Raw genomic sequence first — 144179 nt, 5'->3', positions numbered from 1 at the left:
AAAAAACTAAAACCAAAAACCCCACCCTGCCTACCTAAACAATGAGATATGAAAATAAAATTCCAGCCTTATGTTACTACGTGCAACAAAAGAAGAATATAAATGCATGGCGAGTTCTCTTTTGTAAAGTGGGGATACTCAGCTGTGCCATTCTGAGGTGAGATTTTTGAAAGATTTCAGAACTTATCACATAACTGCTAGAGCATTCACAATGAAGAGCTAGAGCACATTTTCTTACATGCCAAGAACTCTCCAAAGAGGAATTCTCAAGAGGCTAGTACTGCCAGCAGTTTGGCTCTACCTATGTTCCTCTCCTGCTGTGTGTCTGACTGCTCATTTGGTTACCTGTGTGAATGTTTACATGCATAAATGCCCACTCTTGCGCTCCACCCACTCCTGGCTCCGCCCACTGGGCTGTGCCTTCCTTTCCACCAACCACAATAAACATCGTCCTTCACTGAGCCAAGACAACACTAATCTGTCCTACAGAATTCTGAGTATGCATTCCTGCTCACAAATATGTGCAAGGATATGACTCTTTGGGTATTTTGGACTTCAGTTCCCAGAAATCCTAGTTAGCATCAAGGCACATTAGGAGTTGTAGTTAAAAATATGGGTGGCTGAATCATCAAAACCACATTAAGTGGTCAACTCAAAATTGGTCATTAGTCTGTATGTGAACCACACTCTACTTTTTGTTCACAGCTGCTGTAATGTAAGCAATGAACATTCTCTTTAACAAAATAATGAAGAAAGAAAGAAGCTGCAATTTATTGTTAAAATCATTTTTTAAAACAGAAATTTTATAAGAATGAATAGATAGATGCCAGTAATATAAGTACTGTACCACCATCATTTTCAGGAAAGCTATATTTCAAATACAAAAATAAAGTTAATTTAATGTGAGTTGAGGTTAATGGATACATATTTCCTATTTATTCTCAACTTGTTGTTTTCCACCAGCTTACAAATCAATTGCTTTATGAGCTGGTTTAATGACTTCCCTGAGGTAGAAGTTGCAGCAACAGCAACCTATAATTCCCTAGAACATATATTTCTACCTTTCAGATATACTTTAAATTCACCCACAGAATATTAGTATAAATTTTGAACTAATAAGCTTGGAACTCAATGCTCCCTTGATCTGGGAAATGATGACAGTGTTTTCGACATAGTTTTTTTTCCTAATATGACATTTTTCAGTTACTTTCCTAGCAAATCTACCCTGAACCCCAAATAATATGTAGAATGAGAAGTCATGGGGTCACTGAATATTACCTTCTGTCGTAATGAATATGCAAATCTTAGAAATAAGTAGATAGAAATAAGTAGCTGCTTGTGATTCATCCATTTCCTAATAACATGAGTTACATCACAATTATAATTTAATGGGGAATAGCATTTTTGCATTCATCTTGCAAATTATCTTTGAAGTTACTTTTACAATTATAGGCTTGTGACTTCACTAAAGAGTTGAGGAGGAATATCACATGGTTCAATTACTGGCTGATTTGTGCTGCCAGCTGCCTTGTGGTACAAGGTAAACAAGTGAAGAATGCATTTTGTACCATAGGCCAATAGCTTGCTAATCTGATATTTGAAACATACATTAGAAGTAAACATGTTTGTTACATTTGAGAATGGAAGAATCTTTTTAATTAATTAATGTAATTATTTTTAATTATTTAAAAAGATATACTTCTGAAACAACCAATCACATTGGTGCCTTGCAACTGCAACTGTACCTAATACTGTAATTACTTTTTTAAAAATCCCAAGCTACATGAATCTGACTCATTGGTCACCTATTGAATCGTCTATGCTGTGATGTTAGGCTGCCATCACTGTTTAGTGACCAAACATTTATTTGTGCCCATTACCTGCTATTGCTAGTGATGAGCAAGGCAGTGTGGCAAGTGGTAAATAGAAATTATCTAGGTCGTGTTGCTGTCTAATGTAGTGCAGCAGAATCACAGTTATGGGGGAAGGGGTTTATTACGCAGGTGGCACATTGGGTTGGTACTTGCCTTTGTGTGCATGTGAAAAGACAAACAAGGCAAAGGAAATTAAGCTGGGATGCCTTCTAGCAACAGCAAAATATTCAATCAGTGTCTCTGGAGGGAATAATACCTTGTTGCCCCCCCTCCCCAGTATTTCTACAGTCTCCTGTCCTCGCCAAATTATATGACATTGTATCACTTGCCTGGAAATCCTGTGCCATCATCATGGATCTGAAATAAGTAATAGCCATTTTGTGACAATATCATTATATATCAAAATGATATTTTGATACCACTAAGGCCTTCTGGTGATATTGCCATGATGTCTCTGTTACTTACTTATTACATCTCTCTCTCTCTCTCTCTCTCTCTCTCTCTCTCTCTCTCTCTCTCTCTCTCTCTCTCTCTATCTATCTATCTATCTATCTATCCACATGCATATACACGTTATGTACATAGCTCCTCTCTCCCCATTTTATTCTGACAGTGACCCTGCAAATATATTGGTAGAAAATTAATGTAAGAATTGCTGTGCTTAATTTGCATACTATAGAAAATTTGTATTATTTAACATTTTATGAAAAATTGTACAATATGCAAATTAGGTGGGCTGGCTGCCTAATATGGAAATTAAGCTGCCCAGCTTTGGAGAACTGGAATATGGCAAACCAAACAGTACTGAAAGCCACCCGGACTATTTTGGCACATGACAAAGAAAATCCTACAAATAGCTCTCCACATCTTTGCAAGTGTGCAAATGTGGTAATGCTAACATAAAGAACAAAAAATGTGTTGGGCTTCCACGACAGCCAAAGACTGCTGCCTGAAATTGTCACTTTGCTCTTCTTATTGATAGGCCCAGCCGTCATAATGAATCAATGTGACTTGTACTGGAGACCCATGGGGAAAATGAAAAAGATAAAGCACTGTGGTTATCCCATTAGGGCTTCAAATTAGAAAGAGAGACAACTTCTTTTAAAACTAATCATCCCATCCGCCTGGACAAGCTAGCTGCTTCTGCACAGGGAGTTTATGGTGCTGTTAGAAACCAGACTGATCTTTCCTCCTTGCTCCCTGCTATGTAGTGCTTAACAGTGGTTCTATCATGCACCTCCCTACCTTCTCATTAAAGCTCCACTTGAATAATAGTATGTAATTATTATCTCACTCATCAGAGAACAACAATGTAGGTCAGACTTATTTCCATCACTCAGTCAGGGAGTGAGTTCCTCAACGCTACCCAGTAAAACTGGTTTCCATGGTCCAACTCATTGCTGATTGGCTCATGCTGGGTCATATATGTGGTTTGCTTTTTCTCCCAGGCCTTTGAGTTTCTGCATTTCAACCTACCTTCCTTTTCATCACATTCCACTAAAAATCCAGAAAAAAATGTTTACACTTTTCCAGGCTCTTGTGCATTCTGCTTTAGCCAAACCTCTGGCCTCACTGATACTGTAATGGGGTAACAACATGTTCAAGTTCAGGTCCATGGTGTTCTCCAACAGTTGGGTGTGTAGCACTCTGTCACCTGCTGTTTTTGATTTAACTGCTGTGGCAGTTTTATGGATTGTCATTTATCGTTGGGGCTTTATCTGTTTTTGTTGTGTTATTTCATCTTTATCTTCATTGTAACATTTCCCTGGAAGAGATTTAGAGCAAGAAAGGATATAAATTTCTAAAAGGAACAAATCAAACGACTAAGGACCCACATCTTTTGCCAGTATTTCTGTATACGTATATTTGGCGCAAGGAATTTTGCAACATCCAGAAGACTAACTGCTAATTAAATATCTTGGGCTTTTTATTACAAAAAAAGAATTAATTTAAGATAGCCAAGATCTACTGATAATAATGAAGAATTCCTAAACATTTTAGATAGTTCCCAAACTGATTTATATATATATATAAAACATGTATACGTATACGTATACGTATACGTATACGTATACGTATACGTATACGTATACGTATACGTATACATACATACATACATACATACATACATACATACATACATACATACATACATACATACATACATACATACATACATACATACATAGGACTGCACCAGGGCTTAAAAGGACTTCTATATACATATATACATACTGTAGTCCTTTTATTGAAGCCTGCACTGTCCTCAGACAGCAAATGGTGGATCTCACGAAAGAGCTGCAAAATGTTATTTAATTTATTACAAAATTTATTACAATTATCTTTTTACTGTGACAGCCAGGGCTCCGAGCGCCAAAATTACTTTTTGCCCAAATGTACCATGCAAATGGACTTTGAAAGAAAGCATAGTTGTGACCATGAGAGAAAAAGAAGCTGTGACATGAATTTTCCCACTCATTTTCCATCTTATCTTCCTTCCCTTCCCTGCTCTTTTAAAATTCTGATTCTAATGTCGATATAAGAGATAGTCCCAGACAGGAACCACATGTTTCAGATAAGCCCGCAGTAAGCCTTTTATTGGTTTTTATCTTGATAGCTAGTTTTCCAGACAAAAACCATATATATCAGTGGTCCAATATGGCCTGCTCCTGCATTTGTATTGCTTTTTAATCTGGTAACATGAAACCACCTTCCACACACATTCAGTTTTAATGTGATTGTCAGAAATGTGTCTCCTTAGAGAAGCCATTTCACTAGGGAAAGGAGCCAAACTGTACTTCCCAACATCTACCACCTTTTTCTCCTTCATGGATTGCTGCCTTGTCGTGGCGAAGGGGCTTGAGTAACTCAGAGAAGCTATGGGCTATGCCGTGCAGGGACACCCAAGACGGACAGGACATAGTGGAGAGTTCCGACTAAACGCAATCCACCTGGAGTAGGAAATGGCAAGCCACTCCAGTATCTTTGCCAAGAACGCCCCATGATCAGAAACAAAAGGCTAAAAGATATGACGCTGGAAGATGGGCCCCTCAGGTCGGAAGGCGTCCAACATGCTACTGAGGAAGAGTGGAGGACAAGTACAAGTAGCTCCAGAGCTAATGAAGTGGTTGGGCCAAAGCCGAAAGGACGCTCAGCTGTGGACGTGCCTGGAAGTGAAAGGAAAGTCCAATGCTGTAAAGAAAAATACTGCATAGGAACCTGGAATGTAAGATCTATGAACCTTGGGAAGCTGGAGGTGGTCAAACAGGAGATGGCAAGAATAAACATTGACATCCTGGGCATCAGTGAACTAAAATGGACAGGAATGGGCGAATTCAGCTCAGATGATTATCATATCTACTACTGTGGGCAAGAATCCCGTAGAAGGAATGGAGTAGCCCTCATAGTCAACAAAAGAGTGGGAAAAGCTGTAATGGGATACAATCTCAAAAATGATAGAATGATGTCAATACGAATCCAAGGCAGACCATTCAACATCACAATAATCCAAGTTTATGCACCAACCAGCATTGCTGAGGAGACTGAAACTGAACAATTCTATGAAGATTTACAACACCTTCTAGAACTGACACCAAAGAAAGATGTTCTTCTCATTCTAGGGGACTGGAATGCTAAAGTAGGGAGCCAAGAGATAAAAGGAACAACAGGGAAGTTTGGCCTTGGAGCTCAGAACGAAGCAGGACAAAGGCTAATAGAGTTTTGTCAAGAGAATAAGCTGGTCATCACAAACACTCTTTTCCAACAACACAAGAGGCGACTCTATACATGGAAATCACCAGATGGGCAATATCGAAATCAGATTGATTATATTCTCTGCAGCCAAAGATGGAGAAGCTCTATACAGTCAGCAAAAACAAGACCTGGAGCTGACTGCGGTTCTGATCATCAGCTTCTCATAGCAAAATTCAAGCTTAGACTGAAGAGAGTAGGAAAAACCACTGGGCCACTCAGGTATAATCTAAACCAAATCCCTTATGAATACACAGTGGAAGTAAAGAACAGATTTAAGGAACTAGATTTGGTGGACAGAGTGCCTGAAGAACTTTGGATAGAGGCTCGTAACATTGTCCAGGAGGCAGCAACGAAAACCATCCCAAAGAAAAGGAAATGCAAGAAAGCAAAGTGGCTGTCCAACGAGGCCTTACAAATAGCAGAGAGGAGAAGGGAAGCAAAATGCAAGGGAGATAGGGAAAGCTACAGAAAATTGAATGCAGACTTCCAAAGAATAGCAAGGAGAGACAAGAGGGCCTTCTTAAATGAACAATGCAAAGAAATAGAGGAAGATAACAGAAAAGGAAAGACCAGAGATCTGTTCAGGAAAATTGGAGATATTAGAGGAACATTTTGCTCAAAGATGAACATGATAAAAGACAAAAATGGGAGGGACCTAACAGAAGCAGAAGACGTCAAGAAGAGGTGGCAAGAATACACAGAGGAATTATATCAGAAAGATTTGGATATCCCGGACAACGCAGACAATGTAGTTGCTGACCTTGAGCCAGACATCCTGGAGAGCGAAGTCAAGTGGGCCTTAGAAAGCCTGGCTAACAACAAGGCCAGTGGAGGTGATGGCATTCCAGTTGAACTATTTAAAATCTTGAAAGATGATGCTGTTAAGGTGCTACATTCAATATGCCAGCAAGTTTGGAAAACTCAAGAGTGGCCAGAGGATTGGAAAAGATCAGTCTACATCCCAATCCCAAAGAAAGGCAGTGCCAAAGAATGCTCCAACTACCGTACAATTGCACTCATTTCACACGCTAGCAAGGTTATGCTCAAAATCCTACAAGGTAGGCTTCAGCAGTATGTGGACCGAGAACTCCCAGAAGTACAAGCTGGATTCCGAAGAGGCAGAGGAACTCGAGACCAAATTGCTAACTTGCGCTGGATTATGGAGAAAGCCAGAGAGTTCCAGAAAAATATCTACTTCTGCTTCATTGACTATGCGAAAGCCTTTGACTGTGTGGACCACAGCAAACTATGGCAAGTTCTTAAAGAAATGGGAGTGCCTGACCACTTTATCTGTCTCCTGAGAAACCTATATGCGGGACAGGAAGCAACAGTTAGAACTGGTCATGGAACAACTGAGTGGTTCAAAATTGGGAAAGGAGTACGGCAAGGCTGTATATTGTCCCCCAGCTTATTTAACTTATATGCAGAATACATCATGCGGAAGGCTGGACTGGAAGAAACCCAAGCCGGAATTAAGATTGCCGGAAGAAATATCAACAACCTCCGATATGCAGATGATACCACTCTGATGGCAGAAAGTGAGGAGGAATTAAAGAACCTTGTAATGAGAGTGAAAGAGGAGAGTGCAAAAAACGGTCTGAAACTCAACATCAAAAAAACTAAGATCATGGCCACTGGTCCCATCACCTCCTGGGAAATAGAAGGGGAAGATATGGAGGCAGTGTCAAATTTTACCTTCCTGGGCTCCATGATCACTGCAGATGGAGACAGCAGCCCTGAAATTAAAAGGCGCCTTCTTCTTGGGAGGAAAGCGATGACAAACCTCGACAGCATCTTGAAAAGCAGAGACATCACCTTGCCAACAAAAGTCCGAATAGTCAAAGCTATGGTTTTTCCTGTCGTGATGTATGGAAGTGAGAGCTGGACCATAAAGAAGGCAGACCGCCGAAGAATTGATGCCTTTGAATTGTGGTGCTGGAGGAGGCTCTTGAGGGTCCCCTGGACTGCAAGGAGAACAAACCTATCAATACTGAAGGAAATCAACCCTGAGTGCTCACTGGAAGGACAGATCCTGAAGCTGAGGCTCCAGTACTTTGGCCATCTCATGAGAAGAAAAGAGTCCTTGGAAAAGACCTTGATGTTAGGAGGGTGTGATGGCAAGAGGAGAAGAGGACGACCGAGGATGAGATGGCTGGACAGTGTCTGCGAAGCAACCAACATGAACCTGACACAACTCCGGGAGGCAGTGGAGGACAGGAGGGCCTGGCGTGCTCTGGTCCATGGGGTCACGAAGAGTCGGACACGACTAAACGACTAAACACACACACACCACCTTTTTCCCCCAGATTGGGTGAGACCTAGAAGGTGTGTGACTGGGGAACTGTGGGCAAGCTTCTGTCCCTAGATTTACAATTACTCACATATTTAAGCTTAAAACTCTTTAGCTGTGTACTTTGAACCTTGCACACCAGCCTGACCAAGTAGGACACCCAAATAACAAAACAACAAAAAAAGCAAATGCAGCCCTTGTGACTAAAGGCACTGCCTTTAGGCACTCTCACCCTTGCCCCCAAGGATCACACTTGAGTAAAATATGAAATATCTATTAAAAAACAGTAAAAAGTTATAAAACAAAAGAAATACAAAAAGATACAATTCTATTGGTTGAATGCCAAGCATCTAAGTATTAAATAAGCTTCTGTAAGACTTTCCCATGACACAATAAAATAATAAAGTAGTTAATAGTTTTACTACTTAATGACTAGGCCATTGTAAGTCACCATGGCTAAAATCTCCCAATCAATCAATAAAGGTTTTAAACCTATCCTCCATCTTCTCTCCTCCAGCTTACACACACACACACACACACACACACACACACACACACACACACACACACACAACCTACTTAACACCCCCCCCCCGTTTCTATAATTTAAATCCAAGTCTCTGCTTCGTGATGGTATCCAATCAGCATACAGTCCTTTGTTCGCAAATCCACACCCAACTTCTAACATTCCACAGCTCCCCACCATTAGCAAGGAATGTTATGTTTATCAGTCTTGAGATGCGGCCTTGGCTTTTCTTCCACAACACCTAGGTCTCTGGCCAAGATGGAACACCTGCAAGTCGTGGGAAACTGCTACAAAACCCATATCCTCACAGTGATTATTTACATTAAAACAGGACATGAAGCAGCCACTGGTCCACAGGCTTCCCAGTCCCAGAAGGCTCTCCACTGCTACTGAATGCACCAGCACTGAAGCAGCAGCTTCACGGCTTGACATGCAATTAAAAAAAAATAGAAACAGTGGATCTGTCTCCCCTCCCCCAGCGCTGGCCATCAGCAATGCTGTTCATCCCAGGGAAGGGCAGCTCCAGTGGATTCTTTTTTGCTGCAAGTCCAGCCGCCTCAGCCTGGAGCAGCTGGATATTGTAGTAGCTGGTAGCCTCTCAGCACTGGCAGGCTAGTAGTGGAAGCCTTAGTGTGGTTTTAAAAAGTGTGAATCACACCTTTTTAAAACTGTACCAGGGCTTATGTCATTTGCAATGACCAAAGTTGCTGTGAAACCACTTTTGTCTTACCATCGTGTGCAGTTATGACCCCCACTCCCCCCCTAATCTTTATTGATTACTTAAATAAGTAAAGGCAAATAATGGAGATATAATCGAAAACTATGGTAGTACAAAAGCAGAGGAGAAAACAGACAAAGATGGGAAGGAGAGAAAAATAGCAACTACACATGGATATATTTTTTGATATTTGGAAAGTTATGTGTAGACACACCTGTGTTTTGTTATGATCTCAGACTTGAAAAATTCAGAAATCAGCTTCCTGGAATGGGTTAGGAACCTCCTATATAGTCTCTGGTACAGAACACCTCAGATACAATGCAGCCGTTTGAATGTTCAATCCAACTCCCAGCTAAAGCATTCATAGAATTGGGGGGAAAGGGGGCATATTTTAATGGTGTTCTTGAGAGACATGAACTTCATGGCAAGGTTGACTCTTGCAAATGAAAACATTTGAGATTTCAGCTTTAAGGACACCGTGTGCCTCAGCATTTCCAGGTCTGTAAATCAGTCATCCTCATCTGTTCCAGTATCAATTAGTACACACACACGCACAGAGAGAGAGAGAGAGAGAGAGAGAGAGAGAGACAGACAGGCAGACAGACAGACAGGCAGACAGACAGACAGACACTTTGGGGTTTGATTAAAATGCTGATTGAAGAAAAATGTTAGCATTTTGAAGCACCTGCGCTGCTATCAAGAATGGGAGAACTATTACATTACAAAGTGTAATGTACTGAAGAGTGCTTCAACACTGGTGTCTCATATTCCTCGGAAGGTTACATCTACCCTAAAATTTCAAAAAAGGTTGTTTTTTTATTCAAATGACATCCTGTATCTGCATGCAGATGAGAGCAACTACTTCTTATATGTTGCTGTTCTTTGATTTTCCACAGAAAGTATTTCCATTCCCCACTAGGAGATCTGATCTGATACCATCTAGATCCCACTTGGCTATTTGTTATCCATAAAGCCAAATGCAACTTATCAGCCATACATGTGGAGGATTGCTGGGGTCTTGATGATTGCCCCCCGTTATTGAAAGTCTAGGAAAGCAGCAGAAATGGAAGGTTCAGAGACTGCTATATTGGTTTGCAATATATATTTTTGGTCAGCCACAATTTGTGTAGGTCTGGTGCTGGTGAATAATGGTCACACAGCAGCAGTTGTTGGTGATTCCAACTTATGGGGTGGAGACAGAGTAACTCTGCTCTGGATTTTTATCTGAACTTTACAGGAACTATCCAACTTTACAGGTGCTGAACCTATTCCCCCAATAGACTTAGCCTCTTGGATAGCTCCATAAAGTTCCAATTTAAATGGAGAACATATGCATCACCCCTGTGAAACCAGACTCACCAGCTGTCCCCATTGCACAATCAATAGAACAGGTGCCTGTAGGAAGAAAGGCACTCCCTTCCCAGTAGAATCCTAAATTTGGTATTTGTTTAATGGTACACAGATAAAAGCTACATTCAGGTCAACAGTCCATAGGTGTCATTAATAGACTTTGTCCCCCACTCCAAATTACAGTATTTCTGAAGATGGCATTGATCAATAGTTGTTACTCTAAATTATGCCATGCTAATGTGTTTGCAGTAAAACCAGCACCAGCAGCCAGAGCACCTGGAAGGGTGGGCAGAGGGGATTCTCAAGCACTTTTCTTTTACCATGAACCTCCTTTGAAGGAGTAAGGAGGAGAACAAACATCCACAGGCTGGCCTGATTGAAACATCTTCCCATTCAAGATTTCACTTAAGCCAGACTGCTGCAGTTCTTTGGATCTGGGTACAACAGGAATACAACTAGTGATTAACTTAATTAATTGCATGTGTTCAGGTCAATTCTGACTTACGGCACCCCTTTTTCAGGGCTTTCCAGTATTCCCTTCTTCTGAGGCATTTCTGGGACTGTGAAGCTTACCCAAGGCCACATAGGCGGGCTGTTCTGGGATACACAGTGGAGCAATGAACTCTCCAATTCTGCTTCCACAGCCAGATGCCTAACTCACTGAGCTATCCAGTCAGATGTAGTGAGGATTGCTTACTTATAATTACTAGCTTATACATTTAGGAGCTAGCTAATTTTGATTTTGCTCTGTTACTTTTTGTATATCAAGTCGTTATTTCACTAGAGTACTGAAATTACTTCACATTTACGGAATTCTTATTGTTTTATAGTTGAATGAATTGATATGTTCTGTAATAATAATTATACATAATTACACACATACACACACACATATAATGTTGAATGAATACTGCCAGTTGTATATTGTGCGGTGACTGGACAAAGAGCTGCTCCTTGTAGCTGCTTTGAGATGAGAAATATAAATGGGAGAAGCGATGATTTGCTTCCATTGATTCTCTTCTCAAGAAGCTGGATTCAAGAGTGCAACCTGAAATTGCACTCAAGATCTTCTCAGAACAGAACTCAAGAGTACCAGCGAAGGTCTGAGGGAATTGCTCTGCTCCTTCAGGTTTCTAGGAAGCAAGATAGATGTCAAAGTGAGTGGCACTGGAAAGTCTGGTTTTATTCTGTGAGATGGTTTCAAACTCTGGTTCAAGTTCTGGGCAGCCATTACTGGTCCCAGATGGATCCAGGTCTCACTGGCTTAGCATGAAGGTTTTTGAAAGTGTATATTAGTTTAGAATACAGTACAAGACATTCTCTCAGCCCCTCCCTCCCTCTCACTGAATCACATGCACACTCCCTTTTCCTTACACATTATTTTGAAATGGTTATACAAAGACCATCCACTGTGATATTGTAAAAGGACTCAGATTTTGACCCTGAAAACTCAGAAAATGAGAAACTGCTTATTTGGCAACTTTATCACTGTTTATTATATAGCAGGGTGGGGGCAGTCACTGAGGGTTCAGGGGCTAGTTTCATCCTTTCTTAGGAATCTGTAGGTCGCAGCCACTCATTTAAAGGTTATATTGGGCATAAAATAGGTTCAAGGGTGAAAAAGCCTTTAAGGCAATGGGTCCCAACCTTTTTGAAACCAGAGACCGGTTTAGTTGAAGACCATTCTCCCAAGGACCGGGGGGGGGGGGTGGCTGGCGTCCAGGCATGCGGGTGTGCAGGGTCTGTGTGTGTGTGTCTGTGTGTGCGTGCATGAGGGGTATGTGTGCAGGTGTGTGTGTGAGCATGCATGTGAGTGTGTGCACTCATGCATATGTGCATACGTATGCACATACGCATTCCTTCAGCCCTCAAAAATCTGTCTCGGTGGCTGGGTCATTCCAAGGCCCCGGACCAGTATCAGTCTGCGGCCCGGGGGTTGGGGACCCCTGCTTTAAGGGACCAATTGTTTATGAACTGCTGGATAGCTCAGTGGTTTAAGTACTTGACTGTAAAGCCAGAGGGTGTGGGTTCAGTCCCCCACTGTGTCTCCTTAACAGGGACTGGACTTTAGATGATCCACAGTGTCCCTTTCACCTCTGAAATTCTAAGGTTATTATTATTATTATTTCTTGAAGGCTTCATGGGTGCAATTGGCAACTTGTACACCCAAATTTGTTTGACAGGTGTGTGTCGGGAAATCCAGGAGTCCAGGATGCCGGGGGTGGGGCTGCCCACTGCACTTTGCCTTCCCTTCTAGAGCATAGACCAGATGTCTCCAAGGGGAGAATTGTAAAAGGAAAACAACAACAAAAATCTGTTTGATAGACTTGCTAGTTTGTGCTGAAAGTGGAGGGAAAGCCCCAGTTGAAATCTGGCATTTCATGCTGGATAAAACCTAAGGTGTGAGAGCAAGGAGGATGAATGTCATTGGTAGACAATGGTTTACAAAAGCATGTGGCATTAATTCACAGGCATTAATTCACAATACCCCTATGATATTTTAAGTACTGAGGTAATGTCACAACCATCAGACAGGCAAGTATGACATTGGAAACTAGTGGAACAGTTATACAATACTGTTTTACCTGAATTCTGTGTTAAAGAACATAGCTGGAAAAACATAATGACATAATGACACCACATTAAGGCCCTTTGTTTCCAAGCAACACTTCCCCATTCCAACAAGTATAACAATACTGGTGTAAATTGTTTGCTTTTAGTAACCAACTTTAAACAGCAACGTAAGAAATGGAAGGGATGATGATACTAAAAGATCAAGAGACCAAAGGCTACACAACATTCCCCTTTAAAAACTGTACTTTGAAAGTATTCAAAAGAACAAAATGTGCCAGTGAATTTTAGCTTTCCTCCTACGTATGTCCAAAACCAGTTCCCAAATGATCAACTACCAAATCAAGAGACAAAAGAATTTAAGATAAATCTACAAATTGAGAAGTGCATATGTTTTTACAACATACTGCTGTGTGTTAAATAACTTGCCATACTGAGACGATCCTGTATGCTAACAGCAAACCAGTTCTCCAGTTGCCAGTTTTTCTATAGCCTCCAAAGTAGCTCCCCGGCTGGATAGCTCTGTGGTTTAGGTATCTGCCTGCAGAGCCAGAGGTTAGGAGTTTGATTCTTCACTGTCCTTCCTGTGAGTAGAGTTGGCCTGCGTGTCCTTGGGCAAACTGCACAGTTCCGGGGCACTCCCAGAAAAAGGGAATGGTCAACCACTTCTAAATGCTGTATTCTCTACCTGGAAACCCTGAAAAGGGTCACTGTTAGTTAGAATTGACTTGATAACACTATATTATATATGAGATGGAGGATATAGCAGGTTTGTGGTGCAGAATAATCTATGAGCAAGGCTCCAGAAAAAGCTGAAAGAAGCTTGTTCAGTTCTCACAGATTAATGTCTGTTGAGGTTTTTAAAAGGGAGGACCAGGGTTGGAGATAAGAGAACTGGAATGGAGTTCCCTGGAAAAGTGAATGATTGTCTGAGTGAGTGGGAACCTGAGAAGACAGACTCTGTGGTATAATTCCTCTCCTTTCTTTTACCTTTGCAGATGCCATTTGTCTGATTGAATCCTGTAAACCCCATGGACTTAAGTGGATTATGAAACTACCGAAGACAGGTAGAGCTGCCCACTATCTCATTATTGGTAACCATGAAAATTTCTGGAGTCATGGCATTAAATCTTCTTAAACTAAATTTTGCACCATCAGTTCTCACTTATGACAACCCTTCCTAGGATCTTCTAGGCATAAAGTACTCAGTAGTTGCTTTCTAGCTTCTTTTAGCAACGCTGAGACAGTAAATCTTGCTAAAGATCACATTGGTGGCATGGTGCTTATTCCCTTAAGCCACATGGTGCTTACTCCCTTAAGCCACATGTTTCAGCTTTTTCTGGAGCCTTGCTCTTAGATTATTCTGCACCACAAACCTGCTATATCCTCCATCTCATATATAATATAGTGTTATCAAGTCAATTCTAACTAACAGTGACCCTTTTCAGGGTTTCCAGGTAGAGAATACAGCATTTAGAAGTGGTTGACCGTTCCCTTTTTCTGGGAGTGCCCCGGAACTGGGTGATCTTGCTGGCCAGTTTTTGGGAGGTGCAGTGGGGATCCAAACTCCAGTCCGCTGAGCTACACCAGCACCTACCGTAAGCATCCTTCAGTCTCGAGGGACAATGATAACATGCTCTGAATAGAGAACTTGGAACAGCGTCTAGTGTGGCTGAGAAGGCCAATTCAAGAGTGACAATCCCTTCCACACTGAAGACAAATCCAATCTGTCCCCTGTCCAGCTCTCTGGTTTTCCTAGTTTTGGGACTGCCTCTTTGTCTTGGCCTGCTGGACAAGGGTCTCTTTTTCCTTGCTTTTTTTCAGTCAGAATTCAGTTAGAGTCTGTCAGTTAAAGAGTCAGCTGGCAAGAGGCTGAAGATAGAGTGAAGTGTTCTGCCAAGCTATGTAATGGTCAGTTAATCAATCATAAAGTTAGTTGACCAATTAAGCTCAATGATACAACCAGTTAATAATTTTCCATACAGTATGACATTTGTTTTTTGTATAAGAACTGTGGGTAAACTGAAATACAGTACTGTATTTTATTCTTTCTCATTATCAGAGTCTCTGAGTGAATTATTGAGACAGTAAGTGCCAATTGAGATAAACTAATCAATAAGAGATGGTCTACTGAAAGAGACTTGTAGCTCAATCAGCTCTGTAGGTCACTGCTTGAATCTTTTATCCACTGCATAACTAGAGGAAAGTTTTTTTTTAATTTGAATATTAAGCCACACTCAACTTCCTCATGTGTAGGGTGCCTAAGGCAAAGAAAGGAATGTGCAGACCTTTACTCTTCCAAGTTAAGGAAACCTTGTCTAAAACCTCTCCTACAGTGCCATTCTGGAACTAAAATTAGTTGACTAGAGTTTTATACACAGACCATGGAGGCTGATCCAGATAAATGTAGAATTATTTCTCTATCAGGAACTAGGTACACTCAGACATCTAACCATTCATTAGCACTCAAATTGTTAGGAAAAAGGATAACCACTTTAAATTCAGCAGGTGTTCTGTATCTTTAGCTGCAGAAGCTTTTCCTGGCATGTAGATACAAACCACTGGGAATATTGCAGCTGTATGTTCTGCCTTCTGTTCTTAAAGAGAGAGGGAGAGAGAAATTAACTTGCCTGCCCATTTCTTTGAAGAAAATAGCAACCATGTAACCAATAAATATGTCCAATTTTGCAAAATATGAAAATACTCTTCAAGAAGAACCTATCTGTGCTGGCCTCTGAATATTGAAAGTCTAGACAAATGCAAATTAACAAATAAGTCAAGTAAATGTAATTTAAGTACTTTCCACCTGAGGCTTGTGTCTTGTTCATTCAGATAGGGGTGACAATCTAGTTTGCACTAGACACACAGGTTTAGAAAGAAATTTAATTTGAAAGTTGATTGAAAATGTGATTTCTTCTGAATATTTATTATAATGAAGATAGTTTCCAGAACCTCAGTTCAATTATAAGTTAACTCAACTGACCCCTTGCAAAATGTATATCCTTCAGCATACAATAAGAGGGTGATTAGCAGTACTAAACATTTCAGGACAACCATATTGTATTGTTCTACCTCATGGAAACCATTTCCATCTCATTTTAAAGGCACAATTCAAAGGCTTCACTCTCCTTTGGGTACAGATCACATAACAATAGCAACCTATTCAATTTTCTTTCACCTCTGCATTCATTATGTCTCTTAGTGTCTCAAAGTAAGTCCTTAAAATTCTCTCACTTTGGAAATAATTGACTTAATGGCACTCACCCTGCTAATGAGGTGCAGCCAGTTTTTTTAAATAAAAAACATACTGCACAGAACAAACAACATGTTTGGAATGCATAGTAGCTGGCACCTGAAGGATCTGGATTCTGGAGACCTTCTGCAAAGGATCTGATGAATGATTTACTGAACATGCTGCTCTTCTTTATGTGAGCACTAAAATTTTCTAAGACTTTAACCACATTTTCCAGGTAGGCCATGAATTTAAGATGGAAGAGGGAGACCTCTGACAGTGGAGGTTCTCCAGTGCCCTGCAGCTTCTTTAGCTGTTAATCAGTGGTCAAAGATAACAAGCAATTCAAAGTATTTCAAAATATTTAAAGATACAAAACTTTTAAATCATCCTGAAGAGATCTAAGCTGTACAATTTGCATAGACTTGTTGTGTAGAATTGAGCAGACTTGCTCTTGCATGCTGTACAAGAAATATGTACACATGTCATGCTGTTGCATGTAATGCACTTTGCAAGCTGTGTAGTGTTTAACTTTGTAAAAAAAACCACCCCCAAATGGCAAGAATTGCACTTGAGCCCCACCTACTTCACTTTGGTCTAGTTCGTCCTTGATCTAACTTCCTTGGCTTAATTTCTTGCTGGACTCTGGCTCCCAGAATCTTTTCAAGTTGAAGAGTCCCTGGAACCTTTTTCCACCCTCAAGGCATGTCCTAACAACGTTCTCAAACCCTGTTTAAAGGAAAAACTCTGTAGTGAACACAGAAATGCCTTTAGCCATTGGGAAGTATTTGGGAATGTTGGCTTTTTATGAGGGATGCCTAGATTCCCAACCTCACGTATGATCTGTCCCACTGTAAATAATAGTCCCTCATGAAAGCAGGTGACTTTGATTTATTTGCTGTATTTTGAGACTACCTCTCCAGCTGCTGAGTAATAATATTTAGTACACATAAATAAATAACAGCAAAGTATAAAGTATAATAATGGAGAAAAATAAAACAAAACAAATGTAACCTTGAAAGACAAACTCTGTGGAAGACTAAACACAAAAAATGTATACTACTCCCCAAATATATCATGACTCAAAAAGGTTTCCATGGCGAAACTAGCAATGATGATGGCCCTTTATGTGTCATTTGTGTTTGTTGGTGCCCTGGGAGCCCACGGGATGTGCGGAATCTCTAACTTGCTTGATAAGTTCTGATCACTTCATAGTGACACAAAATGCCCCAAGGACAGAACTGACAATGATACTGAAATGTCTTAACATCATGGCCCAATGGACCCCTGAGCTGAATGGTCACAATCCTTCCCATAAACTTAAAGACAGGAAGTTACAGAAGACAGGAAGAATAATACAGCTTTTCTGAAAACATACATGTTGGAGAGTTGTTAGTTGTTAGTTGTTGTTGTTGTTATGTTCTTTGAAGTCACCTCTGACTCATGATGACTCAATGAATGAGCGATCTCCAAAGTGCCCTGTCCTCACCTGCCCTGCTCAGCTCTTATAAACTCAAACCTATAGCTTCCTTTAAATATTAGTCTATCTCATATTTGGTCTTCCTCTTTTCCTGCTGCCTTCCACCATTCTCAGCATCATTATCTTTTCCAGAGAATCCTGCCTTATCATTATGTGTCCAAAGTTGGACAGTCTCAGATTCAATATTTTCACCTCCAGAGATAGTTCAGGCTTGATTTGATCCAGGAACCACTTATTTGTCCTTTTGGCACAGTATCTGTGAAGCTCTCCTCCAGCACCACATTTTAAATGAATCAATTTTTTTTTCCTGTCAGCTTTCTTAACTATCCGCTTTCACACCCGTACATGGTGATCAGAAATGCATGAGTGTGAATGGCCTTCATCTCTGGTGACACATCCTTACACTTGATGATCTTTTTTAATTTCTTCATTCTTGTCTTTCTGAGTCTCAGTCTTCTTCTGATTTCTTGTCTGCAGTCTCCATTTAGATTGAGGACTGGACCAAGGTATACAAAATCTCTATTTCAATTTCTTGCAAATACTATGCAGTTGCAGAGTAGTATAATAATGAAGAAAACTGTTCTCCATGTTCATTGTGTAGTCCTCAGAATTGATCCTGAAGATTATAATGGAATACGACAGAGAGTGTCCACAGTAGGATCAAAGGAACCTGGGGAAATTTGGATGGATGTACTTCTCAACACAAATTCCAAAACATTACTCTTGATCTGTTTTCATGTCTAGCAGTGAGTGAAGAAGGAAGAAATATTGAACCCAAGAGCTTATCAAAGGTCATTAAGGAACAAAGCTCTTTTTCAGTCAGATGATCCCATGTCTTGTGCTAGAAGAGGGAGACAAACCCAGGTGAACTGGCATTTCTTCTAGCTTGTGGTGTCTAGAGTAGAAAGGCTGGGGAATGTTGTAGGAAGCAACTTTGGCACAGGTAGGTTAACTGCTTTGTCCACTTCATGGTACTCCAGTCTTACATTTGGCAGTAGTATGGCTTGCCCTGAACTTTCCTCATCTGCTCTGTGCCAATTCTTGTAACAGGAATTTGTTTCAATAGGAAGGGAATGTAATTCCTGCAGATACCATCTGAGCAGATGAAGTAATTTTAATTTGTCAGCTGCATATTAGCTTTTGTTTGCATTTGATCAGTTAGGAATACTGTATTTTGTTCAGCATCAGCTTTTAGAAAAACCAACTTCTCAAGTAGAAGACATCAATAGATGGAACTGTTTCCTTTGGTGGACTCAGGAGGAAGTGACCTTCACCATTTTATAGCCCATGCACTTTATGAATCTGTTCCTCACAGTTGAGAAATGATCCAAAGCCAGATTTTGGAGAGGGAAAGGGGGGAGTTCTTCTATACAGTACCCATGTTATGAGCACCACCATGGAGACAGACGATGTTTCAGCTATACTAGTCTTCATGCAAACATAACCAAAAGAAGTGAACTATCTGCTTTTTCCCTCTTCCATTTCTTTTTCTGATTTGCTTCTTAACTGTTTTCTTGCATTACATTTTATGAATGTCTTGTTGTTACAGTTCTGACAACTGTAACATTATCTCCCCCATAGAAATCAATGGTGGAGATTATGGTTGTTTTTCTTTCTCTTTTTTTGCAGCCTTTTTATTATGCCCATTATTTGTGGATGCTGTGATTCTATCTCTCAGTCCTGCCATTTTCAGAAAGTTTGAAGTCTTTACTTAGGTTTTCCAACCAATTAGACATTTCAGAGTGGCAACTGGGGTGTGAAAAGTGTGGTTTTCTGCCAGTCTCCCTGGAAAAGACTGGTTTTTGGTGGAGCATGTCTGATCCTGGAATATGTTTCCTAAGAGAAAACTCTGAGCAGCACTAACAGCCTTGTTGGAACACATTTATGCATAGCAGCTTGTAGTCTCCAAGACTTGTCTGCTTAAGAGACAGGCATAAATGGAAACCCATTTTCCTTTGTGATTGGGCTTCCTCAGAAATCCAGCTAGAATTGGTTGGGAGAAGTTGGTTTGCTTTGTGGGATGTTCCTTATACAGAGATATAGTGCCTAGCGTTATGTCTCCCTCTAAAAAAAACATAGAGAACTATTTCCACAGGTTTTTGCTCCACCATGTTATTCACCAATGAAGAACAACCATCTTGTGGTTAACAACTGAGGAAGAAGGTAAAGAAACCAATCAGAGAGCAGGAAATTTTAGGAGTGTCAATGGAACAAAAAGTCACTGCACTCTGAGAAAAAAGGCTTTCTCCCCTCAACCTTTTCCCTAAATGTTTGGTTCCAGATCCCTTTCCCTTTCCAAGGGAGGAAGCCTTTCCTTCTCCCTAACCCATCTTTCTTCCTACTGAGCTTCGCCAGGGTCCACCATCTGGATCTAGGAGGAGGCTCTGCTGGGCCTACCCATGTGAGCCTATGGGACCAAGTGCTTCTCACCTCTACATTGGATTAAGTAGATACACCATTTTAGTTTCTGTTTTAATTCTGTTTTAATTTCCTAGCCATAGAGTTGGGAACCTTTCAGCCTGCTTCTAAAAGTCAGGACTGGAGGGAGTTTCGGTAGTGCTAAATAATACTTAAAGCAGTTGCTCATTTCATAGGCCTTGATTTTATATGCCACAAATTTCATTTAAAGAGTTAATTGAGTTTGTTTGAGATTGTATTTATTCCAACAGCTTTAGTGAAAAGTAAATTGTCTGCTTTGTGTAGGAAAATTGCTGTATGTAACAACTGATTTGATTTCTGCGGATGTTATTCTCTCTGTTCTGATTTCCACTTGAAAATGTTTCCTTTTTTAACTAAAAAAAGTCTTTGGTAAATCCTCTGTTCTTTGTTTTAATCTCACATACATCTTCCCATTAATTGTACCTGTAAGCAGCCTAGTGTCATTTCTGATTATGCTCTCCTACCCACTGGGTTAGAAGGAACTTCCTTTTCAATCTGGGAAATCATGGGAGAAAAGGACCCATAGCACCATCTTCAGTGTGGACAGAAGGATTGCTCTGGTGAGATTGCACTTAAAATATGAACCTTTTAAGCACGGATCAGACCTCACCAAATTTCCCAGGCCCTCACTATGCTAAGCAATGTGGTTTCAGACAGTATCTCTCTTTGTCATTAATAACACAGGAATTGAAAAACATGAAAGATTTTCAACGGAAGATTTCTAGAAAGTAGATAAAAGGCATACTTTAGCAACACATTTGACAGTGATGAAACACCTGTACATCCAGACAAGTAACTTGAGGTTCTGCTTTCCCAATAAAACTTTTTAAGCTTGTTCATTTCCATCCATGTTGTCTGAGAGACAATGTGTACCTCCCTCACCCAAAAATTCCTCACCATTTAAGAGCTTGCCATTTCAGATAACTTGTCATTAGACCTGAAATTGCTTTAGTGTTCCCGAGATGTGATTCAGGCATATTTTTTATATCTGAGAAAACAGTTTTTCAAACAAAGTGTGCTTATGTCATGGAAACCAATCATAAAACAAACCAAATTAACTTGCAAACTGTGGAAAGTACGAAAAGCTCCTGCTGTGACAGTCACACACAGCCTAATGCCGAGGGAGGTCCAGAGGGAAAGGGTGAGGAATAGGACCTTCTCGGCAGTGGCCCTCTTGCCTTTGGAACAACTTGCCAGAGGAGATCCGCCTGATTCCCTCTCTGGGAGTTTTCAAGAATAGACTTACAACCTGGCTATTTGAGCAGGCTTTCCCTCCTGCCATATCTTAATTTCTTATATTTCACCATCTTGGACCTATAATATATGTTTTTGGTTTTATTGCTTTTAAATTTGTAAACTGCCCATAGTAGACCTTCAGTCTAGATGGGCGGGATAGAAATCCAATCAATCAATCAATCAATCAACTTTGTGTGTTGTTAAGAGGGAGAGAAAGGAAGCAAACACAGCCACTTTTGTATCTGAGTTTCTGGCATCTTCACGCCAAGGCTGAGCTTGTGCTGATTCTTCATAGAAGATGGAACATTTTGTCTTGAGCAAGAGGAGAAGATGCAGAGTCAACAGGATCATCAGGCAGAGTTAAAGATTGCTTTAGGTGGCAAATACAGCAAGATGACCAAGCCTAACCATTTTTTCTGGAGCTTCCCAGTTGTTTTGCAGCTGATGGAAGACATACCTATGGTGGAGGACATAGCGTATCTGTGTCATTCACCCAGTCTTGTATTCTCTAAATTAGCATGCTGCTCTCAAATTCTCTGTTTGGTATTATCTATGTGCTGAAGTAATATTCCACCGCCAGCTTCTATATAGAAAATTCAAGGTGTTAGTCACCTTAACTTTCATCTGAGGAATCATAATGTCTTGGTGTATATCTCTTTTTAGTATCCTAATATACCAATGTTTTAGCTTCAGCTGAAGCCTTTATTGCTCTAACAAACCCAAGAATCCTATTGGGTTTTTTTTAACTTGCCACAACAAATCAAGGAGATTCTGATGTGCATCCTACCACTTCGCGCATATGCCTGAGAGTGAGAGAGAGCGAGAGCGTGGGGGTGTGTGCCCTGCCTTCCTCAGAGGCGCAAGGCCGTGGGGCACCCAGTTGCACAATGTGGCATTTGGACAGTTAGCTACCATAAGCCACAAGAAGGTAGGCAAACCTTACATGAAAACAAATAGGATTCTGACTAAAATGCAACATCATGATGCGTCCGTTTGCCTACCCATATCACCAACAGCTAAAAATATAAGATGGCAAAATATAATTATGTCTCTGTTTTCACCAAATGCTACCAGGAAGAAAACGAAGGTGACCTGATTAAGCAGCAGTGTTGTGCCTGTTGCACCAAAGTAAGTTTCGTATCTGTACTACAGACCTGGGCAAAGTGCGGCCCAAGGGCCACATATGGCCCGTGAGCCGCTCCTGTCCGGCCTGCCAGTCGTCACTCCAGTCAGGTGTTCAAGCACTTGTTCAAGCCCAAGACAGACTGGATTTCTCTCACTGAACAAGCTGAACATCAAAACCATTTATAGCTTTTTGTCTAAAGTTGATCAGTTGCTTATCTTTTATTTTTAAGCAAAGTTGGTTCGGCCCCAAACACAGTTCAGATTTTTCATGTGGCCCCCCTATAGAAATTAATTGCCCACCCCTGCTGTACTACTATCTTGTTCTGGTCCTCATCTTGTACATTTGCTTATTAAAAGAAATTAGTTACAATTACATTTCCAAGATCCCACCCCCTCACAAATAGAAACAGTCAGTAACTGTTAGACTTACAATATTAAAAACAAACAACAACACTTCGCCTCTCCCGCTACAGATGTTTTTTATTTAAAATAATTGCTTTTTAGTGACTCTTTTTGAAAAGATGGCCACATCAGGTTCTCCTCCCATCTACCTTGTTGCTGCCACAATGCTCATGACAGAACATGAGACAGAAAAAGAAACATGCAATGCCTCTCCTCTGCCATTTAGTGACCCCACACCCCAATAACTGGGAAAGTAAGTAATACGTTTGAGTTATACTGCATGAGAAATGAAGTTATTGCTGGTTTAATTGCAGTCTCAATGTAATGTTGCTCTATCTTCATTATATAAAAAGGAATGTGCTTTAAATAAGAAATTATTTATAAGAGGTACTACTCTGCTTGTGCTCACTTATTACTGCACCATATTGTTCCTTCTCTTCTCTTATGTTCTTTGTTGCCTCCCCCCGCCTCTTCTGAGCACCTGTTACTTCCACATTTTGGGCCATGCTCGTGGATTCTTTCCCAAACCCTGCAGCTTGATTCTCAAATGGTAGCTGAGGCCAATTCTGACCTATCATAGGATCTGGCACAATACATACTGATGGCATGCAGCCTATGTCAGTCACCAGCGTGCGGGGGCGGGCGGGAGGTCTGTCTCCAGCACCGGGCCGTGGACCGGGGGTTGACAACCTCTACTCTAAGGAGTAGGCAGTTTAACCATGTTGGGGGCTCCAGTGTTCTTGTCTAGCCATGCCCATATTTTTAAAAGAAAATAAATGTCTGGAGTTCATAGGCTACAGACATAGGTACAGCCCACCCCCCAGGATCCCACCCTCAGATATTTGGGGGTAACCCACCCTACGGAAATGGAAGAGAAGAACAGGTAATTTTCACAGTTTCTTGAGTTACACCTGCCATGATGGTTGGCAGACTGTCCCAACCCTCTGAAGCAGGGAGGGACACATTTGTGGGGGGCTTGGGTGGGAGAATGAATGCAGACCACATACCCACTCCTTTCCCAAGGAGAAACATTCATGGATTAAAGCCCTTCTACAAATGAAAAACTGCAAGCGAGTTCATCATTCCTCTGTGGCCTTCAGTGCAAAACAAGTTGCCACATCCCTTGACCCCACTATACCAGAATGGTGTTGTTGCTTTTTAAATATCACTTTAGAGAGCATCTTTAAAGATTCAAACCTAGCCCTATGGGACTTGTGAGTAAACCAATGAGAGTCTAAACAGGTTTTCTCAGACAATAGCTGACAAATACACCAAGTCATTGCTACTGCATTATGAGTGTGCAGTGAGATGCAAACATCTTTGAGTTAAAACTTTATAGAATTCTTCCACCAAAACCGCTGTAAGATATATTCCAGGTAATGAAAATCTAGAATGTTGAGGGGCAGCATAAAAATCTCCATAAAAACAAAGCCACTTGTATCAATAAACTATCCAAAGAAAGCCAACAGCTAACTAGAAAACCTGGCCTTCCCCCCCCCCCCGTCCTCTGTGACTAAGCAATTTATTAAATACAAAGCAATCCATAGAGTTCCTTTTCAGCATTTTGAAATGTTAGCAATTGGCAACAGAAGCCTTCCAGACAAGTAAAAGATGTAGTGTTAAGGAGCTTTGTATCCAGGAGATTTCTTGTTTATTAGCTCTCACTTAATAAGGATTTAATTTCTGTGGTCTTCTGGTATTGAAACAAGATGGAAAAGATTTGATATATAGGCCAGAATTCTTTTGCCTTAAACACAGTAAGGCAATAATGCAAGCAAATCTATCACATTGGCAGACTATCAATCCTGCTTGCCTTCATCCACTGATAGAGCAAACCATGGGACCCCTGGTCATGTGTCCAGTCATGTGACAGTGAGTAAAAGGGGTAAACCATTCATTCTGTTGCACTTGTATGCATAGTCTTCCTCTACAGGATTTGGGCCACAACACTATTTTCACACACAGTACATTTTTGTGTTGCAGAACAATCTGATTACTCATTGAGGTGTATTCCTGTCTGGAAACATAAATACATAAGAATCATATGTTGCAGAGTTTTGAGTTTTCTGGTTAAATTTCTCTAGTTGTGCAGCAAAACTGCAGGGATTCACAGAGTAGAATAGTTTTATGTTCCTTTTTCTCATTAATTGGCACCTACAGCCTCAATATCTCACTCTGAAACACTTGTAGGAGAAAGAATCAAAGGCTTCAAAACTTACAATTGAACTAAATCAACAACAAACTGACAAATACAGTGGTGCCTTGCTTAACAACGTTAATTCATTCCAGCGAAATCGCTGTACAACAAAAATGTCGTAAAGCGAAAATAAAAAACCCATTGAAACGCATTAAAACCCAGTTAAAGCATTCCAATGGGCTAAAACCTCACCGTCCAGTGAAGATCCTCCATATGGCGGCCATTTTTGGTGCCTGTATAGCGAGGAATCCGTCCCTAAGCACAGCGAGGAGCCATTTTGAGCACCCAGTGGCCATTTTGAAAACCCACCAATCAGCTGTTTTGATCGTCGTAATGCGAAGAATCGGTTCCCAAAACAGGGAACCGATCATTGCGCAGTGAAATCCCCCCATTTAAAACATTGTTTTGAGATCGCAATTGCGATCGCAAAAACATTGTCATGAAGCGGATTCATCGTAATGTGGGGTAATCGTTAAGTGAGGCACGACTGTATGACTGCTTTCAACAACAGGCCTCAGCAGACTCTAGAGAGGAGGAAAGAACTGAGCAGACAGGCACAGCTCTCTTTGAATTTAGAAGCAGAGAAGAGCCAGTTGGTTAGTGCTTAATAAATTGACAGTCACCTCAGCCCAGAAGGATTCCTCCCTGTCACTAAAACCACAGGCACCGTGCAAGGTTATAAAAAAAAAAACCCTCCACCAATATATAGCTATAATCCCCTCTTAATTTTCTAAGGAGTAAGACCCATTCAACTTATTAAGACATGCATAGAGTTTCACTATATGCCTTCTATCATTTGTTTTAAGTATTCTTGCATTTCACTGCTCTTAAGAATGATAGTACTTCTGTGGCTTTCCAATAACTATTTTTCTGTCTTTTTTTTTCCTGACTGTTTTCAACCTCCTGACTTCTACAAAAGGTTATAGCATCCGGGATAATGAAACAGTTGACTTCCATGATGAAGAGGTTCCTGTTTTCTTTCTAAAAGCACAGATTTCAGACTATTTCTAGAAAAGATAAATGATTGTGTGCTACTTTATTTCACAACAATTGTGTCTTGCTCAATAACTAATGTTTTCTCAGCAGCTCACAATGGCATGATTACAGCATTGTTGAATTAATTTGTTGAGCTATTGAGATGAAAGAAGTATGAACTCTGTTGCCTCTTGGAATTCATATCAATGTCTTTTGTCTTCCAGAAACTGTGCATAATGTGAGACCATTTCCTGTCTTTACTCAGCCAAATAAATTAACAGAACATTTTAGTAAATGTGGATTGCTCAAGTCTCTGCTTTTAGCATTTTTATTAACAGCCACTATTGATTAAAATAAATCAGTTACATTGTCACTGGGAACACACTTCATTTTCTTCAGACAAAATAAATCTTGATCTCATTCTCAGCCGAGTGGGGCATACTGACCTTTTTACTCTTCTTACATGTGTTTTGAAACCTTTAAATTGTTTTGGGACAGTGATCATTTAGTATTATCGTATGTTTAACGGTATTTTAAAATTTAGCCAACAGTGCAATCCTAATTAGCCAAGAGGGCTAAGGGCCAGCTGGGCTTGACAGTAGGCCAGCTGAATCTGTGATGAATCCAAACCTTTTGTAATGAAGGACTGTTGGAAATTGCTTAGGGTTACCATCACTTGCCTAATTTTGTGCCAGTGCAGTGAATGTGTCTTTAATCTGAAGGAGCACTTTCATTTCCCATGTTTTATCTCTTCTGTTGGCTAATCTCAGCCAGCAGAATAGTTTCCCTGGCAGATCTCTCTGCAGGCAGATCTCTTTGACATCTGCCTGCAGAACGGAGATCCGCAGAGATGAGGGCACCTCTGTTGGCCGAAGGGCAGAAGAGGCTTTGGGCAGAAAAGACTTCTCCCTATTCCAAACCACAAAAGAAAGGAGTTCTTTAAACTGGATTGCCTCTGCCTCTGTGTATTCAGTTGTATTGTTTTTTAAAATTTTGTTTGGAGTTTTGGAATTGCAGAGGGAGAATTGTATTTGTAACTGCATAGGGAGGAAAAGTAAGTTATACCATTTAAAAAAATGACATTGAATCATTTTCTGTCATGATAGTGTTAGCATTTCTGTTTTTGAAAAACAGTACATTGAGGATTCTGGACTGATACTTGGCTATCTGGAAACACGATAGTCTCTTTATCATATTCAAACAGTGGGTTTGGGGAAGTAGAAAATAAACAGGCAGATAAAGATAATCAAAGAAACTTCCTGTTTTGAATTCATTACAGGGGCAGTTGGAGAGATCAAGGGAAGATGTTGATGCACCTCTATTTGAGGTAATGCCAGAGGATGATCATCCTTTTGAGTGTGCCCTCCATTTGAAGAAGTGTCCAACACAAATCTGATTTAAAGAGAAAGATGGAGATATGGAACCTTGAAACTCAACCTTAAAACCCAAATATGTTTTAAAGAGAATGAGGAAAATATGGAACCTTTAAACTGTTCATAAACGGTGAGCAACTGCACAGCATATTCCACAGACACACATCGGTTCACTATGTCTTTCCCTGCCACACCCCAATGAGATGCCTGCAATTTCACTGGAATTTTAAAGATCATTTCTAATGTTATTAGCATATGACTTATGCAAACCTGCATCATCTTTCATCTGCCTTTTGGATGATGCATCTTCCACTTTTCAGTGATGTGCAAACCGAATAAATTTCCACAAAATACTCAACTATCCAAGAAAGTGCAACAGAGCACAGAGTTCTGACTCCTGTCCTCTGAAGATGCTGGCCAAAGAGACTGGAGAAACGTTAGGAAGAAAAATCTTAGGAACACAGCCAAACAGCCTGGAAAACCCACAACAACCATTCCTCCTTGTGTTGCTGCTGCTGCTGCTGCTATGTGCTGTCTAGTTGCCTCATATGAATAAGTAATCTCCAAAATCATTAACAGCTTGCACAAACTCAAGACTGTGGTGTCCTTTATTGAGTCAGTTTCTCCTAGTGGACATACACTGAGAAAGTCATTTTGAAGAAATGTGTCCTTTGCAGAAGGGAGGATAATGAATGGAGTTTAATTCCATTTTACATTGAGTGGCTGCTGCTTTCTAAAACAGAGTTCACGATCCATGAGCATTCACTGAATATGCGGACCAGAGGTTGGAAATGTTGTTTGGACTACTGCATCGCCAGGAATCTTCCAGGCAAATCTTCCTTCCTCTGGCTACCTTTGATGAATGTAAGGTGCATTTCCATTCACAGAATAGTCAGTCTTGTTCCAGTGCTCTCTCTAAAACAGAGGGGCACACAAGCTGAGGCCTGGAGGCTATGTGCGTTTATTTTTCAAATGCTCACATATAGCTTCCAGGGTACCCTAAGCACTCTGCCATTGCTGCCACATCCACCACCACCACCCCCTGCCAATTTCCCAATAATCCCTTGAGAGTTAGTCTTTCTGTCCTACCGCTTATAAATGAGGGATTGCTGCAATGTATTCAAGAGACTCTGTCCCAGCATTGCATATGGCTCTGAGGACTGAAAGTACTGAAAGTTATTCATAAAAATAATTCATTCTTGTTTTTAAAACTATTGCAATGGTTTTTCAGAGTGGCTGACCATATTACTTGATGAATTGCTCATTACTTTAAAAAAAACCTTTTAAAAGTCCTTAGGAATAATAGCATAATGGCATAAAACTGGAAAGTGCCTCTATCATTCAACTGTCTCTGAAAATGCCATATTGTCCCTTAAAAGTGGCTTGTAATAAAAGTAGGGGGGGAATGCTCATTATGCCACTCAAGCAACTTTGTTCATGCTCATTGTGTTCTTTTTGAAACATAAATTCATCACATCCTCATTACCAAAAAAGATATGATCTTTCAGGTAACCATGTATCATAGCACACATAAAAACAAATGTGAATTCCATGCAGTACCCACTGGGAGAACTGGTTATGCAAAGACCATGGTTACATGTAGAAAAAAAAACTTTCAGTATTTCAATCAGGTTAAGCAGGTTTGGTATAAATTTAAAAATATCCGTTTAGACGATGTACATCTCAGTGTGCAGTTTTTTTGCTGGGAAGCATGTTTTTTTAAAAAATTTGGATATGAAGTAAAATAAATAGCTTTCAGGGACTTGTTTAATTCAAATATGAATTCAATTCCTTTTGAATCGTTTCAGCATATGTGAATGCCTCTGTTGATGTAAATTGTGTCTGTTGGGTTTGCCAGGTATTTGATGCCAGGACTGTTGTACCTGATGTTTAGAGGAGCTGCCTGTCTTCCATTTTGATTTGCTATCCTCCATTTTGTGTAGTTAAAGTTACTTCAGTGTTCCCACAATTCAGAGATGGGCAAAGGACATGCAAGCTGCATTATGTTTTGGGAACATAAGGGGAACTGGAGCCAGGTGCTGCTTATCTTGTGCCTCTAACAAGATTATTTACTGTACTTCAGCTATACATACCTAAGGTTATCATGGGAGGACACTGATACAGGAGTAGTTCGCATGCCAGATTAAAAATTTTCCCAAGAAGATGCACACACCAATCCAAATACTATGTGACTACCACATGACTATAACCCAATTTCAAAAATCCCAGTACAGCTGTCAATTACAGTAATTTTCATAGTGTAACCATGCCCAGAATTGCAAGTAAAGGCCCATTTGCCTTCCAGTAAATAACAAAGAAAAGCCAGCATGAACGTATGATATGGAGCTGCATTAAAAAAAGGCACATGCTTTGACAATCGCTCACCATTTAAAGAAGCAGTGGTTCTAATGACTCACCAAATTTATTGTCTAGTGCAACCTTTCAGGGGTTCCTCCCCCCCCTCCCCGGCTTAAATCTGATCACTAGTCCTGACTAGGGTAGATCCAGATCTTGGATTTGATGTGCTAAATTTCAAACTGTTATTTTTTTTTCATTAAACAGGAAGAATGCATCTAAACTTGAAGAAACAATGTTTCTGAATGTAGTGCTATTGTTCTATAATAAAATTAACATGCTATTTCCATTCTCTAGATAAATCCATTGAGTCAATTGTTGAATGGTAAATTATCACTTATATAATTCACATCCACTATCAATAATACTTTTAATTACTGTAATATGCTACTTTTCCACTCAGTGTGCTCAAAGTGGCTGACAACACACATGCGGAAATCCTATCAATACATTTAGTCAGTTTTGGTCTAGCAGCTGGATTGGATCCACTGCTTCCAAGCTCTGTCTTGATATAAAAACACAGCCTTGTCATAATTTCAGCCCTTCTCATTTTCTTTTGCTATAAATATTCTTATTATAGCCTCTATTGATTTATTACACTCAAAAAATTTTACTATTCTGGCGCATTCACATCATGCCACTGTCATGAAGACAGATCCTATTACTATTTTTATTGTTTCCCCTTAAATTTATTAATTAGCTCCTTTCTTTAAAGCCATAAAATAAAATAAAAATATATGCAAGTCCTTCACTGTGTATAAATAGAGATTAACATCTACTATTCAATGTCCTGCCATCATGGTGGAAGACTTGTATATTAATACTGAGATGGATATGTTGTTGAATCAAAGTATTTTGTCTGTTGGTAACAGCAATATTCTGAGCTTCAGCATAAACCAGTGAAAGAGTATTTTTGCAGCAAAGCGTGCTGCTTATATACCACCCCAAGACACCCTTTCCAGGCAATCAATTAAAATAGAAAGGGAAACATTTGGGTGGGACCTTACTGTGGCCACTTTTCTGCAGTAGTACCCAGGGTGCCATGTTACGAATTGCACTTGTTGGTGTCCAAGTAAAATGCATGATGTAGGTCATACCTAATGTTTCTCTGTATTGTAGGGTAAGATTCATATACAGGTACAACAGATGTTATAGTGCAGCAGTTGGAATGTATATGTGGGCTTGTGTGATCTCTGTTCCAGTTCTCACAAAGATATGAAATTAGGTCTTGCACATTCTAATCTACCTCGCTGGATTGCTGCTGTGGAGATTTAAAATGGAGAAGAGCCATGTACACTTCCTTAAGCTTGCTAGAAGAAATGCAAGGTATAAATTGAATCAATACAGACATATGCAGAAAGTGAATTATATCCAGGGAAAGGATTTAAGTCTCATGTTCAATCTTCCTTTTCGTATTGCCTTCAACTTTTCCAATACCCACTCTAACAAATATAATTAATCTTTTTTAGATCCAGATGTTTGAATTATAAAAATGCTGGCTGCTCAGACTGTCTGCCCTGAAGCAGACTCAGACTGGTATGAAGAAGATAAAGCGATGCTATGTTTCCATGTAACAGTTGAAAAGAGATAGTCAATGGCTGGTCTGCTCTATGCAGATCTCTGTGCTGAGCTGGAAAGTCTGTTGTGTAATGCTTGACAAGAGCTACATATATAAATGCCAGTTAATTGTGATAAATCATTTTTGCTTGTCTATTTTCAAAAAGTTTCCTGTAAGTCAAAGTTGGCCATTTCTAAGAACAGCATCTGACTAATACAGGGATTAAGAGACCGGACTATACAGAGAAGATTAAAAACTACAGTGTTCTTTCTGGGTCACTGGAGAAGGCTGCCATACCAACTGATAAAACTTGAGAAATTCAAGTTAACCAAATAGAAAATGAGGAGTCTTGTCCATTTTTGTTTTATAAATAGATGATGGCAGTGAAGCAAGTTTGTAAATGGATTTTCTGCTATGTTCCCTGGTGGCATTTTTGCCATTAGAACTGCACAAAACATGTAATAGTTCAAGTTAATATGTATATGGGTTTGGGTACAGAGGGCTAGAGTTTCATTTTTATTATTTTATCCTTCCCTTTTAAAGCTACAACCAGTTTATACAGAATGCCGGGTCACTTGAAGTCCTACCACCTTCATGGCTTTAAAACCTGAAACTAAACATATGTTTCTGTTTACAGAGATGTTGTAAAATTTGTGAAATCAGTGAAAAACTACAACTAGGCAATACTCTATCTCTATTAAGACCACCCCAAATGCCACAAAAGCTTGTAAGCTTTTGATTTCTCCAGAAGTCTTATCCCCAGATAAGGTGATGCAAAAATGAGATTGGGTGAAGACACAGCAAAGTTCAAAAATTAATCCAGATGTGGTGGGCATGAGGTCAGTTGTTTAGAGCCAGTCTCAAACAGCAGATTTTTATGCTATTGTAGGTAGCAGATTATAAAATGCACAAGGAAGCCTTGATCTCTATTTAGGCTCTTAAAGATGCACTGGAAGTCATTTATATAGCCAACCTCTGATGTCCTCCTTTTGAGTCTCCCTTTGTAATTCCTTATTTTTCCAATATAACGCAACAGGAAAGAAAAAAGGAGTTACAAAGGGAGAGACATGTTAGGAGGCTCATCCTGACTAATGAGAACCAGTGATTTTTGGAGAGTATCACTCAGTTAGAAAGTTCATTCTCCAATCCTAGATGTGTAATAAACACACTACAGCCATGGTCCCCAACCTTGGGTCCCCATATGTTTTTAGACTAAAACTACCCAAAATCTTCACCACTAACTGTGCTGGCCAGGATTTCTGAGAGTTGTAGTCCAAGAACATTTGGAGATCCAGGGTTGGGGACCACCTGCATCACAGGAAGGTATTTATTACAGATAATTAAACTACTCCAACATGATCTGACTCATTCTGGTTGAACTTGAGAAAATTACTTTTGTGGATCACAACTCTCAAAATCCCTTTCCAGTATCTCTGTGATGGCCATGGGATTCTGGAAGCTGCAGGGAGTATTTTGAAAATCGTTATTCCAAGCTCTCTATCATCATGCCAAAGGGGAGGGAAAATGTTCACCACACATAAGCTGTATATATATATTGCAAAATGTCTGTCTCCCCAGACAACAAATTGACCAAATAGTCTTATCTTTGCTTAAGTTGCTGTTTGATTAATGGACATTTGTACCCATGCATGATCAGGATAGTTAACAATTAATCGCCTCAGTTAGAATTGTGGAGTAGCAATAGCACCATGCTGCTATTTTGTTTCTTTTTCCACCTTCACGGATTTTCTACCTTGAAGAAAAAGGTGGAAGAAGCATTGGAAAAACAAGGAGAAGTTATGGGTGGATGAGGATGTCAGGCAATGGTGATAAAGTCTAATCTAAAACTTCTCTGTAAGTGAGACGGTGTGGAGTGAGTGATGATGAATAAAGGAATATAATCTTGTGAATGAAACAGTTCTAAGCAGAGGAAATACTACTAAAAGTCATGGTACCTGCTTTCAAGTAACGTATTTGGTAGCAGAAAAAAAAATCTATTCACTTATTCTCTTCCTTCAAAGGTGAAAAACACACAGAGGGTGAAAATTAGTTTTCTTAAATATTACGCATAAATGAATTTCACAAACCCCTGAGGTTACAATGAAGCTGTACAGGTTGTACAGATGGAAGCTTACTACAATACAGCCCACTAAGTTTTATAGAACTGCATGATGGCTTTCTAAAATATGAAATGCACCATGCCCTAGAAGCGCTCATGTCAAATCTGGCCATCCAGTAGCCAAGGGCATCACATTTATTTTTCCTTTGCAGTAGCAAAACAGAATCTTGCCTTGGCCTTGAAGCATGATTCAAAAGCCATAATAATAATAAAAAATCCTATCATCCAGTGTTATGTTCCAGAAAGGCCAAATCAAACACTTCAACAGAGTTTGTGCGGGCATCACATAATCAGAAACCTAAATTCTGTCACAAGCCCAGTCCTACCATAAACAAAATGAAACCTTTACCTCAGACAGCAAATGCTGGAGGAATAGCAGTGGCAAATTTCCAGCTGTCCCCCATGTTGGAGAACAGATACTGTACGTCTAAGGCATGCAACCTGTCCTCCAGACTCTTAACTAGCCTGATGTCTCAGATGTGATGGTGCCACAATTCCCCAGCAAGCACTGTAATGCATTTCAGTTGCCAATCCAGTTCATTTCTATACATGGGATGTGGTGCCATCTTGTTCTTCACTTCAGGCACCAAAAGGTAGGCCAACCCTACTCCTTCAGCAGCAAGCTCAAAGGCAAAAAAAGTGGTTTTTTTTTTTGAAGCCCAAACTAGAAACACTCTTCTACAGAATTAATAGAAGCTAAAGCCCAGTTCAGTAAACATATAAGCAAAGAGACTGCAGCACCCCTGTCTCCACTTGTCTGATTCCAATAGAGGATGGCCTTTGCAAATTGAAGTTCTCCACACAGTATGGAACCCTGAAGGATCAGGGTCCTAAATCATCTGAAGAACCTCCACAGATAGCACAGGCTGTGGTGTTCAGGCGGTCACAATCCACATTTGGAGAGCAATGGAACAGGAGTTAGAGAGTGAAGCTTTGTACAACCTCCATGTCTTTATTTAGTCCACATTTATGAATACCTGAATGGGATTTCAGTTAAAAACATCAGGCATACTTAGACTCACTGGCAATGCCCCCTCATCTGCTCTCTGTATAGACTTCTGAGGGGAGGACATGAGATCCATTCATCCCATAAACAGCCTATGAATGTATGCAAGAAACTTACTACGAATGGAATTTGTTAGTCAACACTTATGGATTTCAATTAATACTATATGAATACAACACCTATGAATTTCAATGAATACTGTATCTGGGGACAAAAAGTTGGCTTTAGTGCAGGAATGAAAGGTATGTGACAATCCTGAGTGATTGGACTGCAGTTCCTAGCATTCCTTACCAATGGTTATGGTGAGTGTGTTTAATGGAAACTGTAATTTAACATTTGGAGGATCGTATATTTTGCTCATTGGATCATCAGAAGGTTTAAGACCTGTTATTCATACTTGTGTCTGGAAACAACCATGGTAAAGCAACTGTATTTCATGGGAAGCAAGAAACAGATTGTAAGAGGAAAGCCACAGCAAATAATACTGTAATGTAACTTAGCAGAAGAAACAGCTGTGAAGGAAAACATGAGATATAGGTTGAAATTCCAGTCAGAAGAGTTGCTAGGGCAATCTTCATGGGTCATTAGGTTTACTGCTAGCGGCATTAAATCAACAAAACATTGGGTGTATGGCTACATTTGCATTCTTTGTTTTTAATAGAAACACAGATATTTCTTATCAGGTAATAACTATTAATAGAATCAGTGCAAACAGCCTATGGGCCTGTCCACATTGGTTATTTTGGGTACAGGGTGGATTGGACTACAAAGGTTTTGTTGAAGTTGGTGGGGGGAGGGAGGAGTGATATGCCATTTGTTGTGTTCCTCCTATCCAAACAGCGAATAACCTCTTGTAGCCACATAAGCTATCAGTTCAGTGCTTCCCCCGATCATCAGTGGAGGGTCAGGGGAAGTGAAATAATTTATTTTACATTGTTCCCCTCTCCCTCTATGGGTGCTGTTCTGTTTTCTCCCTTTCCCCCTCCCTTCTTCCCTTCCCTCATTCTCGCCCCACTTTCTCTTTCACTCCCTCAGAATCTGCAGCCACAATGGGAATTGGAATTGGAGGCTGCTGGAAGCTGCTACCTCCTGGCTAAACAGGTTGAATGGAATGCATGCCCTACCACTGGGCCAGAAAGCTGTGTGGCAGATCTTAAAGGGGAAGGATGGATCATTCAAAGTTGAAACATTTGTAGACAATGTCCTCTTTTTTCCCCTTATCTAAACCATGCTATCAGTGATCCATATAGCATATATATATCCCAGTGTGGGCAGGTCTTATGCTCTTTCAAGTATAAAGGCCCTAATTGCTAGTCTCTGAAATTAAAAACAAAGAAGGGACTGGTTCAATGCCCCAGAGCCTGGGTTTTAGTTATTAAATTTGTATGCCTTCCAGGTTTCAAGACTGCTTGATACTGACATGGAAACTATGATCTGACAAGGGGGAAAATGTCCTTTTTGCAAGCCTATTCAGAAACAAAAGCATTATGAACTCAGGATGCTTATCTAGGCTACCTTTACCAGTTAACAAGCTAAGAGGATGCTGTGTTACTCAGATGTAAAATACAGTAACAGCACAACATTAATTGAGCAATAACAGAGATTATGGATTAGACACGGAGAAATAAGCCTCATTACCTCTGTGTGCTTCAGCGATCAACTAACATGTGATTATACCTCCATTGCACAAAATCGGACAGTGTGGCAAGTTACAACTACTTTGTAGCAGTAACTCCTCACTAATCTCTCTTCTGGTCAGATACGGTAGTTGTGAATATTTTCACATTTTCAAAGTGTACATATATGGTGTTGTTCTGCACCCATCTTAGTATATCTTAGCATTTAGACCTTTGAGGTCTGTGGTCATAACTGCAATGAAATGTACATTTAAAGCATATCAGTAGCTATAGGGAGCAGCAGCTGGGTTGGGAGCTTGAGAGGTGGGAAGAGATAGCTTAACTTTTGATCCAAATTGAAGCAGCCCCCAGAAACCCTATTTATCATTGATGGCATATTTTTAACCACCTACCATATGTTGCATGAATTTCTGAGACTACAGGAAAGTAAGGAAACCCAATTTCTGTTGCTAATCCAAGGAGACTTGTTCCAATTACACACTAAGCATGCCATCTGGTTTGACCCCCCAATCTGTCCATAAATAGATAATTCCAAAGAAGAAAGTGCTCCTTGCAATAATATTTAGTTGGTTTATCTGACCCACACAAGTTTATGATCCACCAGCCAATCGTCCTGTGCCCCATCCCAAGGCTTATGCACCTCCATTGTTAGTTACTTGTAAAAGCAAACAAAACCTTCTGCATCTAATTATTTGCCACCTTGTACATTTGTAGTTCTTTTTAATTTGTGAGTTCTTCCATATCTAGTTTAAGGATGATAATTTTGCATTGATATTATTGTGCTTGTATCCATTATTTATTTATTTATTTATTTTATTTAGACTGCCCTGTGATAGCATGAATTCCTGAAAGGTATTTTATTGATCTGCTAAAAAGAATTAAAATCAAAATAAACCAACATTTATAAAGCAAAGCATACTGCCTATATACCACCCCATAGTGCTTAAAGCACTCTGGGAGGTTTACAATTTAATTAGACAGGCTACACATTGACCCTCCACACCTCCCAGCAAGCTGGGTTCTCAATTTACTGGCCTCGGATGGAAGGCTTGAGTGAACTTCAAGCCAGCTACCTGGGACTGAATCCATCATGAGGAGTTTTGGCTGCAGTACCACAGTTTAACCACTGCGCCATGAGGCTCCCAGTTTGACAAAGCAAATTCCTAAACCTAGTTTAGGAATGTGTATCTGGGCTTCATGCTTTAAAGAGTGCAATAAAGTGCTGCAATGCCAACGTAAATATCCTGGGTATGTAAAGTAGGACATAATTATTTTAATAAACATATCTTGATGTCATTCCATTCCCAATTTTGCTCATGGTCTTGTTAGCGAATATAAGAGATCCTGGTGCCAAAGCAGGCATGACAACTTGTCTTCCCTTTGGTATTGTATTTAGTAGAGTGTTTGATCGATAAAACCTCTTCTCATTTCTGTGCAAACCTTTTCAGTTGGCAAGGATTTAGCTCTCTTCTTTTCAGCTGTTGGATGACTGCTATTTGGATGTGGGCTTTATCACTCTTTACTAAAAGTGTGTTTTCTGCTTCCACTTCACTACAAAAATTAATCACCTGTAAAATATATAATCAGTTTCTTGTGATAAGTAGACACCAGTTAGTGCATGGGATGCAGATTTAATGTTTCATTTTGCTAAGAACATGAGAAGAACAATGTACCTGATCAAAGTCCTCTCTTGTCTAGGATTCTGTTCCCATAGCAGCCAAACAGCTGCATACAGGACACCTGCAAAGCAGGACAGGACACAACTGGATATTCTTGTTCAAGCTGTCCTGTAACTCAGGGGTCCCCAACCCCCGGTCTACAGCCCGGTGCCAGTCCATGGCCTTGACAGGACCAGGCCGCAGAGACAGATCTTCCACCACCCCCACACCCCCATGCATGCACGGCCCACCCACCCATATGTCCCACCCCGCGTGCACCCCGGCCCCCCTGCAAGTGCACCCTGTGCCATCCACACATGCGCGCAAGTGCACTCTGCCCCCCCACGAGCACGGAGGGTGCCCTGTCCCCCGCACACAGACTCCGTACCCCCAACTGGTTCACGGGTCGGAGAAGGTTGGGGACCACTGCTGTAACTAACACATAGAAGTCACCTGATAGTGACATTGGAAGGAATACATTTAGATATCCATGCATATGTTTATGTGCATATCTAACAGCCACTGATAGTCCCATCCTTGAGTAAACTGTTCAGCTGATTTCAGTGAGTCTACTGGAATCAGGTTCTACACTTAAATCCAGTTTTAGTCTAGTGTGGAACAGACTCCCGACACAATAAAGCTTATATAAGTGTTGTCATATCAGGTCTGCACTGATTCAATGGGTCTGTTCAGGTTGGGAGTGTCCATTGGAGCTAGTCCTTTTTCTGGATACAGCTTACTATGATTAAACTGAGTTGCACGGGTATCTGAAATTTTCAACCATTATTAGTTTAAAAAAAACAACCCAACTCCACAGCTAATCTGGAAGGGTAAAGTGTTTAGAAGTACTGTAGAATGTTTTGTGGGAAACGTGCTTAATGCACTTTGACTGACTCTTAACTCTTCCAAAGGAGCAATAACCCTTTCTGGATGCAGTCTTACTCAACAATACATGTCCTCAACCAAACTATAAAACACATTCCCATCTCCAAAGCGGAATATTCAGCTCTGGGCAGCTGGGGCAAGGATTTCTAATGGATATGTAAATTCTTCAGACATCTGAAGTACAGAGTCAGGTTTCTTTTCCTTATAATCGAATTGTCTGTTTTTCAGTGCTATTCTTTTAAAGGGGCGATGTATATTAGCTTAGTATGTGTCAGTGCCATTTTGGAGTTACGAAAGAGTATACACTCTCTTCTTTAGCAGTGTAGGCAACTCTAAAATTAACGGTTTGGTTTACAATGCAGCAGCATGACAGCCTTGAGCTTACCAAGTCCTCCATAACAGACACAATCAAATTTTAACTTGTGGGAAGTACAGCATGTAAATTTGATGTATCTGGACTTTCAGCTTGTTGAATCTGGATCTGAATGTTGCGCTCATGCCAGTGACTGTGTCAGCACTTAGTGATTTGTAGGGAATCTCCCCAGTAATAAACAAATGAAACTGTTGTGCTACGTTGCAGAAGTATAATATACAGTGGCTTTATGATTGCCCCGGACAAAACTACTTAATGACAATCTTTTTGCGATCGCAAAACAATGGTCTGAATGGGGGAATTTCGCTTTGCGATGATCGGTTCCCTGCTTCAGGAACCGATTCTTCGCAAAATGACGTTTTTCGAACAGCTGATTGGCGGTTTCAAAATGGCCACCGGGTGATTAAAATGGCTCCCTGCTGTGTTTAGGGACGGATTCCTCGCTATATGGGCTGTTCGTGGCTGTGAGATAGGCTTTTGTCTTTTTCTGTAAATGTGTGATTAGTGTGTCCTGTTGTGGGTGTATTGTTGTGATGAGGAGATTATCTGTCACTGTGACTGATGGGTATCATTAGCTGGTCTTTTGTGTGTAGTGATCCCCGGTCCTTGTGGCTGGGTAGAGTTCGTTGACCTTTTGCACTCTGTATTTTTGAGAGCTGGGAGCCAAGTTTTGTTGAGTTTCAAACTTGGCTTTTTTGTTGAAGTTCTGCTGGTGCTTGTGGATTTCAATGGCTTCCCTGTGCAGTCTGACGTAATGATTGCTGGTGTTGTCCAGTATTTCAGTATTTTGAAATAGAATTTCATGTCCAGTTTGTTTTAGGGCATGTTCAGCTACTGCAGATTTTTCTGGTTGTTTTAGTCTGCAGTGTCTCTCATATTCTTTGATTCTGGTGTGGATGCTTCATTTTGTGGTTCCAATATATACCTGGCCACAACTGCAAGGTACCCGGTATACTCCTGCAGTGATGAGGGGGTCCCTTCTGTCCTTTGCTGACCGTAACATTTGTTGTATTTTTGTGGCGGGCCTGAATACTGTTTGTAGGTTGTGTTTTTTCAAAAGTTTCCCCATGCGGTCCATGACCCCTTTAATGTATGGCAGAAATACTTTATTTGTGGGTGGCTGTTTTTCTTCTTCAGTTCGGTGTTGTTTTCTTGGTTTGATGCCTCTTGCGATTTTTTGGAGTAGCCATTTGCCTGTAGGGCCCAATTCAGATGGTTGAGTTCAGTGGTGAGAAACTGAGCTTCACAGTTCCGATTTGCACAGTTTACCAGTGTTTTGATTATGCCTCTTTTTTGCTGTGGGTGGTGGTTGGAGTTTTTGTGTAAATACCGGTCCGTGTGGGTGGGTTTTCTGTAGACCTTGTGTCCCAGTCAGAGGTCAGTTTTGCGTAGGACCATGATATCTAAGAACGGGGGTTGGCCCTCTATTTCTTTTTCCATGGTGAATTGTATATTTGGGTGGATGCTGTTGAGAGGGTTGAGAAATTCTTCCAATTTTTCTTCACCGTGGCTCCAAATTGCAAAGGTGTCATCCACATTTCGGAACCAGACTGTGGGTGTGAAGGGTGCCAATGCCAGGGCAAGTTTTTTGAAATGCTCCATGTAGAAGTTTGCTATAACCGGGCTGAGGGGCCACTCCATCTGTCTGTTCATAGAATTCATTATCCCACTGGAAATAGCTGGTCGTTAGGCAGTGTTGGAATGAGGGTCAATAAACTCTTGTCAGAATATTCAAAGTAGGAACAGAGAGAACAAAACAACAGGAAGACTGTATCAAAAATGGAATACTCAGAGCTGAGCTACATGGGATTAAATGTACGGTGTCATCTTGTACAATGTCCTTCCATGAACTTCCTAAAGATAATTTATTTTTGGATCCAAGCCAATGTCTAAGAGATTGCTGGGTGTTGTTAATAACCCTCTAAAGTTATCTTGTGTAAACATGCTGAATGTGGACATTCACAATTTTTCCCAGGAAAAGGAAGGATTATGTAGTCCTCTCTTAGACTATACAAATCCAATGGGACAATTTCAAAACATCAGGCAAGACACAGCAAAGTATACTTTACAATGGGCCCCACACCACTGAGTTCACAATGTACTCTCAACAAAGAGAAAGAAAAATCAGACCGTAGAGTTTTAGATATTTTCACACTAGGTATGGGGAATGTGTGGCTCACCAGATGCAGATGGATTGCATCTCCTGCCACCATCATTATTGGTTAGGGTTGATCGCTGCAATTCCAGAACACCTGAAGAATTGCACATTTTTACCCCTGATGCTACTTGCTGCCATCTTCATGGCCAATCTCTCCCCACAGCAAACTGAAGCTAATGGTAGAGTATATCTAATCTGACAAGACCAATCATTCAGGATAGCCGCATATCTGTCAATTTGATTTTGAGCTTTCACCTGAGTGTTGCTTATTTGTTGTTTCATAATAACTCACTATAGAAATGAGAAATTAAAATCAACCAAATTTATATAATTTATGAGAAATGCAAATTAGCAGAAAGAAATGTTGCTCACATATTAAAATCAGATACTCTAACAAGAGAGTTTCTCTTCAAAACTAGAATCCCATTACGTAGACATGTAATGAATTTTAAAAAGATACAGTCTATATTGTTTGATAATTCAAAACAGAAAAAATGCAAATTATTTAAGATCCATTTTTTAAAATGCAATACACATAGTGCCATGCAAATGACTTTGTTCCATTTCCCAATATTGCACAGAAGAAAGAAACAACAGCTGTTTAAGGAATTCAACTCAAAAACACTTTTTCCCCATGGGAAGTAGTAATTTTCTGAGTCAAGTACAAACAATGAGAGGGGAGGTACGGCAGCAGTATTTTTTTAAACACAACTAGCATTTTTTAGTACCTTACGTCTTCAAAGTAATTGACATGCACTACATAGCAGCAGTTGCCCACATTGCAGATGGCGGGACTGAGGCTGAGAGAACAACTTACCTAAATCCACCTTGTGAACTGAGACCTGGAGATTTCCTGCTCCTTGGTGTTATATTATATTATAATATATTATATTACACCATCATGCAATTAACTTCATTTAAACATTGTTGGGAGACAACTTGTTGTAGTATTCCTGAGGATGAATTATGGCCATTCAACAGCTAATGGTGGATAGAAAGGTGGGCTTGGGAGGTAAAATAAGCAGTACTGACAATGATGGAGTTAGTCCTATAGCACTTGTAACACTAGTTTTTATTTTTCATAAGTTTTCATGTGTCTAAGAACACCTCTGAACACTAAGTACACTTCGTGCTGAGATCCACAAAAGCTTGGGAAGAATTAAAACTAGTTTGTCTTACAGGTGCTACATGACTATTTCTTGCATTAATTGTAACAACAGACTAACACAGCTAGCTGCTGCATGACTATGATGGGGTTACACATGTAAAGGCACTTGTTGAATTAGTGGTCTATGGAGAGTAACAGGCACCCTTGGGTTGCTTTCAAAATATTGAAACATAATTTTTTGTGTTCAAGAAATAAAATCCAAAGAACATTCACAAGATGCTGAACTTCCAGATTGTTTATAGTTGCACAGGAATCAATTGCAGGTTGTCTCTTAGTTACGGATTTTGTAATCGGGGATCTGCAGCAAGAGAAAAGGAAGAGTAACATTATTTTCCTCTGAATTACTGTAATGTTCATAGTGAAGCCACCTATAACACAAAATGGGTTTACATAAGTTTTCAGGATTTCAGACCCACTGCTCTTCCCCCCCCCCCAGCTACATTAAAAAACCTATAATGAAGCAATTCTATCGAAAATAAGAGATGTGCACAGACAAAGGCATAATTGCTTCAAAGCAATTTTGCATGCTTTGCAAGGAAATATGCTTTTCCCCCCTCCCTGCAGTGCAAGAAAGTGAATGTATGTTCACAAATATATGCATTTGGGCATTTTGGTTGAATGAGTATGTTGTTGGATTACATTTAACTTGCTCATTACATTTGTTTATTTAGTCATGAATATACACTGTGGAATTTGTGTAGAATCAAATGAGTGTGCATGGATGTGACCACTAAAGGCTGCACTGAAAAGCTACTGCTTAATACCTCACAAAACCCAAAAAGTAGCTTACCTGATAATCATAGAGATAAAAGTATACAGTAAGAAATTGTGAAAGCTTATTACAAAAATTACTACTCTCTTTACCAGAACTGTGTTTTGCAGTTAGAATTTGCATATAGATCAAAATAACTCAACAGCCGTTTAAAGCTGACCTTGGGTTAATTTATTGGTTGTTGAGAGTGGGAAAGGAGGAGGAAAGGTTTTAGCTTATTGGTTAACGTGCTATGTGAACAAAAGATCCCAGCGTTCCTACCTGAATCTCAAAGGAGGGCTGGAAAAAATTGGCGTGCAATCCCTAAACAGTGGAGAGCCACTGCCAGTAAGAAGAGAAAATGCTGAGCTAAGTAGTCTGACTGGGGTTCAAAATGGAACAGGTTCCTGTATTGTGTACACGATGTTCTTGAGCATTTCTGTCTGTTTTTATATGTAAACACCATAGGGAACCATATCTAGAAGCTAAATGTGAAGGCTCTATTAGGTATGGATATGGGGGGAGAGAAAATGTTCCATACAGTTACGTTACTTTAGCATTCATCAGAAGCTAATTTCTGAAGCAACAGGGGAATTAAAGTGGGAAAAGCCACGCATTCCACATCCTCTCCTACAGGCAACTACTGAACTGCTAAGTGACTTACCGCTGCCTTCAAAGCTTGGGACAAATCTTCTAGTAAATCTTCAGAGTCTTCTAACCCAACAGACATGCGAATAAGTGTATCAGTGATCCCAAGGGCCTCTCTATCTGCCTTGGGAACTGAGGCATGAGTCATGATAGCCCTGAAAAAGAACAGATAGGGTGGGATTTCAGATGTATAAATAGAAAGCATGAGATGAGCCCAGTACTAGTGATGTAACACAGCAAGAAATGAGGCAAAGTCACATCTTGTGCTGTAGTACATTTATTTTTATTTTTGGACGTTCATTTCAAGCCATTTATTTCCATTAAAAATTGTATCCTGCCATTTGGCTTGATCACCTAATTATGCATAAATTTTAGAAGTACAGAAAAAGGAGAACTTCTCTTGCTACAGAAATGTTAACACTGTAAGAGCATAAGGATATTTTAAGGGAAATCTACTTTTAAAATAAAGAAAATATGAATGACTTCTTAAAAAGCCAAGTTCACCTTATTTTGGAAAAACATTAGTAGCACTTTTGTTACTATTATAATTATTATTATAACTAGGATTGTAGCTCCTGGTAGCCATGATGACTGTGGATCAAGCTATAAACCAAAAGATAGTAATTATTCCAAAGTCTGGACAGAACAAAATGCATTTGTGCTTACTTTTTAACAAGAGAACACTCAATCTATAAGACACATCTTTGTAAAAGATTCTCATTATCCTTGGCATTTTTCAAAGCTGGAACTTCTTTTCTAAGGCAGACAATAATTTGAAACTCTTCTGATTTGAAAGGATGGATCTTCAAATCAGAGTAGTTTAGAACTAACGAAGTATTTATATAGATCTTCACTGTGGTTTTTTAAAAAATACATTAACTATCAAGGTTTTTCACTGTATTCTGGGTGCAGATGACTGTACCAAATATGCCCCCATCTGTACAAAGTTTAAACAGCAGACTAGTGTCTTACAGCCAAGACTGAGATGCATGTCTGTGTTTCATGTTTTCTTGCCTACACTACATGAACAGTGGTTTCAGATAAACTTCACTTACGGATGCTCAGCCAGGCTTTCATATCCTCCCAGACTTTCAGCCAGGGCAAAAAGCTAGAGAAAAGAAGTACAAAGTATTATATTCAAACAAAGATTTGTTTATTTTTCCATCTGAAAACCTGCAACTGAGTCTATGCAGAAATAAGTGTGATTAAACCCAAAGAAATCAATGGGAAGACACCCCTACCTGAACACGGGATCAGAAAAAAAGAGGAATTATTTTGGCATAGTGTTGTTGTTTTTAAAAGAAATTATTTCAGTGAGAAACTATTTGACAGAGTAACAGCAGTTTACAATTCCAGCTTTCTTAGGGAGCACCAAGCTAGAATTCTTAGCCTCAATTTCACAATAAATAAGCAATAGGTTGAGGATCTGTGGTTTGTTTACCTCCCACAGGCTGGAGCCCTTTGCTTGTTTAGCACTGGCAGGAGGAGGTAAGTGGAGGTGAATGAGCAATATGTACTAGCATATTTGCTTGCCAACAATAAGCAGCTCTCTTCAGACCTTTGGCTTACTGTGATCTGCAAACTGGACCAAAATCAGCAAGATGTGCTAGGTAGCTTATCTGTCTTGAAAGAATACACTGCAAAACTCTGAAACCTACTAAACAATGAAGTGTAGCCTTATTTAAGATGACACATACTTGTGTTTTAAGTGTCAGAGAAGATTTTTTTTCTTCATGAGAAGGGAATAGTGGGGAGAGGGGGGAAACCTGATGTCTACCACTAAGCAAAGAAAACTGGGCTGAGCAGAGCTAGTTGTGGCTACAGAACGGAAAAATATAAAAGGTGTACATTCATCCCTTTATACTTGTTGGCCTCTCTGGATCTCACAAATAGGAAGGGATAAATATCCGACAAATCAGCAATAATCAACAAATATCACAATTGGTTTTCATTATTGTCCCCCTGACTAGTGGCTACAGAATTAGACTGAACTGGTACAGCATTGGTTCCCAACCTTGAGTAACCCAAGTGTATTTCGACTGCAACTCCCAGAAACCTCAGCCAGCACAGATAGTGGTGGAGGCTTCTGGGAGTTTCAGCTCAAGAACACCTGGAAAAGCCAAGGTTGGGAACCTCTGTGGTACAGCATTATCGCTGACAGCCCTAGTCTACAAAATCCTATCGACCATGGACTCTGCATGTATAAGAACATAATGTTTCAGATTTGCCAGCTCTATGCTGTGATTGAGAAGGCAAGGGGAACTACAGAGAGATATTCAGGTGTTACCCTCTGCTGTGAAATTTTTCCCCCCTAAATTCTCTCTGTTCAGCCGTTCCCACAAGTACCACCCCAAGAGTGGATGGCACACCCTGGTTTTATTGTGCCTCATCCCCAGCCCAGAAACATTCCAAAGTCAGAATCTGAGATACTCTTACTAAGTGGGTTTCTAATGCATAACTCCAGGGAACAGAATTAGGGCAAGATGTGGATTTAGTCATAAAACCTCAATTATTTACCCCAAGCCCTTGGCATGGGGCGGTTTATAACACGGGACAAATATCTATGCTTCTCTGTGTGTCAGATGGCTTTATCCACAGTGATGGCTTGGGAGCAGGAATACGCCTTTGTTCATTACCATGCAAGCATGTCAAGCAAAATCCAAAGAAACAAAACATTTAATTTATCGGAAAATGACTACACAGATGTAGTGAAGGGAAAAGACTTTTCTTGTGATCTGTGCTGATCAGGCAAAGTTTTCAGACTCAAAGCATATCTCATGTCAGGCATCTGAAACACAGGATGCCAACATTACTTCAGCAAAAGCTCCCATTCGTAATTACAGGAGATGATGAGTGTAGGTGCAACCAAGTGACGCTCAATGGCTTTTGGGCAAGCATGAGTTGTCCAAAATATGCATTTCAATTAATTCTGATGCACCCTTTTTCTTCTCTGTCCTTAGCGCTGCTTCCCACAACCACATGTGCTTATTTACATTGCATGCAGGGACTTCCTAGAAAAGATACCCACACACACCCCGGGGCTCTGCAGGGAAAGAAAGAAGCAACTTCCTGCTTCTTTTGGCAGCAAACCCTGACCAGGTCGCCAGGTGGTGCTGTTTGTCTTCAACAGGCCCTGCATGCATTTACATTCAGATGTTTTTACCTTCAAGCTTTTGAGAAATGTGGAGGCAGTTTCAACATTCCCTTTAATGTAAAAGGAAACCATTCCCGGGCAGCCTGTGCACTGACGCTTCACCAGCTCAAATTGCGGGTGTGATGGCAAACCTGAAATGAGCCACACGTTTTACAGAAGGCTTGACTTCTAGTTTTACTTGAACACACACATACACATGTACACATGAATATGCGCACACAGTCACACATACAAACAGGCTAACTAAAGATGCAAATAAAACAGGCATTCATTGGCCAGCAGAAATACCTTAAGTGAATCCGTTCCACAAGCCAATTTGGCAGAATGAAAAGTAAGCAAGGGTTCTGATTACAAGCTTAATATCCTTGGGTTTGGGGTTGGTAATAGGTGGCCTTTTTCACACAGTCTACATATATCAAGCTTTCCTACACACTCACAGGGGAGTGAGGCCATCTTTCTGGCCTGACTCCTGACACTGTGCTCCCTTCTTGACGCTACCCCTCAACATCCCATACATTCACCAATTAGCAGCCATCCCCTTTTTTATAGATATACCCAGTGAAGGCACAGGGGGCAGAAGTGTCTCCGTGGGGGGGGGGGGGTTTCAGAGAGGCAGCCCAATCTCATTTTCTAAATACAAACGCCTTAGACTAAGATCAGGTATAAAAAGCATTACCTTGGAGTCATGTGTGTTACCAAGGCAAGAAAAAATGCTGGAATAATTATGGGTTAGAAAGGCCCGTGGCACAGAAAAGGGCATGGAAGACACCATTCACAAGCCTTCATCTGCACCCAAAGCTGGCTGCAGATGAGGGCTTGGCCACAGACATATGTAGCTCAAGGCTTGAACCTAATTGCCCTGGCCAGCTCAATCAATTGCTGAATGGAAAGTTAGCCTATCATGTAAATGCAGTTAATTCAATGGGTCTAACCTCGTTAGCACTAGTAACTGGATTTATATACACACACCTAAGCTGAGCTTAGAAATGACTGCTTCTCATTGTTTTTTTAAAAAATGAAGACAGGATGGACCCAAGTCAGCCTCCCTCCACCCCTTCTTTTTTGGTTCCGGATTACTTTAGCAACTGTTAACTCACATACCAGGGAAGATAACTTTTTCCACTCTAGGATCTGATTCAAGGAACTGGGCAACAGCTAGGGCATTCTGGAAATGTTGTTTCATGCGGATTGCCAATGTCTTTAGACCACGATTGCAAAGATAACAGTCGAACGGTGATGGAACTGCTCCAATGGCTGCAAAGCAAAGCACAGAAATCACCCTCTTCACTAAATGGCCAAGTCAAGTATAAACAGGATCTGAGCATGACAGTTCTGCATCACTGTCAAGATATATCCAGATCTCCAGAAGAAGAACAAAATAGCAAACCTAAGCAAAGGCTTAATTCAGAAAAGTAAGTTATAGCATTGTGGTGGTGGTATTCTGAGACCAACCCACCTGGATCTAATCTAGGAAAACAGCACAGCAACTACCCGTCACTCCATATGCAAGAATATTCTTCAGTCATAATTGTGGTGCACAAGCCTCCCTAAGGACCGCTTTGCGCTCAGTCAGAGAGTTCCACAGGCCACTTACCTACCACCTTTGCACTGAGGCAAGTCCTAAGACCTCAGCAGTGCATAGCGTAAGTACCTTGAACAAGTCTGACCTTAAACAAGTACTTTACTTCGTGCAGCACTCTGCAAATACTGAAACATGGGGTTTGTAATTCTTTAGAATTCACAACAGCTCAGTTAGGTAGGACTCTTAATGACAGCTAGTTTGTGGCCCTCTCCACTCTCCTGGATTTAGCCAGACCCTGCTGTTCAGGAGACCAGTCCTTTGTAAGAATTTTTATAATTATTTTTATTAGAAAAATAGTTTCATAGAATCAGTTTATATTGCTCAAGCTTTAGCATAAAGTACATGTTTAAAGATTACAGTTAAATAAAATAACTAATCCTCATTAAAATAAGAAACTCTACTAAACTGGGCTAAGGTCGGCAAACCGCACCTACTTCTGGGCAATTATATACTCATCCAAATACATAACATATTCCAGAAAGAATCATCATCTCTCAGATCTTTCAGAAATCAGTTATCTTGTAGCTAAGCTCTAAAACCCACTTCTCCTTCCACCTTTTTCTACATTCTCAAACTCCTCCCTTCTTCTTGACGCTTCATGGCTGTTAACCAGTTAGCCTCAAGGGGACGGAACACCTTCCTCCACCCTCAATTCCCATGAAGATCCAGGTGTATTATCTCTTCTCCAATTAGCTCAGAATGTTGAGTCTTTTCGGGGGCCTCTTTGTTTGACCTTCAGCTTATCACGAATCATGCTGTACCAGTCTTCAGAAAAACACTCTCACACCACTTAGAAATGGAGTCAGACAGGTTCTTCACACAGAACCTGTCTGACTCCATTTTACATTTCTCTGACTACATATCCCACACTGCTTCAGCTCCATCACAATAATCATCACAGGTTACATTTTAATCTCCCTTTCCCCTGAAAGAACCTTAAGCTAGCTATGTGGTTCTCTTTCTTCCACCTCCAACTTCCACCGTAGCCACTAAGGTGTTTTTTTAAAATCCTCATAGAAACACAGGTTTGCCCATGACATAAGTCCAAAAGCAAATCCAAAGATCTGAAAAGTTCTTTTTTGACTCTGAGAACCCTCTAGCCAATAAGGACATTAGTCATGACGGCTGGAGGATTCTGAGATTTATGGGTCAAACAAGTACACTTGCTATACTCCAATCATACCAATAAAAAAGGATTAATTAAGCAACAGCTCTATAACTGGGATGTTGAAAAAGACAGCTTAAAAATTTCAGAATTTAAACAGTTTATATGTTTAACTCACCGTATTGTAAGAATCTAAGTTTCTCATGGAGAGCATCATCATTTATTGAAACTAGTCCCATTACAACATCACTGTGACCTGAAAACACAAAGAGGCCAATGAGGAAGAAAATGGCTGTTTGCTTACATAGGTGGAAAACAAGGAAACTCTTTTTGTATTTGTTCTGTTCTTATGCCTCTACATTCCTTATGCCATAATGTTAAATCTGCTTTTAAACATCTAGTTACTGTAAATTTAAAATAAATCTGAAATAAAATTGTTAGTTTTTTAAACTGCTGCAATGTTTTTTTTCTTTTTCCCTCCCTGACTCCTTTTCTTTGGTCAACATGCTGAAAGAAATGAACACAGCTGCTTCTTTAGAAATAAGTTTTAAAATTTGGCATCATATGTGAGCTGGTTAGCTCAGTGGATTAGAGCACCTGGTTATTGAACCAAGAGCTGGGAGTTTGAATCCCCAGGGTGTCTCCCAAGAGAGGAGCCACATATCAATTGGTGCATGAGTAGCTGCTGGGGTTACATACCTTTTCACCTGTGAGGTTTCTGACAAAGCGTTTTCCCAGACCATCCACAAAAGAAAGAACCAACCAACCAACAAACAAACTGTTTTCTGAGTGTTTTACACCTGCAAAACCCTTGAAAGCTCACCATAATTCAGAAAAAAATTGACATTATTATGTATGTGCTTTATGTTAGCCCTTCCCCACCTTGTGCCCTTCAGAGGCTAACTGGGGTTTTTCCAAAGTCTGGACATCTGGAAGGAAAAGCCTGTGTATGCTGGCCTCTATGTCCTGAGACTTTCCAGAAGTTTTGAAACTGCACAATCTGGGTCCACTCCCCATCCCATATTGTACATTTCTATGTATACAGTGGTGCCCCGCATAGCGAGGTTAATCCGTTCCGGATTAACCTTCGCTATGGGGAAACTTCGCTAAATGGAACAGAGAAACCCAAATGGGTCCAAAACTCACCGTTCTGCGATGTTCCCCCATGTTCCGGTGGCCATTTTGGGTGTTCCGGTGGCCATTTTGGGTGTTCCGGCGGCCATTTTGGGTATTCCGGCGGCCATTTTGGGTGTTCCGGCAGCCATTTTGGAACCGCCAAACAGCTGTTCCCCCATCGCAATGCGATAAAACATCGGTATGTGATCACATTAGCGATAGCAAAATCCGCATCGCTATGCGGATTCATCGTTAAACAGTGCGCTCGTTATGCGAGGCACCACTGTATGTCTATATATTCTGGCTAAGAATTAAACCTTATTTTGTCTAGAGGGATTTACTCCCTAACAAGTACATTTAGGGCTATCAACTCACTGTACAAAAGAAGATCAAGGATGAATGACTGTATATTCCTAATAACAAATATTGTAAACACCTTTTAAGATTTCGTTCTATCTGCTAAGTAATTACATAAACCTTTTTCTTGAAAATGTCAATTAACGCATAGACACTAGGGTGGGACCGAGGACATGCATGACTTTAGGGCAAGGTCAATAATCTTTTTGTACATATTCTGGACACTAATCTTCCTGTGTACATGTCTTATGGTGGGAGAAAGGGAAGGGAATTATATGTTTATGAATGTCACTGGAAAAACAATTTTTCTTTTTTCAAATTGGCATGAAGAAAATAAACATTAAAAGTAAAAGGAATAATATACTGCAAGATGTAAAGGAACTTTGACTGCTGGTTACAATATCAGCATAAGTGCACATATTTTATATATTAGACACTTACCATTCATATATTTAGTTGCTGAATACATACAGATGTCTGCTCCTAAAGCCAAAGGTCTCTATAAGAGAAAAAAATAACACATGTCAAGCTGGAAAGGACTCATTTTGTTTTCCATTGAGAGAAACAACAGGAATTATAGAATGGCTGAAATCTTGTTGTGTAATGTAAACAAGTTTATAATTTTCAATCTGTTCCTCACCAGTAAATAAAGAGCCCCTACTATGATTCTCAGGGTTGTGTGTACACACTTGTTTGATGTGTGTGCAAGAGCACCCCTGAGAATCCTACTGGGAGCTTTTTATTTATCAATGAGGAATGGAATGCAACTTATGGCTTTGCTTATGTCATACAACAGGATTTTGGCTCATGGGTCCTAAGGAATTTTATGCATCCCTGGAAATCCCAGTATGACAGCAATTTCTGCTGTGAAGAGGTTACATGAGTGGGGTATATAGGAAAGCCTCCATAAGTCTCACTAACACTTTCCTAGCTGTAGCTAATGCACATAAGCAATAAAAAATCTTGCCTTAAGGTGGAGCAGAGAAATAGAGTATGGGATGCAGAGGGGGAAAGGAGGAACCACATTCTTGGAACAAAACAAGGGGGAACCAAATTCTTATGATGGAATCCAGTGATCTAATCCAGCAGGTGGAATAGTTTACATCAATAGCAGCAAGATGAGAGGGAGGATTTGTCACCTCCTCTGAAACTTTTCAAGTGCCCTAACAATCAGCTCTATATGGTTGGAGGACCAACCCAGAGCACAGTTGGGGTGGATCTGGGGAGATGCAGAGCAGAGTATCATAATATGAGCACAAGACTGCTTGTGTGATGCGATATTAAATTTCACCTTATGGACAAGGGCTTTGCAAGATGAGAGCTCAGCCTTTCAGTTTCATATTTTATTGAGGGATATAATCCAAGGCTCTTCATTTAAGCTTACGCAGTCCTCTGCTAAAGGAAAAACATGGGCTCCAGCAAACAAACTTGGGGGGGACAGAAGGCAGAGGGCAGCGGGGGCGGCTTTGAATTTCCCGCCCTTTCCGTCTTTTGTAGGTCGAAGCTCCGGCCACAAATCGAACTAAAATTTTGCGGCCGGAGCTTTTCATACCTTGAAATTTTCATAACTAGGTACCCTTTGTAAGTCGAGGGTCCATTGTATCTTACTTATTTTGAAAGACCTATTAGGGTTTCTATGTCGATTCTGACTTGACAGCACAGAACACACACACAAATCTTATCACAGGGGAAATCTTCCCCAAAACGTATTGCTTTTCTATACTTAATGTTCTGAGCTTTAATATTGCCTTTCAATGATGTAAACTGCCTCTTTGTCCTCATTGTTCTTGGGTTTAAATATTGCCTTTTACTGATGTAGACTCATGTTTATTGATGTAGACTCATGCCATTATATACTCATTGTTTTCAACTTGCAATGTTGTCTTGCAAGGTTGTAAGTCACTTTCGGTCCTTTTCATGGAGAAAGACGGGGCAAAAATATTTTAAATAAATAAATAAACATTGCACCACAGGAAACCCAAAGGGTTTAGGGAGGAAATCACCTCATGATAGTGTTATCTGGACCTGTTGCCAGGGCCTGATATGGATTATTAATAAAATGGACATGCTCTGGTATATCTTTTGGAGACAACTGATGAATACATTAATAAGCGCTGGGGTGGGAAAGAAACAGATGTTACAAAATACAGACTGTTGCTGTCACTCGTGTTTCCTTTTCCCCTGAATTTTAATAGAGAATGAACGCAAAATAAACTGTTATTGAGTCATTATGGGCTGTTCTGTTGCATTTTAATTAACACATTCTTTCGCTAGAAATACTTTAACCATCAAAGCATATTTTCTCCTCTTTGCTTCTGGCAAACAGCAATTTGGATCACTGGACATTGTTTACCTCTATTATATAGGCTAATTGGCTAGGAATGTTTGTTCACTGGGGATTACTTTGGGAGAACGGGCTAGATTATAGGCCTACACTATTGTCAGAATTCTAATACCATGGAATTAAGGCCCTTCCATTTTACTGCCCTTCTCTTCTGCTGGGGCTTTCTCAGTGCAACACTATAATTGAACATGACATCTGTTCCTGTTTTCCAATAAGTTAACAAATTACAGACTCTGCACCTTAATACTTAAAACTCAGCATTTGCACAGTCCCGTGCATCCTTACTCAGAGGGAAGGTCCATTTTCTCTAGCGGAGGGCACTCTCCAATAAGTGCATTTGTGATTGCAGCTTCACTGTACAAAGGTGAGCGAAGGATTGATGCCTTTACCCTGAAACAATACTGTGCCTTTTAAGCCCTGCCAGTGTTATTTTATTTGCTAGTCATGTAGACAATGCGAATTGAGCCCCATGATGGAAAAATAAAACTGTTACACCCAACTGATGAAACTGATCATTTTGGAAGCCCAGAGTTCCAAATCCCACACTTGCAAGTGCTGAAAAACCCTTGCCACAATCTTATAACATTGTGTGTTATACTATGGTGCTGGCCCAGTGTTTTCTAGGCTCCAGGAAATAAATCTAGTTTCTGGCACTCTGAAACTAATTGGGGCCATTAATGGCCAAATCTCATTGCTTATTAATATCAGTAACATAACAGGGTACAGTTAATCACAGTTAATACAGCTTCTCTGTATCACTGCAGGATCACTGATTTATTGCAATATAACTTGTCTTTCTGTGCACAGCCTTATAAGAAATACTGTAATAGCGAGATGGATTACCAGACATCTTTAACCTTAAATAAATTACACGGAAAAAGGTAATAAACTTATCTTGTGCAAATGCAACTTCTTCACTATCTGATGAATACAGACAGAGTTTGCTTTATTGGAATAAAATGGAACATAATATTATGAAATATTATGTGGGATGGTAACCCATAATGAGATATGGTTTTTCTGTGCAGACAAGTTGCTCCCCACTTCCTTTTATGAACAGCTGAACAGGGCTACCAAAACTAGCTGAGGCCTCTTTCCTTTGTTCTAATGATATTTTCACTCAAACTGAACGGCTCTGTGCTGTTGGATTTGGCAGCATCCACTTGCATATATGCTCCATGATAGAAATTCTTTCTCTCTCTCTCTCTCTCTCTCTCTCTCACACACACACACACACACACACACACACACACACACACACACAGAGAGAGAGAGAGAGAGAGAGAGAGAGAGAAAGAGAGAGAGAGAGAGAGAGAGAGAGAGAGAGAGAGAGAGAGAGATTTTACCAGCAGTTCCAGGACAGTTCTGAATTAGCTCACCTGGAAATAAGCAGACATAAAGGTGTTATCCACTGCTAAAATAAGTCCTTCATGTTTATGGACAACTTTGGCACATGCTTGAATGTCAACAACTTTGAGCATTGGATTTGTGGGAGTTTCAATCCATACGAGCTGAGAAGACAAAGATGGAAAAGAGAAAGTTATAAAATGACATAAACATATTATTTGACAACATCACCAAAAACATCATACATTCCTCCTTTTCCTTCCTCCAGCACTAAATTACAAATTTTAGGAAACACTAAATTGCAAATTTGAATCTGTCTTCCATGATACACACAGATTTTGTTATTTCATATGGGTTCTCACCAGAGGTCCCATGGAAATCGACTGCCAGACTTGTAATCCTATGAGGCTAAAGTTTCAGCATTGACCCCAGTCACTCAGATCTATGACTAGATCACACAGAATGAATTTATGGAAGGATGAAATTTTGGAATGCAGGACAGATGGCTAGTTCTGTAACCAATGGGAAGGGATGGTCCCTTGTTTGCTTCTAAATGTATGAGCAGCATCTTAAGTCTTCCCACATGAAAGTAGCTTTGATCAATCTTTGTGTCTGAAACCCTTCAAAACATTACATCCCTTTAGCTGTACGTCCAAAGAGAAGATCACTGATGTCCCTTTTTAATTGCCCTATCTATTGGTGTTGGATATTCCTCAACTGAATGGGAAACCAGTTACCTACTCAAGGTTAGCGTCCACTGAATGATGAAGCCTTTTTGCTCATTTCTGTGGGAAGGCCACGGGAAGGAATGTATCCTTTCTTGCCTTACCTGAACAGCTCCAAAATGAAGGCACTAGCCTTAGATTGCTAGGACTGTCCCAGAAAACCTCTCTAGCCAGAATAACTAAACCCGAGATGGTTGCACTGGAATGGGCAAGCCGCACCACTGGAGCCACACCATCGCTGATGGTCCTGTTGCTGATGACTGCTGTTGAATCTCATTCAGGGGTTGAGATTCCCGTGGCCGCTGCAGTTGCTGCTTAAAGAGAACAGCCTCCAGCATTACAGAGCCTTGCCTCTGTGCGGGGGGGGGGGGGGGAGCCCCTTCTTCCCTTCCAGAAGACCCAAGTGACTTTTTATTTGATGAGCTGTGCTCCATTAAAATATGTCAAAGAGGTGGAAAGTCTCTTTCAGAAGGTCTTTAATGGGAAATTTAAGTTACTGAAAGTCCCTTGCCTAGAGCCCTCAGAGACCTTTGACAATACAACACAGGAAGGCTCCCTTCCTCCTTTGAAATGAAGGACCTATGCAGCATTATTTGTTCACTAGTGTTATGAATTCCAATGAAAATCCCCCCAAGCAATCATAAGAAATCATTTTATGATTCCATTTTCCAAAAGTTTTGGAATGATCTCCTGCCCCAATTCCTAGCATGCTCCGCCTGGAACAATTCTATAACTTTGATTATCTTGACACATTAATGCACTCCACTTACATGATAAGTGCCCACATTGGCAAACTGATGTTAGATATTGGCCAGAAAATGAGATATTCCACCTCCACAACATGTAGTCATGTGGGACTTCTTCCTAAGCAGCCCATCGAAAATGAGATGTGCACACCTAAGGCTCTCACCTGCACTTTTGCTTTGGATAGCTACAGCAAAATAAGAATACTTCCAACACTGTTGTGCACTGAGCAGGGTTTAAGAGAAAATAACATTCACTCTTCAAGGAGCATTCCTCTGTTACCTTGGTCTCTGGTGTGATAGCTGCCTCAAGGCATTCCGGCTTGGTACAATCGACAAAAACAGTTTTCAGACCCATGTCTGATGCTATCTTTCGGAAATACCTATTTGTACCTAGGATACAAAGATACGGTAATCAGTTTTAATGATCTGCATCACACATTCATTTCATAAATTTTAGAAAATCCAGTGAATGAGAGGACAAATATATCTCCTGACTTTCTCCCAGTGAGCTTAAGGCATTGTAAATGACTTTTTTTCTTCCCCACTTCAACCTTATAAGAATCCTGTGAGGCCTGCCTGGCTGAGAGAAAATGGTGAAGGTAAGCAGAGAAATTCATGGCTGAGTAGAAATTCATGGCTGAACTCACTGCTTCATTCTTTTAGAACCCACGGTACACACATGATACCAAATAATGCTTGAATTCTTTCTGTAAACTGACAATAGTACTGGTAGAAAGCCTAGCTGGTTTCCGTGGATCTTATTTCCAACTAACCAGGACAGCAGAGTAACTACCGCTGCTAAATATGCATTTGTTAAAATATTTGTATCTTGCCTTTTGACTTAAAAATATGGAGGCTATCAGCTTTGCCCAACATGAAAAAGGGCTTCAGGCTGGAGCACCTGCTTTGTCTATGAACAGTCTGAGATTCAATATTTGGACTTATTCCCAGCTAATTATTTTTTCTTTTCAGATTGCAACTGGTGTGCTGAAAGTCCTTTCATCATCTTCTCAGTATCACCTTGGTTTCAGCAACCATACCCTGCATGAACATTTGTTTCTGAAGCTGCAATCTTATGGATGCTCAACTGAGAGTATGTTACACTGAAGTCTATGGTTTACTTCTGAGTAGATCCTTACGAAATTGCACTGTTAAACTACTTAATGTGAGAATTTAGGAGATAAATTCCCATTTCTGTCACTGAATTTAATACTCTGAAGATTTTCCAAGAGCATGGAAGTACTGTATCATGATAGAAGTAACGATACGCCTTGCTGTTAAAAGCAAGGATCTCTCCTCCCAACCTTCTGCAGTGGATGCTGTCCCATCCCTTGAGCACTGCCTGGACACTGTGCTGGGATGGATGAAGAACAACAGACTGAGGCTGAACCCAGACAAAGTGGAAATCCTGTGGGTGGGGGCCCCTAGTGTCTTCGATCTGGGTGCCTCCCTTTCTTGGGGGGCGGGGTTTCTCTTGCCATGAAGGATGAGGTGCACAGCTTGGGCCTACCTCTGGACCCAGAGCTATCAATGACATCTCAGAGAGTGTCTGTGGTCCACATCGGCTATTTCAGACTAAGGTGGATCACTCAGCTGCATGACACGAGGTCCCTCACCACCCTGGTCCAGACAGTAGTATTCTCAGGATTAGACTGCAATGCTCTCCACATGGGGCTGCCCTTAGTGCTGTCATGGAGACTTCAGCAGGTCCAGAACTCAGTCGCCAGACTACTAAGTGGGGTGAGAAGACACCAAGATATCTTCCCCACCCCCCGGCCACCCTGCACTGGTTACCTGTTCGTTTCTGTACCAATTTCAAGGTAATGGTGTTAACATACAAAGCCCTAAATGGTTTGGGATCTCATGTGGCAGAACGCCTCCTTCTGACCAGATCTGCCCCTTCTGTAAGATCTTCACAGGCTGGACAGCTGAGAGTTTTGAACCTAAGAGAGGCCCAGAAAACAGTAACCAGAAACCAGGCCTTCTCGGCAGTAGCCCTGCAACTGTGGAATGCTTTCCTGCCTGATATTTGCCTAGCGCCTTCATTGGGAACCTTTAAGCGATTATTAAAAACATTTCTATTTAGACAGCCCTTTCCGGACTCTACAACATCTGATACAACAGCGCTAAAATAACCAGACTTCACTAATGTTCAACTTCCACTATGCTTTCTTTATTTTATTTTAATGTTCTATTGCTATTATTTTCATGTGTCGATATTGTATTGATTATTTTATTTTATTGTCCACTCCTGTATTGTTTGTCTTTATACTTTATTTTATGGTATTGTATAAACTGCCCAGAGTGGCCTGGGTTGCTAGATGGGGAGTACAGAAATAAAATAAAATAAATAATGTTAACCTGACAACTTCTGAGTGAGTAATATTTATTTGTTATTTCATAAACACTAGTTTTGGAAAGCATTTGGAGCTATATTCATTTTTTTAAAAAAAAAATAATGTTAGGGGAAACACGTTAAGGTGTTATATTAGTCATTACTCATGAGTAATGTGCAGTGTATTAATTCTAAAAATACCAATTCTAAAAATTTCTCATGCTACCAAACTAGAAATCTGGTAACTGATTTCATCCTTTCAATAACAACAAGAACAACCGTGATAAAGCAATTCCTGTGTCTTCTACAGTCTGGAAACTTATGCATGGAAAACACCATGCTAAGCTAAGTTTCAGAAGGAATCCCCAATCCCTCGACAGCCGTGCTGGGACATGTTATTTGGCTACCCAGCTGGGAGCTAGGGTAAACCGATATCTGTTTTGCTTATCCCCGAAAGCCATTCTTGGCTGCTGGCCTGGAAGGGCAGAAAACAGGGCAGCACAGAGATCTTAAAAGAAAATAAGAGTGAAATGATACAGAAAAGGGCTATAACCTTAGTTTATTATATATGAGGTACAGTATTAGTTTTTAGAGAGAAAGGGCAAAGTTCAGCAAAGTCAAACTTTATTATGAAGGCAATATGTTTTAATCAGTGTTTAGCTCTCTCGAATTATTGTTCTAGTTGTCTGAAAATTAAGCACAGTGGCTGAAATCCAGTAGTGAGCTGCAAGTAAGGTAGCCCCCCTGAAACAGTGGGGATTTGATGAGTCAACTCCTCTGTAAATTCCATTGATTCAAAGGGCCTCCTCTAATAGTCATTAACTACTGACTTCAACTAGTGTGTTGGATCAAAGATCTGCCCACGGTGGACAGAAAGACTACACTCACTGAAGGGACCTCCACCTAAATATGGGGTTCCCTCTCCCACTGCACTGTAGCTCATCCCACACAGCAGGGCTCTCTGTGCTCTGAGCTATTTTTACATTTGAGAGGCTGCCCTAGGAAGAAAAAGAGGGAAGGAAAGTGTGCTGAAACCAGCCCAGTTGTTTGCAGATAAATCTGGACCCAGCCCAGCAGTTACTCGATTTCCAAAGGGACAAACTCATCTTAATTGCAAATAAAGGATGTCATGCAAAAATTTATTTATTTATTTATTTATTGAAATTATATGCCGCCCACTCTACCCAGAGGTCTCTGGGCGGCTTACAATAATTGCTAAGCGTTCTGCTACAATGGGTCCAATTCCTGGCACACCTAGAGAGCATTTGGAACAGAAACGTCTAGAAGAAAAAGGGTGAAGCATAGATGAATAAGTAGCCCAGTGGCTCCAAACTCAAGGATGAATTCAATACAAAAAATGAGGAGATGTGGTGAATTAACTGCTAATGGAAGGGTTTGTTTTCTTTTGCTTTGTCTGGTGGTACAATAGCATCAAAGGCATTGCATTTCTTCTTTAATACAAACCACTTATTGTTGTTACTTCCATCTGACTTAGGGCGCCCCTATGAATGAGCGATCTCCAAAATATCCTGTCCTTAACAGCCCTGCTCATTTCTTGTAAAGCTTGTGGCTTCCTTAAGGGAGGGAGTAAATCTATCTCATATTTGGTCTTCCTCTTTTCCTCATGCGTCCAACTTTTCCCAACATAATTGTCTTTTCTAAGGAATCTCACTTTTTCCTGACTGCCCAAAGTAGGACAGTCCCCTTTTTTGTTTCCATAGATAGTTCAGGTTTGATTTGATCTAGGACTCCCTTCTTTTTATTTCCAAGGGGGTCCAGGGTACTTATAGGCAATCCTCCAGCACCATTTTTCAAATATAACCAATTTTTTAAATTTTAGTTTTGCTTCTCATCTGTCCTTTACAATTTCTTCCACTGCTTTTTATTACCTTTTTAGCGCAGAAATTGTCTTTTTGCATTCTTTTCTAATAACATTTCTGATTTCAAGGATGCTGAATGAAAAAAATTATGTCTTATCCTTATTCTCTAAATCAGAATGACAAACCATCTTCAATCTGAGCTCGAAGGGCAAATACAAAACATAGTTCACCAGTTCAAATGTAACAGCAAACAAAGAGTTTAAGTAAAACTCTTTGCGTAATTGTGTGCAAGTTACAGTGCTTGTTCATGTGTAAAGAGGGACCAATGAATACTTGTTGCCAAACAAACTGTAAGATCAATTAGAGTCAGCTTTCGAAATAACTAATTATATCTATCTTACTAAGGGTTTATAATTATAGCTTTATAAGTTATCCAAACAATTTGGAAAAGAAAATATAGAGACAGTGAATTTAGTGAGACTCAGTGCTGATTCATAGATAACCATCACCACAACAGTGGGTCATAGCTTGAAGTGTCTACTGCCCAAGATTAAAAAACATTGCTTTTGAGGAAATACGAACATGCCACCTAGGTTGACCTGTTGTGTCACTCTCAATAATAAACACAAATATGCAAACTCAGGTTAAATATATACTTACATGCCTTCTGGACTGCAACCCACAAGATTACATCCAGGACACTTAAGATCAACTATACACAAGAATAGCACTCACCTCCATATACATCATCTATGCAAATAATAGTATCTCCTGCCTTCAGCAGATGTGCAATGTTCAGAGTCGCTGCTAACCCAGATGCATATGCTAAACCTAAAAAGGGAAAAGAGAGAGAGAAACACAAATGAGATTAAATGAACAATCTACTTTTTCAGTATATTTTGGCAAGCATGCATGGGGCAGAACCTGGCTCAGTTGAACGTGTACATATTCACAAGATAACTGAATGATGTGATTAGTATTACTTTCAAAGACTTTGAGCCAAAAGTCAACACAATGTTTCTATCTAAAAGAAAAATTTTTACTCCTGTCCTACAAAACTATACTGTCGAGTTGCACTCAGTTATGATATTACTCTGGCAAAATGAAAGGGAAAAGTGGGGTGGAAGAAAATTGGGGGGGGGGATGGAACATTTTTATAAAATTTACTAATCTGCAGTGCGAGCTTTCATGGATCAGGAGGAAGTAGATGTTGAGCTACAAAAGTTCACACTGTCCGTTTTTAAAGTGCCACAATATTTTGATCTTGCTTTTTCTCCCTACATTAATATTGCCACCATGCTGAGACAAACTAATAAGACGCTTGCTATTGTAATGTTAGATCAAGTGCCTCAGACTTATGGCACCTCATGAATGAGTGATCTCTAAAATGTCCTGTCCACAGCTACCCTGCCCAGCAATTAAAAACTCAAGCCTGTGACTTTGTTTAGAGAGCCAGTGCATCTCACTATTGGATTGATGACTGAACCAGGATATACAAAATCTCTAACTATTTCAATTTCTTCATTGTCAATGTTAAAATTGTACAATTACGTTATGTAGTCATGATTTTTGTCTTCTTAACATTCAAATGCAGTCCTGCTTTGGCACTTTCTTCTTTCATTTTCACTAAAAATTGGTTCAAGTCATTGCTGCTTTCCGCCAGCAATATGGTATCATCTGTATATCTTAAATTATCAATGTTTCTTTCACCAGTCTTCACTGGAATCGAGTCCGGCTTTCTCTATGATGTGTTCTGCATGTAGATTGAACAGATAAAGGGATAAAATGCACCTTTGTCCAACACCATTGCTTATAGGAAACCATTCTGCCTCTTTATATTCTGTCCAAATGGTAGCTTCTTGTCCACAGTGTTAGTTACAAGAACAAGGCTACCTCTTTGGAAATGCTTATACCATATGCAGTGTTTTAAAATCTACATATGCTGCACTTGCAAATTGGAGCTCTCAAATGTACCAATGCCAGAAACAAACATTCTAGTGAAGTTTTTAAAAAACTTATTAAACAAAACGATGTAATTATGTCACTGCAAAGCATAACGCCAAGATCAGATTTATTATAAACCTACACAGTTGTTTTCTAATAAACTTCCTACAGACTGAAGATGATATATACATCATGGACCAAAGACAAAACTTTGATAACTTACAGTACTTAGCGCCATCCAATGCTGCTACAGCTTTTTCCAAGCAATCGCGAGTAGGATTTCCACAACGACTATATTCAAAGCCCTATAAAAGAGACAAAGTTCTATAACTTTATCAAAACTGGATGAAACTGAGTGTAACTACTCAGATTTACAGTGGTGCCTCAACTTATGAACATCCCTACTTACGAACATTTCAACTTACAAACAGCTCCAGTCGCAAAAAAATTGTATTTGGAGTTTTACCAGGGAAATACAAAATCTGCTACTGATCATGAAATTAGGAATCATGAACATCTATTTTTAAGACTTATTTCATTAATTTATATGCTGCCCTGTAATTGCTATGCACTATGCTGGGTGGTTTTCAACACAATAAAATATAACCCTGTAACAATAGAGTTATCAATGAAATCAAGGAACTATAATACTTAATACTGGAAGCCTGATAACAGATAAGGTGAAAGAGGAGATGTCAAATCAGATTTAAAATCAGGCAGGGATGTCACGTTTTCACCTTTTAATTGCTTTTGTTAATGGAAAAATAAATAAAGCAAGCTGCTAAACCTCAACATTGCAGAAAATGTTGCAGAATATTCAACATGTTTTTATATACTTCATTTCCTTCTATTCGTCTTTGGCTTCAAGACAAAGGAACAGAAATTGTAATGCCAAATTAGATTTTGCAAACTAGCACTGCTTTAAACCAACAAAGTTTGAGTTAGGAATTTACCAATTAACAGATGTCTTTTAAGGATTCAAAGTCAGGTTGTGCAACAAGTCAACACTAAGCATTTGTCGTGAAATGCAGTACTGTCTGAATATACTATTGAGCCATAAATAAACACACACAATACCAACATGCATCATGGGTGACAACATGAGTTTTCTTCAGACACTGATTACCATGATAGTGGGAAAAAGGTAAAACTAAACCAAGACATAAATGGCAAGGAAAGGGGGAAGGAAGGAGGAGCTCCAAGGTTCTGCTCAGGCCTGTAAGTAATGTATGCTGGACTAACAATATAAGTGAGATGCCAAAGACTGCTTCCCCCACCATGACCATAACCATTCTAATAGATACAAAAACTGCAAAAACTCTAATTCTCATGGAGCTAAAACGTGGAGGCAGGAGAAACCGAGGACAACAAATGCACAAGAAGTCTTTGAATTGCGATCCAAAGGTTCAAGTTTCAGTCTTCGGAGAGCTCCTCATCACAACAGTTATGCAGCATCCTTGCTGGGCTATTTTTTACTTTGGGTTTGTTTTGTTTCTTCTAAGGGAAAGCTCTGCAGAAGTGGCAGGAAAATGTGACAGGGTTCCAGACGACTTTTCATAGGTTTACTTTTCAGAACCTTTTAAGCTCGCCCCCTCCTTGCCATCAAATTCCATGAATGAAGCCGTGCGAGAGCACAGCCCTTCGGTTTGTACTGTCAGCCAGCAGGAGGCACGTGGAGGCAAACAGAGCTGTATGCAGCACTCCTGCTTTGCACCTCAGGTTGAGTTCTGATGTCAAGGAGGAAACGGAAGAAGAGCAGGGGGCTGGTAAGCACAGCTGAGGAGACGTAAGGTGCAGAGCTGAGACTTAGATCCCCAGTACGACTGTATGCCTTCTAGGAAGCCGATCCAGATACATGGATCTCATGGGCTGAGACGAAGAGGAAGGCGGAAATTAATTTGACAGGGTCAAAGGAAAAATGGAGGGAACAACGGAAGAGGCTTTAGACTGAATGATGACTCAGAGATTCACAGAGAGTGCACTCAGTTGATTTGCTCCAGCCACCTGCCTTCTCTGACAAGAAGAATTACTATTCTAAACACTTCAAAGGGCTCTTGGGACTCATGGCTGCTCTTCAGCCGTGCAGGGGTGTTGCTCTGTTGCCCTGTAACCATACACACTCCAGTCACTTCTTGCTTCACATCTGATGACTTGCGAGTCCCAAAAAATAGGCTGCAAACAGGACAAAGGAAGGCTCAAACCCAATCAGTGTAGTGGCCAGGGTAGGAAATGAAAGAATTCGGCTCTTTTTGGAAACAAGATTTTTCATACAATGTTCAGATCAAATAAGTCACAGAAAATTTCCAAACCCACCCCCTCCTGTTTTGTAAGTTAATTACTCCTGCTGGTCTAAAGTTTCACAGTTGAACTAGTAAAGTATTAAGTATATTGGTGAACATTAACGAAGAAGCAGCCGTGTCAGCATGCTGAAGCAAAACTAGTACAGAATTATGTGCAACCTTGAAGGCTAACAGACTTAGTATTGTGGCATTAATCCACAATAGCAAAACATGTTCAGGGAGCCACAAGACTTTTGCCAGTGTTAACTTTTTCACGTATTAATGAACAGGAAGTGCCATGGCATTTAAGGGCTTTTTCAACTCAAACTATATCATGAGTCACAGAACACTTTGGAAAGCTGCCCACTTGCTTATGCAATTTCTATTTTGCATTGTATCATCACAAGGACAAGGTAGCCAGGCAGGTTTCTTGTGTCCTGCTCATTAGAGCCTGCTGAGTTAAAATGACTGAGCATTTCCTGACAGCCTCAGAGTTACTCAGAGCTATTATAATATGAGAAATTCAGTAATGGAGTTGCACGACGTGTTGGAGAGATGCAATTTTGCTGTTGTTGTTGTATTTTTAAATTAAACTTCATAGAATCATAGAAAAGTTGGAAGGGGCCTACAAGGCAATCAAGTCCACCCTCCACCCCTCTCAATGCAGACTTTAAAAGGTTATTTTTTAAATCATACACCAATAACTTTACTGTAACTTAACTGTATCTCTCTCTCTCTCTGTGTACATGCATGCGCACACACACACACACACACACACACACACACACATACATACATACATATACATACACACACACATATATACATACACATATATACATACATGTGTGTGTGTGTATAAAATTGAAATATATACAATTGAAAGAAGCAAATAATAGCCATAATGTTATTGTCTTCCTGAGTCAGAAAATGAGTAATTGAACTGTGGAATTATAATCTTTCTAAAATTGGAACAGGAGCTGGTTGGATAGCTCAGTGGTTTAGGAATCTGTCTGTGAAGCCAGAGGTTGAGTTCTCCACTGTACTTACTGTGGGCAGAGCCAGCCTGTGTGGCCTTTAACAAGCTGCACAGACCCAATGCGTCCCCAGAAGAAGGGAATGGTAAACCACTTTTGAGTACCCTCTACTTAGAAAATGTTAAAAAGGGTCACCATAAGTAAGAATTTAATTGAAGGCACATGATTACTATTGAAATAGGAACCATACAAATATATAACAAATAATGGTACTGATGTACTAGGAAATGAGGATCAAACCATTCAGTTCATAAAAAATGGAGCTTCGCAAACATCATTTGCTTCCTATCTTATTGGTTCCTCCTCATCCTAAGTACGGTACATTAAAAATCAATTCACATGCGAAAGCCTGGCAGTATAATTCCTACATGCTACATTACAGACATAACAGTTAATTTAAGATTACTTTCTTCTTTCCACTTGGGGAAGTGTGTGCCAAACCAATCCAAACTGAAATCATTAGATGTAAGCATTTCCTCCCCATAGCCATTTCTGTTTCAAAATTTGCCCACTTTTGTGAGGGTAAAAGGAGCTGGGAATCTTCACTGGTGCCAATGGAGGCTTTTGGGAGGCAGCATTCTGGAATTAACAATGGATCAGAGACTAGGTGGTGGAGAGATGACCCCGATCTAAGGCAGAACTGGGCACACTAACCTGATTGTACATATGAAAGCAATCTTCAACTTCCTATTTAACAGGATGTGCTACTAGAGGTCTTTTAAAAAAAAACATAGCAAGAAAGGCACAATGTCTGAATGTCACACAGAGAAAAAAAATGACGGGTGAGCATTTCACCTTTTTTACAGGCTGCATTCTTTCACCTCCTAAATGATTTTTTGGAGTCAAACAATGTGGAAAAATTAAAATGCTTATATGCATTTCATGCATCTGTCTCATTTTTTGAAAAACAATTGTTAGAACTTGTGCTCTGGAGTGGAGACAATTTTCACCAAGACTTCAGTGTAGGAGGAAAGAGCTAACCTTGTTCAAACTCCACCAAGACACTGGCATGGTGATGTTTGAAAAACAAAATACAGGGCTGTCTAGTTTGGCCCTTAGAATCTCCATGTGACTTTTGCTTCGCACAAGGCTCAGAGTAACAGGGGGGGGGAAGTGACATCAATAATGTCTTTAAGCATAACTGATCCTTACAAATGGGCTGCAGATCTTTCTGCTGCACTTCCACAGCTCTGTCAAAATTATGCTCATGGAACATACAGTGGAGCAAATAGGGTCAACATATTTGACCTATGCACCACTCCCAGAGGCTTATTTGCCTAGCAATTGAAAGAATACTCCTAGACAGGCAGATCCTACAGGCAATACTACCCACCAAAACATACTTCCTGCTCCCATTCCCTCCTTGACTCTCTCTCTCTCTCTCTCTCTCTCTCTCTCTCTCTCTCTCTCTCTCTGTGTGTGTGTGTGTGTGTGTGTGTGTGTGTGTGTGTGTGTGTGTGTGTGTGTGTGTGTGTGTGTGTGTGTGTGTGTGTGTGTGTGTGTGTGTGTGTGTGTGTGTGTGTGTGTGTGTGTGTGTGTGTGTGTGTGTAATGGGGGGAAGGTAGAAAGTCTGCAAACAGTTAATGACAAAACTTATTGGATTCCAGGAAAGCGTTATGATGACTGTACAATATTTTTTAGAAAAACTCCTATTGGAAAGCATCCTAAATCTGTTTGCAATCCACTTATTCCAGGATTTCTTGATTTATGTATCTCACTTCAGAGATCAGGAAAGAGCAAGAAAAAGTGGGTTCACTGGGAGATAAAGAATGACCTTGCAAGCACACAGAAGTCCGACAGAGTAGCAGGGCTGGTAACCAGACTGAACCAGTCAGTTGAATGCTAGAGGGCTGGATTTGGGGTCTCCCACTTATAGTCCACAAGGTGAGGAGAAATTCCCCCGGAGTGACTCTGGGCCGGTCACTCTCTCTCCCTTCCTCTCAGAAGGACCAGCCTCCCACCCTTGTCATGAGGTTACTGAGGGGAGCAGGGGAGCCATTTGTGCGCCTCATGCTCAAGGGGGAACCGGGACTCCCGTTTAACTCACTGATTCATTCATTCATGAAAATAAGCATACACTGGGAAGACAGCCTGACTGGGGGCACTGGAAAAGAGGAGGGAACTGCTCCGAGATGCGGGTCCTGCTCTTTGGGAAGACTGCAGGAATGTGCCCAAGCTGGAGAACGGGAAGGATGAGGGGGTGTCAACGGGGGTGTTTAAGGGAAGCCAGCGAGTGGAGAGAAGGACAGAGGGGGGTCTCCCCCATTTCCACCAGCGCCTCTTCCCTCCCGCCCGCCCTCCTCTCCGGGGTGTCTCTCCATCCGCGTCCCCTTCAGCCCCTTCTCCCTCCCTCCCTCCCTCCTTGCCTGCCTGCCTGTCACTCACGCTGTGCTTCCCCGGCGCGTGCTGCTTGAAGGTGGTCGCGAGCGAGATGGGGGGCACCACGGCCAGGGAGTTCCATTGTTCGGGCTCCTGCCCCACGTGGATGGCCTGGGTGGCGAAGTGCCGGAAGGGCGGCAAGAACCCGCGCCTCGGCTCCGCTGGAGCGCCTTCCATGGTGGGGGATCCTCGCGGCGGCGGCGGCGGCGGCGGCAGGTGCCTGCTTCCCTCTCGGTCGCTAGGAAGCCCGGCGGATGCGGCCACGTCGGGTCCGCGGCGGCAGGAGCAGGAGCGGGAGTAAAGCTGAGGCTGGCGCAATCTCTGGACGGATTGCTGCTCCGCCGGCTTTCGCCCTCTGGCTGGCAGGGACAGCTGCCCCGGTTAAGGCGGGCCAGCTCGGCGCGGGTTGGCTGGCCGGGCCGATCCGGCCCCCCCTCCTGTGCCGGCCGAGGCCTCTCATTGGTGCGCCGCAAAGGCGCGTCGCGTCCCAGCCCCGGTCGTGTCCTGAGGTCGGGCCGGCCGGGTGGCGCGGGCGGGGCGGCTGCGCCTGGCTGTCCTTGGAGGGAGACGCCGCCCGCCGCCGCGCAGATCCGGCCGCCTCGGTTCCCTCCGAGCACCCAGCCTCCCTCCCCGTGAAGATCGCCGCCTCCGGGGCGGCGTGGCCTCATGCCGGGGGGGGGGGTTCGGGCCGGCGAAGGGAGCGCGCAGGACTCGAGGCCCCTTCAATCATTGCGGTGTTCCGGAATGAGCCTGGGATTCTGCAGAAATAACGAGACGCTTGTGTGGTCATCATCATCACCATGATGATGATGATGATGATAATGATTCTGACTGCTACTGCTGCCGCTACTATTATTATTAAAATTTACTATATCCCATATGTCCGTGAGACGAGCTCAAGACGGTGGGAAAGAGGCACGAATAGCCCAGCGTTGGTGTGGTGGGGAGGTGAAATCCCGACCCACAAAAGCTGCTTCCAGGACACTAAGCTTGAACGCAAGTTCTATAGAAGAAAGGAACTGTAAAGGAAGATCTAAAAAAAGGGGGTAGTTAACATAACTTGCATTCATATGTTCCAGAATGTGCTCTAAAATTTAAATAAAGAACAAAAGTGTTTAGTTCTATGTATTCACGCACAAAGTTATTTATTCCCACACAGAAATTGGGGTGGGGGAGAGAAGGGATTTCCCTGGTTCTAGATTTTTAGTCTTCACTTAATCACCACAGCAATCTGTACTTCTATATGAATGCGTAGTTAAATGCAGTATTTTATGTCAGATGTCTGAGAAACTGATCTGTAACCACTGAAATAAAACTGTTAGTCTTTAAGATGCCATAATACTTTTGTCTTTTGGTACACATTGGGTACAGGAAAAAACACACTAAATAAATGACAGATGTACTTCAGCAGCACTAAATGTGCCCACATACAGTCACAATGTTTATAGAGGTTTAGGTGTAAGGAACATAGTCTTATGTTCCTTATACAGTACAAGGTTTCTTAAGTCATTACCAAATGTGATAATTACATTGTTACGTATTGTTCTTTTCCTTCACAACTACCAGACCAATATTTTCAGAACAAGGCTCAAAGGTAAAGTCTGTCATTCTCTACAATACAGCTGCTCCTCTGTAGTTTCTTTTAATCATGTTGCTGTTTACAGGATCTAGCTTCAAAACAGGACTATATTACAAGGTGTGAAATGCAACTAAACACCGCTGTCTCTTAGTGAATGTTTTACCATGTCATCTCTTTATTTTAATATGTCTGAAGAAGTGAGCAATGTCCCATGAAAGCTTACATTAAAATATAGCACAATGCCTTTTTTTCTTTTTCTTTTGTGTTTCTTGTTGATCTTCTTCAGTGGCTGTAGTACAGGTATAATTGTATATTGTACCATTAAACAGATTGTATCTCAACTCACATGTAGATGTTAAATCTCATTGTACCAGTTCCAGAAAACTGTATGAGTACTCCTTATAGCCATATTGCTGAGGAATTTCTTTTGGACCCTTTTGCACTCCAAGCTCCTTTTACCCAAATAATATACTTTTCCAACCTATAAAAAGAATGTGAAATTATGCATATTGATTTAATATGCAAACATTATATGGAAGGATTCCAAAACAAAACAATGTTTGTTTACGAAAGAACGGAGGATGCGAATAATCAGATCTGAATCTATTGGAATATCTCCAGCTTTGGGTGGAAATGTGTTTATGTTGCACAAGAGGATGCAACTGTCCTGTGTGATCTGATCTAATGTTACACAATAAATCAGACCTTGAACCATAGTGTGCAATTAACACAATACTGGCATTGAAAAAGGAACCCTGGACCACAAATGGAGCAGGAAGATTTTGACCTGGTGCTGAAACATCATCAACGTCATCAATTAACTTTGACTTCATGCAACTATTCATTCCCAGATGTAATAAAAGTCAATAATGAGGATTATCTTAACACACGTATACAAATATATGGCTACTCAGTAATACTATCTGGGAACAAGCTTGCCAACCAACCAAGGAAAAAAATATAATGCCTTGCCCTTATTAACAGTGGCTTGACTTTCATATCTCAGGTTTAGATAATTTTTATTGAATTATCTTTTTTTAAAAAAAAACTTAAGGCATTTTCAATAGTAAGAAGTTGGCAACCATCAATAGCAAGATAATTGTAGTAAACCAGACTGATCTAAATGATTAAAAAAAGAAAAGAAGAAATGAATTCTATCAACTGCAGCAGAACTTACGTCCACATAAGTATGTGTAGGTTTGAAGCCAATTCTACACATGTTTGCTAAGAAGTAAGTCCCCATATTACAATAGTTATGATTGCATCTGCACAACGCTAAGCTGTTGCAGTGGGCTGCTAAGCAACCTCCAAGGCCCTAGGACTGGGTTGAAGATTTAGGTCAGAACAGCTTTATAAAAGAATCTGTGCAGCCATACTGGGTAAGGAAATGTTTGTGCTGCTATCACTGCTACAGGAAAACCTTCAAAGGTGCTCTCAGATTTTCTTCCATCTGCACTTATGATGTAATTCTGGAAATGTCATTTCCCTGAGCCATCATGAAAGCATACTGACAACTAGAGCTTTGGCAGCAAAAGAGAAGACGTTTCCATCACTACCACCCATCCAGGTTCCCATTCCAGGAGTGACTAGAGGATTAGCCAAATGAGTTAAGAGAGCATCCTGAAAACCAACTGCATCCACAAGGCGCCTGGCTGGTTCAGATTGATTTAATGGCGCTACCGTTCCTACTGAGGCTATTTGTAGATCAAAGTCCAACCTTCACCAGATGGAGAAATACCCATCAAGCACTTCAGTCAGACTAAAACAAACACCCCATATTAAACCACCAATCTGTATTTTTCCCCAGATGTCCTGGGAAAGACCCACTAATGGCTGCAATTAATTCCTTGTCTTTTCCTGCTAAACTGGCGTACAGTGAAGGCTGAACCCCAGGAAAGGTTGTCTCAGTCAGCACCACTGCTGCAGTCACCTTATTCCGTTTAGTCAGGACTGGCCAGTATAACCGCAGGCTCTCGAAGCAATCCCACAGTTTGTACGTTTGGTAATGTATTTGTTAAGTACAGTATCTTTGTATGCTTCTGTTCAGGACGACAGTCTTCACAAAGTAGTTCACAGCATAAAATATCATTCAGGGTCAAATTTTTATATAACTGTGTTCCATCTGTTTAAAAAGTTACAAAAAATAGGATTTTAAAATATTTGCCATCAAGAAATAGCATAATATGTAGTGGTCACTAAGAAGGAAGAGAGAGCACATACATTTTTTAAAAATATATCTTCTGATAACCTAATTTGCACCGTGTATTTTGCTCACCCCATCATCCAGTAATATTTCCCCAAGGCACAACAGGATAGTAACTTTAATAAGAGCAAGACTTACATACCTTTGATTAAAAGACTGGTTCTATATGTGTCAGATTAAACTGATTTCACATTTTAAAAGGAGTAAACATTGGGTCGTGACTGACGTGGAATTCTAAGAGCTCAAGACTGCAGCTGCTGGAAGCGAGCAGCAGTCACACTTCAGCTAACATCCTATTTTCCTTTGCCAAATGAATGGCAGAGCAGAACACAATGTCCCATATGTGACGGACCCAGGACCAATAAATTGTGATCGGCACATGATGTGGAGAGTTGTGTTTGCCCATGTAAATGATTATTTGCACACAGAAATCCGAAGGCTGAGAGCAGATTCCACAGCTTTATTACTAACACCTGCAGAAGTGGAAGCTTTTCAAAACGTGTATTCAAATTGAATCTGTAGTAGGACTGTAATGTTTGATTGATTCTAATTCAGCGGTCCCACAAAGGTTGGGGACCACTGAATTAGAAGATTAGGGCACCAAATCGAATGTCCTAAAATTTTCTAAACAAACCACATAGCGAGTGCCCACAGATCGCTTGACACCTAAACCTGTGGAGAAAGTTCTCCCCTTAATGGAGCTTCCAATGGGAAATAAATTAGTGCTGGCCCATACTCCATTCCCCACTGCTGATTTATTTAACTGGAAACAAGATCTTCAGAAGTACGTGGACTTGATCCAACGGATCATTACTACTCACCACTCTTCTGAGCAGCCTCCTAAGCGAAGATGAGAAATGCCAGGCTCTTGCTAAGACCTACGCCTGGTATACTATTCATAGGGTTCAACAAATAGCCGATGGCAATGGAAGAGTTGATTGGCCTGAAGCAGCAGCCCTCATAACCTGAGTTATTGATCCCAATCCTAATAAGCTTGCTGGGCCCCACCTGCTGAAAGCAGCAAGAAATGCTGTAATTCATGGCCCAGGAGTGCCAAAGGCTGTGAAACCTTCACAGACTATGTGAGATTGATAAAAAAAAAAACCCATGGAATCCCCAAATGAATTCCTGATGAGGCTCAAGGATGGTTTTCGCTGGTACACTCACCTTGATCCGGATTTGGAATCAACAGCCAGCTGTGCTACAGGTGCAGCTCCAAAAGCACCCGGCCATGTGTGACTGCAGCCACTGAAGTGCCCAAGTCCTGCAGCCGGTCTGGTCAGAAAGCTTTACATCAGCTACACAAAAGCACTTTGCACATGTCTCTCTGCTGTCTGTCTACTCATTGTCTAAGATACAAGGGTGCTTCTGAGGAGAGATACCTGCTCAATAAAATGTTATGTACAACAACTCTGAGTCAAGTTTCTTTATTAGACAAGGTAGCTCAGGGCCATGCTCCTAGGGAAGGATATTGCAGGAAAAAGGGAGGGACACAAACCCTATTTTCAATGATAATGATGGGAAGAGTGGGAAGGAATGCATGATTTGCCAATCATGAGCTGTGTTAATGGGATGACTCATGAGGCTGATGGGGCTGGGTAGACACTGGCATGGATACAGGCTGGTGCCCTAATCATCAGTCAGGAGGTAGGGGGTGGGCAAGATATCACTGGGATGGATACATGGTGGCCCCACCAATCATGAGCCAAGATGCGAGGGTGGGAGGGATTCAAATTTCCCCCCAGTCATGAACCAGGAGGTAATGGGCAGGTGGATTGACAGTGGTAAGGATTCAAGCTGGCCCTCCAGTCATAAGCCACAAATTTAGAAGGGACCCAAGCTGCCCAATCATGATTAAAAGCAGAATGGAGAGTCCAAGTGCAAACTCAACATTACCCAACCAGGAAGGAGAGCAGGAAGATGGACAGTGAAAGGGCCAGGCCTTGAACTGCATAGAGTTGTGTAGAATTGTGTCAGATGGACAACAGACTATAGGATCTCTGGAAAGCACAGTTTAAGAATTCTTGCCTGAAGTATAACTTTACACAGCTCTAGTCACTAACCTTGCCACTAATCATGAGCTAGGGCAGGGGGAAGAGGGAGTAATGTGAGGCCATCTTATAGATCAATAAATAGAAGTTTTCTTTGGCTGCCTTCTGTGGTTCTCTCAGATAGTGGGGTGGGTGGATGTTCAAATGAGAGAAAGTCAGATGTCATGGGGGCACTCTGACTACACCAGATGCACTAGGAGGGGCTTAGCTTTCTACGCCACAAACTGGTGTTGCAATGGGTTTCATGGCAGCTGCAGAAAGGACTTGCATTTGGGGGAAATAGCACACTGTACCTTTAACAGGCATCTTCCTCTTAATTGTGAGAGTCTGGTTCAGCCAGCCTAAGGCCAGCCTGGCTAGTTAGGATTGTACCCTAAGTCAGGACGAGAAAAAGAAAGAAAGATTTATTTTAGTGCTAACATTTTCTGTATTTGGACCAGGTTTCTGTGACATAAATAGTGCTCTGAATGGCAAGTAGTTCTCCAACATCTTCTAATATTCAATTCTTGACTCTTGACCTAAAAAGTAGGTAAATAGTTCCACCTCATTAACAAAGATAGTTAATGGACGCTCATTTGGAGATACTACTTATCATTTATGAGCTTATAAGAAAAACAAAAATAAAACAGCCCAACAGCAGCCCATGCAGAAGTATTTATGATCCACGGGACAAGACTCTTGCAAGCAGTCTGGTTGGGCTTAAGAGTGTGAAAGACATTTAAATAACTATTGACATACCGCTGAAGACATAATGAGAGGTGTCACATGACCTCTGAGGTCACATGATTGCTGGAGCAACAGTGCTCTAAATTCTTAACAGTTGGTCTTTGCCCACTTGCTGCTTTCCTGCCTCAACAGCCATTGGGAGCAGAGTGAGTTAGACAGACCTTGGCTTTTCAAAATTACTTACATTTACCTTTTATCCAGGCTTAACCGTGGACTTTCTCAGCCATTCAAGTTCATAGTTTGTAGAGATGTACTCTGTATCAATGGACAGGATTGCTTCCTGTTTTGTCTATAGCTTTGGAAACTATATTAAGGCGTTGTCTGGGTAGTGTAGGTTTAAGGTGGTGAGATCTGGCAGGGCAGTTGATGTGGTACTTTTGAGAGGTTGCTGTTGTTTTTTAATGGAGATAAATGGGTTTGTTAGGGGGCAGCCAAATGTAAGCTGGATTTCAATAACAGACTTCCCACACAGATGGGAAAGAGTAGCATTTGTGGGGATCCTTTTCTGGGTGCCCTTTTTCTGATGGAGCCGTGGGTGTAGTTGTTGGAAATGAAACAGAAATGTTTCCTTTCTGAAACATTTGCCCACTTTGCATGATTAATCTGTATATTTCATCCCTAGCATTCATTAGATTGTATTCGGTTAATCTCCTTCCTTAGTAATCATAATTAGAAAAAAAGTTTTTGTTTATGTTGCTCACAAATGAACAACAGACCTCTTTACATATTGTTTCCGAGTCTGAAGGATTCCAAAGATTATTGTGTCTGAAATATTTACTCATTTAATGTGTTAATATGCCAGGATCTATTGACTTGTTTAGCTTAATAGTTCTCTTTCTGAGTTGATTTTTCTTGTATTTATTTCCATATTCATAGTGTTAATTACTTGCTCAAAATTTAAAGAGATAGTGGTTTATAAATGTTAATACATATCACATAACTATCTTCTAAGTAAAACAACATATCTTATGGTTAGGAACTGACCAGGTAAGGGATCAAAACTCAATTTAGATTTATTTATTTTTTACTACCTTCCCTTCTCATACAGACCAAGACACCTACCAGGTAGATCAAACCTAATTTCGGTTTTTTCCATTTTTACCATCTTCCCTCCTTATACAGGTAAAGTCACGGACCAGGTAAGAGATGAAAACTAATTTTGGTTTATTTCTTCCTTTTTAACTGCCTTCTCTCCTTATACAGGCCAAGAGATCAACCAGGTAAGAGATCAAACCTAATTTTGGTTTATTTTTTCCCCATTTTTACCACCTTCACTCCTTATGCAGATAAAGACACTGAGAAGGTAAGAGATGAAAACTAATTTTGGTTTATTTTTTCCATTTTTACCACCTTCCTTATACATGTGAAGACATTGACCAGGTAAGGAATCAAAACCAATTTGTGTTCATTTTTTCTGTTTCAACTGCCTTCCCTCGTTATTCAGGTAAAGACACTGAGAAGGTAAGAAATGAAAAGTAATTTTGGTTTATTTTTTTCCAGTTTTACTGCCTTCCCTCCTGTGCTGTGATTTTTTTGTGTTTTGGTGTGGTTTTTTTTCCCAGCCCCATCGCGTTCGGGCTGGCTGTGTGTATGTGGAGGTTGTTCTTCTGCTTTTCCCCCCAGCCCCATGGTGTTCCGCTGGGGCTGGCTGTGTGTTTGTGGGTTGTTTTTGAGTGTTTTTTCCCCAGCCCCATAGTGTTCTGCTGAGGCTGGCTATGTGGGGGGGTGTTGTGTTTTTTTTCTCAGCCCGACCATGTTCCGCTGGGGCTGGCTGTGTTTGGGGGCATTGTGTTTCCCCCCCCCCCAGCTGCATGGCATTCTGCTGGGGCTGACTCTGTGTGTGTGTGTGTGTGTGTGTGTGTGTTGAGTGTTTTTTCCCAACCCCATAGCGTTCCGCTGGGGTTGGCTGTGTTTTTTGTTTGTTTGTTTGTTTTCGTGTGTTTGTTTTTTGGCCCCAGTGCATTCCTATAGGGCTTCTAGTGTTTTATTTTTATTTTATTTATTTATTTGTATATTTTTTCTGGCTGGAATGGATTAATGGGGTTTCAATGTATTCGAGTTATGCACATCTTCTAAAATGGATTATGGTCATAAGTCGAGGCACCACTGTAGTATGGTTGCTGAGCTTGAGCAAGATATTCTGGAGAGTGAAGTCAAGTGGGCCTTGACTTTTTGCTTTAGAAAGCATGGCTAACACAAGGCCAGTGGAAGTGATGGCATTCCAGTTGAAGTATTTAAAATCTTAAAGGATGACGCTGTTACGGTGCTACACTCAATATGCAGCAAGTTTTGAAAACTAAGCAGTGGCCAAAGGATTGGAAAAGATCAGTCTACATCCCAATCCCAAAGAAGGGCAGTGCCAAAGAATGCTCTCATTTCACATGCTAGCAAGGTTATGCTCAAATTCCTACAAGATAGGCTTCAGCAGTATGTGGACTGAGAACTCCCAGAAAGTTCCAGAAAAACATCTACTTCATTGACTACGGAAAAGCCTTTGACTGTGTGAACCACACCAAACTATGGCAAGTTCTTTTAAAAAAAATGGGAGTGCCTGACCACCTTATTTATCTACTGAGAAATCTATATGTGGGACAGGAAGCAACAGTTAGAACTGGATATGGAACACATGATTGGTTCAAAATTGGGAAAGGAGTACGACAAGGCTGTGTATTGTTTCCCTGCTTATTTAACTTATATGCAGAATACACCATGCAAAATGCTGGATTGGATGAATCCCAAGCCAGAATTAAGATTGCCGGAAGAAATATCAACAATCACAGATATGCGGATGATACCACTCTGATAGCGGAAAGTGAGAAGGACTTAAAGAACCTCTTAATGAGAGTGAAAGAGGAGAGCGCAAAAAATTGTCTGAAGCTCACATAAAAAAAAACAAAACTAAGATCATGGCCACTGGTCACATCACCTCCTGGCAAACAGAAGGGGAAGATATGGAGGCAGTGACAGATTTTACTTTCTTGGGCTCCATGATCACTGCAGATGGTGACAGCAGCCACAAAATTAAAAGACACCTGCTTCTTGGGAGGAAAGCAATGACAAACCTAGACAGCATCTTAAAAAGCAGAGACATCATCTTGCTGACAAAGATCCGCATAGTCAAAGCTATAGTTTTTTCCAGTAGTGATGTATGGAAATGAGAGCTGGACCATAAAGAAGGCTGACCGCCGAAGAATTGATGCTTTTGAATTGTGGTGTTGGAGGAGATCAAACCTATACTTTATGAATGAAATCAACCCTGAGTGCTCACTGCAAGGACAGATCCTGAAGCTGAGGCTCCAATACTTTGGCCATCTCATGAGGAGAGAAGACTCCCTGGAAAAGCCCCTGATGTTGGGAAACTGTGAAGGCAAGAGAAGAAGGGGACGGCAGAAGACGAGATGGCTGGACAGTGTCATCGAAGCTACCAACATGAATTTGACGAAATTCCGGGAGGCAGTGGAAGACAGGAGGGCCTGGTGTGCTCTGGTCCATGGGGCCGCGAAGAGTCGGACACGACTTAACAACTAAACAACAAAATAGGCTGTTGGCGGAAGAGGTAAGTCAATGGGAGGAACACAAGGTCCTATCCAGACTTGCTCTCTCCCATATAAACTTCACACATTTTGTCTCCATCTCACTTTTTAACCCAATCTTCACCCCCCCGCTCAGTCCCTACATCTGAATTCATCCACTATCACATTGACCTGCCCTCCCCACACCTCCCTCCCTCCAGCAACCAACAGAACATGTCTCTTCTCCTCCTACCCACAACCCCCATCATTCCTCTTCAATGTGTAGCCTGCATAATTAACTTGTAAATCGCCCAGAGAATGCTTGAAGCGCTATGGGGCGGTATATAAGCAGCAGGGAGTGGAGGAATGCCAGGGGGGAGGAAGGAGAAGCGTGTGGCCAGGTTGGGAGCAGGGCCCCTCCTTCACCTCAGCTACAGAGAGGATGAGGCGACAGCAGCAGCAGCCTCACCAGGTGACCCATGAAGACCTGGGGGGGGAAAGAAAGAGACCTAAAAGCAGAAGCCCCCATGGCACCAAACCCCTGAGTGAGAAGACTCCTGGGCAGGGAAAGAGCTCCCCTTCTGGATGTGTGGGCACTCTGGGGGGCAGGTGTGACCCAGCCCCTACGAGGCGGGGACAAAGCCCCATGCTTGCCAAGTAGATGCCGCCGCCGCTGTTCCCACTCCCAGATGGGCTGAAATTAGAAGCCAGGCAGATTTTGAGAGTGGGTGGGCGTGTTGCGCTTGTGAGCATGCACACAAGCGCGACATGCCCCTCCACAAGTGCAACACACCCACCTGGAAGCGTGAGATGCCCCTCCGCAAGCATATCACACACCCCCGTGTGTGCATGCGGGGGGAGGAGGTCCGTGTCCGCGGCCCAGTTAAAGGACCCACGGACTGGGGGTTTGCGACCCCTGTTCTAATTGATTAAACTATGCTTCTGATTCTTTTCTTTCTCATTGTGTTAATCTGGTATATTTGACATGTGAATTGCTGGAAAACTCCAGATTAATAATGCCTTGTTTGAATTGTGCTACAACAGTTCCACTAAGGTCCATGGGACCTTCCACCTGGTGACCTGAGCAAGCTTAGGGTCATGGGTTGCATAAGAGTGAGGGTGGTAGACTGGATTTCTGGGAATCCTTTCATATAATGTAGCTTTACAGAATAAGGAGGACAGTTTGTTGCAGAACCGTTTCAAGTGGTTTTTATTAAAGACAGATCTTTATCACAGTGCTGAACAATTCAGAATGTTGCAAGTACTGTGTCCTGTCCAACTCATTGGTTTGTTTCTGAAATGGCCTTGAGCAGTGCTAGAAAAGGTCACCCCCTGGAAGCACCAATGGGTGACAGTGAGAGTGGAATCATGTACATGGCCATTTTATATTTTTGTATCACTCAGTAACATGCTGTGTAGATTATTTCAGTTTAAATTTCTTCCCAGAGATATTTACTTTACTGTCTTTCTGCAAACACAATTTGCTCCTCTGGGTGCAAAATATAGCATTTGCAGAGTATCCAAGTAGCCATTCCTGTGCTTTTAACACCAGCTTGGAAGAAATCAGCACGGTTTTTCATAGCATAAAGTTCAGCATGGTCATCTACTAGTACATGTGGGTTCAGCTGCTGACAATGTACAGGATTGTAAAAAGTTGGCAGCCCTTAAGCATTTGTTTCATTATCCAGCTTTTTCGAATGATCTTAACATATTCAAATATGCCCAATGAAGCTGTTGGTCTTCCTACTGTTTATTCTTTTTATTCCTCAGAGGCTTAGTTGCTCCCAGAAAAAATACAAAGCAGACATCCTGCTTTGATTCCCTAAACTGATTAACGAGAAGAACATGTACTGTAATGTGCCAGACTAAATATGATTTTAGGGACTGTGTATTCAAAATATTTTAACTTGCTATGACAATCAAGAAATGATGGGCAATATAACAAGGGCAGTGAACTTTTAAAAATCATTTTGAGGTGAACTTTGCTCCCATTTGATTCTACCTGTCTCAGCTGACTCATACTTCCAGTGGATGCATCAACCTGTTATGGCAGGGGTCAGGGAACTTTTTTACCTTTTACCCCCTAAAAAATTTATATACGCCAACATTACCCCCTTGATTTGAAAGGAAGGAAATCATACATTATTTGAATTCAAAATATTATTGAATCTACACAGGCTGTGTACTGAACTAGCAGGATATATCATCAGTATCAATGGCTGCCAGGCTATGTACCGAACTAGCAGGATGCACCAAATTTAATAAAGATGTGCACTATTTTTGCTGGAACACATTGCACTCCAGCCATGGGGTGGTATAGGGAGCAGTAAGGTGTCCAACGTGCCTAGCAAGTTGCATTAAATTTTTGCTAGCTCGCAGAGGATTTAATCATCATCAATGGCTGCCAGAGTGGTGCTAGCAATGACATTCTTGCTAGAGACAGCCAACGCAGAATTCGGGGGGGGGGGGTGTGCTTTCCCTACCACCTTAATCATTCTATGTGTGGTGTGCAAAAAGGAACAAACCAGGCTAAAGGTCATATCACCCACCCTGGTGCCACAGCCCAATATCAAAGACCAGTGCGCTATTTTTTAAATCATCATCAATGGAAAACTCAGCAGTGGCCAGAGGACTGGAAAATATCAGTCTACATCCCAATCCCAAAGAAGGGAAGTGCCAAAGAATGCTCCAACTACCGTACAATTGCACTCATTTCAGATGCTAGCAAGGTTATGCTTAAAATCCTACAAGGTAGACTCTGCTCATTACCCCCAGGATTTTCATTTTTACCCAATTTGGGGTAATTTACCCCTGTTTCCAGACCACTGTGCTATGGTGTCTGCATTTTGCATTGCTTGGTGTTTGTCTGAGCCAGAAAATTGCAAATTTTATCTTAACACTGTGCTAACAATAGTGAATATACAAATATACAAATATTTAAAAGGATCAACACCTGAACAACACAGGTTTATTGATTACAGTTCTCTTAAACAGGTTCTTCACAGACTTTAATGTATTCATTAGATTACTGTGCTTCCCTGAAAATAAGCCCTAGAATGATTTTTCAAGATGCTTTTAATATAAGCCCAATCCTGAAAATAAGCCCTAGTTAAGTGAAACCCTCCTCTCCACCAGGGACTCACCGGGATCTTCCCAAGCCCTCAAGAGAGACTTAAAATGTCTTCCCCTCCTCTCCCACTTCCCCCGCTTGCAGAGGGGCCGGGCAGCTAGGGAGGAAGGAGCTGTGTACCGCCAGGAACTTGCTTGTTAGCTGCTAAGTTCCTAACAGCTCTTGAGGCTTGCGCCTCTGCAGTGTGCATGCTTCCCCCCCCCCCCCAGCGTGCGCTCAGCCGAGGCTAAAAAAGCACAAGGTTGGAGGGGGGAGGTGATTACGGAGCTCCAGCCCCTGTCAGCCAGCCTACCCCGCCCTGCCGTTATTTCCCCCCCTCCCCTCTTTCTCCTACCATAACTCTTTTAACCCTCCTCTTGTTCAGATCCCTCTTTGGTGCTGGATCCTGCTGGCAGGGCCACATGTTGAAGCAGCTGCTACCCTTTCCTCAACTGGGCTCGCGGGCTATGGACCCCACGCTCCCCACCCCATTCCACACCAATGCCTCCCCCTTCACTGCTGCCGTTGTTTCCCTCAAAACAAACCCAGCGCCCGCCAGCCCCAACAGGAGCCTCAGCCCGCCACTGGAGGAACCCAAGCCACCATCGTGACGCCTCCTGGCAGCGGCAGAGGCACTCCTGGAGGAAGTGGCACCAGGTACATTTAAAGAAGGGGAAGGAGGATGTGAATAAATTAATAATAATAAATAAAATAAATGATGGTAATTGAATAAATGTAGATTGTTGTTCTTGGCAAAAAATAAAGCATCCCCCGAAAATAAGCCCTAATGCATTTTTAAAGCAAAAATTAATATAAGACCCTGTCTTATTTTCGGGGAAACACAGTAGTAATAACTTGTTTCACTCTTACCTCTCTTAGCTCTCTAAAAGTTCCACAATCTTAACTCCAAATTCAGCCACCCTCTCTAACTACCACAGATTAACTTCTCCTTCAGACTCTCATCTCTGACTCTCACTGACTGAACTCCCCAAACTCTGACTCACTCCTCCCTTCTAGTTTCTCTGGCTCCGTCTCCCAACAGCTCCCATTGGTGTATGCAAACAACCTCCTACATGAGCCAAAGCAGGGTGACTGCCACACTCACATATTAAAATCACTCTATGTGAAGGAGCAGAATGTATGAGTTATCCGTAATTACAGAAGCCATAGAAGGAGGAGAAAAGGAGAAAAGAGAGGTAGAATGAAAAGATGAAGGGTTGACAGTTACAAAAGATGCGGGAGAAATAGGGTCAGAAGAAAAGGTGGGGAATACGGTTTGTCTAGCAGAAGAGGTGAGAGGGCAAAAGGAGCCGGAGCAAGAAGTGACAATTTGGGAGGAAGATATAAATGAGGAAAGGGTGCACTAGTTTAGTTCAGTGGTGGCAGAATACGAACAAAAGAGAGCTGAAAACCGGAGAAAGGAGTTCAAAAGAATCCTGTGGCGATCTACCTTGTTGCCCCTATTTATTTGGCCCTCACAAGGAATCACGCCCTATTTCCTTTACACTGCCACCAGGTATTCTCCAATACCAATTATGTTATACACGTGTGCTGCCAAAACTAAGGGTTATTGAATTTAGGAATCAGAAGTTTAATTAACAAACATTTTTTTATTATCAAGTAACTCATAAAGGTAAATCACGTAGGAACTGCATCAGGTATTAACATGGATTGGATTATGTATGCAGTCACTTTTATTCCAAACTACGATGTGCTTGTAATCAACATCTCTCTTATAGTACTTACGATTTCATTCTTGCTTGTTCAATATATTTTAACCCTCACAATTTTCTCTCTTAACACTCTCAGCTCAATTCACTAACCTTCTCCTTCTCTCCTAAACCCTAACTGCCATTCCACATCTCCAACTGTCTCTCTGTCTGTCTCTCTGACTTCACCCCTCCTGCTTTATCCTTGGCTCCTCCCTCTTGAGTTGCGATGGACAGGCAGGAATGACATCACCTGTTGGCATTTCGCTACAAATCTAGACACAAGGGCTGCTAAGAGACTTTCCAAACCTGAAGGTTGGTGGATTGCTGCCTGAGCCCGCCCCTGGTGAAGCGAAGCCATTGAGGTACATGACTAAGGAATGAACAGTGATTGTGGCACCTCGTGAGCTGGAGCTACAAAGAGAGGCAGAAATAGCCCACAATACGTTCTACGATAGACTGAACGAAAGAGGCTGAATAAGGCACTCATGCTGTGGGACGATCTGTGCTCTCCAAAGTACTCCGCCCCCAAGACTGGAATACAGGGAATGGCATGGGAGACATCCCCGTTGAGTCCATGGGATTATGGCAAAAGTTTTGGTTCTGTTAGTGTTGGCCTGTTGCCAGAGTTAAGAGTTTTTGATCCTATAAGTAACGTGCTGGAGGAGATAAGTGTTAATAAAGATGAAAGTTTGAAGGTTATAAAAATGTCTCTACTATTTCCCGCCGAAGAAGAAGGGTTGTCCCAAAAAGTAGAAGAACCCTCTTACACTCTAATAAGAAATTTACACTTTAGAACTAGAATGCTCTTATGTTAAGACAAAAAATGTAAGCAAAGTAAGTTAAATATACAGTATATTCATTAATATTTCAAAGTGGGAAGCAATGCAAATTATTTGAGATCTATTTTTTAAAAATGCAATACACATGCAAATGATTTTGTTCCATTTCTCAATATTGCACAGAAGAAAGAAACAGCTGTCTAAGGAATTCATCTCAAAAACACTTTTCCCCCCATGGGAAGTAGTAATTTTTTGAGTCAAGTATCAAGTACAAACAATGAGAGGGAAGGTACAGCAGCAGTATTGTTTTAAACACAACTAGTGTTTTTTAGTACTTTACATGTCTTCATAGTAATTCATATGCCCTATATAGCAGTTGCCCACATTGCAGATGGCAGGACTGAGGCTGAGAGAACAACTTACCTAAATCCACCTTGTGAATTTGTGGCACAATTGAGGTCTGAATTGGAGATTTCCTGCTCCTTGACCTTATATTACACCAACATGCAATGAACGTAATTTAAATATTGCTGGGAAACAACTCATTGTAGTATTTCTGAGGATAACAGCTACTGAGCAGTACTGACAATGATGGAATTAGTCATATAGCACCTATAACACAATTTTTTTCACACATTTTCATAAGCACACCTCTGAAGACTAGATACACTTTGTGCTGAGATCCACAAAAGCTTGGGAAGAATTAAAACTAGTTTGTCTTACAGGTGCTGCATGACTATTTCTGGCATTAATTGTAACAACAGACTAACACAGCTAGCTGCTGCATGACAATGATGGTGTTACACATGTAAAGGCACTTGGTCTATGGAGGATAACAGGCACCCTTGGCTTGTTTTCAAAATATTGAAACATAATTTTTTGTGTTCAAGAAGTAAAATCCAAAGAACATTCACAAGATGCTCAACTTCTAGTTTGTTTAGAGTTGCACAGGAATCAATTGCAGTTGTCTCTTATTTACCGATTTTGCAATCAGGGATCTGCAGCAAGAGAAAAGAAGTTGAATAGTATCATTATTTTCCTCTGAATTGTTGTAATGTTCATAGTGAACCCACCTTTAGCACAAAATGGGTTTACATCAATTTTCTGGACTCCAGATCCATTGCTCCCTTTTCTCAGCTACAGTAAAAACAACAAAACCAAAAAAACCCTATAATGAAGCAATTCTACCTAGAATAACAGATGTACACAGATAAAGACATCATTGACTTCAAAGTGATTTTGCCTACTTTTCAGGGAGTGGTGTAACTGAAATATACTCTCCCCCCCCAATGCAAGGAAGTGAATGTCTGTTCACAAATATATGCATTTGAACTTTTTTGCAGTTCTTTTTAGTTGAACGAGAGTGTTGTTGGACTTCATTTATCTAGCTCAGTGCAAATATATTCTCATGTGAGTATACACTGAGGAATTTGTGTAACGTCAAATGAGGCTGCACTGAAAAGCTACTGCCTTGCAATACCTAAAGGGAGCCTGCCTCATAATCATAGAAATAATGGGATACTATGAAATAGTGCGAAAGCTTATTACAAAAATTACTACTTTTCTGCCTACCAGAACTGTATATTGCAGGTAGAATTTGCATGCAGGTGAAAACAGCCTAATACACATTTAAAGAGGACCTTGGTTTATTTACTGGCTGTTTCGGAGTGGGAAAGAAAGGGGAAAGATTATTGGGTTAAGCAAATAGATGGAAAGGTCTGGGGAAAGACCTTTTCTGCTTTTTTCCAAAGCTATTTTTTTTCTGGAAAAATTGAAAAAAATGGAATATGTTCTTTTATAATATTAAATAATATGTTTATCACATGGTATTCAAATTATATAACCTGAAGACCCTAATGAAAGACTTCTGAGATTTTATGTATTTAACTTCTCGTTAGAGATGTAAAATTTCCAAAAATTTCCATTTTGTTCCAGAAAAAAAAAAAACAGAGGAAAACATTGTTTCCAGAAAAAATGGAAATTTTCAGAAATTTTACAGTTAAGCAGATATGCTGTGTGGAGCAAAAGGTCCCAGCATTCCTACCTGAATCTCAAAGGAGAGCTGGGAAAAACTGGTGTGCAGTCGCTAAACAGTGGAGAGCCACCGCCAGTAAGAAGAGAAAATGCTGAGCTAGGTAGTCTGACCGGGGTTCAAAATGGAACAGGTTCCTGTATTGTGTATACAATGTTTCTGGGCATTTATGTCTGTTTTTGTATATAAACACCATAGGGAACCATATCCAGAAGCTGAATGTGAAGGTTCTATTAGGTATCAGTGTATGGTAGGATGGGGCTGAAGAGGGATGTTCTTGCTTCCTTGCTTCCAGGCTTCCTTCACAACTGCCCTTCTTAGTGCCCAGAATCCTGCTGGTAAGTTCAGAGTGCTTCAGTTAAAGTGCATAACTCACTGCAGTGAATTGCTGCTTACTAACAAACCATGTACAGTCCGGTCTTGACTTGAGAACTTAATCCATATTGGAAGGCGGTTCTCAAGTCAAAAAGTTCTCAAGTCAAATCTGCATTTCCCATAGGAATGCATTGAAAACCATTTAATCCGTATCTGCTCTTTTCCATCCATAGAAACTAATGGGAAGCTGCTATTCCGCCTTCGACCACTAGAGGTGGATATTTTGTTTCTTTTTTTCTTAGGTCAAGAAAGGTTCAGGGAAGGCAGGGAAAATACAGTCCAGGCAGTACAGTACCAGGCAGTCCGAAGACTGTCTCCCAATCCACTCTCTAAACGCTGGGAGGAGTGAGGAAGCAGACAGGCACCCTTTTCACTGGCCAACAGTTAACTGAAAGTTCACTTTTTGCACTTTCCCTGCCTCCCACGTGGGTTTTTTTTCAGTTCTTAACTCAAATCTAAGTACTTAAGTCAAGTCAATATTTTCCTATGACAGCGGTTCTTAAGTCAAAATGTTCTTAACCCAAGCCATTCTTAAGTCAAGACCCCACTGTACTTGAGTGTGTAACAGGAACAGTCCTAGTAATGTGTCCTGTGCCCCATTAGTTAGTGGCAATTCACTGCCATGAGTTACATGATTTAACTTATACATACTTAATCATGAACAGGATTCTGACCACTGTTCCAAAAATCATAATTTTCCATGCAGATTGTCTCCTGAATGATTTGCATACCTAATATTTGCATACAGCATCCACCTGCAATTATGTGTGTGGTAGCCAGAGCTGAACCTTTATAATGAAGGGTTTAAAAAGAAACTGAAAAAAATACCCGCCCCCCCCAAAAAAAAGCAATGGGGGGAGAGATCTTCCCCTACAGGCAACTACTGAACTGCTAAGTGACTTACCGCTGCCTTCAGAGCTTGGGACAAATCTTCTAGTAAATCTTCAGAGTCTTCTAACCCAACAGACATGCGAATAAATGTATCAGTGATCCCAAGGGCCTCTCTATCTGCCTTGGGAACCGACTCATGAGTCATGATAGCCCTGAAAAAGAGGAGATAGGGCAGGATTTCAGATGCATAAATAGAAAACATGAGATGAGCCCAGTACTAGTGATGTAACACAGCATGAAATGAGGCAAAGTCACGTCTTGTGCTGTGTAGTACATTTATTTTTATTTTTGGACATTCATTTCAAGCCATTTATTCCCTGTAAAAATGTCCATCTTGCACTTAGCATCGCACTTGGTGTCTCAGGAGGAGTCGCAGCAGGAGTCAAGCCATGTAAACTGAGCCACACCCTCCAAAAGATCTTTATAAGGACTTCAACAACTACTTTTTTGCACTTCTTTCTCCCTGCAGTTTTAAAATACCACGACCTTCCTACATTATGCCCTCTCGTTTTAGTTCTTCTGTGATTTTTCCTCCCAGTCTCAGCCAACTCTGGGGATAAGTTGCTAACTTGGTCTTTGCTTATGAGGGATGTGTTTCGATGGGGAAAATAACATCTGGGGCAATCAGGAAGGAGCTACTGGTGTTGTTCAGGGCAGAGGGAGATATGGCGGGGGATAGCACTCACAGTATCATGTGAGAGGGAAGGGGGAAAGGATACTGGTTCCCTCAAAGCTGTCCCCAAACTTAAATGGCTTGGACAGCCTTGGTAACAGGCCTCCTGGGTTGAAAGTGCTGCTGCTGAATGCCAGATCAATCAATGGGGAAAAAAACAGCCATCCAGGACTTGGTCCTTGATGAGCAGGCCAATCTGGCTTGCGTCTCAGAGATCTGATTGGATGAGGCTGGGGCGTGTCAATCTCTCTCAGCTTTGCCCACCAGGGATCTCTGTGCAGCAGTAGGCAAGATCGGGGGTTGGGGATAGGGAGGTGGAGTTGAAGTGGTCTATTGTGAAAAGAGCTCAAAATTGAGGCTAACACTATCCCCCTCATAACGTGACACATCCCCTAGTTTTCCAGGTTTGAATGTATTTGAACATTGGAGACCAGGACATAATAGGGATTCTGTTGGTGTACCACCCAACTCGCTGCTCAACAGTCTCCCTTCCTGAGCCAGCTGAACTGGTCTTGAGGGTGGTGTTGGAATCTCTTACACTTGTTGTGCTGGGGGACTTCAACATCCCCAAGGCAGCCTTGTCAGGAGTGGCTCAGGGCTTCAAGTCCTCCATGAGGACAATGCGGCTGTCCTAAATGGTATCTACTCAAGCTGCAGAACACAGTTTAGACCTGGTTTTCTGTACTGGGATAAATGTTGGTGATCTTGGTGTGGAGGAACTCTCTGTAGTTCTGTTATGGACAGATCATCATCTGGTGGGGTTGAGACTCACTGGAACTCAGAGTCTCTCTCTGCAGGGGTGGGAGACCGATTAAGATGGTCTGCTTTTGTCTCCTATGCTATTTAACATCTACATGAAACCACTGGGAGAGGCTATCTGGTGTTTTTGGGCTCGGTGTCACCAGTACATTGATGACATCCAATTCTATCTCTTCTTTCCATCTAAATCCAAGGAAGCTGTCTTGGTTCTAAATCAGTGTCTGATGTCAGTAATGGACTGGATGAGGGCGAATAAACTGACGCTTAATCCAGACAAGACAGAAACCAGACCAAGAAACAGGGTTTCAGGCTGTGCTTGATGGTGTTACAATCCCTCTGAAAATACAGAATTGCAAGTTGGGGGTGTTCTTGGATTCGTCTCTGAACCAGATGCCCGGGTTTCAGTGGTGGCCAGCAGTGCCTTTGCACAGTTAAAGTTAGTGTGCTAGCTGTGTCCGTTTCTTGAGAGGTCTGATCTGACCACGGTGACACATGCTCTAGTTAGATCTCAGTTGGATTACTGTAATGCAGGCTACAAGGGGCTGCCTTTGGAAAGTGTTTGGAAACTTCAAAGGGTCTAAAATTCCACCACCAGATTATTATCTGGGGCTGGTTACAAGGAACATAAAACTCCCCTGTAACAGTAACTCTACTGGCTGCTGATCCATTTCCAGGCACAATTCGAAGTGCTGGTTTTAACCTACAAAACCCTAAACAGCTTGGGTCCAAGCTATCTAAAAGACTGCATCTCCCTGAGTATGGATCTTTAAGTCAGAGTAATTTAGAACTAAGTATTTACATGGATCTTCACTGTGTGTGTGTGTATCTTTTAAAAATACATTCATTTGCAAGGTTTTTTGCTGTATTCTGGGTGCAGCTGACTGTATCAAATATGCCCCCATCTGTACACAGATTAAACAGCAGACTAATCTTTTACAGCCAAGACTGAGATGCATGTCTGTTTCATGCTTTTTTGTTTATACTACATGAACAGAGGGTTTTTTTTTTTTTAAAAAGTGATTTGTCACAATAGAGATTTCAGATAAATGATACTTACGGATGCTCAGCCAGGCTTTCATATCCTCCCAGACTTACAGCCAAGGTAAAAAGCTAGAAAAAGAAGGATAAAGTATTATATTCAAAGAAAGATTTGCTAATTTTTTCCATCTGAAAATCTGCAACTCAGTCTATGCAGAAATGAGTGCAATTAAGCCCAAGGAAATCAATGGGAAGACACCCCTACCTGTGCATTGGATCACAAGTGGAATTATTTCAGCATAGTTTTTTTAAAGGGATGATTTCAGAGAGAAACAATTTGACAGAGTAACAGTAGTTTAAAATTCCAGCTTTCTTAGGGAGCACCAAGCTAGATACTTAGTCTCAATTACATACAGTGGTGCCTCGCTTAACGGACGCTCCGTTTGACGACGAAATTGCTAGACGTCGATGTTTTTGCGATCGCAAAAGCGATGTTCCTTATGGGGGATTTCGCTTTGTGATGATCGGTTCCCTGCTTCAGGAACCAATCATCGCAAAGCGATGATTTTCGGCCAGCTGATCGGCGGTTTCAAAATGGCCACCGGGTAAACAAAATGGCCGCACACTCTTTTCTGGCACGGATTCCTCAGTGCACAGGCAGCGAAAATGGCCGCACTATGGAGGATCTTCACTGGATGGTGAGTTTCAAGCCCCTAGGAACGCATTAATTGGGTTTAAATGCATTTCTATGGGCTTTTTATAATCGCATTACGACATTTTTGTTTTACAGAGATTTCGCTGGAAGGAATTAACGTCGTAATGCGAGTCACCACTGTAATAAATAAGCAATAGGTTGAGGATCTTTGTTTACCACCCACAGGTTGGAGCCCTTTGCTTGTTTAGCACTGGCAGGAGGAGGTAAGTGGAGGTGAATGGACAATATGCACTAACATATTTGCACACCAACAATAAGCAGCTCTCTTCAGACCTTTGGCTTACTGTGATCTGCAAACTGGACCAAAATCAGCAAGATGTGCTAGGTAGCTTATCTATCTTGAAAGAATACACTGCAAAACTCTGAAACCTACTAAACAATGAAGTGCAGACTTATTTAACATGACACATGCTTACGTTGTATCAGAGAAGATATTTTCTTCATGAGAAGGGAATAGTGGGGGGAGGGGGGAAACCTGATGTCTACCACTAAGCAAAGAAAACTGGGCTGAGCAGAGCTAGTTGTGGCTACAGAACGGAAAAATATAAAAGGTGTACATTCATCCCTTTATACTTGTTGGCCTCTCTGGATCTCACAAATAGGAAGGGGCAAATATCTGACAAATCAGCAATAATCAACAAATATCACAATTGGTTTTCATTATTGTCCCCCTGACTAGTGGCTACAGAATTAGACTGAACTGGTACAGCATTGGTTCCCAACCTTGAGTAACCCAAGTGTATTTCGACTGCAACTCCCAGAAACCTCAGCCAGCACAGATAGTGGTGGAGGCTTCTGGGAGTTTCAGCTCAAGAACACCTGGAAAAGCCAAGGTTGGGAACCTCTGTGGTACAGCATTATCGCTGACAGCCCTAGTCTACAAAATCCTATCGACCATGGACTCTGCATGTATAAGAACATAATGTTTCAGATTTGCCAGCTCTATGCTGTGATTGAGAAGGCACGGAGAACTACAGAGAGATATTCAGGTGTTACACTCTGCTGTGAAATTCTTTTCCCCTAAATTCTCTCTGTTCAGCCATTCCCACAAGTACCACCCCAAGAGTGGATGGCACACCCTGGTTTTATTGTGCCTCATCCTCAGCCCAGAAACATTTCAAAGTCAGAATCTGAGATACTCTTACTAAGTGGGTTTCTAATGCATAACTCCAGGGAAGATGTGGATTTAGATGTGGATTTAGTCATAAAACCTCAATTATTTACCCCAAGCCCTTGGCATGTGGCGGTTTATAACACGGGACAAATATCTATGCTTCTCTGTGTGTCAGATGGCTTTATCCACAGTGATGGCTTGGGAGCAGGAATACGCCTTTGTTCATTACCATGCAAGCATGTCAAGCAAAATCCAAAGAAACAAAACATTTAATTTATCGGAAAATGACTACACAGATGTAGTGAAGGGAAAAGACTTTTCTTGTGATCCGTGCTGATCAGGCAAAGTTTTCAGACTCAAAGCATATCTCATGTCAGGCATCTGAAACACAGGATGCCAACATTACTTCAGCAAAAGCTCCCATTCGTAATTACAGGAGATGAAGAGTGTGGGTGCAACCGAGTGATGCTCCATGGCTTTTGGGCAAGCATGAGTTGTCCAAAATATGCATTTCAATTAATTCTGATGCACCCTTTTTCTTCTCCGTCCTTAGTGCTGCTTCCCACAACCACATGTGCTTATTTACATTGCATGCAGGGACTTCCTAGAAAAGATACCCACACACACCCCGGGGCTCTGCAGGGAAAGAAAGAAGCAATTTCCTGCTTTTTTTGGCAGCAAACCCTGACCAGGTCGCCAGGTGGTGCTGTTTGTCTTCAACAGGCCCTGCATGCATTTACATTCAGATGTTTTTACCTTCAAGCTTTTGAGAAATGTGGAGGCAGTTTCAATATTCCCTTTAATGTAAAAGGAAACCATTCCCGGGCAGCCTGTGCACTGACGCTTCACCAGCTCAAATTGCGGGTGTGATGGCAAACCTGAAATGAGCCACACGTTTTACAGAAGGCTTGACTTCTAGTTTTACTTGAACACACACATGCACATGTACACATAATCTCGCACACACAGTCACACATACAAACAGGCTAACTAAACATGCAAATAGAATAGGCATTCATTGGTCAGCAGAAATAACTGATGCTAAGATTGAGAATGAATCAATTCCAAAAGCCAATTTGGCAGAATGAAAAATAAGCATGGGTTCTGATTACAAGCTTAATATCCTTGGGTTTGGGGTTGGTAATAGGTGGTCTTTTTCACACATTCTACATATATCAAGCTTTCATACACACTCACAGGGGAGAGAGGCCCTCTTTCTGGCCTGACTCCTGACACTGTGCTCCCTTCTTGACGCCATCCCTCAACATCCCATACATTCACCAATTAGCAGCCACCCCTTTTTTTATAGATATACCCAGTGAAGGCAAAGGGGGCAGAAGTGTCTCCATGGGGGGGGGGGGGTTCAGAGCCAGAGAGGCAGCCCAATCTCATTTTCTAAATACAAACGCCTTACACTAAGATCAGGTATAAAAGGCATTACCTTGGAGTCATGTGTGTTACCAAGGTAAGAAAAAATGCTGGAATAATTATGGGTTAGAAAGGCCTATGGCACAGAAAAGGACATGGAAGACACCATTCACAAGCCTTCATCTGTACCCAAAGCTGGCTGCAGATGAGGGCTTGGCCACAGACATATGTAGCTCAAGGCTTGAACCTAATTGCCCTGGCCAGCTCAATCAACTGCTGAATGGAAAGTTAGCCTATCGTGTAAATGCAGTTAATTCAATGGGTCTAAGCTCATTAAAGACTATCTTAATGAGGGTGAAAGAGGACAGCACAAAAAATGGTCTGAAGCTCAACATCAAAAATAGAAGATCATGGCCAGTGGTCCCATCACCTCCTGGCAAATAGAAGGGGAAGACATGGAGGCTGTGACAGATTTTACTTTCCTAATTTTACTTTTCCTCAATGATCACTGCAGATGGTGACAGCAGCCACAAAATTATAAGACACCTGCTTCATGGGAAGAAAGTGATGACGACAGCATCTTAAGCACATTACTTTGCTGACAAAAGTCCACATAGTCAAAGCTATAATTTTTCCACTAGTGATGTATGGAAGTGAGAGCTGGACCATAAAGAAGGCTGACTGCTGAAGAATTGATGCTTTTGAATTGTGGTGCTGGAGGAGGCTCTTGAGAGTCCCCTGGACTACAAGGAGAACAAACCTATCCGTTCTGAAGGAAATCGACCCTGAGTGCTCACTGGAAGGACAGATCCTGAAGCTGAGGCTTCAATACTTTGGCCATCTCATGAGAAGAGAAATCTCACTGGAAAAGCCCCTGATGTTGGGAAAGAGTGAAGGCAAGAGGAGAAGGGGACGACAGAGGATGAGATGGTTGGACAGTGTCATCAAAGCTACCAACATGAATTTAACCCAACTCCGGGAGGCAATGGAAGACAGGAGGGCCTGGCGTGCTCTGGTACATGGGGTCACAAAGAGTTGGACATGACTTATTGACTAAACAACAACAACACAACCTCGTTGGCAGTAGCAACTGGATTTATACACACACACCTAAGTTGAGCTTGGAAATGACTATTTCTCATTATTATTTAAAAAATGAAAACGTGAAGGACCCAAGTCGGCCTCCATCCATCCCTTCTTTTTTTGGTTCAGGTTTACTTTAACAACTGTTAACTGACATACCAGGGAAGATAACTTTTTCCACTCTAGGATTTGATTCGAGGAACTGGGCAACAGCTAGGGCATTCTGGAAGTGTTGTTTCATGCGGATTGGCAATGTCTTTAGACCACGATTGCAAAGATAACACTCGAATGGTGATGGAACTGCTCCAATGGCTGCAAAGCAAAGCACAGAAATCACCCTCTTCACTAAATGGCCAAGTCAAGTATAAACAGGATCCGAGCATGACAGTTCTGCATCACTGTCAAGATATATTCAGATCTTCAGAAGAAGAACAAAATAGCAAACCTAAGCAAAGGCTTAATTCAGAAAAGTAAGTTATAGCATTATGGTGGTGGTATTCGGAGACCAGCCCACCTGGATCTAAACTAGGAAAAAAGCACAGCAACTGCCCATCACTCTGTTGCAAAAATATTCTTCAGTCATAATCATCACAGGTTACATTTTAGCTCCCTTTCCCTGAAATAAGCTTAAGCTAGCTACTGTATGTGGTTCTCTCTCTTCTGCCCCCAACTTCCACCGTAGCCACTAAGGTGTTTTTAATCTTCATAGAAACACAGGTTAAAAGGTGGCAAATTAGCATCGGAAAAAAGGTAGTCATGGGGCTGAAATCCTGCTGATTTATTATGAATGCATATGGCAAATGGTGTAACTTCCAGCGTCTTTAAGCTGGCAATTAACAAGTCCCTGCTGGAATTCTCAAGGATGCACACAGACGTACAAATCTCAGCAGCAACTTGATAACTGCCAGCTAGATGTGACTGGATGTTACGTTGTTTACCTTCTGCATGTATAACAAAGCTGGAGTCTTTCAGCCAGGGCCATGATGACTGAGTGCGGTTTGAATTCAAGCCTCTTCGTTCTGTATCACATTGGCTCAAGTACAGCTTTAGGTCCTCTATTTGGGAAGGAGCAATAGTCCTACAGACGGAGAGGCCTTTGCTGGGAGAACATTTTTGCTTTTCACACTTTAGGTTTCCTCCTTTTTAAAGTACATCTTGTTTATGGACCAAACAAGTACATTTGCTATGCTCCAATCATACCATTAAAAAAGGATGAATTAAGCAACAGCTCTATAGTTTGGAATGGGGATGTCCTGTTTTATATTCTATTGCTTTCAGTTTAAAGCATTAGAATATCTTTAGTATAAATAAAGTGGTACATTGAAAAATATAGTTTTAAAATTTCAGAATTTTAATAGATTATTAACTCACCACACTGCAAGAATCTGAGTTTCTCATGGAGAGCATCATCATTTACTGAAACCAGTCCCATTACAACATCTGTGTGTCCTGAAAACACAAAGAGGCCAATGAGAAGAAAATGGTTAACTGTTTGCTTACATAGGTAGAAGGACACTAGCTTTTTTAGTTCTTCTGTTCTTATGACTCTACATTCCTTCTGTATAGTTCTAAGCCATGATGCTAGATCTGTTTAACTCTGGCATTGGTAACTCTGCAGCCAAAAGATTGGTTTTTGTTTTAAACAGCTAGTTACTTTAATTTTAAAATAAAATTGAAATAACATTGTTAAAGTTCTACAAAATGTTTCCTTTTTTCCTTCCTGCCTTCTTTTCGTTGGCCAACATGCTGAAACTAACTTAATTGCTCCTTTGGAAATATGTTTTAAAAGTGTAGTAGAATACTGTATGTGCACATGTGAGGTGCTAGTCTAGCTCAGTGGATTAGAGCATCTGGTTATTGAACCAAGAGCAGGGAATCTGAATCTCCACTGTGTCTCCTAAGACAGGAGCCACATGAGATCACTTGAAGCCTGGGTGGCTGTTGAGGTTATATGCCTTTTTACCTATCAGGTCTCTGGTAAAGCTCAATGTTCCCAGAGCGAGATAGATTAGGCATCCTTCAGTCTCAAGAGACTATGGCAATGTGCTCTGTATGGACGACTTGGAACAGCGTCTAGTGTGGCTGAGGGGGCCAATTCGAAAGCGACAATCCCTTCCACACAGAAGACAAAGACAAACTGTCCCCTGTCCAGCTCCCTGATTTTGCTGGTTTCGGGACTGCCTCTTTGCCTCGGCTGGCTGGACAAATGTCTCTTCAAATTGGGAGAGGTCGTGATGCAACGCCTGCCTCCAGGCTGAATGCTCAGATGTCAGGGTTTTCCATCTGTTGAGGTCCATTCCTAAGGCCTTCAGATCCTCCTTGCAGATAGCCTTGTATCACAGCTATGGTTTCTCTGTGGCGATTTCCCTGCACTAATTCTCCATACAGGAGATGGAGTCCGACCATCAGCCATTCTCACAACATGCCTGAGCCAACACAGACATCGCAGTTTCAGTAATGCATACATACTAAAAATTCCAGCTCATTCTAGGACTACTCTATTTTGAACTTTGTCCTGCCAGGTGATGCCAAAAATGCATTGGAGACAGCGCATATGGAACATGTTCATCTTCCTCTCCTACCGTGCACAAAGGGTCCAGGATTGACTGCAGTACAGGAGTGTGCTCAGGACACAGGCTCTATAAACCTGGATCTTGGTATATGCTGTCAGCTTCTTATTAAGCCATACTCTTTTTATGAGTCTAGAGAACATGGTAGCTGCTTTGCCAGTGCTTTTATCCAGCTCGACATCTAGGGAAAGAGTGTCAGAGATCGTTGAGCCAAGGTACACAAAGTCACAAACAACCTCCAATTCTTGTGTGGAGATGGTAATAGAGGGAGGTGAGTCCACACCCTGGCCCATGACTTCTGTTTTCTTCAGGCTGATTGTTAGTCCAAAGTCTTGGCAGGCCTTGCTAAAGTGATTCATGAGTTGTTGGAGGTCTTCAGTAGAATGGGCAACAATGGCTGCATCATCAGCAAACAGGAAGTCCCGCATGCATTTGGACTTTGGTCCTTGCTCTCAATCTAGAAAGATTAAAGAGCTTTCCAACTGATCTAGTCCAGAGATAGACACCTTCTGTTGCAGTTCCGAAGGAGTGCTTCAGCATGACAGCAAAAAAGATCCCAAACAGGATCGGCACGAGGACACAGCCCTGTTTCACTCCACTTTGGATGTCAAAGGGATCTGATGTTGAGCCATCAAAAATTACAGTGCCCTTCATTACCTCATGAAAGGACCTCATGATGTTAAGGAATCGAGGTAGACATCCAATCTTGGGAAGTATTTTAAAAAGACCATCCCTGCTAACCAAATCAAAGGCTTTTGTAAGATCTATGGAGGCCACAAAGAGGGGCTGTCATTGTTCCCTACATTTCTCCTGCAACTGTCTGTGGGAAAATACCATGGGAGTGGTGGATCTATTAGCTCAAAATCCACACTGTGATTCTGGATAGATTTTGTCTGCAAGCACCTGGAGCCTCTTCAACACGACATGGGCAAGCAGCTTCCCTACAATGCTAAGAAGAGAGATGCCATGGTAGTTACTGCAGTTGCCCTTGCTTCCTTTGTTCTTATACAGTGTGGTGACGTTTGCATTCTTCATGTCCTGTGGTATTCCACCTTCCCTCCAGCAAAGACAAAAGATTTCATACAGCTCGGTGGTGACGATCTCTTCACAGCACTTCAGCAGGGATGTTGTCCTTCCCAGGTGCCTTGCTGAAGGCGAGGGAATCCAAGACTGCTTTTATTTCTGCTAAAGTTGGTTCTCTGTCCAAATTTCAGAGTAGTGCTGCACCCAGCATTCCATCTGCTGTGCTCGGTCCTGGATGATCACACCTGTAGTAGACTTCAAAGAAGCTGATTTCTTCTATATTGGACCTAAAGCCTGCTTGATACCGTCATACATTCCCTTGATGTTACCTGTGTCCGCTGCTATCTGTATCTGAGAGCAGAGGTGAAGCCAATAATCATTAGAACATCTCCTGGCAGCCTGTTGGACTTTGCTATGAGAAATTTGAAGAGCCTGCAAGTTGTACTCACTAGGACAGGCTTTGTATGATGCTAGTGCTCTTCTCTTTTCCTCGATGGCTGGCATCAGCTTCTCCGAATGGGCTTCAAACCAGTCTGCTGTCTTTTTAGTTCTCTTGCCAAATGTGGACAAAGTGGTGTTATACACAGCATTCTTGAAATGTTCCCATCATTCAAGTATAGTGGGGTCTCAACTTAAGAACTTAATCCGTATTGGAAGGCAGTTCTCAGGTCGAAAAGTTCTTAAGTCGAATCTGCATTTCCCATAGGAATGCATTGAAAACCATTTAATCCGTATCTGCTCTTTTCGTCCACAGAAACTAATGGGAAGCTGCTATTCTGCCTTCTGCCACTAGAGGGGGATATTTTTTCTTTTTTCCTTTTAACCTAAGATGACTTAGCTTTTAAAAAAAGGGGAAAAAAAGAATTCGTAACTCGAATCTAAGTTCGTAAGTCGAGTCCATATATTCCTATGAGAGCGGTTCGTAAGTCGAAACGTTCGTATGTCGAGCCGTTCGTAAGTCGAGACCCCACTGTACATTTGCATCAGCTGGGCCTGGAAGAGTTTCCTCAAGCGCTTGGGCAAATTCCTCCACTTTTCTCTGATCGCGACTCTTCCTGATGTCAATACACGGTCTTCCTTCCTTTTTCATGTGATACAATCTCTTTATTCGCAGTTTTACTCTGCTACACACCAAGGAATGATCAAATCAACACTCTGAGAACTGTGCGTGATCGTAATACTAGGAAGGCTAGAGCGTCTAGTGAGGATCAAATCAAGCTGATGCCAATGCTTTGATCTTGGATGTCTCCAGGAAACTCTGTGTTGAACCTTCGTAGACCACCAGCAGAGGAAAGAAATAAAAAACTGTTTCTGAGTGTTCTATACCCAAAAAATCCTTAAATGATCACCATAATTCAGAAGTTGACAACCCATAATTATTATTACGTGTGTGCTTTATGATAGCCCTTACCCACCTTATGCCCTTCAGAGGCTGACTGGGTTTTCCCCCCAAATCTTTGGCCAAAGGTTGTCCCCCAAGAATATTTATTAGGTGTGGACATCTGGAAGGAAAAGCCTGTGTGGCTGACATCAATGGAAATAAAGAGGAGTTTCTAGAGCAGTTCAAATGCTCACAACTCTCTCAAGAAAAATAGGCCAGATTAACTTGAGCTACATGCAAAGCACATGTGAAAATCTCTTTTTTCCAGCTTTAGATCAATGAGATTTTACAATAGAGACAAACACTTAAGTGTTTTTCAAACACTTAAGTAACACTGAGCAAAAAAGAAAAAACAGCTAGTTTTTAAAAATATAAACTTCTTATTCAAAAAGTATACATTCATATACAATATAGCCTTATGACATTATATTTAAAGGAACTTCAAGGGAAACCAGTATGGACTTCCTGTGTACATATTCTATTTTGGGAGAAGGGTAATGGCATTAGATGTTTACAAAATGCCACCGGAAAAACATCTGGGGGAGGGGGTTGAAGTGACATTAAAAAACCCTTAAAAGTAAAAAGAATAATATACTGCAAGATACAAAGGCTCTTTGACTGCTGATTAAAATAAGTATCAGCATGAGCATGCACATTTTATATAACAGTTAAACACTTACCATTCATATATTTAGTTGCTGAGCACATACAGATGTCTGCTCCTAAAGCCAAAGGTCTCTAAAAGAGAAAGAAACAAGACACATCAAGGTGGAAATGGCTCAATTTGTTTTCTGTTGGGAGAATCAACAGGAATTAAAAATGGTTGTTGTGGGTTTTTCGGGCTCTTTGGCCATGTTCTGAAGGTTCTCGTTCCTAACATTTCGCCAGTCTCTGTGGCCAGCATCTTCAGAGGACAGGAGTCAGAACTCTGCCTGTGCTCTGTTGCAGTTTCTTGGATAGTTGAGTATTTATAGCTGTGGGCTCAGCTTTTGTCCTTTTCAGGAGATTGAGTAATTATGGTGATCAGCATGTTTTTGTTCTGGATGTCTTGTTGTGATAAGGGGGAGAGATGATCTGTCACTGTGATTGATAGGTATTGTTATTTTGTGTGCAGTGATCACTGGTCCTTGTGGCTGGGTAGAGTCTGTTGACCTTTTGCAGGCTATATTTTTCAGTGCTGGGAGCCAGGCTTTGTGTTAGAAAATGGCTGAAATCCTGTTGTGTAATGTTAACAACGTAAATAAAGAGCCACTACTGTGATTCTCAGGGTTGTGTGCACAGACTTGCTTGGGGTGTGTGCAAGAGCACCTGGGAGAATCCCAGTGGGAACTTTCTATTCATCAGTGAGAAATATATTGAGACCTTTTTTTAGGGTTAGTGTTTTCGGTTTTAATATTTCTATTTTCATTTTCTATTTGACCAGATGTAACCCACCCAGAGTAGTGCTGTGACACTAATGGGAGCAGGATACAAACTGAATAAATATATAAATAACTTATAACTTTGCTTATGTCACATAATAGGATTTTGGCTCATGGATCCTAAGGAATATTATGCATCACAGAAAATCTGAGTATGAGAGAAATTTCTGCTGCAAAGGGTTAAGCGAGTGGGGTATGTGGGGAAGCCGCCATAAGCCCCACTAATACATTCCTAGTCATGGCTCAGGTTAATGATCATAAATAATTTTTAAAGTTGCCTGAAAATGGGGCAGAGAAATAAAGTATGGCCTGCAGAGGGGGAAAACACAGGAGAAAACAGGGGAACTGAATTTTTAACGATGGAAGCCAGATAACTAATCCAGTAGGTGGAACAGTTTTCATTAGTATCATTAGGGTGGAGAGTGGTGGGAGGCTGGGTGACTACATAGTGGAAGCCTGAGTGACTGAGTTATTAAAAAGCAGATGGAATTGGGTGTCATCAGCACACTGGTGACAACAGACCACAAAATTTTGGACAGCCCCTTTAGAATTTTCATGTATAGGTGAAAAAGTATGGGGAAACAAGGAACACCGAGACACTCCACAGGTGAATGGTCAAGGTGTTGAACAGGACTGTCCCACCATTACTACCATTCACAAAGTGATACCACGCAAGAGAAAATCCCAGAAGTTAACTCTTTTTTTAAAATCAGTTAACCACTTCTCACCCAAACACAATTGTCAGGGCTTTTTTTCAGCAACGATGAATGGCAGATTTAGAAAAATCTTTGTAACAGTCTTGTAACACCCTGGGTTCTACTGGGGACTAGCTCAGTATTTTCTAGGCTCCAAGAGATAAGTCTAGTTTCTGGCACATTGACTCTTGGGACCATTAAAAGCCAAATCTACTTATTATTACCAGTAACATAACATGATAAGAGTTAATCACTGCAATACAGTTTTTCTGTATCAAGGATCTCCGAATTATAACAACAGAACTTGTGTTTTTGTGTGTGCAAGATCTTACAAGAAATAATGGTGAGATGGATTACCAGACATCTTTAACCTTAAATAAATTACACGGAAAAAGGTAACAAGCTTATCTTGTCCAAATGCAACTTCTTCACTATCTGATGAATACCGACAGAGTTTGCTTTATTGGAACAAAATAATATCCCATAATGTGCCATAATGAGAGAGTGGTTTTTCTGTGCAGACAAGTTGCTCCCCAGTTCCTTTTATGAATAGCTGAACAGTGGTACCAAATCTAGTTGAACTCCCCTTTCTTTGTTCCAATGATATTTTCACTTAAACACAAGGGCTCTGTACTGCTGGATTTGGCAGCATCCACTTACATATACTCTCGACAATAAAAATTTACACACACACACATTGCTAGCACTTCCAGGACAGTTCTGAATTAGCTCACCTGGAAATATGCAGACATAAAAGTGTTATCCACTGCTAAAATAACTCCTTCATGTTTATGGACAATCTTGGCACATGCTTGAATATCAACAAATTTGAGAGTTGGATTTGTGGCGACTTCAATCCATACAAGCTGAAAAAACAAAGAAGGAAAAGAGAAAGGTATAAAATGACATAAACATATTATTTGATGACATAAGAACAATATATACTCCTCTTTTTCATTCCTTCAATTGTAGGAAGCACTAAATTACAGGCTAAAACAACTGGAAAAACTGGCAGTAGATGAACATGCCCTGAAACAAGCTGGACATGAAATCTTATTGCAAGACACAGTAGTACAGGACCACACCAGCAATCATTATGTTAGGCTACATAGGGAAGCCATTGAAATGCACAAACTCCAGCACAGCTTCAACAGAAAAGAATAAAGTCTAAAAATCAACAAAGCCTTTTTCCCAGCACTGAAAAACAGCCTGCAAAAGGTCAATGAACTCTACCCAGCCACAAGGACCCGTGATCACTGCACGCAAAAGACCACTGCACGCGAAAGTGACAGACAATTTCCTCTTTATCACAACAATACATTCATAACAAAAAACACCCTGATCACCATAATCACCCAATCTCCTGAAAAGGACAAAAAGCTGATCTTACAGCTACAAATACTCATCTATCCCACACACTAAACCAGAACACAGACAGAATTCTAACTCCTGTCCTCTGAAAATGCCAGCCACAGAGACTGGCAAAACATTAGGAAGAAAAACCTCCAGAAAACAGCCAAACAACCTGACAAACCCACAACAGCCATTGGATCCCAGCCGTGAAAGCCTTTGAGAATACAATGCTCCCTTCTTTCTTTGAAATGAAGGACCTATGCTGCTTTATTTGTTCACTAGTGTTATGAATTCCAGTGAAAATCCCTCAAGATATCATAAGAAAACTGGCCATTTTCCAAAAATTTTGGAAGGATCTCCTGCCCTATATCCTAGCATGCTCCACCTGGAACAACTCTATAATTTTGATTATACTGACACATTAATGCACTCCACTTACATAATATGCAGGGCTGGAGCTACCACTAGGTGAAGTAGGCAACTGCTTAGAGTGCAGACCTAAGAGGGGCACAAAACTGACCTCAGAGTGTCGCAGAACTGACCTGAGGGGCGCAGAACTGAACTTAGAGGAGTGCAGAACTGACCTGAGAGAGGCACAGTTTTATACAGATAGCATCTTCGGAAAAATGCAACTTAAATTTTAAAATTTTAAGATAAATACCACAACAGTGCTATGGAATATAATTATTTATAAAGTCTTGTAAAATGTTTCTCTATACAGTACTGCAACCCAGGGGTCATTTCATAAAAAAAGGGCTGCTAATATTCTGACTAAGAATTACCTTGTGGGCTGTAGGTGTGATGCGGGTTTTCAACAAATTTTGATGGATGCTACTGACATTATAAAGGAGCTGGAAATACTACCAAACTTTGAGACAGAACAAGTTAGAAAAAGGAGAACAAAAAAGCAGTTTGAGTATGACGCACAAGAGGAGGCACCACAAGATCCAAAACAGAAATTCAAAATAAGTTTCTATTATGCTGTCTTAGACATGGCCATACAATCTGTTGAAGAGAGATTCCAACAGCTACAACAATATAATTCCTTGTTTAGCTTCCTGTATGACATATACAAGATCAATAAAAAATGTACTGAAGATGTACTTAAGGCGTGTAAGAATTTGGAAAAATCATTGATGCATAATGGAAACAAAGAAATTGACGCTGAAGATCTGTGGTTTGAACTTATAGGAATAGCTCAAAGACTTCCAAAGTCTATGCCACCACAAGGAGTAATTCTCAGCTGGTGATACCCGACCGGCTACGAGACTGGATCATGCATCTGGCACATGACGTACCATTAGCGGGACACTTAGCTGCACAAAAGACTTTGGCTAGGATTCATCAGAGATTCTTCTGGCTGAAGATGGCCAAATCGGTAGAAGAATACTGCCGGTCCTGTCCCGTATGCAAGCTGACCCAACCAAAAGCGGGACCAGGGGGAGAACTGATACCCATGTCGCTGGTTAATAGACCCTTTGATAGAATTGCCATGGACATTGTGGGCCCACTAACAAAATCAGCAGGAGGTCACCAGTACATCCTGGTGATAATAGACTATGCAACCTGGTACCCAGAAGCCATTCCTCTGAGAACCACATCTGCTAAAGTGCTGGCTAAAGAGCTGTTGGGGGTTTTCGCTCGGGTGGGGTTTCCCCGAGAGGTATTAACAGACCAGGGCTTTAATTTCATGAACTTAATGTTTAAACAGATATGGGAAATGCTGGGGGTGAAATCCATGAAAACCTTGATTTATCACCCTCAAGCCAATGGGCTGCTAGAATGTTTCAACCGGACTCTATAAAAGACATGCTTAGGAAATTAGTGCTAGAAAAACCCAAGTTATGGCATACCTTCCTGGTACCTTTGATGTTTGCAGTAAGGGAGGCCCCTCAGTCGTCGAAAGGTTTTTCACCCTTTGAGTCACTATACGGGAGGCACCCAAGGGGGGTGCTGGATCTGATCAGAGAGAAATGGGAGGAAGAAGACCATTCTCACAGTGCCTTGCAACAAATTGTAGAGATGAGAAACAGCTTACAGGTGGCATGGGAGTTGGCTAAAGACAAGCTGGGACAAGCTCAGATTAGGCAAAAAACAGGGTATGATAAAAGGGTTAAGCCTAGAGAGTTTGAACCAGACCAAAAGGTGCTGGTATTATTGCCTACAGAGTCATCCAAACTCTTTGCTAAATGGCATGGACCCTATAAGGTACTGTGGAAAGTCAGTGAGGTAGACTATGAAAAAAAGGACACCAGACACGGAAAAGAAGCAGATCCTGCATGTAAACTTATTGAAAGGATGGATAGATAGGGAATGCCTGTATGGAACAGATGTGGAAGAATAGTTGGGACCAGAGAGTGAGGGCCTAAAGGAAGCCTCTACTTTGGATATAAATGAACAAGTGAACCCCCAACAAAGGGAACAAGTGTTATCTCTGGAAGGAGAGTTCTCAGAGGTGTTCTCCAAAACTCATGGGTGTACTCACTTAGTAGAATACGCTATTGAAACACAACCCGGAGTAGTAGTGAGATCCAAGGACAGAACGTGGCCTAGACAATTAGCCGGTGTCATCAAAAACGAAGTTGAAGAGATGATTCGGTTAGGGGTAGTGGAACCCAGCAAGGGGACCTTGGCGAAGCTACCCTGTAATTGTTCCCAAACCAGATGGGTCGTACACTTCAGCATAGATTTTAGGAAGGTGAATGCAGTATCAAAATTCCATGCATACCCGATGCCCAAAGTAGGGGACCTGCTAGACAGGCTAGGGGGTGCTAAGTATCTCTCTTCTATAGACCTTACCAAGGAATATTGGCAGATTCCCCTGAGAACCCAAGATAGAAAAAAACACTTTCTGCACCCCAAAGGGCTTGTATCAATTTGTGGAAATGCCATTTGGGCTGCATGGCGCAGCTGTGACATTTCAATGCCTTATGGATAAAGTGTTGGCCCCTCTCCAAGATTGCGCAGCTGCCTATATTGACGACATTATTGTGTATAGTGACACCTGGGAAGAACACCTGAGCCACATAAGGAGAGTACTGAAAGAGCTAAGAAAGGCGGGGTTGACCGTTAATCCAAAGAAATGCAAAATAGCCTTATCCATAGTATAATACTTAGGGCTCAAAGTTGGAAAGGGAGAAATCCAACCTCAACAAGAAAAAGTCACTAAAATATCCTAGTGGTATCGACCACAGACCAAGAGAGAGGTTGAACAGTTCCTGGGGTTGGTAGGCTACTACAGGCAGTTCATTCCCTAGTTCTCAACAACAGCAGCTCCTTTAACAGATATGACCAAAAAGAAGCCACCCAAGCAGGTGAACTGGGGGAATAAACAAGAAGATCTGTGCTATGAACTTATAGCAGTAGCTCGAAGACTTCCAAAGTCTATGCCACCACAAGGAGTACTCTTCATAGTGCAACAAAAACTCCTGGATAGTGTGCCTAATGTTTCTGTTGCTCTAAGGATCCTTCTCACACTTCCAGTGTCAGTGGCTAGTGGTGAACACAGTTTCTCAAAGCTCAAGTTTATAAAAACATATTTACGCTCAACAATGTTGCAAAGTAGACCAGTTAGTTTGTCAACTATATCAGTCGAAAATGCTGAAGCATCAGCTACTGACCTGAAGGAATCGGTGACAAAATTTGCAGAAGAAAAGGCACACAAAATGAGATTTCGATGTGCAAAAATAGAACCATTTAAGAGACATTACATTTCATAGGATTATTCAAAATGATTCGTGTGCTAAAACTGTTTTGTATTTGAGAAAGAAAATTGAAGACGGTTCTACTACTTCTTCTCTCAGTTTTTCAAGATAAAATTTTCACAATTTCAACTTTTGTACTTCCCGTTTTTCCTATAATTTTTTTTTGAAAATTGGTGGGGGTAGCACAAGTAGTTGGCCTTGCCTAGGGTGCACAAAAGCCTAGCACCAGCCTTGATGATATGTGCCTACATTGGTAAATGGATGCTAGATATTGGTGAGAAAATGAGATAATCCAGTTATATGAGCATTCTTCCTAAGCAGCCCATTGAAAATGAGATGTGCACACCTAAAGCTGTCACCTGCACTTTTGCTTTGGATAGCTACTGCAAAATAAGAATACTTCCAATACTGTTGTGCACTGAGCAGGGTTTAAGAGAGAATAACATTCACTCTTCAAGGAGCATTCCTCTGTTACCTTGGTCTCTGGTGTGATAGCTGCCTCAAGGCATTCCAGCTTGGTAGAGTCGACAAAAACAGTGTTCAGACCCATGTCTGATGCTATTTTTCGGAAAAAAGTATCTGTACCTAGAATACAAAGATAATCAGTTTTAACTATCTGCATTGTACATTCATTTTGTCAGAGAGGAAGTGTCAGAAAAAACTGTGAATGAGAAGACAAATCTATTTCTTGACTGTTTAGCTCTCTTGAATTATTGTTCTTGTTGTCTGAAAATTAAGCAGTGGCTGAAATCCAGTAGTGAGCTGCAAGTAAAGTAGGCTCACTCTGTGTCTTGAAATAATTCTATTGGTTTTTCATCTATTCCATCTGATTTATTTATTCCCAATGCTTTCAGGGCAGCTTTCACTTCAGTTTCTAAAACTATAGGTTCTTCATCATGGGATGATGAAGTAATCTGTCATTCTTTTACCTATTCTGTATACTGTTTCCACCTTCTCTTTATATTATCCTGGTCAGATAGTGTGCTTACCTGTTATTCAGCATTCCTAACCTAGGCTTAAATTTCACTTTGATTTCTTGGATTTTCTGGAAGAGGTCTCTTGGTTTTCTTCTTTTGTTGGATGGTGAAAAGAAGAGGAGGCGCAGACAGACCTGCCTACACTACCCATCACAACTATACAACAGGGAGTGGATACCCGTGAGTTAGAACGAGAACTGACAAAGATGACAGTAGCCACGCAGACAGAGAGAGAATTGGCAGGAAGAGAAGAAAGGGAAGGGCCGTTGTAGAGGCAGGAATGGGGGATATAAAAGAGGAGGTGGACGTTGGGAAATGATTTGGCTAGAGGACCCCTGGACTGGGAAATGGGAAATGCTCCGGGTCCCTAGAGAGGAAGCCGATTACAGATGGAGAAGGGAGCTTCCACCGCGTCCTTCTAATTGGGGTGAGTCAGAGGTGCGAGAGTGGCGCAGGAGACTCCAAGAGGAAAAGGAGGCGGTAGAAAGAGAGGACAGAGAGAGGCAGCTATGGTGTCTGGAGGAAGCCCAGAGGAAAGGATTACTGATGGACTGTGGGCACCCCTTCGAGGAGAGGAAGACTCCTATGAGCTCGAGGGTCGAGAGGAGGAGACCACCCCATTATTAGACCCAGAGACTGAAATGATTGAACTAGAAAGTAGCAACCCCTTTATCAAGGGCCCTGGAATGACTTGGACTATAACCCGTTTAGTAAGGATGTTTGGATGCCCTTGTGGAACCCGTTGGTCATGAGAGACAAAGTTGAAGTCGAGTTAGAGACTAATGATTTGATTTTACATGTTCCAATAAAGCCTAGTTTTGATTTTACAAAACGGATGTCTCCAGCGTCTATGTCAAAACTAGACGAGGCAACATTTGAACCCTCACAGAGGGTCCCATTGTTCTTTCTTTCCCATAATAGCTGCTGGGCATTTCAACATCTCCTCTTCTGTTAAAGCTGTCTTTATCCTCTGCTCCAATTGGCTGTCCAACTGGCTTGGCACCCTGGTTGTTTAGTGGGAATAATATGAAATGAAGACTGGGTTTTAAGATGGATTTCAGATCCAGTTAGTTAACATCTATAGGCTTCTCCTCTGAGTCTTTCCTTACAATGGGATTAGACAAGGCAACTCCACTTGTCAAATAAGGAGTGTCTGACACAGACAAGGTGATGTTAGCAGAGCCACCAATTTTTTCACAGCAGATTATTCCAGGTATATTGTAGCTCTGGCTGCCTAGCTCTCTCTCCTGAAGTTGCCTACCCACCACAGGGCTTTCTCACTAACTGGATGGCATGCTCTTCCCTCAGAGGTTACTAATGGGAAGTATAAAAATATCCCTAAGGCAGAGAGAATTTGTCCTTACAATGATGGAACAGTAGAATCAACTAAACACATAACTAGAAATGGGATATACACATTTGCATACAAATATCCGAGACCCAGGTGGCGCAGCACACGGGGCCAGCATCCTGTTTGTCATACCAATCCTGGACGTAGCCCAGCTGGCATGTCCCTGCTTCCCGGCACTGCTGGCCACTCAGCAGCTGAGTGGGAAGATTCATCATTTCACCTCCCTGCCTGGAGTGGCCAGCAGTGCAGGGAGGTGGAGATGCACCAGCAAGGCTACATACGGGATTGGTATGATGAGCAGACCGTGTGGGCAGCACAGCAACCCATAAGTGGATGAGTCAGTTTGGAGAGGCAGGACTGAGCTTCCCAGCCACCTGGGTCCAGGATATTTGTATTCATATAAGAATAATACTATCCCATCGCTACACGTAATACAGTGGTGCCCCGCATAGCGACGATAATCTGTTCCGGATAATCATCGCTATCCGGAAACGTCGCTATATGGGGCCAAAAACCCTGTTTAATGCATTCCTATGGGGACAAAACTCACCTTTATGTGAAGATTCCCCATACGGCCGCCATTTTCGCCGTCTCGGTAAGCGAGTGCACGGCGCGAAAACACTGCGGGCGGCCATTTTCTTGATCCGGTGGCCATTTTGGAACCGCCGATCAGCTATTCCCAGAACATCGCAACGCGAAGATCGGTAAGCGAAACGCTTACCCATCATCACAATGCGATGTTTACCCTATGTAAACATCGCAATGCAATCGCAAAAGTGATTGCAAAAAATGCATCGCTATGCAGATTCGTTGTTAAACGGTGCACTCGTTATGCGAGGCACCACTGTATTACACTACTGGCTCTATCCTGAACCACGTACTAAGCTTATTCTTCCTTTGCTTGATCAATTTTTTTGGCTGCCTTGAAACAAAGATCTCACATAAACTACTTTTAGGCCTTAATCCCCAAATTACACTCACCTGTGCAAAATTTCTTGCAACTGCATGCAAGATATATAAAGATTTAATGGATAATGATTTTAAGCTTCCTTTAACTCTTTTTCCTTTCTTTTAGCTCTGACTGCCTTGTAAATTCAACCTACATTATGTTTAATGTTTTTTGTTCGTCGCAGACTAAACTAGACCTAGGTTGACCTGTTGTGTCACCCTCAGTGCTCTAGTCCAGTGGTTCTTAATGTGGGCAATAACGCCCCCAGGGGGCAATTTCATTTTTCAGGGGGGCGGTAGAATGAAAAAGGATGGCGTGGGGGCGAAGGAACAGAAGGGGGTGGTAGGGGGCGCTGGAGCGAGCCAGACCTATGAAGGTGGCTGCACCACGGTGCTGGCAGTGGATCCGGTACCGCCGCCACCGCCACCAGACGATCCCACTCTTTCTGCCTGCCACGTCTTGCCTTTCTCCCTTAGGGGAGCACCGAGTGTGGATTGGGTGGAAGGAAATGGTCTCTCGGGTCCCCGTCCTCACCCAGTGAAGCACTGCACCTTGCACCCAGGTGCAGAGTAAGAGACGAGCCCTGTTTGTCCATCCTGCCTTCCCGCCCACCTTCCCGCCTGGTGCAAGGGAAGCGTGGAGAGAAACGGGTCCGTTTGGGGTGGCGCAGCATCTCTTTGGGCGGGATCGCAAACACACAGCAGAAAGTCAGCTACTCCTCTTTCTCCTTGAAGCCCGAGGATCCATTCAGTGAAGGTGAAAAGGGCAGCATGTGAGTGGCTTGAGTATACCAGTTTGCTTCAAGAAGGGGGTGGTGGCGGTGCTCCATATGGTTTGCACTACAACTCCCACAATCCCCTACTGCCACTGCCTCTTTCATTTTGAAGACTTCTCAACATGGCCAAGAAGAGGAAGTGTCGCCAATATTCAATGGAATACCTAAAACTGGGATTCATTCCATCTCCTTCCAATGTAGAGCTTCCGTTTTGTCTTCTTTGTGAGAAATCATTTTCGAATGAAGCAATGAAGCCTTCCTGACGGAAAGACCATTTGGAAAAAATTCATTTGGATAAAGCCGACAAATTGGTATCATTTTTCCAATCCTTAGGGGCCACGTTTGAGGATTGCAGCACTGTTGAGAAGTTATTTGGAAAAATTGTCACTCAATGCCAACAAGGGGCTCATTTGTCCCTATGAAGTATCTTTGTTGACAGCAAAATGTGGCAAAACTCACACTATCGGAGAAACACTGATTTTACCAGCAGTGAAACAGATTTTTGCCACCATGTTGTGCAAGCACTGTCACGCAATCGATTCCTTTGAGCAATGACACCATATCAAAAAGAATTGATAAAATGGCTGCTGATGTGGAAGAAAGGCTTATTGACAACTTGGAAAAAACAGAATTCATGATGCAGGTTGATGAGTCAACAATTCGTGAAAATGAAGCCTTGTTATTGGCTTATGTCCGTTTCATCAACGGAAATGAAGAGATTGGGGAAGAACTGTTATTTGCTCGAAATTTAGCCACTGACATAAAAGGTTCTTTGATATTTAAAAAGGTTGAAGAGTTTTTTAAAGAGAAAAACATCACTTTGACAAACGTTGTGGCATGTGCAACCGACGGAGCTGCATCCATGGTTGGACAATATCGCAGATTTCAAGCTCATCAAAAATGGGTTGTACCTGGAGTTATGTCCACTACATTGTTCATAGAAAGCACCTTGTCTCAAAAAATTTGAGTGCCGTTTGCACGAGTCCTTACGTTACATTATTAATGCTGTAAATAAAATTAAGTCGAAAGCCTTGAACAACCAATTTTTTCACAAGCTTTGTGAAGAAAATGACAAGGAGTTTGACCGTCTCCTTTTGCACACTGAAGTAAGGTGGGTTTCAAAAGGAAAGTGTCTGCAGCGATTCCACGACCTTTTTGACACAGTTGTCGAATTTCTTGAATCTATTGATCCAAGTCTAAGCAGTTCTCTTAAACTTTGACATCTGGATATAGCTTATCTCGCTGATGTTTTTGACAAGATGAATGAAGTGAACGTAAAGCTGCAAGGAGATAAAATCAATTTTATCAAGGCCAAAGGAGTAATCTGCTCTTTTATTTCCAAATTGGACCTTCTTGAAGCAATATGTGTCACCAGGAGCTGTATCAGTTCCTAAGCCTTGGTAATGAACGTCAACTCCAAGCAGAAGATTTGGATGTTTTTTGCTGCCATTTGAAGCAACTAAAAAAAGATATGGAAACCAGATTCTATGATCTGATAAATCTGAAAGTGCCCACTTGGGTACTAAATCCTTTCACAGCAGACTTTGCACAACTTCATCCCAAACTGCAAGAGCCACTGACAGATCTGAAATACGACTGTGAAGCCCAATCACATTTTCAGAGTTATGGTCACGAAGCTTTTTGGGTGACAATGAGGAACACTTACCCAATACTGTGAGAGGAGGTTAGGTTGCTTATTTTAGCCTTTCCTTCCACTTACTTAGTGGAGAGGGGCTTCAGCGCTGTCTAACAGATCCTTTTTAAGTCAAGGAACATGTTGAAGATCACTGAGCATGGCGATTTAAGAATGAGATTTAAAAAATGGTCCCAGACATCAAGAAATTGGTATCAGCTCATCAAGCACAAGGCAGCCATTGATTTTTTTTCTTTTTGTGTACATACATTTTCTTCATTAATAATTGTCTCAGCTCTTATTGTTGTATTTGCTTGCATTGGATTTCACATTCCAGTTTGAGTTCTCGGCTTCGCTTTTGAATTTTTGTTGTGCTCTGTAAAACATTTTGTGTGTCTCTTTGTATTGTACTTTTTAAATGTGCACTCCAGTTCACTATTATAGTTTGGTTTCTCAGTTTTATATATATAGTCGATCTGATTTCTGTTGCTTTCTTTCTGTAAAAATTTTCTTTGTGTCTTTTAAACCCTTTTTATAGTGTGCATGAATATATATTTTCCTCAAATTTTAATTCAATTTCAGAGTTTTTGTCTTGAAATTTTTAGTTCCTGCATTGCAGTTTGTTTTTATGCCCCTTTTATATTTCTTTTTGCGTCTTAAAATTCACCTGTAACTAAATCATTAAATGTTACTGTTTTTTTGGGGGGGGGGGACATTTCATTTTCTTGCAATTGAATTTTATTTTCAGGGGTCATTGGATTTAAGTGTCTTGAATAAATAAATAAATATTGCCGCAGGGAGGGGACAATGATAACTTCCTCATTGGAAGTTATCCACTGGAAGTTATGAAATGAAGCCTTTCTTTCAAAAAGGTTAAGAACCACTGTTCTAGTCAACAGGGGATAGATACAAATATGCAAACACAGGTTAAATATATACTTACATGCCTTCTGGATGGCAACCCACAAGATTACATCCAGGAAACTTAAGACCAACTATAAACAAGAATATCACTCACCTCCATAAACATCGACTGAACAAATAACAGTATCTCCTGCTTTCAGCAGATGTGCAATGTTCAGAGTCGCTGCTGTCCCAGAAGCATATGCTAAACCTAAAAGGGGGAAAGAGAGATTAAATGAACAAACTACTTTATCAGCATATTTTAGCAAGCATACATGGGCCAGAACTGGCCTCTTTGAATGTAAATATGTTTACAAGATAACTGATTGATGTGTTTAGTATTACAGTGGTGCCTCGCTTAACGAGTGCCCCGTTTAACGAAAAAATCGCATAGCGATGGCTTTGTTGCCATCGCTTTTGCGATCGCACAACGATCTTGCCTATGGGGAAAAATCGCTTTGCGATTTTTCCCCATAGGCACCATTTTCCCCCAGCTGAGCGGCGGGAGCTTTGAAGCCCCGCTGCTCAGCTGGGGGAAAATGTCGGCAGTGGGCTGCGGCCTCGGAAGGACCCCGAAGCCACCGTCCCCTGCCGACAATTCCCTTCCGAGCTCCGGGGACAGGCTGGGGGGTGAATCGGGAAGCTTGAAGCCTCTCCGCGTTGCTTACCCAGGCCGTTCCCGGACTTCCAGAAGTCCGGGAACGGCCTGAGCAAGCAGCGCGGAGAGGCTTCAAGCTTCCCGATTCACCCCCCAGCCTGTCCCCGATGCTTGAAGCCTCCCCGCGCCGCCTACCCAGCCCGTTCTCGGACACCTAGGTTCTCGGACACCTACCCAGCCCGTTCTCGGAGACAGGCTGGGGGGTGGACCGGGGAGCTTGAAGCCTCTCCGCGCCGCCTACCCCGGCCGTTCCCGGACTTCTGGAAGTCCGGGAACGGCCTGGGTAAGCAGCGCGGAGAGGCTTCAAGCTTCCCGATTCACCCCCCAGCCTGTCCCCAGAGCTCAGAAGGGAATTGTCGGCAGGGGACGGTGGCTTCGGGGTCCTTCCGAGGCCGCAGCCCACTGCCAACATTTTCCCCCAGCTGAGCAGCGGGGCTTGGATCCGAGCCGCGGCGGCTACCCCAGCCATGGCCGGACTCTAGGGAGTCCAGCCATGGCTGAGGTAGCCGCCGTGGGTCAGATCCAAGCCGCGGGGGGAGAGAGAAAACCGGATAATCCGTTCCAATTGGAACGGATTAACCGGTTTTCAATGCATTCCTATGGGAAATGGTGCTTCACATAACGATGTTTTCACATAACGTTTTTTTTTCTGGAACCAATTAACATCGTTATGCGAGGCACCACTGTACATTAAAAAAACTCTGAGCCAAAAAGTTAGCACAATAGTCTTAATTCTTATCTAGAGGCAAAAATTGTATCCCTGTCCTACAAAACTATAGTGTTGAGCTGCACTGAGTTATGATATTATTTTCGCAAAATGAAAGGGAAAAGGTGCATATGCTTACCCTAAAAAGGGAAAAGAGAGAGAGAAATACAAATTAGATTAAATGAATAATATACTTTTCCAGTATATTTTGGCAAGCATGCATGGGGCAGAACCTGGCTCGGTTGAACGTGTACATTTTCACAAGATAACTGAATGATGTGATTAGTATTACTTTCAAAGACTTTGAGCCAAAAGTCAACACAATGTTTTTATTTAAAAGCAAAAATTTTACTCCTGTCCTACAAAACTATACTGTTGAGTTGCACTCAGTTATGATATTATTCTGGCAAAATGAAAGGGAAAAGTGGGGTGGAAGAAAATGGGGGGGGGGAAATGGAACATTTTTAACAAATTTACTATTTTGCAGTGTGAGCTTTCATGGATCAGGAGGAAGTAGATGTTGATCTACAAAAGTTCACACTGAACATATGTTAGTCTAAAATATTGTGACACTATAAAACCACAATACTTTGATCTTGTTTTTCCCCCTTTTTCTCCCCCACTTTAATTTTGCCACCATGCTGGGACAAACTAATAAGACTATTGCTAATGTTATGTGAGATCAAATGCCTCAGACTTATTGGCACCCAACGAATGAGTGATCTCTAAAATGTCCTTTCCAAAGCTACCCTGCCCAGCTTTTAAAAACTCAAGCCTGTGACTTCGTTTAAAGAGTCAGTGCATCTTGTCATTGGTCTTCTTTTCCTGCTGCCTTCCACCATTCCCAGCATTATTGTTTTTTCAAAAGAATCCAGAATTCTCATAGTGTGCCCAAATCAGGACACTCTCAGTTTCAACATTTTTGCTTATAGAGATAGTTAAAGCTTGATTTAATCTTGTTTATTTTTCTAGTAGTCCAGGGTATGATTCACCTTTTCCTGGCAGCTTTCTTAGCCATTCAGCTTTCACGCTCAAACATGGTTATTGGAAATACAATACCGTGGTGTCCCGCTTGATGATTACCCCGGCAGAACGACAAAATCGCTTCAGGATGAGGTTTTTGCGACCGCAAAATGATGTTTCAATGGGGAAAATCTGCTTCACGACGATCAGTTCCCTACTTCGAGAACCAATTTTTCGCTTCCCGACGATCAAAAACAGCTGATCATTGGGTTTTCAAAATGGCCGCCCGCTAGTTCCAGACCTATTTCAGAAGACGGCGATCAATAATGGCTTCCCCTATGGAGGATCTTCACTTTACGATGAGGTATTTCACCCATTGGAATGCATTGAACTGGTTTTCAATGCATTTCAATTGGTTTTTTCTTTTGCTTGACGACGATATTGCTTAACAACAATTTTAACAGAACGGATTAACGTTATCAAGCGGGGCACCACTGTATTATATTGGTCTTGGTCTCCAGTGACACATTCTTACACATGATAATCTTTCTAATTCCTTAATTGCTGTCCTTTCTAGTCTCAATTTTCTTCTGATTTCTTGGCTGCAGTCTCAAGTTGGAGTGATGATTGACCCAAGGTATAAAAAAAATCTCTATTTCAATTTCTTCATTGTCAATATTAAAATTGTGTAATTCCATTATGTAGTCATGATTTTTATCTTCTTAACATTCAAATGCAGCCCTGCTTTGGCACTTTCTTCTTTCATTTTCACTAAAAATTGTTTCAAGTTATTGCTGCTTTCCGCCAGCAATATGGTATCATCTGTATATCTTAATTATCAATGTTTCTTTCACCAGTTTTCACTGGAATCGAGTCCGGCTTTCTCTATGTGTTCTGCATGTAGATTGAACAGATAAAGGGATAAAATGCACCTTTGTCCAACACCATTGCTTATAGGAAACCATTCTGCCTCTTTATATTCTGTCTAATGGTAGCATCTTGTCCAAAATGTTAGTTACAAGAACAAGGCTACCTCTTTGGAAATGCTTATACTATATGCATGGTTTTAAAATCTACATACGCTGCACTTGCAAATTTGAGCTTGCAAATGTACCAATGTTAGAGACAAACGTTCTAGTGAAGTTTTTTTTAAAAAATTATTAAACAAAACGATGTAATTATGTCACTGCAAAGCATAACACCAAGATCAGATTTATTATAAACCTACACAGTTGTTTTCTAATAAACTTCCTAGAGATTGAAAATGATATATACACCATGGACCAAAGACAAATGGAAAACCTTGAGGACTTACAGTACTTAGCACCATCCAATACTGCCACAGCTTTTTCCAAGCAATCACGAGTAGGATTTCCACAACGACTATATTCGAAGCCCTATAAAAGAGACAAAGTTCATCACTGGATGAACCTGAGTGTAACTACTCAGATTTACAGTGGTGCCTCAACTTACGAACATCCCTACTTACAAACATTTCAACTTACAAACAGCTCTGGTCACAAAAATTTGCTTCGGCTTGCAAATGGAGCTTCAACTTACGAATGGAAAAAAGCGGGGGGAAAGGCAGGCAATTCAAATTTCTAATTGTAGGTGGCAATGAGGCTGCTTATTTGTACTACAGCTCTTTCATTTTCAGCAGTTAGAGAGTGTGTTGTTGTAGTCAGAGGCTTGGGAGAGCCTCCTGCTTCGGAGTGAGCATTTGTGGGTGTTTGCAGGGAGATAAGCTGCTGTTTTCTCCTTTTAAAAACTGTTCTGGGTGGGTTTTGGCTGGGGTGGGTATATTTCTGTGCTGTGTTGTTGGTCGCTTTGCTGTTTATTTTTGGAGGATTTTTCCTTCTTCTTAAACCTCAGCAACAGAGGTGGCTTTACTGTTTATTTTTGGAGTTTTTTCTTCTTCTTAAAGTCTCAGCAACGGAGGTGGCTTTACTGTTTATTTTTGGAGGGGTTTTTTTTCCACTTAAAGCCCCAGCACCTTCCAATCGGGCTTGCTGTGTTCTTTTTTTGTTTTGTTTTGTTTTGGTGATTTTTTTCTTCGGCTGGAACGAATTAATCAGTTTTCAATGCATTCCAATGGAAAATGGTGCTTCGACTTACGAACATTTTGACTTACTATTTGACTTACATTCCAATACGGATTAAGTTCATAACTGTATGTTTCATGAGCATAATTTTGACAGAGCTGTGGAAGTACAGCAGAAAGATCTGCAGCCCATCTGTAAGGATCAGTTATGCTTAAAGACATTATTGATGTCACTTTTCCCCCCTGTTACTCTGAGCCTTGTGCGAAGCAAAATTCACATGGAGATTCTAAGGGCCAAACTAGACAGTCCTGTACAGGTATTTTGTTTTTTAAACATCACCATGCCAGTGTCTTGGTGGAGTATGAACACTGAAGTCTTGATGAAAGTTGTCCCCGCTCCAGAACACAAGTTCTGACAATTGTTTTTTCCAAAGGATGAAACAGATGCATGAAATGCAGAGAAGCGTGTAATTTTTTCCCTTTTTTTTACATAATATGACCCCGAACCCCCAATCACAATCTCCCTCGAATCTCCAATCTAAACACCCCCTCCTCCTGCAGAGACTCTTCTATCTCGTGACTTTGCCTCTCCAGCACTCTCATTGGTCCATGCAGATAGCACATCAATATTCATGACCTGGGCGGACACCACAGGAATGACCTGCTTGGCTTGCGTGATTACATGGCACAGAAATTGAGCCATTCGGAGGGTGGGGAGGTGTCAGCAGAAGCGATATTAGGATTGACAAGGTCAGTTACATATAACATGTTACTTACAGAGAGTTTCTTATTGTAATACTTAAGGCATAATCAGAACCCGGAAAATTGCTGGCTGATGGGTTCTGATAGTCCAGAAAACCAGCTTTTCCACGCTCTCGGCCTAAGTAAGTTACATTACAATTGTAGTACTGTCAACCCTCAACGTACAAACTTAATCCGTTCCGGAAGGACGTTCGTAAATCGAAAAGTTCATAAGTCAAAGCAAAATTTCCCATAGGAACGCAATGAAAACCAATTCATCCGTTCCGGCTGTTTTTGGTTCTTAGGTCGAGGGGCGGTTTGTAAGTCAAAGCATTAGTTCCCATAGGAACTAATGCAAAGCTGGTTAATCTGTTCCTACCACTAGGGGCAGAATGCTTTTTTTTCCCTTTTAATCTAAGATGACTTAGGTTTTTAAAAAAGGAAAGAAAAGAGGGAGGGAAGGAGGGAACAGAATTTTTTTCAGCAGAACACCTTGAAAAGCACCTTTTCAGCCAAGACAAGGCAAGATAAACACCTTTTGGGAAAAAAGGGGCAGCAAAGGAGGGAGGGAACACCTTTTAAACCAAGCACCTTTCGACAACAGAACACCTTGACAAGCACCTTTTCAAAGAAGACAGGCCAAGGCAATCACCTTTTGGGGAAAAGGGGGGCAGCAAAGGAAAGAATACTCCTAGTGTTGACAGACAGGTCCTACAGGCAATGCTACCAACCAAAAGATACTTCCCCCAGCCATTCCTTCTCTTTTTTAAATAATAAACATAAACCACACAAAAAAACTATAAAAACAATAAAAAGACAAAACAATAAGATACAATTACACATGTGCCCCCATTACCTTCAGGACTAGCATTAAACTTCATTCAATCCATTTTCACTCCAAAATTTCATTGTTTCTTCCCTTGGTGTATACCCCTTCCCTCTCCGAAATACATATTCCATAAATACATTCCATATTTTCTTAAAATCATTATTTTTCAATTGGCCTCTTCTTATTTTCGTATCACATGTCAGTATCATTAATTTCCATATCCCATAGTCCTCTATACCATTCCTCTAAGTTAAATTGATCATCATTTCTCCATTTTCTTGCAAAAATTAACCTTGCAGCTGTAATCATTATTACTATTAAATCCTTATTTTCTTTCAACAATTGATCTTTCTTAATCACATTCAATAAAGCCATTAATGGATACATGTGAATATTCAATCCAATTATTTCAGATATTTCTTTAAAAATTAAATTCCATTCTTTCATATTTCACATAACCACCACATGTGTAAGTATGTCCCCTTTTCTTTTTTACACCTCCAACATAATGTTGACACACTTTTATCCATTATATTCATTTTAACTGGCATTAAATACCACCTCCATATTATTTTGTAACAATTTTCTTTTATCCTTACTGACATGTTCTTCATAATTCTCTGATCCCATATTTTATCCCATTCTTCACCTAAAACTTCTTTATCCAAATCATTTTGCCATTGCATTTTTAATCCTTGTGTACCCTGTTCAGCTTCCATTAATAATTTATATATCTGGCTTACAGTTCCTTTTCTTTCTGTCTTTTCTTCTACTTTTAATCTGTTTTCTATAATCTCTTCAAATTTTGTCATTTTTCTACCTTTCCCTTTAGTGTTCCATTCACTTGTCCACCTTTCTAATTGAATTATATTTAACCATGAAATCCTCTCTCCTCCTAATACCTTTTTTATATCTTCTTTATTTCTTATCTTCTCTGTCCAATCTTTTAATCTACTTATCTTTTTACTTTTTAATATATTCTTGAAGTTTTTTAGATTTTCCAGAAAATTCCTTAATTCCACCACCTGAGATAAAGGAAAGATGAGTGGACTCAATAAACCTCTAAATTCTTTCCAATTCTCTCTCTCTCTCTCTCTCTCTCTCTCTCTCTCTGTGTGTGTGTGTGTGTGTGTGTGTGTGTGTGTGTGTGTGTCTGCAAACAGCAAGTGATGACATAGAAAGTCCAATGATGATTGTACTTTAAAAGATAATAATAATAAATGTTTATTGCGGTCATTGACCAGCAAAGTAAGATACATAAGAACATAAGAACAATATAAAAGCATTAAAAACACTAAAAACACAAAAGCACTAAAAGCATCTATATACATATATACATCTTACTAGATATCTCTTACCTCCCTATCATAGGCCTTATCTATGGGCTATTACAGCTTGCATAGAATGCCAAATTTGTTATTTTAAAGCTCATATAGCCAGTGTGATCATTAATTGGTGTACACCAATTTACAGATTCTATAACTGCACTTTAGGTGGAACCTTTCCTTCACGGATTTTTATTGCAGCAGCACAGAACTTAGCAACTTTTGTCAGCATATCTGAATTAAGCCCAATATATCTGCCAGGGCATCGCCCTGTCAGCAAAAGCTGTGTGTAGTGTGCCTCTGATCGTCCAGGAAATGCCCTTATGTAAGGGTCAACATGGACTTCTCGAATGTTAGAATAAAAAGCACAGTGAAGTAACACATGGGAGATAGATTCAATCTCACCAGAGTTACAGGGGCATAGACGCTGAGTGTAAGGGGTGTTGTTATACTTCCCATCCTGGACTGCTGACGGAAGTGCATTGAAGCGGGCCAAAGTAAGAGCTTTGCGTTGTTTAGGTGTTAAGGGTAAGTAGAGATATTTTGCCGGTTTCAGTGGGAGCAATGCGTTGTCAACTGTAAACCTATTTCTAATAATACCAAGATCCTGCTGCCTTTCTGTCTCAATAATACGCTGCCTAAGATTACTCTTGGCCTTATCGTATCCCATTTGTTGGATACTTTCTACTGAATAGCCGTATCTGTTGATTTTATGATATATTGCTCTCTTCCAAGGGGACTGATGGTTATCCTGTAATACCAGTGAAGTCAGTCCAATTGGTTGAAAGGTTAGTTTTAGCCAAAAGTTAAAAATAGCCAGCCAAGCTCTGGCTTCAACCTTCAGGTAGCCCACTTCAAACCTGAGGGCTGCATTGGATACCCCTCTTGGAACTTGTAATATAGCCCTCACAAATTTGGACTGAACTACTTCTAACTGGATAAATGAAGAAGAAGAATAGGGGCCCAATTGTGCCCCATACAAGAGCTGACTAAGGGATTTGGCCTGAAACAATCTTAGTGCAGCTGGAATGTACTGGCCTCCCTTAGAATAGAAGAATTTCAGTACAGTAAGGCTAGATTTTTGTGCTGCTTGTACCACATTGTTAACATGGGCCTTGTGGTTTCCTTTATACTGGAAAACAACGCCCAAATATTTATAGGCCTTGATTTGTTCAATCTCATGCTCATCTATTAACCACTTATAGATCCTGGGCCTCTGAGCAAACACTAAAACTTTGGTCTTTGAGTAATTTATCTGGAGCATTTCTTCTTTACAGTATTGTGCAAGAGCGTATAAAGCTCTCTTAAGTCCTATTGGTGTCTGTGAAATTAGGACTGCATCATCTGCATATAACAGAAGTGATATATGTCTATTGGCTAGTTTGGGGGGATGAAACTCTGGATGGCTGAGTGCTGTTACCATTGAGTTGATATAAAAATTAAATAACAGCGGTGCTAATATACACCCTTGCTTCACACCATTATAGGTTGGAACTTTATCAGACAATTGTCCTTCCTTGTTACATCTAATTCTGAGCGTTGTATTTTCATGCAGCTTATACATAAGCAGCAGAAGGCGTCGATCTATTGAGGAAGATTCTAACTTACTCCAGAGCCTATCTCGTGAAATTAGATCAAAAGCCGATCTAAGATCAATAAAAGCGGCAAATAGGGACCCTCGGGGTTTCTTGGTGTACTTATCTACTAGGTGCCTTAGAATAAGGGCATGGTCCTGTGTAGATCTACCAGATCTAAATCCAGCTTGTTCATCTGCCAAAACACTCTCAGAGTCCATCCAATCTATCAATTTCCATGATAAGTGTCTGGCATAAAGCTTACTAATTATGGGTTGTAGACTGATTGGCCTATAATTAGCTGGATTGTCTTTTTTACCTTTTTTATAAATGGGGATAATAATGGCTGTACCCCATTCCGATGGCATGTGAGCATTTTGGTCTATATAGGTGAAAAGGTTTGCCAGAATTGGAGCCCACCATTCACAGTTGTTCTTAATGAGTTCAGGAGGAATACCATCGCATCCTGGGGCCTTACCAATTTTCAGTTGGTTTACAAGGTCTTTTATTTCAGAGACTGATACCGGGTGCCATTCTGGTAGATTCATATAAAGACGACTCACATGAAATGAGGAATTGTCTCTTTTGGCATAAAGCTCGTGGAAGTGGGCTTCCCACACGCGAGCATTAATATAGGAGTTCATCCTAACTGAAAGATTGTTGGTAGTAAGTGTTATGGATTCCCAAAATGATTTCATATCTTTCCCCCTGACTGCTTTGATAAGTTTTTCCCATTCTATCTGTTGAGCTTTCCTTTTTTTTCTCTTTAATTAATTTCTTATAGTCTTTCTTAAGTTGCAGCAGTTCCTCCACTTCCATTGATGATGGGTTTTTGTTTTTATTCTGTTTAAATTTTGAAATTACCATTTTTTTTGCATCAACACACTCCTTATCAAACCAGTTATAGGACCTGCGCTTGTTAGTATGGGTTTTTGCTGATTTATTTGAATCAGCTAAGTCTACTAGTTTATTTATTAGTGTTTCATACAGCGCAATTACATTGCTACTTTGGCCCGCTTTGAGAAAGGTGGAATGGATCTCAGAGAACTGATTGTTATTAAGTAGATTAGTGAAATAGATTGCGGCCTTTCCTGACCATTTGATCCTGGAGTTGGTTAGTATCATCTCAGGATTCACAGGCAAGGCCTTCTCAATATGAGTGTGGTGTTCTTGTAATTTCAGGTATAATTTTAGTGGCAGATGATCACTATCAATCCTACTGTCGATTACCAGATTAATGGCGGTATTCAATATGTTACAGCTGACAATCATATAATCTATGGTACTCATCCTCGTTCCCGACCAGAAAGAGAATTCCCCTGGTATATCACCTGAAGTACTTCCATTTAATATGTGTAGGTCAAGCCGATAAACTAACTGTGCCAAATTAAGGCCTGCATAATTACTGACAGTATCTTTAAAGAGGCGCCTAGTAACTATGGGGAAGTGTAATCCATCAGGTGGGCATAAATTATAAGCAGCATAAAGAGCAGAGTCATTTGTACCCAATCTGGCATTAAAATCACCACCAATTATCATTTGGCCATCATTAGTTAGCAAAAGGTTTTGAATGTAGGTTTCAAGATCTTGGTAAATCCGTTCGATCTGGGCATTCCGTCTCTGGGGTGGTAAATATACATTGATGAACACTATTGTACTGTGATTAAATTTGACCTTCACTGCTGCAGCATTTTGATTAAGGGAGGGGAGTTTGGTCATTATAATATTGAGCTTAGTTGAAACCAATATAAGAAGGCCACCCTTGGCTCTGCCCCTCTTTTCACTGGGAGTGGCACTTATTTGGTGGGCAGAGTAACCATTAACTTCAATTTCCCCTAGTGCCCAAGTCTCTTGCAGCAATAAGATATCGAATTTAGAAAGATACTTGATGAAGGAATTGTCATTGCTCTTTGCATTCCATCCTGCTATATTCCATGACAGAACAGAGATGGTGTCATTTATAGTTATCTGTCAGTCCATAAGATCAGGAGATAGGGAAGGATCCTGGGTGTTAAGATTGAAAGGTGTAGCCATGTCGGTCGTTCCAGAGTGATGCATGTCTGCAGATTGAATTGTGCTGTGTTGTGGTAGAGTGGGTTGAGCTACCGTTTTTACAGGGCTGAGTTGAGAAGTCGTGTCCTTCTCCAAAGTGGCTAATGTTCGAAGTTCAGAATCAAATGATTTTCGTGAACTAGCCCCATGCATGAGATGTCCTTTGTTGTTTTCAGTTTCTTCACCATCTAAGGTAATCAGAACTGGTATATCCTGATGAGGTACCATCTGATGCTTAAGATCTCGCTTAGGTTCTTGTATCTGGCTGTTATCATTACTTGCTGTTGGATATTGATTGAGGGGTGCAGCTTTGGCTTGTAAGCCCGAGTCATCCGTTGTTAGGTAACTTCTCAGTGGTAAGGTCTTATTACATACGGAAGCAACACTAGCTTTAACTTCCTCCCATTTATTGTTAAGGTCAATCAAGGGAGCTTGAGTTTCTTCTCTATTGCAAAGGGAAGACCTGTGATCAGATAAGGGGGAGATCATTGAGTTCTTTAACTGTACCCTTATTGATTTCCCAGCATTGGAATCAGATCTAAAGTTGAAGTCTTCCCTGGTTACTCTTTGAGGATTGCTCCCAGGGATCAAGGAAGTAGGCCTGCTCCATAGAGGGGGTAAAGTTGATGGTTCAGAGAAAACTCTTGACGGAGTAATTTGAAATTTGCCCAGAAAAGTTCTTTTTTAGGAGAATGAGAGGGATCACAGCATGTTCAAAGGTGAGACAAACTCTTTTATGACCATACTTGTGCGGGAGCCATCGAATATTCTTGAGGTCAATCTTCCACACTTCTATATTTAACAGTTGACTCAGGGAGATCATCACTGATCTATGTGTCTCCCATCTCTTTCTGTTGATGGCAATTGGAGCAATTTGTAACATCACCTGAGTGCTCTGAAAGACCTTTGATGACTTTGTCTCCCTATTCAATTGGGAAGCCAATTGTTGTGGAGCCAGTTGTTGTATGTCATGTTTATGGCTAAATCCGCCATCTGCCTTTTCTTTGAACCCCCTGGTTTGTGTATTGTCCTTGGGTTGAAGAAGGGTCTCAGTAAGTTTCCCCAGAGCACTTTCAACTGAGTTCATTTGATTGCAAACCCGTTGTAGGTTATCAAAGATGGCTATTACTGTTTGGGCTGTTAGGAGACATTGTTCAGCTAGAAATTTAGCATGGTTACTTTCAGAGGGGAACTGTATTTTTTGGGGGGTAAGGGGAGTACAAGGTGTCGAAATTGCAGATAAGTCACAAGCACCCGGTGGGGACGAGAGTATTTCCTCTCTCAGCAAAGCAAATCTGTTATTAGTGAGAATGCTGGAAGCTATAGGTAATGTAGCAAGGTTACTCACAGGACAGTTGGCTGTTACAAACTCATCCATCTTCAGTTGTTTCACCGCCCTTGCAAGCGGCTGCTCCGGGCTGGCTCTGCATCGTTTACCCCCCATACAGTTCAGCCTTCTCTTTTCAACAACTAGCTACCAAAAGTCCAACTCAGAGCTACAAGTGTAGCAATTACGCCTTGCTGCAATTAATCTTGAATAGAAGAGTGGGAGCAGTAAAGCCAGAGATAGCAGCGTCTTGTTATCGTAGCAGCAGCTTCAAGGTTTGTAAATAAGTACTTTAAACTCCCAACCAGGAAGAGAGAGAGCTTGAGACTTCAGAGACAGATTTGGATGTGTCCCAAAAAGAGTTACTTGAGCACCTAAGTGCTCTGAAAATATTAAAAATAAAAATTAAAAAGATTAAAAGGATTAAAAGGATTAAAAGGGGAGCAGAGCTTGATACAAACGCTGTTCCTCCCTCAAACCGGAACCGGAACTCTTAAAAGATAAAATAAAATAAACCTCATTGAATGCACCATAAATCTGTCTGCAGTTCTAATGATTTCATATTTGTTGATTTATGCATCTGTCAGGGATGTTAGCAAATCTTTGGGCACAAGTTCCAGTTCCACGTCTTTGGTACAAAGTACTGTGGCTTAAGCCCCATGTCTGTCCCTATTAAAACAAGCTTCCCCCCCCCCCAGAAAGGAGGGAGGGGTGGGTGCATTCCAAGTCCCAAGTCAAGCCCAAGTCATTAAACAAAAACAAGAGGAGTTCAAGTCAAATCACTGGTGCGACTTAAGTCTGATTTGAAAGTGGATCTCTTGACTTGCATCTGTTGTTTCATTTTAGAGATCAGAAAAGAGGCTGTAGTTACAAAACTGTAAGACTTGTTACAACAAGGAAAAGTGGGTTCACTGGGAGATAAAGAATGACCTTGCAAGCACACAGAAGTCCGACAGAGTAGCAGGGCTGGTAACCAGACTGAACCAGTCAGCTGAGTGCCAGCTAGAGGACTGGATTTGGGATCTCCCACTTATAGTCGACAAGGTGAGGAGAAATTCCCCCGGGGTGGCCCTGTGCCGGTCACTCTCTCTGCCTTCCTCTCAGAAGGACCAGCCTCCCACCCTTGTCATGAGGTTACTGAGGGGAGCCATTTGTGCGCCTTCCGCTCAAGGAGGAAACGGGACTCCCGTTTAACTCATTGATTCATTCATTCATGAAAATAAGCATACACTGGGAAGAGAGCCTGACTGGGGGCACTGGAAAAGAGGCGGGGTTTCTAGAGAGCAGGATGCTCTTTGGGAAGACTGCAGGGATGTGCCCAAACTGGAGAACGGGAAGGATGAGGGGGTGTCAACGGGGGTGTTTAAGGGAAGCCAGCGAGTGGCGAGAAGGACAGAGGGGGGTGTCCCCCATTTCCACCAGTGCCTCTTACCCCCCTGCCCGCCCTCCTCTCCGGGGTGTCTCTCCATCCGCGTCCCCTTCAGCCCCTTCTCTCTCCCTCCCTCCCTCCTTCCCTCCCTGCCTGCCTGTCACTCACGCTGTGCTTCCCCGGCGCGTGCTGCTTGAAGGTGGTCGCGAGCGAGATGGGGGGCACCACGGCCAGGGAGTTCCATTGTTCGGGCTCCTGCCCCACGTGGATGGCCTGGGTGGCGAAGTGCCGGAAGGGCGGCAAGAACCCGCGCCTCGGCTCCGCTGGAGCGCCTTCCATGGTGGGGGATCCTCGCGGCGGCAGGTGCCTCCTTCCCTCTCGGTCGCTAGGAAGCCCAGCGGATGTGCCCACGACGGGTCCGCGGCGGCAGGAGCAGGAGCGGGAGCAAGGCTGAGGCTGGCGCAATCTCTGGATTTCGCCCTCTGGCTGGCAGGGACAGCTGCCCCAGTTAAAGCGGCCGAGCTCGGCGCGGGTTGGTTGGCCGGAGAGCCAGCCGCACGATCCGGCCCCCCCCTCCTGCGCCGGCCGAGGCCTCTCATTGGCGCGCCGCAGAGGCGCGTCGCGGCCCGGGTCGTGTCCTGAGGTCGGGCTCGCCGGGTGGCGCGGGCGGGGCGTTTGCGCCTGGCCGTCCTTGGAGGGAGACGCTGCCTGCCGCCTCGGTTTTCTCCGAGCACCCCTCCTCCCTCGCCTGGCGGACACGACTTAATGACAAAGCAACAAGAAGTAGCGGCAGCAGTAACAGTCATAATGATAATCATCATAATAATGGTGGTGATGATGACCACACATGTGTCTCGTTATTACTGCAGAATCCCAGGCTCATTCGGGAGCACTGGGGCTTGTCCATGCAGTGACTGAAGGGGTCTCGAGTTCTGCGCGCTCCCTCCCCTTCCCCGATCCCAGGGAACCGCAGCAAAATATGGAAAGTTCTTAAAGAAATGGGGGTTCTTGACCACCTTATCTACCTCCTGAGAAATCTATATGTGGGACGGGAAACAACAGTTAGAACTGGATACGGAACAACTGATTGGTTCAAAATTGGGAAATGAGTACGACAAAGCTGTATATTGTCCCCCAGCTTATTTAACTTATATGCAGAATACATCATGCTGGCCTGGATGAATCCCAAACCGGAATTAAGATTGCTGGAAGTATCAGCAACCTCCAATATGCAGATGATACCACTCTGATGGCAGAAAGTGAAGAGGAATTAAAGAACCTCTTAATGAGGGTGAAAGAGGAGAGTGCAAAAAATGGTTTGAAGCTCAACATCAAAAAAAACTAAGATCATGGCCACTGGTCCCATCACCTCCTGACAAATAGAAGGGGAAGACATGGAGGCTGTGACAGATCTGACTTTCTTGGGCTTCATGATCACTGCAGATGGTGAAAGCAACCACGAAATTAAAAGACGCCTGCTTCTTCTGAGGAAAACAATGAGAAACCTAGACAACATCTTTAAAAGTAGAGACATCACCTTGCCAACAAAGGTTCGCCTAGTCAAAGCTATGGTTTTTTCAGTAGCAATGTATGGAAGTGAGAGCTGGACCATAGAAGGCTGACCGCCAATGAATTGATGCTTTTGAATTGTGGTGCTGGAGGAGGTTCTTGAGAGTCCCCTGGACTGCAATGAGATCAAACCTATCAGTTCTGAAGATCAACCCTGAGTGCTCACTGGAAGGACAGATCCTGAAGCTGAGGCTCCAATACTTTGGCCATCTCATGAGAAGAGTAGGCTCCCTGGAAAAGACCCTGATGTTGGGAAAATACGAAGGCAAGAGGAGAAGGGGATGACAGAGGATGAGATGGTTGGGCAATGTCATCAAAGCAACCAACATGAATTTGACCCAACTCCGGGAGGCAGTGGAAGACAGGAGGGTCTGGCGTGCTCTGGTCCATGGGGTCACGAAGAGTCAGACACGACTTAATGGCTAAACAACAAGAACATTCACACACAAAGTTATTGATTCTGACACAAAAGTTGGCTGAGGGGGAAAAAAGCATTTCCCTGGCACTACATTTTCAGTCTTCACTTAATATCCAGGTTAATACAGTGGTGCCTTGACCTACGACCCTAATCCGTTCCAGAAGATGGACGTAACTTGAAATGGTTGTAAGTCGAAGCACCATAGGAATGCACTGAAATGCAATTAACCTGTTCCAGGCGAAGAAAAAAATCACCCCTCCAAAAAAAATCACTGCAAGACTCATTGGAAATGGAATTAATCCCTTCCGGCCGAAAGGGGGAGAGGAAAAGCAACCATGCAAGACCCATTGGGAATGCACAGAAAACAAATGGAGCAGATCAGAAATGCACAGAGATCAAAGGGGGCAGGTCGGAAATGCAAAGAAAATAAAGGAAAAAGCAAGGGAAACATGCAGGACCCCTCAGAAATGGAGAACCACCCCAAAAAGCAACCAAATCCCCCAAGACCCATCGGAAATGGGGAGAAGCAAAAACAAACAAACAAACCCCAAGACCCATCGGAAATGTGGGAAAAAACCCAAAAAGCAACCAAGCCCCCAGAGACCCATCAGAAATGGGGCGGGGAAACAAAAAAAACCAAGCAACCCTCCAAGACCCATCGGAAATGGGGAGAAACCCCCAAAAGGCAACCAAACCTGCCAAAACCCATCAGAAATGGGGGGGGGATCAAAAAACAAACAACCCTCCAAGACCCATCAGAAATGGGGAAAAAACACAAAAAAGCAACAACCCCCCAGGACCCATCGGAAATGTGGGGAAAAAGCAAAAAACAAAGAAACCCCCCAAGACCCATCGTAGCACAGAAACATAACCCCCCCAGCTCAAAATTACGCTGCAAAAACACCCAGAACAGTTTTTTAAGAGCAGAAAACAGCGCCTTACCTTACCAGGCAGCCTGAAGCCTCCCTGCAAACACACACACACACTCACTCAGAAGCAGAAGGAGGCAGTCCCAAGCCTCCTCCAACACATGCTCTCTTAACTGCTCGGGCAAAAGAGCTACGAAGAAGCAGCCTCGTCACCACCTACAGTTAGAAATTTGAATTTCCCGCTTTTTCCCCCTGCCTTTTTCTGTTCGTAAGTAGAAGCTCCGGTTCACAAGTAGAAGCAAAATTTTGTAGCCGGAGCTGGTTGTAACTTGAAATGGTCGTAAGTGGGGATATTCGTAAGTCGAGGCACCACTGTATCCTGTTTTAAAAAGTGCTACAGATAAAGGCATAACTAAAACTATGGCATTTTAGTTAATCTCAATATACCTGTAGTAACTTATTCCTAATTTTAAGGTATCATGGACCCACTCAGTTACTTCCAATTTTTGTGAACAGCCAAATATCTTCAGTTTTAGAGGGTTCCCCCCCAACACACATTTAGCTCTTTGCAATAATCCTGTCATTTTCCTGAGGTCATGTAGCAGTGCCTGATATAACAAAGAGCCTTTTTAAAGCAGGGGTGGTCAACTTGTGGCTCTGTAGGTACAGATGTACTGCACCTTCTGTCACCCCTCACCTTATGTTGTTAGTGCTTATGGGAGTTGCAGTCCAGCAAGTCTGTGAGGGCCTAGAGACTATTACATCAACTATAATATAATATAATGTATTGTGTGAACTGGCAGAGAGGCTTGTCATCCTGCCTCCAGCCAGGAGTGGCTAATCCACTGCAGAGCACAGCACAATAGGAAGATGCCGCTGCACCTGTGGCAGCGGCGAAACGGTGAGTAGACAGTCCAGCTCCATGGGGTCGCATCCTCATTATTTCTACCTGCGGGAAGATATTAATCTTTGTCTACAGATACTAATGCCCCCATCTCTAGCTGTAATATGTCAAGGCATGCAGTGCCCTCTTCAGACCAATTGGTGTCTGCGACAGTTATCACCACATCATCAGCATACAGCAGCACCAAGAGGTATTTCCACTAGCTTCATCTCCTCTAAGAGATGAAAGTCAGTGTGGCTACCTTGTTATACTACTAAAGTCTGGTTGGCTAAAGGTTAATGTAAAAATTGAGCTAATATAAATCTTAAATAATACTGGGGCCAATATACATCCTTGCTTGACCCCATTATATGTAGTTGTTTCACTAGACAAATATCCCTCCCAATTCCATCTTGTTTTTAAATTTGTATTTTCATAGTTTATAGATGAACAAAGTGGATAAATTTATTTATTCATCCAGTTGTAAGATTGAATCTACGTGACAGTGAGCTCCTGTCTCTTGTCCCAGCTCCTGCCAACCTAGCAGTTCAAAAGCATGTAAAAATGCAAGTAGAAAAACAGGTACCACCTTGGTGGGAAGGTAACGGCCTTCCGTGTCTAGTCATGCTGGCCACATGACCACGGAAATTGTCTTCGGACAAACGGTGGCTCTATGGCTTGGAAACGGGGATGAGCACCATGCCCTAGAGTTGGACACGACTGAACTAAATGTCAAGGGGAACCTTTACCTTTACCTAGATAAGCAATAATAGATGGCAATCTACTGTAGGGACCTCTAATTTGCACCATAGCTTATATCTCGAGATGGAGTTAAAGGCAGATTTAAGATCCATGAAGTCTGCAAACAGGGATCCTTTGGATTTACTAGTATAATTTTCAACCAAATATTGTAAGTTCACAGCCTGATCCAGGGTTGATCTTCCTGTTCTGAAACCTGCTTGCTCCTCACTCAAGATGTTTTCCAAATCCATCAGACTTTGCAATTTTCAGTAAGGATATCTAGCATAGAGCTTAGTAATTGTAGATAGTAAGCTAACCGGATGATAGTTTGCTGGGTTATCCTCCTTACCCTTCTTATAAACTGCTATAATGATGGTTGTGCTCCAATCTGGTGGTATATGGGCATTTTGGTCTGTGTATGTAAAAATGTTTGTCAGATTTGGGGCCCACCAATTTATATTTATTTTTATTATCTTGGGTGGGATATCGTTGCATCCTAGAGCTTTCACTGATTTAAGTTGGGTAGCCCTATCAGTTACTTCAGCTACTGATACTGGGGTCCATTCTGGCAGGTTCCTTTTATTATGTTCTAATTTAAAAGTGGATGGCTCCTTGTTTGCATATAGTTCAGGCAAGTTGCATCCCACACTTCAGCTGGGATGTGGCACTCTGCCTGTGCTATGCAATTATTTATTGCTGATGAGGAAAGGCACCAGTAAGTATTCATATCTTCCCTCGTGACTTCATCAGCAAGTTGTTCCCAAGCCGCATCTATCTACAGTATCTATCTACAGTATCTCTCTCTCTCTGTCTGTCTGTCTGTCTGTCTGTCTGTCTGTCTGTCTGACTGACTTGTATGCCGCCTGCACTCCGGGCGGCATGTTGAGCATTGTTCTTTTTGTCCTTAATTAATTTTTATATTTTTAAATTGCAATAAATCCTCAGTTCCCATTACTATCCAATTTTCTTTGTGTAACTTAAAGTTGGCAATGAGATATTTCTTAGCATCCCAGCACTCTTGATCAAATCACTCTTTTGATGTACGGTAAATTTACCAGTGCAATCTTTCTTTAGCGCTTTTGCTCTGAGTGATTTGACTAATTCCTTCATCAGTGATCCATATTACTCAATAATTTCATTATTTGGGCCTATTGTTATAAAAGTAATGTGGCTCTTACGATAGTGGTCAGTGTTGATTGGCTCTATACAAAGTCCCTCAATCATTTCTGACCCTTTATTTCTAGTATTAGTAGTTACTGTCTCAAGATCCAATCATAAAACATCCTTGATTTGAATGCATTGAACCAGTGGCCTCAGGTATAAGTTTAGTGGTAAATTATCACTACCCAGTCTGCAGTCTATCTTCAGTTTATGAACAGAGCTCCATAAACTGTAGCTAACTATCAAATAAATGATAGTCCTTATCCTAACTCCTGACCAAAAAGTAAATTCACCTGGGATGTCTTCAGTAGTGTTTCCATTTAATATATGTAAATCTAGTCGATACACTGTCTGAGTTAACTGGAGGCCTGCATAGTTACTGATATTATCTTTTGCGCAGCACACAATTGACATGTCAAGAGGTGATCTTTTAGGGGGACACAGATTATTAGTAGCATAGAGCGCAGCAGCCTTTGCTCCCAGCCTAGGATGGAAATCACCCCCAATAAAACCAAGCAGGTGTTGGGAAAAGATGCTAGGAACTCTTTCATGTAGGTTTCCAGCCCCTGGGCCTACAGTCTTTGTGGGGGTAAGTAAGCAGCACTGAGTATCATTCGATCAATATCATTACTGCTATTGCAAATTGGCTATAATTGGGAAGCTTATTCAATGATATATGGAGTTCAGTGGAAGAAAGTATAAGTAGAACACCCTTTGGTCTACCCTTCTTATTACTAGTGGTGACACATAAGTGACGGGCAGCATATCCATTTAATTTTGTTATATTTAATGACCATGGCTTCTATAGCATTAATATATCAACTTTGTACTTAATGAAGGAAGCTTCTCTGTATTTAGGATTCCATCCTGCAATATTTCAAGAGAGAAATGAAATATCTTCCTGTTGATCTTGATGTCATTTTGTTCATTCCTGAAATGATACAGATTCTTGTACAGTATGCCCTTCAGCCCTCCTTTTCTGTTAGGCATATCCAGAAGAGGTATTGTCTCCTCAGTTATCTTACAGAGGTCAGGGTCAACTGAAGGGACAATCAGGTTAGATGTAGGCCCCCTTTGGATAGTTTTACAATTGGTTTCAGAGGGGGTTGACTTTAAGTTTCCTCCAATATATTTTCTGGTGATCTGAGGCTAGTAGGATGGTAAGTCTCAGGCCTTGTCATGTCAGAAGAGGCATGCTTTATGTCTTTTAGCTGAGCCACCAAACATCCCAAGCAATTAATCAATAATGCTCCATTGCATATTGATAGTCTGTCAAAGGCTGAAAGGAGATGAGTTTCTACCTCATCCTCTAGCCAGCTAAATTCTGCAATGATCTTGTCTGTGGCATAATCCTTGCTCTATTTGTTTCCTCTGGAACCTCCATTACCATACAGATCTTCTGTCATCTGCTCTCTAGAATTGGTTTCTGAGATGATGGAATCTTCTTTGGATGTCACTTCAGCAGGAGCTGAGTTATTCCTGTCTATCCCTTCATCCCAGGGACTTAGTAAGGGCAAGGGGTGCATTATATTTTTAAATATCTAAAAATTATAATACATCTCATCAATAGCTCCTTTCTCATACTATATATCCTACTAGTTATTAACTTGTCTTTGAAAGTAACTACTGCACAAGCAGGAGAGCAATTGTAATACAGACATTCCACCTTCAGAATTTCAGCTGGAGAGAGAAAGAGTCAGTGATTATAGGTTGTAAAATTTTCTCTCTTTTTATCACTTCTGTGAGGTCTGGGAGTCTTTTTTCCCTTTCTAGCACTTCTTCGGCATTTTTAATAAATTATTATAATTCATCTTATAGCCTGCTTTCTTAGCTTTATTTGTATTCTTGATATTTTTGCTCTTTTATTTTTATTTCTCCATTCTTGTTTCCCTTCAAGTTTGATTTTTTAAAAAATCTGTGCTTCTTTTAGTTATCTTTTGTTGTTGTTCATTCTCTTTATTTTCTTTCTGGGTTTTTTTTTCTTTGCCTCCTTGGAGAATTTCAGTGCCTGGGATAATTTGTTCATCCTGGTTCTTGGACAGCTTATCTAGCTCAATTAAGATGGTTAACAGTTCATGGGCTTCATAGAGAAATAGTTTTATTACCTTCATCTCATCTAAAATATCTCTTATCCATTGCAATGGTATATTGTTATCTACAAATTCTCTGCTCAGACAGTTTTGAGGAAGGTTCTACCTCTGATTGAGTATATCCTTGTGCTAGCAGCTAGCTCATTTATCTGTTTTACCATTAGATCATCCAGTTCCTTTCCACACACATACCCCTCTGTTATCCTATCCAGGGCCAAGGTATTTTCTGCAGCAGCCAGTTTCGTTGCCCAATCAATATCCAAATCTTGTTGCCCTGTGTCAAATGTCATCCCTCCATCATCAATTTACCAATCTAAATTGGAGAAGGGGGCGCGTGATAAGTTTATCTTTGTTTTTGTTAGTAACTTCCTCTTCGGAGAGAAAAAAACTAGTGAATTTTTCTTGTCTCCTTTTCTTTTGCCCTAATGAATTACTATGTACAGGAGGAATTGCACGTTTCTTGTATCCCTGTCTAGTACATACCATTATACAAATTTAAAATTCAATCAAAATTGGGAACAAATTCGCAAACTGTGGTGCTCCTTAAAACTAATTAACAATGTCCTCTAGTATACATAAAACCATATAATGAGGACAGAATAACAAGATAGCAAGTGAATTAAAAGCATAGAAGAACAAGAAAAAAAGAGTAGCAAGCATCTGGTCACAAGAGTCTCTTGTCAGCTCTTATTAGCTCTTGAATCCCCAAATGGCCTCTCTGGTTCCAAGGCTCATCCTCCCCCATGTGCTGGTAGTACTTCCTTCTCAAGCTTCTCCGAGTCTTCTGCAGATTAGTTCCAGGGATGTAGCACCTTTCCACAGGCTACAATGATTTTCTGAGATCAAATAGTTATTTTCTTCCAAGGCCTGGAATGCTACCTTCCTTAATTCCATTAAGTCTATACAAAACAGCCTCATAGAACAGCAGTTAAAGCAAAACAAAGCTTTGTTGTTGTGGGATTTTCGGGTTCTTTGGCTGTGTATGGCTTCAATCCCCACTCCCAATTAAAAAGGCTATGGTTGGAGACAAATATGGCAAAGTGTCCATGTGGGAGCATAAACGCCAGCCCAGCAAGTCATTGCAACTCAAAAGCAGAAAAGGCATGCTTCTTCACCTTGGGGGAAAAAGAAGGTAACCCCACCGTCTTCTTGCAAACAGCTGTGCACTTCATTCAGATAGCGGAAAAACAGGAGGCAAGTACTATATCCGGCAGCTGATTTAGTCCAAAATAAGCACAAAGCTTTGTCTGAGGGGTCAGTGTGCCCCAGTGATGACCTTCTTTCTTTCTTTCCTCTTTTCCCCATTGTTCCTCTGTCTGAGTTCTAACTCCTGTCCTCTGAAGATGCCACCACAGAGACTGGTGAAACGTTAGGAAGAAAAACCTCCAGAACACGGCCAAACAGCCCGAAAAACCTACAAGAACCATGTGCAAAGTTGTTGCTCTAACTTTACTTTATGAAGCAGAGACATGGACTGTCTGTCAATGCCATGAAAGAAAGCTCAATCATTTTACGTTATCTTTCTTAGGTGAACTTTCAACCTCAAATATCAGAACTCTGACGTTAAAGTCTGGAAGCAAAAAACTGATGACAAGGAATTTTACAATCCTGAACAGTGATAACTTCAATGGGTTGGTTATGTTGGTATGGGTTGGTAGAGCAGACTATCTGTCTAAATGGGCAGGGTATAAATAAATAAATAAATAAATAAATAAATAAATGAAGGAAGGAAGGAAGGAAGGAAGGAAGGAAGGAAGGAAGGAAGGAAGGAAGGAAGGAAGGAAGGAAGGAAGGAAGGAAGGAAGGAAGGAAGGAAGGAAGGAAGGAAGGAAGGAAGGAAGGAAGGAAGGAAGGAAGGAAGGAAGGAAGGAAGGAAGGAAGGAAGGAAGGAAGGAAGGAAGGAAGGAAGGAAGGAAGGAAGGAAGGAAGGAAGGAAGGAAGGAAGGAAGGAAGGAAGGAAGGAAGGAAGAAAGAAAGAAAGAAAGAAAGAAAGAAAGAAAGAAAGAAAGAAAGAAAGAAAGAAAGAAAGAAAGAAAGAAAGAAAGAAAGAAAGAAAGAAAGTTATCAGGATGTAGGACGATCATCCCTCAAAGCAAGCAATTCAAGGATACACCAAAGACCACACTGAAAGAATTTAATATTTACCATATCAATTGGTAAGACCTCACTCAAAACTGAAATGTCTGCCAAAATGCAGTCAAATAGGGGGATACAGAATTTGAAATGAAAAAGATTAAGAATGCGCAAAGGAAGAAGTGAGAAAGCAAGGATGTTAACATTCCAACTGGTCCAGGGCCAACTGCTCTGTCCCCCATTTCCATATCTTCTCAGCTCATATTGGGCTACTTTCTGTTCACTTCTCCCACTCCTCTCCCCTTGAATCTTGTTACTCCCAGAGCTTTGTGTCTCAGCTAATTCTATTAAGCTAAGGCCCAAGCAATAATAATGTGGACAGTTTCTTGGAGGAAAGGGTGACAGGTTTATTCAGATAAAACAAGTGCACACTCGTGTGCCCTGCAGGGTGGGGACCCCAAGATCAACACGGTTGAAGTTTTTATACAGTTCTAAAAGGAAACAAAAGTACAGTATGCAGCAGTTCATTGGTCCTTGAGGACTATGTGCATTGGTTACAATTTCTCACATCTCAACAAGACATTTGGTTTCTCATGCACAGAGCAGCTTATCTCTAAGGAATGTTGAATCTTCCTTACAAAACACTACTTTTTCTTTGGCATTTGCTTCCTTTTTACGGGACGTGGTGGCGCTGTGAGCTAAACCGCAGAAGCCTGTGCTGCAGGGTCAGAAGACCAAGCAGTCGTAAGATCAAATCCACGCGACGGAGTGAGCTCCCGTCGCTTGTCCCAGCTCCTGCCAACCTAGCGGTTCGAAAGCATGCAAATGCAAGTAGATAAATAGAGACCACTTCGGTGGGAAGGTAACAGCGTTCCGTGTCTAAGTCGCACTGGCCATGTGACCATGGAAGATTGTCTTCGGACAAACGCTGGCTCTATGGCTTGGAAACGGGGATGAGCACCGCCCCCTAGAGTCGAACACGACTGGACAAAAATTGTCAAGGGGAACCTTAACCTTAACTCCTTTTTACAATCTGATGGAAATAGTATTCTTGAAACAAAGAACAAACTTTACCAATTTACATATTTGCAGTTGTGCAAAAACTGGATCCGAGGCAAGAATCTTCATGGATTCACCAAATTTTTACGTAGGATCATCCCCAAGGCAGCATCGAATCCTAAGTTATATCTATATCCACAAATAACATCACATAATTGATTTCCACATTCTACCTGTGTATGTGTCACCTTCTTCTCCCTCCGCTGCTAGTAGTGGTAAAGTCTCTTCATCTCCGCTCCAACCCCAGAGTGTTGAATCCTCTCTTGGACTGGCCAGCCATGATCCCATCTTCTGGAGCTCGGAAAGATGCCATGTCTTCTTGGCCTCGATCTCCCTTGCCACCGCCTCACATTCTTCTCGAAGATGGCGCCTCCACTCTTTTGCCTCCGTCTCTCCCCAATAGGACGGACGCGGTCGCTGACCTTGACGTCTCCGCCGTTCAGCCTCCTCATGGGGAACCTTGACTTGTTCCCATTTCCTTGTCCAGGATCCTGGACCCAACCGCCCGGGATGTTGTCCCGCTTCTCCCTTATATCTCCTATCCCCGCCTCTATCGATCTTTCCCCTTTTCCCGCCAAATCTTCACCAGTTTGCACCGCCACGTTTAACCCTTTTATTCCCAAGACCAAGTCCTGGGTATCCACCCCTTGATGTTTCTGTCCCTCAGCTCCTCCAGCTCTTTAGTATCCACCTTCTTACTTTCCTTCCTAGGTGGAGAAGGCGGAGGAGAGGTCTGAGTTTCCTTAGAGTGAGATGGGAGCGACGGCACTCCCACAAATGCTTCCTGGCCTTGTCTCGGGGCTTCACAGTTATGTAGTACAGTAGTGTACTTGGTTCTCAGGACTTCCACAAGGGGCATTTTTCTACATGAGAAATACTTCTTCCCCTCTGTTCCTGTCTGCTGCAGCCTGGCTTCAAGATCGTGCCAGAATAAGACAAACACCAAATTCCTTTTTAATTGGTTCTTGTAGGTTTTTCGGGCTCTTTGGCCGTGTTCTGAAGGTTGTTCTTCCTAACGTTTCGCCAGTCTGTGGCCGGCATCTTCAGAGGACAGCACTCTTTTTTAATTGCTTCTCGACAGAGACTCATGAGAACTAAGGGGCTGGACTAAGAAAAGTTACATACTGTACTGGGCGTGGTTCTGAAGAAAGAACTTTAAGCTGATTAGATAACAGCATGCTGATTTAAGATGTGGCAAGGGGGGGTAAGACTGAGGAGAAGGAGGAGGAGAGCATTTCCCCCCTACTGTCTCTTCCAGATGGTGATTGATTGATAAGCAGCCATGATTACTTAAAAGCAATAAAGCCATTAGTTAGCATAGCTGCAATCAAGTACAGTAATTAGGTAAAGCTGGTCAGGTTTATTATTTTATTGGGGTCCACTAACACTGTAGACTCTACTTGAGCATGCGTTGCCTTGTAAAAGTACAATTTACTTCATTTTAAAAATACTTTTGTACTTTTTTGCAACTTTTAAAATAAACCTTTTGATATTTCCCCCAAGTGTGAGTCTTGGGGCTAACAAGGGTGAAGTGCCTAAAGAAAGTGCCTTAGCCATGGAGCTGTGTTGGTTACTTTTGTTATTTAAGCGTCCTAGCTGGTCTGGCTGGTGTGCAGGGCTCAAAGTCCACAGCCAATGGAATTTCTGTTCTAGGAAAAGGTGACATACAGCAGTGGTCCCCAACCTTGGGCCTCCAGATGTTCTTGGACTGCAGTTCCCAGAAGCCTTCACTACCACTTCTGCTGGCCAGGATTTCTGGGAGTTGAAGTCCAAGAACATCTGGAGGCCCAAGATTGGGGACCACTGACATACAGTATAGGTTTAGAAGCTTGCCCATAGTTAACTTACTCATGCGCCCTCTAGGTTTGACCCAGCCTAGGGTTGAAAAGGTGATGGAATATGGTGGCTAAATTTTGCTCCTTCTCCTAGTGGAAGGCTCCTTTAAGAGGGAGAATTCCTGACAGTCATGGATTAAGGTTTGTTCTCGTCTGTATATTTTGAGGAACTGCTCTGGTGACTACAGTGAAACTAGAATATTTTGAGCTCAGTTTCTTTAAGGTTTGAGTGGGTGGAAGCTTGGGCAGTAAGACATTTTTCCCCATTCTCTCTCTGCTGTGTATGGGGTGAAGAAGTCACCTGCAAGTTCTAGTATATATTTCCATTGGAAAAGTTTCAGATATGGCTGTATACTGTAGAAGAACTGATCCATTTTCAGTAGAAGAGGCTCACCATATCTTAACCCTCCCTGAAGTTGAAAAAACAATTACTGTATTGATCCACCTTGCAATCCTTGTGCTAGTGAGGTTAACCTTTATTCTTTCAAAGGCTTCCCTCACAGAAAAACTGACTGGAGGTGTGATCAATAGACGTGGATCAATTGCGGTGTTAGGTTTTGGCCAAGAAAAGATCTCAAAGTGAAAAAGTGTTATCACAAAACCAAGCATAGTGGCAGTGGAAACTTTGTTAGGCACTTTACATGTTGATTTGCAGCCCTTCTGAACATGGTTCTTCTGCACCATGTGGGAGATGAAAGGCAAATTCAACATGGTAATCAAAGGCAAAATGTAGAGAGAATACATGTAAGAACAATGCCTTCAGTGTTAAAAAAGATTTCTGAGGCAAGAACTAAGCCTTCTCAAATATTTCAGCACCTTTGCAATGAACCTTTAAATAGTCCAGTTTACATTCTTCTTGCTCAGCCTAGAAACTTGGAACAGGTGAGAAATAAGCTTAAAACAGAGAGGAAGCATAAATGGATCAGCCACGATAACCTCTACAGTATACTGTATATGAACTCTGTGATCTTCTTGAGGGCTTCACCCACAAGTTCTCCCTATATCCCACAGTCATACTTGTTGTGGGACTAAGCAAAATTCTCACAGAAATTTTAAAAATCATATCAGTAGAGACAGACATGCCAAAGCTTTTTTCTTACGATACTGGCATTCCAACTTGGTGACTTCTGTCTCTCAACTTTTTAATTTAAGAACCTTATTTTTCAGGAGTTACCTTTTATCCCATTTATTCATATCTTGATTCCTCTCAGATACCACACAATGAAAATGAGTACCCTGTAGACTTCCCTTGTACTTTTAACACAGGAAATTTGGTGTAGCTCAGTGTAGCCGATGCCGCTCCTGCAGTGGTCTGGTGGATTTGTCGATTTAACACAACTTTCTCCAGTTGTCAAGACCACAGCATACTAACTAGTGTTTTCATGGCCTCAAAACTGTATATTCTTCCAAAGGCTAAAGCAAGCTTAATGGGAAGTAAATCTAAGTAAAGGGAGACGAATCAATCTAAATGATACATTATTTCAATAATTATTGTTCTTTTAGGTCTAAGAACCTGGAACATATGGAGGAAGGTTTTTGGAATATTACTGAAATACAGAATCATCTACAGAGAAGAATTTTTTGGTATGCATTTAATTGTTAGGAATTTTTTCAAAGTTATATACTTTCCATTTCATATGTATATTTGTTTTAAATGTTTATTTATTTATTCATTTTATTTATATGCCACATTTCTCCCAACAAGGGACACAAAGCAGTTCACAACATTAACATGCACACAATTAAAAACACAATAAGTTAAATATTAAAATATAAATAAAATATATGATTTAAAATACAATTAAAAGATTAAAACATGAAAACATAAAAGAGATTAAAATATCTGCTGAAGTGTGGTTCAGTGATTCAGTTATAATTCTCAAAAGCCTGCCTGAAGAGATGGGTCTTTAGCCTTTTTTTGGAAAGGGTAAAAGGGAAGAGGCCATCCTGATCTCCCAAGGGAGAGCATTCCATAGCCTGGGAGAAAAGGCCCTCTCCCGTGTGCTGGCAATCGGACTGAGAGGAGGGCCTCCTCAGTGGATCTTAATCGCTGAGAAGGCATATATAGGGAGATACGGTCCTTTAGGTAGCCTGGACCCAAGCTGTATAGGGCTTTATAAGTAATGACCAGCACTTTGAATTGGGCCTGGAAAAGGACTGGTAGCCAGTGCAGTTCTTGTAACAGGTGCGTTATAGGCTCCCTGTAGCTGGTCCCAGTCAGTAGTCTGGCTGCAGAGTTTTGCACCAGCTGAAGTTTCCGAACTGTCTTCAAAGGCAGCCCCACATAGAGCATGTTACAGGAATTCAAATGGGATGTAACTAAGGCATGTGTCACTGTAGCCAAATCCGACATCTTAAGGAACAGGCGCAGGTGGCGCACCAGGTTTAGCTGTGCAAATGCACTTATGGGCATCCAAGCCTAGTGATGAATACAGGAGTACACAACAAGCTGCGGACCTGAGTTTTCAGGGGGAGTGTAAACCCATCCAGCACAGGTAGTATCCTTATTCCCTCATCTGCCTTCTGACTAACCAGTAGCACCTCTGTCTTGTCTGGATTAAGTTTCAGTTTGTTTGCTGTCATCCAGACCATTACTGATGCCAAGCACTGGTATTTAACATATTTAACTCTTACTTTTGGTAACCATGTTTTTCCAAGCTCATTTTAAATGAATGAATGAATGAATGAATGAATGAATGAATGAATGAATGAATGAATGAATGAATGAATGAATGAATGAATAAATAAATATCTCCTTGAGCCCAAATGTTCCCAATATATCCAAGTTACTATAGTTCTATACAGTACAAAATTCTAAGTTATAAACAAGAAATGTTAGAATAACAACCTTTATTTAAAATAAATGCTGTCACAGGTTAAATATGTTTCATATATTTGTTTTTAATTTTCTGGAGAAGTTCAAAAAATATCAGGAAGAAACCATAAAATGTCATGCAAAGGGCATTCTGACCGATATGGTTTGAAAACCTCATGCCAGGGTTAGGGAATGGTGGTGAGAGCTGCAGAGTATTTCCAGATCATGAGGCGCTATTCTCACTTTCCTAAGCATGATGGCCTCTGGTGCAGGGCACCAACCCAGCAAGATAGAGTTAACTACCACTGCCTTGTTACAGTTGGAGAAAGGCATGTAACACACCATAGAGTAGCCAGATAAAAAAGAGGGTGGGGCTCCTTATGCTTCTAAATATTGTGTGTCTGGGGTAATGTCATCAGGTGTTGTGTGCTGGATAGATGTCATCTGCTTAAATCCTCTCTTTTAAGAAATTATGAAAGATATGGGAACACTGTTAATGGAAAAAAGTCATGCGGGTCCCTGAGGATCCAAACGTTTTATGCTCAGAAAGTGACACATTGTGAGACGCGAGACAAGGGGGTGGAAGCCCTCACCGGAGTGTCGTCCTCCCTCAGGAAAGAACAGGAGGCACAAACAGGCCCACTTACATCACCCGTCGAGACGGTACAACAGGGAGTGGATACTCGGGAGCTAGAACAGGGGTTGTCTAAAATGACGGCAGCCACTCAAACTGAGAGGGAAATGGCAGGAAAGGAAGGGGCAGAATCATTGTGGAGGTGGGAATAGGTGATATAAAAGGAGTGAGGGACGAGATACCCGGGGGTTGGGAGATGATATGGGTGGAGGATCCCTGGACCAGAAAGTGTGAAAAGGTCTGGGTCCCCAGGAAAGAGGCAGATTATAGAAGGTCTTCCCACATGACCCTCGTATTGGGGGGAGTCAGAGGCGCGTGAGTGGCGTTGGAGGCTGCGAGAGGAAAAGGAGGCGGTGGAGAGAGAAGAGAGGGAGAGACGGGTATGGCCACTGGAGGAAGCCTGGCGGAGAGGGTTCCTGTTGGACTGTGGGCTCCCTTATGAGAAGATAATCTCTTTGATCCTGAGGGGAGAGACAAGGAGACCATATCGCTATTAAACCCAGGGACAGACACTTTGGATTTGGATGGCAGTAATCTCTTTACCAAAGGACCCTGGAATGACTTAGAATATAATCTGTTCACCAAAGATATTTGGATGCCTTCGTGGGACCCGTTGGTTGCGAGAGACAATGTTAGAGTGGAGTTAGAGACTAATGATTTGATGTTTAACATTCCAATAAAACCCAGTTTTGATTTTGCAACTCAAGAGACTCCCGTGTCTATGTTGAAACCTGAGGAGACACCATTTGAACCCTCACACACATAAGCATCTCAGATGCCTTTTATAGTGAAAGCAAAGAAATGTTGGATAGTCAAGCAATCTAGATATAAATTTCAAAGGGGAAGGGCCTCCAGCACACAAACTTATCTGTTTGTTTGCATGCTAACCAATTAGAGGGAGTTTGTTGTTCCCGGGCTAGGAAAGCTCCACCTGTTTCCGGCCCTTCTCACCATGAGGTGTTTTTAAACCTCCATTGTTGTTAGCACACACGCACACGCTCTTCACCTGGAAAGATGTAACACCTCCAGGCTGGCTCTTTGAGGCCTCGAGACCTCTCCAGCCATGTGGGCCAAGGAGAAGGACATTGTCTTTTTGCTATTTTTCCTTTCTGTATCGACCTGAAACCTTCTGAATGCTTATCCATATGAGTAGAATATAGAATTCTTTCTTTAATACAAAAAATCGCCTCCTGAGTGTTATTTTTAAGTGCTAGTGTTTGGTGAGGGGCGGGTAGTAAAAGGGAACTTCTAGCTAATTCTGCCCAACTGGCTGGCGCTTCCTGCTGCGCATTTTAGTGGAATTCAAGCGAGTTCCCACAACTCTCAACAGGTCATGGGCCCAGAGAGTAACTAAACACAACCAGCAAAAAGGGAAAAAGATTAGCTAAGAAGTACTTTTCGGGCTTTGTTGTCTTCTAAGTGTATCTGCATTTTTTTGCTCCCCCGCCCCAATTTTAGTGGAATTCAAGCGAGTTCCCACAACTCTCAACAGGAACAAAGAAATGGATGAGGGGCATTGTTCCTCTTAAATCCATGATTCTCACCACACATCACCATAAAAATCTAACTGGTACTAATAGACTATGCAATGGAAACCAAGAATCTTTCAATTCAGATACTGTCACTGGGGGTGGGGGAGGATTGGATGCATGGAACCTCATGGATTCAACTATGACACCACACACCCACCATAGGTAAATTGCGGCACACATTCAAGCCAATGGATCCAGGCACAATGGTCACAAATTTGAGAAATTGACATCCAGGTATATGCCATGGTATAAAGAGCTAGATTTTAAATATGGACCTCTAGAGTTCTCCCTAGTCTTACAATTAATATCACAAAGATCAGTACCAAGTCACAATTCACATATTTGGCCATGTTTCTTCCACCATGGTAAACATTAATAGTAATTACATGCTGTC

General features: G+C 41.5%; 2 protein-coding genes across 3 annotated transcripts; both read right to left on the bottom strand.

The window, feature by feature from the left end:
• Nucleotides 1-41597: 41597 nt before the first annotated feature.
• On the bottom strand, nt 41598-68494 carry LOC110079859 (cystathionine gamma-lyase). The gene is made up of 12 exons (XM_072997802.2): nt 68134-68494; nt 62656-62737; nt 61224-61319; nt 56614-56723; nt 54895-55026; nt 51613-51670; nt 49877-49954; nt 48113-48265; nt 47021-47142; nt 44913-44965; nt 43874-44012; nt 41598-42756 (listed from the first exon to the last, which is right to left on the bottom strand). Exons 1-12 carry the CDS (start codon nt 68302-68304, stop codon nt 42730-42732), a joined length of 1221 nt encoding a protein of 406 aa, XP_072853903.2. The 5' UTR covers nt 68305-68494; the 3' UTR covers nt 41598-42729.
• On the bottom strand, nt 42250-126840 carry LOC110079862 (cystathionine gamma-lyase-like). Of its 2 annotated transcripts, none has more exons than XM_078392979.1 (12): nt 126275-126840; nt 116164-116245; nt 112637-112732; nt 106409-106518; nt 101611-101742; nt 99441-99498; nt 95158-95235; nt 93946-94098; nt 92092-92213; nt 89586-89638; nt 87110-87248; nt 42250-42756 (listed from the first exon to the last, which is right to left on the bottom strand). In XM_078392979.1, the coding sequence occupies exons 1-12, from the start codon at nt 126443-126445 to the stop codon at nt 42730-42732; spliced, it is 1221 nt and encodes a 406-aa protein (XP_078249105.1). In that variant the 5' UTR covers nt 126446-126840; the 3' UTR covers nt 42250-42729. The 2 variants fall into 2 exon arrangements, with proteins under 2 accessions (XP_078249105.1, XP_072853901.2); XM_072997800.2 differs by lacking the exon at nt 42250-42756 and adding an exon at nt 82898-84796 and having other exon boundaries at nt 126275-126590.
• Between the last annotated feature and the right edge of the window lie 17339 nt (nt 126841-144179).

Source organism: Pogona vitticeps, chromosome 4 (assembly GCF_051106095.1).
Source record: "Pogona vitticeps strain Pit_001003342236 chromosome 4, PviZW2.1, whole genome shotgun sequence".
Classification (NCBI taxonomy): domain Eukaryota; kingdom Metazoa; phylum Chordata; class Lepidosauria; order Squamata; family Agamidae; genus Pogona; species Pogona vitticeps.
The sequence above is the reverse complement of the archived record's forward strand: the minus strand, read 5'-3'. Positions and strand labels throughout refer to the sequence as shown.

Coding starts and splice junctions, on each gene's coding strand:
- LOC110079862 (XM_078392979.1), bottom strand. CDS start 126,445: ATGGAAGGCGCTCCAGCGGAGCCGAGGCGCGGGTTCTTGCCGCCCTTC. Junction 101,743..106,408: donor CTATCACACCAGAGACCAAG/GTAACAGAGGAA, acceptor TTGTTTTTTCAG/CTTGTATGGATTGAAGTCGC. Junction 87,249..89,585: donor GAAAGCCTGGCTGAGCATCC/GTAAGTATCATT, acceptor CCTCTTTTTCAG/GGCTATCATGACTCATGAGT.
- LOC110079859 (XM_072997802.2), bottom strand. CDS start 68,304: ATGGAAGGCGCTCCAGCGGAGCCGAGGCGCGGGTTCTTGCCGCCCTTC. Junction 44,966..47,020: donor CATTTCTCAAAAGCTTGAAG/GTAAAAACATCT, acceptor TCTTTTCTCTAG/CTTTTTGCCCTGGCTGAAAG. Junction 44,013..44,912: donor GAAAGCCTGGCTGAGCATCC/GTAAGTGAAGTT, acceptor GTTCTTTTTCAG/GGCTATCATGACTCATGCCT.